At 48.5% G+C, this 144,179-nt stretch overlaps 1 protein-coding gene across 1 annotated transcript; it reads left to right on the forward strand.

Moving 5' to 3' along the window:
• The first annotated feature begins 23,587 nt into the window (after window positions 1-23,587).
• Window positions 23,588-89,384, forward strand: LOC125518697. Its single transcript, XM_048683524.1, has 5 exons — window positions 23,588-23,751; window positions 86,181-86,423; window positions 86,553-86,738; window positions 87,268-87,345; window positions 89,088-89,384. Exons 1-5 carry the CDS (start codon window positions 23,588-23,590, stop codon window positions 89,137-89,139), a joined length of 723 nt encoding a protein of 240 aa, XP_048539481.1. The 3' UTR covers window positions 89,140-89,384.
• Window positions 89,385-144,179: the final 54,795 nt, after the last annotated feature.

The following is a 144,179-nucleotide window of genomic DNA, read 5'->3' on the forward strand; positions in this document are numbered from 1 at the left end:
TTTGCAGTATTGAGCATATGAAGTATTTTATGAATTCTAGAGATCTATTTTAGCACTTAAAATAATGTAGTTTCATAGGAGTATAAAAGTGCAGACAATGTGATTCTTAAAGAAGAAACTGCAAGTTTTAGTTTCAGATAAGAAACTGCAAGTTCAGTTTCAGATAAGAAACTGCAACTTTCAGAGGCAGAGCATTTATATTAACACGGCCTTTTCAAACAGGGTTAACATCATGTTGGAAGTTTTATTCATGGTCAAAAATGGAACTACCAGCTAGTTAACATCATGCTGATCAACATTCATGCATAGCACATCTTCATATGATGCACAGTCAAAATGCCCACACAATGTCGAGTGTGCGAAACACACAGAAAATGAGGGACGAACTTTTGGCAAGTGTTGGACGTGGTTTTGGGCTGCCCCATCTAGGCTTTCATTTTTAACATGCGCAGCCCACGACCTCGGATGGGAGGTCCATAGGCCTGTTTGTATTTTCTTAGGGCCGTCATGTATCGACCGGCCTATGGACCTCCCATCCGAGGTTTTATTTTTGGCAGCCCAATTTATGTTTTTTTGAAGAAAACGCAGAGGTTTGTTCTATTTTTCTATATAATATTAGGAACGCCAGGTCCAACTTATGTTTCCCTTCTAACTATATTATACATATTTAAATTATTTTATATGTTATTATATATTATTTTTATGGTCATCATATATTTAACAGATACTTACATATGTAAGAAAACAATATCCCACATCTTATTAACTTATAAAAATAATTTCTTAACAAATAAAACCCTGGATTGTTTTGGCACGAAAATCCTAGTGATTGTGTACAAAAGCTTGGTAAGATTTAAGGACGAATGTAATAATATCACTTATTATTTAAATATATTTATAACAACATGCTCAGCCCCTTTTTATTTTTTCATAACATTGCTGGCCCAACCCAACATTATAATTAGAATCAGCCCAGCAAAATCATGTATTTCGAGAAAGTGCAAATGGCTTGTAATTTTTTAGGAACTAAAATAAATGGGCCGCATGGACGCTACATTATTTGTTCACCCAGTCCAGCTAATGGCTGTAATTCAAAAAAAAGATCAAATTGACTGTAAATTCTACAGCGCAAAAAAAGACTGTAAATCCTGAAAAAATGGATTGAATATGTGCCATATTTTTGGAGGTTGAAATGTGGGCCAATAGGTCAAAGCCAACGCAAGTCGTTGTCAATTTAGTCAACAAATGATTCTGACATGTTAGCCATTGGATTTACATCCAACGACAGGCATCCATCTTCAATCTCTCGTCTTCTTCCTCCAGCGCCGCCGGGACCACCTCCCGCCTCCTGCTGCTAGCAGCTCTGCTTAGCACGCTACGCTATGAAGCGCTACTCCACCGTTGGCCAGGCCATCCCTCCACCCCTCCACACCTCCTGTTCTTCTCCACCGTCTGCCGAACCACACCGCACTAGAACTAGTTAACCCTCATACACCTCTCCATCTGCGACTCTACTCCCGCGTCTTCCCATCTCCGGCTCGTTGCTGCCGGGGCCTCGCCGTCGTCCACCACCTTGGATGCGCTCGGCGCGGCGTGGTCAACATGGTCAACGAACGACACCATCGGAAGTAGACTGTGCGTGGAGAGGCTGACAGCTGGGTCCACGGCTGCACACAAGGAAATGCCTCCTTATTATGCGCAAAATAATGATTCCTCCACCTGACATCTGGGACCCACCGGAAGGGCCTCTGTATTTCGCGAAAATAACGTGCCCCCTGCTGACATGTCGGGCCCACTAGCTATCTTCGCACGCCAGGAAGTGCCTCCTTATTACGCATAAAAAAATGAATATTCCCCCTGCCAGCTGGAACCCAACAAAGTGGGAGGCTGACTTGTGGGCCTACCAAGTTGACTGGGACGGAGGGCTTTGTCAACTTAGTCAATATGAACGATTCTAGCTCCTGTTACCGTAGAATGTTCATCCAACGACCGTAGTGCTTCTTCAACCTCTGGTCTTCTTGCTCCAGCCGCCCAAACCAGCGCCGATCGTGCCGCGTGCTCCTGCCTCCCATGGCCGGCTGTGATGTCGCGGAGGCGTCACCGCCCCCTACTACTCCCACCGCTGGCCAGGCCATCGCTCTACTCACCCACACCCCCTGTTATTCTGCGGCGACATCAGCCTCACACCGTAGCCGAACCAGTGAACCCTCGTACTCCTCTTCACGTGAGCATCCACTGCTGCGCCTTCCCCGGCTCTGAGTCGTCCCCTTCCTAGTCCTCACCGTTGTCCACCACCGTGGTGCTCTTGGCGTGGCGTGGTCAATGGGGTCAAGGAACGACTTCCGTCGGACGTGGACTGTACGTGGAGAGGCTGACAGCTGGGTCCACGGCCGCAGCAAGGAAGTGCCTCCTTATTACACGCAAAATAATGATTCCTCCACCTGACAGCTGGGAACCACCGGACGGGCCACCATATTTCATGAAAAAAAACGTTTCCCCCTGACTGCTGGGACCCACCAGCTACATCTTCGCACGCAAGGAAGTGCGTCCGGGCAAAAAAATGATTCGCCCTCCTGACTGCTAGGACCCACCAGCTACATCTTCACATGCAAGGAAGTGTGTCCGGGCAAAAAAACGATTCACCCCCTGACTGCTAGGACCCACCAGCTACATCTTTGCACGCAAGGAAGTGCCTGACAGTCGGGACCCACCTGGTCGAAGCGTACGTAGCGTTGTCATTCTGGTCGCGAACGTGTACATACATATATACTGGTGGATGTAGAGACGCGCACGTGTCGTAGTAGAGGCGCGCACACAGCATGTACACGTACGTACAATGGCCAGGGTGCAAGAAAGAAAATACGACCATGTATGTGTACATACGGGCGGGGTCTTGAATGCCTACTCGCGCATACGTATGGCCAGGGCTCGTGTACATGGTTGGGTCGGAACGGAGAGACATCGTCGTGGTCGTTTTCATGGGGAGGCAACGGAATACGTCATGTTCATCGGGAGGCAACGGAATGCGTCGTGTTCATGGGGACACAACGGAATGCGTCGTGTTCATCGGGAGGCAACAGAACGCGAGGGAGCCAACCGGCTGGGTCGGAACGGAATGCGTGGTCGTGTTCATCAGGAGGGCTTGGACGGAACAGGCGATGGAAACGAGGCCTGGCGTAGCTCAAAACAGAGGAAACGGACCTCCTACGTTCGGAATAGGGCCCTGTTGATCGGGAGGGGTGTGGCGTACCGCAAAACGGAGGAAACGGACCTCCTACGGTCGAAACAGGAGTCCTGTTGATCGGGAGGGGTGTGGCGTACCGCAAAACGGACGAAATGGACCTCCTACGGTCGAAACGGGGGTCCTGTTGATCGGGAGGGGTGTGGCGTACCGCAAAACGGACAAAACGGACCTCCTACGGTCGAACCGGGGGTCCTGTTCATCAGGGGGTGTGGCGTACTGCAAAACGGGACTCCACGGGATACTGTTCATCTCCACCGTCGACCTCCTCCAGCCTCCACGGGCTCCTGTTCATCCAGCCTCCACCGCGTGCTACTCCACCGGCTACTATTCAACCACCCCTCCACGGGCACCGCTCCACCGTCTACTGTTCATCCAGCCCTCCACACCACGGGGTCCTGTTCAACCACCCCTCCACGGGCACCCCACCACCGTCTACTGTTCATCCAACCCTCCACACCACGGGGTCCTGTTCATCCAGAGGCAACGCCACCGCTTACTGTTCATCCAACCCCCCCCTCCCACAACGCTCACTGTTCATCCAATCGATCGGCTTCAGTTAGCAGTAGTAGAAAAGGAATCGCTCGATCGGGTTCAGTTAACAGCCATTGGTCGATCGCTCGGGTTCAGTAACGCGTAGCCTGCAGTGCAATCGCTCGGGTTCAGTTAGAGCCCAACGCCTCGCTCGGGTTCAGTTAGAGCCAACGCCTCGCACACACGCGCGTACGTGTACGAGAGAAACGCGCATCGCTCGGCCCCCGACCTCCCACCGTAACCGGGAACTCCCCGAAATTTTCCTCCCCCTCGCTTCTACCATGGTTTTTTCCGTCATGGATGGCCCAAAGAATGTCATGCAGCCGCGTCTCCGGCCCGCCCAGGACGAAAAGCCCATTTTTTGTCATAGAAGTAGGAGCCCACCACATCTATGATGATACCGGGTTTTGTCACAATTATCGTCATAGAAGTGTCCTATGTATGACAGAAAAAAAATTCGTTTGGCCCAAAATGTCACGGATGTGTCTTTTTTTTGTAGTGTTCAATGGCAAACCCTCCCCCCTCTCCAGATTGTAATCCAGAGGAAGATATCTGTTATGAGGCGGATTCAGACGCAGGTGACCACTCCTATTTACCCCCAAGGTGTTTGCTCCAACTTGGCATGATGATGTTAGTCATAGCATGCATATGTTACCTTGTAGTGCCTACTTTCAACATCATATATGTCATTTGCTAAGTTTAGACATGTTCTGTAATGCCACATGTTTAGTTTCTATATCATATATGGGAATTATGCAGTCTCATCTCTTTTAGCTAGCCGTAATATATGTGAAATATGCAATGCCATCCTATTTAACCAGGCATCATATATTTGAATGATATCTTGTCTGTCCTTTTCTTCATTACATTTCCATTTGTTGACAATGTTTGTACATTAAACTACTCTTCCTGTGAATCAGCCATTTGAGTGGGTGATGGAAAAATCTGGAGTGAAAACAAGGTCTTCAGAGCAGACAGTGCTACATGTCGAAGATCTCTTGCTGGGTCTCGATAGCTCCTTAGGGATGGATTCGGAGACAGATGACCAGTCCTATTCCCCCACCGAGGTGTATGCTCTAACTTCACATGGTTATACTGCTCATATCATGCATACGGTGTTTTGCATTGCATAGTTTAGACATCATATACACAATATTCAACACCATGTTCTTATTTTAGACATTATATATGCGAATGCCCTCTGCTTAGCATATAAATCACATATGGGAATTAAATCATGCGATCCTAATTACTTAGATAATATGTATGTGAATTATGTCATGCGGACATGTTTACTAAAGACATCATATAATTATCTCATGCCATAGTCATCATATCAATGAATTATGTCATGCTATGCTATCCAGTTTAGATAGACATCATATATGTGAATTTATGTCATGCTATCATTTTTTTAAACAATATACATGTCAACTATTTCATGCCCTCTTTTTTCCACACTATCTATTGCATCTCTCTCTCATACAATGACTGTACATTCAACTATTTTTCCTGTTTATCAGCCATTTAAATTGGAGCGGGTGATGGCAGTATCTAGCAGAGTAAAAACATGGTCTTCAAATAAAACAATACTACCTCTTGGTGGAGATAGCACCCCGGTTGTACATGCACGAGAAAAAGCCCTACCACACATAACCCATACTCTCGCAGATTGTACCCCTACTGTGGTGCACAGAGAACCAGCTTCACCCAATCTGACCCCAACCCCAGCAGATAGTAACCCAATTCCTGTTGACACAACACCATGTCCACCACAGAGCTCCCAAACAAGAGCAGTTAGTAAGGTAGCTCTAGTGCCCAAAGCGCTAGTACTACCACGGCGAACCCCAACTCCACCTGTTAGTACACCTATTCCTACGGAGGAAGCACAACCAGCCATTCGTAGTTTAGCATCTATCGCATTTGATGTTATCAAATCCTCTGTGTGTATCTTCCCATCATGGAAATATTATACTGAAGATGAAGGAAAATGCCAGTTGCATGTGTTTGTCCAGGAATTATGTGTAAGTAATGTTATTAATGGCAATTACTTCGCTTTGTACCATACATTCTACCTCCATGATGGTTATAATACAACAAATTTTCCCTTTTTTCTCTATAGAGAAGGACCGATTTGGAAACTCAGGATGAGGTAACCTATGCTAATACCTCTGCTATCTTCAAGAATGCTTGGTGGCAGTATCGGAATTACCTGTGTCAGTGTCAAACTCGGCGGATCTCGGGTAGGGGGTCCCTAACTGTGCGTCTGAGGTTGATGGTAATAGGAGACAGGGAACACAATGTTTACCCAGGTTCGGGCCCTCTTGATGGAGGTAAAACCATACGTCCTGCTAGATCAATATTGATGAGTACATGGGTTACAAGAGTTGATCTAGCGCAAGATCATAATGGCTAAACCATAGAAGCCTATCCTATCCGATTATGATTGTCCTTATGGACTAAGCCCTCTAGTTTATATAGACACCGGAGGGGACTAAGGTTATACAAAGTCGGTTACATAGAAAGGAAGTAGTATATCCGGATGCCTGGCTTGCCATCCATGCAAAGAAGAGTCTTCTCCGGACACAGGAGAAAGTCTTCCATCTTGTATCTTCATGGCCTAATAGTCCGGCCCATGTCCAACATGCCGGATGCTCGAGGACCCTTAGTCCAGGACTCCCTCAGTAGCCCCTGAACCAGGCTTCAATGATGAGGTGTCCGGCGCGCAAATGGTCTTCGGCATTGCAAGGCGGGTTCCTCCTCCGAATACTCTGACACAGTTTCCAAACATAAAGATCATGTCCAGATCTTCAAAACAAGTTCCACACACCACTGCAGAGAATATAATATTTCACGAGTCCAATCCGCTAACAACTTTTTGCAACGTAACACTACATCACCTCCCGGTCATTATTTTGAACCTTTTTCGGCCTGCCGCTCCATACTTCGAGACGCGGCTTTATTGGCACATCTTATCAAAGCAGAGATCGTGTCCCCCTATTGTGGGATTCTCATCAATACGGGCGTGGGTAATCCAACCGTGCTGTTCGCACGGCCCTTGGGAACAGGCGAGTTTCAAGGCGAGTGGGGAGGCGCTTAATATTCACTGCCCTTATAAGGAGATAAGGATTCCCCTCTTTCACCCACGCCTTCTCCGTCTCTTTGCCCTCCCATTCTCAAGCTCCAGCACCCAAGTCCTCGTCTTTTCCGCCTCAAGAAAGCACTCAAACATGTCTGGATCTGGAGCACAAGGCAGATGGCCTCCTCTGTCAGGGAGAAGGACATCACCAAGGTTCGGGAGGCCGGGTATCTAGCAAAGGAAATCGCTCATAGGCTTCCGGCCAAGCGGCAAATCGTCCCCACCCCGAAGCCTAATGAGAGGGTGGTGTTTATCCCCCATTTCGTCCGTGGGTTGGAGTTTCGTCTCCACCGTTTCGTCCGTGGACTCATGTTTTATTATGGGCTAGATTTCCATGATCTAGCTCCAAACTTCTTCCTCAACATCTCGGCATTCATTGTCGTGTGTGAGGCCTTCCTCCGCATTCCACCCCACTTCGAACTATGGCTCAAGATCTTCAATGTGAAGCCAAAGGTGGTGGATGGCCAATACGTGGAGTGCGGAGGTGCCATGGTTAGCAAGCTGCCCAACGTCACATGGCCCAAGGGTACTTTTGTGGAGACTGTCAAAGAGTGGCAGAAACCACGGTTCTATATCACAGAGCCCCGCGACACCACCTGGGCCACGGCCCCCGAATTCAAGTCTGAAGCTCCAATGCGACTCACCTCCTGGATAGAGAAGGGCCCAAAATGGTCCTCGTCAGACGAGATGATCGCGCTACAAACGCGCATCCAAAGCATGGTGGACATAAACATCAAGTTCGTCAATGTGATCCAAGTGATGTTAATTCGCCGGATTCTCTCATGCAAGAGCCGGACTTGCCCTTTGTGGGAATAAGATCCGGAGAAGCACCGGACCTTGGAGGGGCTCTTCAGAACCACGCATGAAGATATCTGGAAGTTGCTCTTCAAGGGAAACGAGACACCACCGAAGACCGACGAGGACCGCGGGCATGATCTAGTCCATCCTGCCAGTGCGGTAAGCCTTTCGTGTTTCCAGGTGCATCCTCTACTTGCTTATTCAAGGAAGATGCCTAAAATCCACTAGTTATATTTTCAGGTGTGGATAGAGAGAGCGGAGCAGAATAAGTGTCCAGCTCCGCTGCTAGAGGAACCAGCCATCCCTCTTCTGACGAAGATGCTGGTTTCGGCGCCTTACCAGGAGCCGGAGAAGAAGGCCAAGAAGAAGGCCAAGGGGGCCCAGGGTGGCCTCCGTCGCAAAGGAGCTTCGGATAGGACGTCCGAAGACGACGAGACTCCCTCCTCCACCGCCAAAGATGACGAGGAGGAAAGCAGCTCTCCCCCTGAGGGGGGAAAGAAGAAAAGGGTGGCCTCCACGAATCTGGAGGCAGAAGCGTCCAAGAGGGGGAAGAGCTCCCTTGCGGACAAATCCGCATGGGACATCGACAACAGCCCAGAGCCGCGCCGCCGAAACAAGCCCCTGGCCGCATCGTGAGTACTCGAAAGACTCTGACACATTCATGTATTTGGCCTCTTCAGTTTGCAGTTTTAACACTTCAAATCGTGCGCTTGTAGTCAGGCCCATGATAGCTCCCTGCGATCCTCATCAGGAGGTTCGCTGGATTCAAAGGCGATGGCCAGCGAGTCACCACCGGCCGCTCAATCTCCCACCGCCGTGGGCAACGACGAGGCGTTATCCAAAAGGACCTTCCCGGGTCAGGGAGAGGTTCAGCAGGCTGCCTGGGTGGCACCAGAAGGTGACCCTTCAGCCACCGGACACTTCGGAGAGAGAACCCCCATGGATACTAGCGATGGGGCGTGTCCAGTTCAGACCCCAGCTGAATACGGTTCCGGAGATCTATACGGCTCCGAAATCCGGCAAGCAACCTCCATCGAAAGAAGGAGGTGTGCCTATTCTGCCGGTGACCTCTGTCCAGCCAGAGGCACCGGATAATCTACTGGAAGCGTTGTGAGGCGCTTCCATTGTGGAGGAACACCGTATCCTCATGGGTATGGTGGTTGAGAAGGTTTAGTCCGTCAAGAGCGGACTGACCGAAGCCTATACCAGCCTACTGATAGGCTTTGAGGTAAGCAATGTGAGAAAGAAGGTCATAGTGTAGACAGTGTAGCCCCTGAGACACTGTGCGGTGTTCGGAAAGAAAAAGCCGGACAGAGGATCAAGTAATTTTTGCAGGAAACTAACTAGATATGTCTTATGAACACAGACATCGTACTAGCTGCCACCTCTCATGCTGCTGAGTTCTCCGGACTAAAGCAAAGTCTGGAGCGGGCCGAAGAAGAGCTCGGCCTAGTGAAAAGGCAGCTGGAGGATAAGCAAGGTATGTGGAGACTTGTCATATATTCGAAAAGAATAAATGATGTATATTGATTATAGTGCCGTGATATTTGTAGGAGCGATGACTGAGGTTCAAGCCCGCAAGGAAGCGTTGGACAAGGCCGAGGAGAGGGCGGCGAAGGAACAAGCCGCCCGGAAAAAGCATGAGGCTAGGATTCGGGAGGTCCAGCAGGAGCTTCAAGACGCTTTGAAGAAATATGAGTCCTTGGAGCGTCAGTATGCAGACCAAGAATCCAAACTTGGGAAGGCATGCCAGAGCACACAAGAGGCCTGAGCCGAGGCCCAAGGTGCCCTCCAGGAAATCCAGGAGGCCAAAAAGATCACGGCGGGTAAGGCTTTTATTATGCAAAGCAAGTATGTGAACAAGAGGTATCTCCTATAGACCCGTATTTGGAGTTCTCCAGGGGCGTTTGTGGATCTGCCGCGCAGCGCTTCTGACGCTGCTGAGTTCTTCCGAGCCGGAGAGGGGAGCTCGACGGAGAAGCTATTCTGGTCGCAATAGCTTGCGCCAGAACATCCGGTGCCCTTGAGCGACCAGCTAGAGTAGCTGGTCGAACTGCATAGGGTGGCCGAACTGGCCATGAAGGACTTGACAGTCCGGTTGTGGCCAGCCGAAGTTATCCCCAGCAGCTACTTCGGTCTCGTGAAGCGGCTAGTCGACGCCTTCCCTCGGCTTGACACCATCAAGCGGTCGGTTTGTATCGAAGGTGCACGGATGGCCTTCGCGCGCGTCAAGATGCAGCGGGCGAAGAAGAATGCTGCCAAGGTCGCGACCGAAGGACCGCCTGCGGGAAAGGAGTACCGCATGCCCAAGCAACATTTTAGAGAAGTCCTTGAGGGATCCCGTATTGTGGCGGAACAGTGTACGAATGATGTAATCTTTGAATGAATACTGTTATATTGTCTCGCCCTGTATTATAAAAACAAGTTCGTCTATGTAATAGAATGTTTGTTTAATATTTTACCTCCTGTGTGGCCGTGTTTATGAAATTTTGAGAGTTGGCCAGTTGTCGGCTTCAGCCCCCACGTAGGTAGTACGGGGGTGTTCGGGATGGAATCTAAACACTCTTGATCCAATTTGTTTGGTCCTTAAAGGAGGTGTTTAGCGCAACGAACCAGGCAATCGGACTATGTGGCTTTATCACCCTCACTTAGCCATAGGAGTTCTACAATGAAAATTTTAGGCGCAGCCCCTATTATCCAAAGTAGGGTACTGTAATCACCTGATCAGGTAAAAAGCCGATTCATCGCATAATGCGGAAAAATCGCTAAAGATTTGAACCCTCCGAAGAGCTAACCGGCTCTCGCCGCATCATGACAGTCAGTTTTCAGCTTTCTCTACTGAGGTGCTTATCCGGATAAACCATGACACAATCGTAGTAGTTCTCCCTTTACTACCCTAGCCGATATAGCGGAACGTAAGGTAGTAAGCACAGGAGCCGGGCAACCCAACTATTGACCAAAGACATGATTCGGAGCCAATGCATATAATGTTAAATTCGGGGTGCCGAACTATGTTGTGGAAAGTGTTCGGACTTTGTTGTCGTATTATGGGTCACGATGGAGCCCCTGGCAGATTAAAGCGTACCAAAGTGTATAGTCGCAACTTTGAGAAAATCATCAAAGAAAAAGGGCGAAAAGGGTAGTAAGCTAGTGCTGCAGAAGTTGGGCCGCAAACTGTTTCCATTATAATTTGATTAATACGTCAAAGCATATTCGTACAAGTGGTGCAATAAGCAACCGGGCTATTTAACATGCCCTAACCAAGGGACAGCTGCGCGCGGGTCCTGAAGGAAGGTAGAATGATCGTTAAAGAGACCATCTAAGAATTCCCTTGTACGCCAGTGCTTCTTGCCATCTTGGTGTATCCATCCTGCCGAGAGGACCGATGATCAGGCCGTCAGAAGAAACCTGCGGAAAAAGGACCTGAAAAGGAAAAAAGGAAAAAATCGGAAGTGTGTGTGTCCAGGAGCGGTCGAGTCATATTATGGATCACAAGATAGTTATGCCTCCATCCATGTCCATGGTATTTTGAGTGCGTAGTTATGTACGCACGGTACGAATGCCTCTTCTTGGTTGGGACGGGGACGGAGGCCGAGTTGCTAGTTGAGCTCTTGATGAGCTGGGCCATCCTGTTGCAGAGTAGTCCGGACTCGTTTGACAGTGTCCGAGAGTTCGGCCGACGAATTAAGGTTCTGCTTGAGGAGGCCGCTATGTACTTCTGCTGCTAACATGGCGGTGTGCTCCTCGGTATGGAGGGAACGTTCCGTGTTCCCATTGACTGTTATGACGCCGCGTGGACCGGGCATCTTGAGCTGAAGATAAGCGTAGTGTGGCACCGGGTTGAAGCATGCAAATGCGGTTTGTCCGAGCAGTGCGTGATAGCCGCTGCGAAAGGGGACGATATCGAAGATCAGCTCTTCGCTTCAGAAATTGTCCGGAGCTCTGAAGACAACCTCTAGTGTGGTTGAGCCCATACAGCGGGCCTCTACACCTGGTATGACTCCTTTAAAGGTAGTCTTTGTGGGCTTAATTCTTGATGAATTAATGCCCATTTTGCACGTTGTATCCTAATAGAGTAGGTTCGGGATGCTACCACCATCCATGAGGACTCGCGTGAGGTGAAATCCATCAATGATTGGGTCGAGTACTAGTGCGGTTGAACCGCCATGACGGATACTGGTCGGATGGTCCCGGCGATCAAAAGTGATCGGGCAGGAAGACCATGGGTTGAATTTTGGGGCGACTGGCTCCATCGCGTAGACGTCCCTGAGCGCGCGCTTGCGTTCCCTCTTGGGGATGTTGGTAGCGTATATCATGTTTACCATTTTAACTTGGGGGGAACTTCTTCTGTCCCCCTGTGTTCGGTGGCCGGGGCTCCTCGTCGTCGTCTTCGCTTTGCGACCCCTTCTCCTTGTTCTTGGCATTTAACTTGTCGGCGTGTTTAAAAACCCAACAGTCTCTGTTGTTGTGATTGGCTGGTTTCTCAGGAGTGCCGTGTATCTATCATGGGCGATCGAGTATGCGGTCCAAGCTGGATGGGCCCGAATTGTTCCTTTTGAACGGCTTCTTCCGCTGGCCGGACTTGGAGCCGCTGAATCTGGCGTTGACCGTTGTGTCGTTGGTATTGTCACTGCTGTTTTGACGCTTGTGTCTGTTGCGTCGGGGCTTGCCCTTGCTATTCTTGGCTTCTGTAGGTTCGCTTGCCCTATTATTGCTACGGGCTAGCCAGCTATCTTTGCCCGTGCAAAAGTGAGTCATAAGTGCCGTAAGGGCTGCCATGGAGTTCGGCTTCTCTTGGCTGAGGTGTCGGGCGAGCCATTCATCCTGGATGATGTATTTGAAGGCCGCCAAGGCTTCGCATCCGGACAGTCGATGATCTGGTTCTTTTTAGTTAAGAACCTAGTGCAGAGTTTCCTGGCCGACTCTCCGGGCTCTTGAATTATGTGACTTAAGTCATCGGCATCTAGAGGTCGAACATATGTACCTTGGAAGTTGTCAAGGAAGGCTTCTTCCAAGTCCTCCCAGCTGCCAATGGAATTTTCGGGCAGGATGTTCAGCTAGTGTCGGGCTGGCCCTTTGAGTTTTAGGGGGAGGTATTTAATGGCATGAAGATCATCGCCGCGGGCCATATGAATATGGAGAATGAAGTCTTCAATCCATACCGCGGGGTCTGGGGTTACATCATATGATTTGATATTCACGGGTTTGAACCCTTCTGGGAATTCATGTTCCATGACTTCGTTAGTGAAGCAGAGAGGGTGTGCGGCGCCTCTATATCGGTCCAGTTCATGACATAGTTCGGATGGAGTCCGTCTGTGGCTTTCAGCTCGGACGTAATTGTACTTGCCATGTTCGGCTTGATAGCCATCGTCGCGCGTCGAGGCACACCCCCGTGATCCGTAGATCAATCTAGCCGGACCTGTTTTATTTTTCAGGCCCTGCTGGAGATCATACGTGTATCCCTGAGCAGTCTTGTCTCTGCCTTTACGGCGAGGTAAGGCGGGCTGGTGTTCGGCTTGTGTTACCGCTTTGTCCCGGCCACGTGGTGGTCGGTCGACCGCATTGTGCGCTGATGGCACGGGCTCCAGCGCCTCGTCATTGAGTTGAGGTAGTAGTTTGCGCTTTGGGTAACTTTTTAGTGGTCGCTTGAGGCCGTATTCTTCGGCTTCGAGGACATTAGTCCATCTGTCATTGAGCAGATCTTGATCATCTTGAAGCTATTGCTGCTTCTTTTTCAGGCTCCTTGCAGTGTCTATCAGCTGGCACTTGAAGCACTCCTGCTCGAGGGGCTCCTCGGGCATGATGAAATCCTCGGTGCCGAGGCTTGCCTCATCCTCGGAGAGTGGATGGTAATTACTATCCTCCGAGTCTTCGTGTACGGCCTATTCGTCAGGGCTGACTCACCCATCTTCCCATTCATCCTATTCGGAAGTTGGCTGAATACGGTCTTCATTGTCTTTGGCACCGTCCAGAGTGTTATCTTCTCCTGTGCCGGTGTTGCTGTCTTTGCTGCGGCGTGACTTAGAGCGGCGCTGCTGACGCCGACGCTTTGGTTGTATCTAGGGAGGTTTATCCTCAACCGGATCTTCCTTGTCATCACCGATATTCTCTTTTGGTGCATCCACCATGTATACGTCATACGAGGAATTGGCCGTCCAGCTCGGGTAAACGGCGGGTTTTGGGCCACTTCTTCGCCGGCATCGTTGTCCATAACATCGTTGTCGTCAGAGCCGTAATCGAGCATGCCGGTTAGGTCTTCGACAGTGGCTATTAAGTGGGCGAGGGGTGGGAAGCGAAATTCATCGGCCTCCAGTTCAAACCGGGTATAATTTGGTTGTGAGTCCCCCGCTAGGGAGAGTGTTTTTAATGAGTTTAGCACGTCGCCTAAAGGAGAGTGCCGGAAGATGTCCGCGGAGCTGAATTCAACGACTGGTGACCGATCAAGCTCGTCATGCATGGACGCACTGACTTTGGAACCTGTAGCCGGAAACGTGTCCAAGGTTCTGGTAACACAGATCTCACTTGAGGTTGGGTATGTGTGCGGCTCCAACGCCGCTGAGTCTACGGCCTCCATGGCGGGGTTGAGCCTCCCGTCCTCGGACGGCGTGACCTGCTCTAGATCTAGAGCCGAAGCAGTTGTAGGTTATATCTCCTGGGTGTAGTTCGATGACAAATTTAAGCCATGTTCATCGTGATGACAGGGAGCGGCTACCGCCGCGGTCTCGAATCCATCGAAGATCAACTCTCCGCGGATGTCCGCGACGTAGTTCAAGCTTCCAAATCTGACCTGATGGCCAGGGGCATAGCTATCAATCTGCTCTAGATGGCCAAGCGGGTTGGCCCACAATGCGAATCCGCTGAACATGAAGATCTGTCCGGGGAGGAAGGTTTCTCCCTGGACAATCTTCTTGTGGATGATTGACGGGGCCATCGAACCTCTTGGCGATGACACAGCGGAACTCTCAATGAAAGCACCAATGTTGGTGTCAAAACCGACGGATCTCGGGTAGGGGGTCCCGAACTGTGTGTCTGAGGTTGATGGTAACAGGAGATAGGGAACACAATGTTTACCCAGGTTCGGGCCCTCTCGATGGAGGTAAAACCCTACGTCCTGCTAGATTAATATTGATGAGTATAGGGGTTACAAGATTTAATCTACCGCGAAATCGTAATGGCTAAACCCTAGAAGCCTAGCCTTTCTGATTATGATTGTCCTTACGGACTAAGCCCTCTAGTTTATATAGACACCGGAGGGGACTAAGGTTATACAAAGTCGGTTACATAGAAAGGAAGTAGTATATCCGGCCGCCTAGCTTGCCATCCACGCAAAGAAGAGTCTTATCCAGACACGGGAGAAAGTCTTCCATCTTGTATCTTCACGGCCTAATAGTCCGGCCCATGTCCAATAGGTCGGATGCCCGAGGACCCCTTAGTACAGGACTCCCTCAGCCTGAAGAAATCGTACTTCACTGGCAAAGAAACTCATCAAATTCCCTTACGTTCTCCTAAGACACATTTATTGGACGATGACTGGGAACGCCTTGTTTTTTACTGGTCCCGAACCAAGAATGTGGTAAGGTCTATGAGCTCATTTTTTATTTTTAAGTATTATATGCCTGCATCTTACTGTACTTAAACATGAAGAACGACTGTTCTCATTTAAGATTCCATTGCTATCATGCATACTGCTTTGCTCATGTATCACTGTATTTACTCATACAAACTTATTTTAAAATTGAAGGATCCAATCGAAACTCCAATGGCACAACTGGTATGTTTACGCATGTTTCTTTAACAGGTTTGCTCTTATAAATAGCTCTGTTGATTTCAATTTCAATTGTGTATACAGTTGACTTCTCATATCATGCACATTACTAGCATCAAAACAGAGACAATAGTGTTGTTGTACATGTAGACCTGGTACCCATCTGAAATCTTGTTGTGCCATGTAGTTTCTCATGTTTTGTATTCTTTCAGTGCTACTTTGTCTTGAACCGATATGATTTGAACTGTGTCTCTATTTCGATTTGGCAAGACAATGCAGTAACCATAGGACATAGACATATGTTTGTTTGATGTGTTTATTATGTACTACTTGGCAATAGAAGACTTGGTAGTTTAATCATGTCCACCTTACTAATGAACGGGTTCACCAAAATGAGTTTCACATACTAGTACATGCTAAACATGTTATGTGTCTGCTTGTTTCTTCTTTTAAAATGCTGACGGAATATTGGGGAAGAGTGCCTTATTAAGCAATGGTAAAGGAAGTAATGTAGATAAGGTTCAGGATAGTTAGACATCCTTGTTGGTCTCCAACAAAGCTGATAAAACAGCTAAGGAAAACTATCTTGAAGACAGTGAGACAACCCCAAAGTCCTGCGTTGATGTAGTGTTCGAGTTACTGGCCACTACCGCTGGCACAAGCTATTCAAACTCACTGTCTGAATCAGTTCGGCTTCTTGAGTCTGAACTACAAGCTGAAAGCCATCGATCAGCTGTGCTGCGACAAGAAGCCGAAGGACTGCGGAAGTCCCTAGAGCATTCAGATGCATACTTTCTGGTACAACAGCAAGCGTTAGAGGATTTTAGCGCCAAATAGGACAAAGCTAATAAGCTTTCTAAGCTTATTGCCAGCATGGTGGATACCCAGGATAACGTTTCTTGAGCTCTTCTGAAGTTGTTTCAGTTATGGACTTGTTTTGTTGCTGCATTTATTTGCACTGGTGGCCAATTTAGACGGCCAGTGTATGCAATATGCTGCTTTGTTCCCTATATTTGCACTGGTTGCAAACTTTGATTCCCAATGGATGTAATATGTGTAATAGCCGTAATAGCCTAGCGTTAGTTGCTTGCTTATTTATTTCCTTATTTTCTTGTTTAGTTATTTTCTTGTAGTCACTTCGGTTCTTTTTCCGCGTTTTTCTAGTGGCCACAATAACCTATTTTTATAACTAGGCCACAATAACCATGGCAATGCACAGACTATTGTAACCATGGTCCTACTACCTGTTGTAGTGACCATGGCCCTCCTACGGCCCGTAGAATCCATGGGCCTTCTACGTGTCGTAGGATCCATGGGCCTTCTACGGGCCATAGGATCTGTCGGCGTTTTGGGAACGGGGGTACCAAGACTTACCTGCCTGCAGCCCAGGGCATGGATCCACCAGCGGCCTGGTACGGCCCATCCTCGTCAGCAAACACTCAAGACCCTCGCAAGGGGCCAAGCCTCATGAGGCGGACGACACAAGCCCTCCTCACGGGCAGCCTCACTAGGCTGGCTCGCGAGGAGCGGAAAGATCAAGCCAAGAGGCACCTCGTGAGGTGATACGTCTCCAACGTATCTATAATTTTTGATTGCTCCATGCTATATTATCTACTGTTTTGGACATTATTGGGCTTTATTATCCACTTTTATATTATTTTTGGGACTAACCTATTAACCGGAGGCCCAGCCCAGAATTGTTGTTTTTTTGCCTGTTTTAGGGTTTTGAAGAAAAGGAATACCAAACGGAGTCCAAACGGAATGAAACCTTCGGGAACGTGATTTTCTCATCGAATAAGACCTAGGAGACTTGGACCCTACGTCAAGGCACGAAACAGGAGGCCACGAGGTAGGGGGAGCGCCTGCCTACCCCAGGCCGCCCCCACCCTAGTGGGCCCCCTGTTGCTCCACCGACGTACTCCTTCCTCCTATATATATCAACGTACCCCCAAACGATCAGATACGGATCCAAAACCCTAATTCCGCCACTGTAACTTTCTGTATCCACGAGATCCCATCTTGGGGCCTGTTCCGGAGCTTCGCCGGAGGGGGCATCGATCACGGAGGGCTTCTACATCAACACCATAGCCTCTCCGATGAAGTGTGAGTAGTTTACCTCAGACCTACGGGTCCATAGTTAGTATCTAGATGGCTTCTTCTCTCTTTTTGGATCTCAATACAATGTTCTCCCCCTCTCTTGTGGAGAACCATTCGATGTAATCTTCTTTTTGCGGTGTGTTTGCTGAGACCGATGAATTGTGGGTTTATGATCAAGTCTATCTATGAATAATATTTGAACCTTCTCTGAATTCTTTTATGTATGATTGGTTATCTTTGCAAGTCTCATCGAATTATCAGTTTGGTTTGGCCTACTAGATTGATCTTTCTTACAATGGGAGAAGTGCTTAGCTGTGGGTTCAATCTTGCGGTGTCCTTTCCCGGTGACGGTAAGGGCAGCAAGGAACGTATTGTATTGTTGCCATCGAGGATAACAAGATGGGGTTTTCTTCATATTGCATGAGTCTATCCCTCTACATCATGCCATCTTGCTTAAGGTGTTACTCTGTTTTTAACTTAATACTCTAGATGCATGCTGGATAGCGGTCGATGAGTGGAGTAATAGTAGTAGATGTAGGCAGGAGTCGGTCTACTTGTCTCGGATGTGATGCCTATATGCATGATCATGCCTAGATATTCTCATAACTATGCTCAATTCTGTCAATTTCTCAACAGTAATTTGTTCACCCACCGTAGAATACTTATGCTCTCGAGGGAAGCCATTAGTGAAACCTATGGCCCCCGGATCTATCTTTATCATATTGATCTCCTACTACTTTGCTATTTACTTTGCCTTTATTTTACTTTGCATCTTTATCATAAAAATACCAAAAATATTATCTTTATCATATCTATCAGATCTCACTCTCGTAAGTGGCCCTATAGGGATTGACAACCCCTATTTGCGTTGGTTGCGAGGATTTATTTGTTTTGTGCAGGTACGAGGGACTCGTGTGTAGCCTCCTACTGGATTGATACCTTGGTTCTCAAAAACTGAGGGAAATACTTACGCTACTTTGCTGCATCATCCCTTCCTCTTCGGGGAAAACCAACGCAGTGCTCAAGAGGTAGCATGAGGTTTCCGTGACGTGAGCCATGACGACCGAGGCCAGGCAAGTGCTAGTGGGCGCAGAGTGTCAGCTTCCTCTTTGGTGCTAAGGAGGCAAGTGCGGGCGAGGAGTCCCGAGGCATCTGGCAAAGGTTTCCTTATCGGTGCGACAAGACCAAGACCGGCAGGACGGAGGTCATCACGGAGCCCACGACGGCGTCACCACTAGAGCCTTTGGCAGGAGAAGACCACCTTTTGTCAGGATAGCTTGTACTAGCTGTCCACCTTCAAATTGGTCGTTGTGCGATCCCTTCTTCCTAATATTTGGGAAGAGGACCTAGGCCTCTATAAATAGGACTAGCCACCACCGTAGGAGGTGATCTGATCCAATCTGGAGAGGAACCAGGACATCCACACACACAAGCTCATCGAGCTCAAGAACACCTCTCCTCAGGAGGCTGTTCTTCCCTTGTACTTGTTCATCCCCAGCCTACAAGGCAATCAACCACACCACACTGGAGTAGGGTATTACACCGCAACGGTGGCCCGAACCAGTATAAACTCTTGTGTCTCTTGTTCCTTGGGTTCAGAGAGCTAGCCTTTGAGATCGCTGCGAGAGTGTGAGCTAGGGGGAGAAAGATCTCCATGCGCACCCAAGAGTTCGAGCCTCAAGGGTTTTGCCGGAACACATAATCCGACATTTGGCGCACCAAGTAGGGGGGCGCCGAAGTTCCATTCCTCCATCGGCTCCGCCTCTCCATCCGGTCCCCGTGGCCTGCGCTGCTCCTCCAACTGGATCGGCGGGCGACCACGGCGGCGCTAGGGGGCTCAAGGCCTTCACCCCCGCCTTGCGGCGGGTGTAGTGGCCGCACAAGTTCAAGCCAAAGATGCTGCCTCGCTACGACGGCATGGCGGATCCGTCGGCCTTCCTGCTGGCATACGAGGAGGCCGCCCTGGAAGCTGGAGGCGATGACAAGGTCATGGCCAACTGGTTCCCCATGGCCCTCGCTGGCGCACCACGCTCCTGGCTACTCAACCGGCTAAGATCCTCTGTGGCTTCCTGGGAGGAGCTGCGCGGCCTTTTCGTCGCACGCTTCACAGCACCAGCGCCTGTCGTGGTCGCGGCCCTCCTCGGTGGCTCGCAAGCGCCACCCTCGGACCGCCACACCAAGAAGTTCTTCTGCCAGATCGGTGTCACCTCTGCGCAGCGGGGAGCCCCTCCAAGATGGGTGGTGCCCAAGGCCGACCTCACCTTCGACTCAGGGGATCACCCCGCCACCACTGCTGGCTCGGGTGCGCTCCCAATGCTCTGCACGCCCACCATCTGCAACGTCGCCATGGCCAAGACTCTCATCGACGGCAGAGAAGGCCTCAATGTACTCTCTGTGAAAGCTTTCGGCTTACTTCATGTGCCGTACAGCCGGCTCCACCCCATCAAGCCTTTCTCCGGAGTCGGCAGCGGGTCCATCAGCCCTTTGGGGCAAATACGCCTCCCGGTCACCTTCGGCACCCGGGACAACTACCGCACCGAGCTCATCGACTTCGACATCACCCGCATTGGCCTCCCGTACAACACCATCCTCGGGTACCCTGCTTTGGCTCGGTTCATGCCAGCGACCCATCCGGCCTAGAACCTCATGAAGATGCCGGGCAGCAGCGGTGTCCTCACAGTGGCTGGAGACACCAAGGAAGCTCTGGCGGCCCTCAAGCTTGCCTTCAGGCCGCAGCGGCTGCGCACCCGGCCGGCAAAGCCACCCTAGGGGCAAAGGAGGCCGCGCAAGCGAAGAAGAAGCAGTTGTTCACTCAAGATCGTGCCGAAATGAAGAAAGTGCCGGTCAAGGAAGGTGGACCCTCGGGAGCCACCTTCACCATAGGCGCCAACCTCGACCCAGATCAAGAGGAAGGATTGGTGAAGTTCTTCGCGCGAACAAGGAGGTATTCGCCTGGGAACCCAAGCAGCTGGTAGGGGTCCCAAGGGGGTAATCGAGCATCACTTAAGGGTGTGCCCCAATGTGCACCGTGTGAACCAGAAGGCACGGCGATAGTCCACGGAGAAGCAGTCCTTCATCGTCCAGGAAACTCGCAAGCTGGAGGCAGCAGGAGTCATTCGCGAGGTCCGATACCCAGAGTGGCTGGCGAACCCCGTCGTCATTCCAAAGAAAGGCGGGAAGGAACGCATGTGTGGACTTCACCAACCTCAACAAGGCCTGTCCCCAGGACCCGTTCCCGATTCCGCGCATCGACCAGATCGTCGACTCCATCGCCGAGTGCGACCTGCTGTGCTTCCTGGACGCGTTCTCGGGCTACCACCAGATCAAGGTGGTAGTGGAGGATGTGGAGAAGACCACCTTCCTGACCCCGTGCGAGGTGTACTGCTACACATGCATTCCGTTCGGACTGCTCAACACTGGGGTTACCTTCCAGCGGCTGATGCACATCGCCCTGGGTTAGCAGCTCGGGACAAACGCTGAAGCCTATATCAACGACATCGTGGTAGAGAACCCTGATTTAGGACCTGGAGAAGTGCGTGTTTGGTGTCCCCTTCAGCAAGCTACTGGGTTTCCTCGTGTCTCACAGGGGGATCGAGGCTAACCCCGAGAAGGTCAAGGCAATAGAAGACATGAGCCCACCGCATACTCTCAAGGAAATGCAGAAGCTTGCAGGCTGCGTGACCTTGTTGGGGCGCTTCATCTCCAAGCTGGGGGAGCGTGCCTTGCCATTCTTCAAGCTAATGAATAAGAAGGGCCCGTTCGAGTGGACCCCAGAAGCTGACCTGGCATTTCAAGACCTCAAGAGATACTTGACCACCCCTCCAGTAATGGTAGCGCCGCGTCCCCTCGAGCCCCTGGTGCTTTATCTGGCAGCCACACCTCACTCCGCCAGTGCAGCGCTGGTGGCCGTCCGAGAGGGACGCCAAGCGAAGAGCTCGTCGTGCAACACCACACCCTCGGCGGGGACAATGCGGCACCAAGACGGCGCCACCCGAGCCACAACGACATCGGCTGATGGTCAGGCCTTGCAAGACGGTGCTCCCAGGCCTGCGTAGGCCTCGATGGGCGACCAAGCTCTTGAGGTTCCCCCACCTCAGGAGGCACCACAACCTCCGGAGGACACAGGCTCCATCGACGCTCCCGCCCTCGTCGAGCACCCAGTATACTTTGTCAGCACTGTGCTACGGGATGTGAGAGCACGGTACCCAATGCTGCAGAAGCTCTTACTCGCACTCCTGGTGGCCTCACATAAGCTACGCCATTATTTCCAGGGCCACCCAATCAAGGTCATCTCTGCTTACCCACTGGAGAGGGTGCTCCGGAGCCCTAATATCGCGGGAAGGCTCACCGAGTCGAACATAGAACTTCAAGCATTTCAACTCAAGTTCAGCACAACCAGGGTCATCAAGGGAGCCGCCCTAGCCGAATTCGTAGCCGAATGGACCGATGCCCCGGAACCTGAAGTTGGCGAGAGCCTATATCTCTCGCCAGGAAGTGAAGCACCAGATGGTTGGGTCATGTACTTCGACGGCACTTTCGCATGACAAGGCGCGGGGGCTGGCGCTATGCTCATCTCGCCCACCCAAGACAAGCTATACTATGCCATACAGCTCTGCTTCCAGCGGGGTGAGAAGGTCTCCAACAACATCACGGAATACGAGGGGTTAATCGCCAGCCTCAAGGCAGTCGCGGCCTTGGGGGTGAAGCGTCTCACCATCAAGGGTGACTCGCAGCTCCTCATCAACTTCTCCAACAAGGTGTACGAACCAAGGGACGAGCATATGGAGGCGTACCTCACGGAGGTGCGCAAGATGGAGAAGCAATTCCTAGGCCTGGAGCTACAGCATGTGCCACGCGACACCAACAAGGAGGCCGACGAGATCGCGAAGAGGGCATCAAGGCGTCTACCCCAAGAACCAGGTGTCTTCGAAGAGCGACTCTTCAAGCCTTCGGCGACCCCCGCTGCCACAGAGACTACATCATCTTGAGAGGAACTCCCCCAGCCACCAGCCTCGGGAGCCCCCGCTTGCGGTCTGACCTCAGGAGCACGTCTGGTCCTGGCGCTCGAGCCTCAGGAGGGGTGCTAGACCGAGGACTTCATGGCATATCTGGTGCATGGGACGTTGCCGAAGAAGGAGGAGGACACGGAGTGTGTGGCCCGGCAGGCTACGGCATACTGCATCTAGGACGGTGAGCTGTACAGAAAACGACCAAATGATGTTTCCTTGCGATGCATCTCTAGGGAGCAGGGGAAAGAGCTGCTGGCTGACATACACGGTGGAGACTATGGGCATCACTCATCGTCACGTACCTTGGTTGGCAAGGCGTTCCGCAGCGGGTTCTACTGGCCCACGGCACTCAACGACACGACTGAGCTGGTAAGGTCCTGCGAGGCCTGCCAGTTCCATGCCAAGCAAATCCACCAGCTAGCCCAGAGCCTCCAGACTATCCCGCTCTCGTGGCCATTCGTGGTCTGGGGGCTGGACATCCTGGGTCTGTTCCCGCGAGCGCCTGGGGGCTACCGCTACCTCTACGCCGCCATCGACAAGTTCATCAAATGGGCAGAGGTGGAAGCCGTCCGCACCATCCCAGCCGGGTCAGCAGTTAAGTTCATCAAGGGCCTCATAAGTTGGTTCGGGTCCCTAACCGCATCATCACCGACAACGGCTCGTAGTTCACTAGCAATCTCTTCAGGACCTATTGTGCTAACCTTGGAACACAGATTTGCTATGCTTCGGTGGCACACCCCAGGAGCAATGGCCAAGCTGAGCGCGCCAACATTGAGGTCTTAAGAGGCCTCAAGACCCGGACCTTCAATAAGAAGCTCGAAGCCTGTGGTAGGGGCTAGCATGATGAGTTCCAGTCTGTGATGTGGTCCAGCCGCACCATCACCACCAAGCCAACAGGCGAGACCCCGTTCTCCCTCGTCTACGAAGCTGAAGCAGTTCTCCCTCAAGAGGTCAGGCATCGCTCCACATGGGTCCTGGCATTTGATGAGACGCAGTAGGACGCCATGCGGGGGATGGACCTCGTGTTATGGGAGGAATGCGACCGTGAAGCCTCGCTCCGAGCAGCAAGATACCAGCAGGCGCTGCGACGGTACGACTGTCGCAGCGTCCGCTCCAGGACGCTCGAGGTGGGCAATCTCGTCCTGAGGCAGATGCTCTCCGGGGAAGGGTTGCATAAGCTCTCACCCATGTGGGAGGACCCGTTTAGGATTGCCCGCGTCTCCAGGCTTGGCACCGCACGGCAGGAGATGCAGGACGGGATCCCCATCCAGAACGCCTGGAACATCCAGCACCTCCGGAAGTTCTACCCATGAAGCAAGGCCCAGTGCCTGTGAAGGTCTCCGCTCGTGACACTCTCACGTAATAATGAGTGGGGTTGTACATGCCCCGGAGTCTCCAGAGTGCCACCCTCGGGCCTCGGGGGCTCCCTTCCACGTCCTAGTGGCAGGACTTAGCTCCACGCTAGTGAGAAGACTAGACTAGGTGTCAGACGTGACTGTTCATTTGTTTTCTCTACTTGGCTTGCCCCTTTTCCCTTCATGAAATTTGGAGTTCTGCCGTTTCTCGATGGTTTGGTTGAACCCCATCTTCTTTCTTATTCTTCCATCGATTATTTGTTTTTCGCTAGGGAGGGCGGCAGTTGCACGACGCTCTCCCTCGCACGCCCCACGAGGGGGGCTGGACAGGTAGTATGCGCGTGCGCACTCCCCTGGTCTCCGTGAGGCGTTCATGTCTGAGCTTGTGATCGGCGCATCCCCTTTTAGTCTGTGCCGCACGGGTACCGCGAAGCGGTGCGTTTGGCCATAACCAGCCCATACCCGAGGCCTTGTGCAAGAAGGGTTAAGGATTTCTTAAACGGATTTTTGCAGCTTCGCAATGTCACCCGAATCAACAGTGGGGAAGCCCCATCAGGTGCCCAGAGATGCGCGCCCTCATGAGGTCAAAGCTACCCCGGATGCATCGAGCTAAGTTACCCCTCTACACCCGTATAAGGCATAGATCTCACAACACACCACAAAAGCAACATAAGCACCATGGTTCATTACACGCCCTCGCAGGGCCCCATATTTGTTTCTGACAATGCAAGGGAAAGGGACGGAGACGACAAGCAAAAGCGGCTCCTACGATGCGGCTGCTCATGAGGATCGGCCCCTCGGACTCAGCCAGAGCCCTCCTCGCACTTCACCGGGGCGCGACGACGGGATGTGTTAGATTTCGGGTTCCGGCAGACCCTTGAGGTTCGAACATAGGGGTGCGCGCAGAGATTTCGCCTCCAACCTACCTGCACCCCTCCGCCTTGCCAGGATCTAAACTAAGGAAAGAACAACACAAGAGACGCAGGGTTTATACTGGTTCGGGCCACCATTGTGGTGTAATACCCTACTCCAGTGTGTGGTGTGGTGGATTGCCTCTTGGGCTGATGATGATGAACAATACAAGGAAGAACAGCCTCGCGAGGGTCTGTTCATGCCTGGGGCGATGAACTGCTGGGAGGAGCTCAGTCACCTTTCTGTCTCTCTCTCTACCTGATCTTCTCTATCCTTCCAACCCTCCGGCTCCGCTCAGCTCAGTCCAGTCCCCTTGGCTCTGTGGGTGGCTGGTCCTATTTATAGAGGCCCTGGTCCTCTTCCCAAATATTGAGCGGGAAGGGAGCCAACAATGGCGGGCTAATTTGAAGGGGGACAGCTAGTATCAGCTATCCTGACAAAACTAGTCTTCGCCTGCGCAAAGCTCTGGTGATGACGTCGTCTTGGGCTCCACGGTGACCTCCGTCTCGTAGTCCTCCGGTCTTGGTCTCTTTGCACCGAAATGGCAACCTTTGCCTGATGCCTCGATACTCCGCGGCTGTGCTTTCCCCCTTTGCACCAAAGAGGAAGGGAGGACACTGCGTGGGCTGGCACACGTCTGGCGCCCCCGGTCGTCATGGCTTGCGTCACGGGCACCTCGTGAGGTACCCCTCCTTGATTTCTCCGCCTCCTCGTGAGCCAGCCTGACGAGGCCGCGCCTGAGGAAGCTCCGCATCGTCCGCCCCGCGAGGCTTGGCCCCTCGCGAGCGTCTTGGGTTTGTGTTGGTGAAGATGGGCCGCGCTGGGCCCCCCTTTGAGCCACGCCGCAGGCCGCGGGCAGGCAAGTCTGGGGACCCCCATTCCCAGAACGCCGATAGTATCCCTCGGGCCCAAGGCGCGCCCGGACTTGGCCGTGCAGGGAGGCGGAAGGGCAAGAGCGAAGCGCCGCAGGCCCTCACAGCCTGCGGCCTTGGGTGCCGCATGGCGGTTGATTGGACGTGGGCGCCCTAGCAACCGCGCGAGTTGATAAAGGAGCGGCATCCACCTAGGCTTTGCTTCTTGCTTTCCCCGGTTGCTGCTCAGATCCCCTTTCCGGCGCCTCTCCTTCCTCCAAAATTTCCATATCCACTCCGACCGTGTGACCTAGGAAGCCATGGCGCCTCGTCAGCCCCCGGCCGTAGCTTGGTACTCGTCTGCCCTGGACCCGCCGAACGTGTCGGAGGCGAGCCTTGCCCGGTTGTGCTGGATGGCGACGGTGCGGGGCATCAACGGGGCGAAGGTGTTTAAAGCCGGCTCCGCCACCCCTGAGGGTCAAGGGAGCACCTTCTATCCGCTCTTCGTAAGTGCCATTGCTGCTGGCCTGGTGCCTCCCTTCTCTGAGTTCTTCTTCTTTGTCCTCCGCCACTATAAGCTGCAAGCCCTGCATCTCCACCCCAACTCCGTCCTTCTCCTGGCAATCTTTGCCTATTACTGCGAGGCTCACGTAGGGGTGCAGCCCTCAATGGCCTTGCTGCGCCACTACTTCTACCTCCGTACCTCTCGTGGTACTGCTTCCGCGTGCGCGAGCTTCGTCTCGTACGGTGGCGCCATTGCCATTTCGAACCCCGGGAAAAGGATTGAGGGCTTCAGGAGCAAGTGGGTCTTGGTGGATGCTAGGCGCATCCACCCTCGGCTGATCTTGCCCACGGAGCAGCCCACGAGCTCCAGCAATTGGGTTCGAGCAGAGCTTACGGACCCCCGCGCGAAGCTGATGTTGGAGAAGATGGACGCGGATCCGAGGCCGGCCAACATGGAGGAGGCGAAGCTGATCGGCGCGTCGCTGCTGAGGGAATTCCTGGAGCACCAGCTGGCCCCGCTTCGGCAGTACTCACTTCCGATGTGAAGGCCCCGTCTGAGCCCCGCGGCCTTAGCCGACGGAGATCTGGCTGCGGTCCTCCAATCTCTGGTCGGGGGCGATGTGGCGTGGTTGGCGGCGCTCCTACGCCCTTGTTCCTCCGCGGTGACTGGGAGCAGGTAGTGGAGTCCATGCCCGTCTTCAATGGGGATGGGCCCGTGCCCGTGGAAACTCCCGAGGAACCGGTGGACATGCCCTCCGACGACTCCATCAAAGAGGAGGAAGGAGGGGAGCGGGGAAAAGGGCCTGACTCCGAGGCGACTGACGGAGAGTCGAGGGCTCCCCTCCCCCGGCGCAGGTCCCGCGTTCTCCGCATCTCTCCGAGCGATGACGACGAGGATGACGACGAAGACGACGACGAGGACAACGACGAGCAGGACGGCGGGAGCTCGCCCCCGTTCTCGAAGAAGGACAGGACCGGGCTGATCTCCCACGGGTCTACCCCGGCCCCGGGGCGGACCGCGGATGCGCCTTCTGCCTCCAAGCTTCCCGAGGTTAACCCTTCTAGCCGGCTTTCAGGCTTCAAATTTGGCCGGAGGCCGCCTGAGCTCATTGGCGACGACCCGTAAGCATTCGATTCTTGTCTTTATTTCTCGCTCTGCTTCTGAGGCTTGACGTCCGCATCACTTGGATAGGCTGGCGCCCGCAGCAAAGAAGCCAAAAGGGGCTCCCGAGGTTCCATCTGTGGCAGCGCTTCTTCCCGCGAAGGAGGGTGACTGCGACGCACATGCTTCTCCTGCCCGGTCGTCCTCGCGAGGCCTGGCTGAGCCGGCTGGGGCGAGCTCAGCCCCCATGGCCCAAGTGGCTCCCGAGGTGCTCTTGCCTGCCGCCGCCACTTCATCTGTCGGATCGCGGCAGACTCCGCCTCAGGATGCTGTGGCCGCGCTGTCGTCTTCTCCTCCTACTCCATCGACTGCTGTCTCTCCGACTCCTTCTGCCGTTCTGGATCGTGCTGTTGCTGAGCTGGACCAACTGCGTCAGGATCTTCTTGGCGCCGGCCCCCGCTTGGTCGTCGGGCGCTTGGAGCTGGCTTCAGGATGGGTTCGCTCCGACGCTTCGATTCGGGCGGTGCTGGTCCAGGCCTCGACGGCATGCGACGAGGAGAAGCAGGCCATCCTTGAGGCGAAGGCTGCTCGTGATGCAGCCCTGGGGGAGGTGGTCGACGTCCGTGGCCGTTGCAAGGCACTGGAGGGCGAACTGCAAGGTTTGCGGGACCAGCTCGCGAACGAGGTCCGCCTTCGCCAAGAGCAGGAAGAAGGCGTGACGGCTCGCGAGGCAGCTCTCAAGGTGAGGGAGGTCAAGCTCAAGAAATGCCGCGGCCGCCTAGGCGCGCTGGAGCAAGAGTTGGGGGCGAGGAAGGCCAAGCTGGACGACGAGGCCCTGGTTCTTGCCGAGGACCGCGTGGCCTTCGCGGAGATGGAGGCAAGGGCTCGCTCCTCACTGAGGACGCTTTACAACAGCAGCCTGGAGAGCCCACTGGCTGGCGCCGAGGACAGCCCCGCCAAGCTGCTTCCCTTCCTGGTTCACGCTCTTGAAGATGTCACCCTTGGCCTTGGCCCCGCGGCCGAGGCCGAGGCACGTGTCCTGTCTTCTGTAGCAATGACGCGGGTCCTCACCCACATCTACCTTCGCGATCCCGGTGTCAACCTCGACAGCCTGCTGGAGCCAGTGAGCGGCGAGCGTGCCGCTGCCGCTGCCGAGGCCGTGAAGGGTCGCGCAGAGGCCCTGTTGGAGAAGTTCCGGGCCTTCAGCACCAAGCCGAAGCAAGGCGCTGCCGACGCCACCGCTCCGTGAGGCGTACCCAATCCGCGCTGCTCCATCGCCGTCAAGTGACTCCGTCGCGGCTCCTGTCCTGCCTTTAATTCCTGCACATGTATCATGCCTCGGGGAGGCGTTTAAACTTGCGTTTGGTATCGAGATAACAGTGTGGACTGTAATATTTGCTTTTGAACTTCTTGAAGTTTGTGCCTTTCCTTCCTACTTGCTCATGTTCTACGCCGGCAGAGCCCGGCCCCGCGCATGCCTCACCCAGCATTGGTCCCGACCGGAAACCAGGACGGGGCCAAGGAGTGAGGGGCCACGTGACAAGTTAGGCTCCTGAGTCGCGATGCTCAGGAGTCCCCCTTGGTGCACGAACAGCAAGTAGGGAGGTGTGATGCGGGTGGATCTACCGTTCTACGTTTGCAGAGCCCGGCCGCATGTGTACCTCACCCAGCGTTGGTCCTGACCAGAAACCAGGACGGGGCCACGGAGTGAGGGGCTACGTGACCAGTTAGGCTCCTGAGTCGCGATGCTCAGGAGTCCCCCTTGACGCACGAACAGCAAGTAGGGAGGCGTGATGCGGGTGGATCTACCGTTCTACGTCTGTAGAGCCCGGCCGCGCGCGTACCTCACCCAGCGTTGGTCCCAACTGGAAACCAGGACGGGGCCACGGAGTGAGGGGCTACGTGTCCAGTTAGGCTCCTGAGTCGCGATGCTCAGGAGTCCCCCTTGACGCTCAAACGGCCTTCGTACCTTGGCTCCGCTCGGGGAGAGACGCGCGACGAACCAGGCCCGGGGGGACCTGGCTGGGCGGTGTGCGTCTGGGTGTGACCCAGGCGCAGCCCCCGTGCCCAGCCCCCTCGCGCGGCACTCCCGAGTGGAGGCGTTACGATGAGGCTAGACACTGAGCTCTGGGCTCCCTGAGGTTGGTGCGGCCCGGGGGCCACCCTCAGTTGTTTATCACCAGCGCGGAGCATAGCGCTACCGTATGTGTACGGGCATAGCCGCTCCTCGGCAGTGTCGTCAGCCAGCACGGAGCATGGTGCTTCCACTGGTACGTGGGAGGGGGCCCCCTCCGGGAGGAGCCCCCGGGGCGTGTACAGCCCCGCCCTGACACGTGGCTGGCACGGTAGGGCCTGGCGAGGTGTATCTGGGCACCCGTGAGCCAGCGCGGGACTCACGAGGCCCTACCTCTAGGCGGGTTGCGCCTGGCACTGGGCCTTATCTTGTGATGTGTCCCTGCAAATTTGGTTAGATGTCGGCACTCTACGTCCTCGGGTCCCGGCCCTCGAGCTGGTCTCAGCCGTCGCTGGTATGCCAGGTCGCGATGCCATGGACAAGGCCAGAGGGTGAGGGCTAGAGAGCCAGTAAGAGCCCTGAGTCGCGATGCTCAGGTACCCCCCCTTTAACGTGCAAGTGGTCGGCGTGGAGAAGAAGAGGTGCCGTGGACCGGCATCAAATAATCAATCATGGTGGGTCTAACGCATAATCGGAAATAAACGCAAACGAGATATATGCCGCTGGGCCTGGCCCGAGCGGCTTGGGGATCATGCGGCCCGAGGGGCGCCCCCAACAGGGTAAGCTAACAACATGGAATAAAAAGGGATACACGCCGCAGGGACGGACCCACGCGGCCTGGGAATAATGCAGCCCTGGGGGGGCACTCCCAGCTGGAAATAAAACTCGAAAGACGTCACCTGACGATGTCGAGGACGAAGGAGCGTTGATGTAGCAGGCTCGATGGGCTGCGGGAGCCGATCCTCACGAGCCCCCAGGCCCAGGGGCCTTGGGAGGCTCCGGAGGCGCTGGCGGCTCCTCACGGGTCATCTCCATCCCTGCCAGGGCTGCAGAACGCCTGGCCTCTCGTGCCCCCGTGACGTCCCTCATGAGGCGCTGGTACGTGTTAGCCGCGTTCGGCAAGCCGTAAGGCATGCGAACGTAGCTGTGGGGTGGGCCTCCGCAGCGCCCCACTCGCGAGGGCTGGAGGCGCTCCAGAGAGGCGACTCGGTTGAGCCCTGGTATGTCGATGCAGACGCGCAGCCCACCATCCTCGCCTGGATGGGGAGCCACTGCTGGTAGGCGGCGGCCGCCTTTCATGACTCTTGACTCCTATAGCTCCTGAATGGCCTTGCTGACAAACTCCTGAGGGTCTGGGTCTCCTTGCCTTGCTCCTTCTTGAGGGAAACGTGCTTCGAAACACGCCTCCATGTGGTGCCCAAGCGCCTCCCTCGTGACCCTAGCTAGGTCGGTGGCCCTCCAAGGGAGAGCCCCCGAGCCCTGCCTGAGGAGGGCACCGGGCGCACTTTCCTATGCGATGGAAGGAGGTTCCCCCTGGGCAGGCGCGGGCCCAGAGGGGCCTGCCTCCTGAGTGGTCTGGCCGGACGATGTCTTCTTCTTCTTAGGGGCGGTCTCGGGAGGCCTCCTGCTTCCACGATCCGGGTCTTCCAGTGACGCGGCCTGAAAGGCTCGTTCCAGGGAACACACCACGTCATTCTCTTCACATGACACCGTGATGACTCCGCCGCTTCCTGGCATCTTGAGGACATTGTAGCCGTGATGAGTTCGGCCATGAACTTGGCCAGCACTGGGTACCCAAGGATGGCGTTGTATGGCAGGCGAATGTGAGCGACGTCGAAGTCGATGAGCTCGGTGCAGTAGTTGTCGCGTGCCCCGAAGGTGACAGGGAGGTGGACCTGCCCAATCGGGACCGTGGAGCCATCGGTGATACCGGAGAAAGGCTTGGTTGGCTGAAGCTGGCTGTAGGGCACTTGGAGGTTGTTGAATGTTTCCACGGACAAGACGTTGAGCCCTGCACCGCCATCGATGAGGGTCTTGGTGACCACCACGTTGCTGATGATTGGGGAACAAAGCATCGGGAGAACTCCGGCCGTAGCCGCACACTTGAGCTGATCTGCTGAGCTGAATGTGATGGCGCACGCCGACCACCTGAGAGGGAACGTGGCTTCGAGCCTGGGGATGACTGCGTTCACTTCGCGGGCGAACTGCTTGAAGATGCGCTGAGAGGCTGGGGCTTGTGCCCCGCCCAGGATGCAGGCGATCACTCACGGATCCTGGAAGCCCCCAGCCCCCTCATCCTGGTGGCGGTCTTCGTTTCTCCTTGGCTGCGGCGGCAGCGGTGGGAGGCCTGCGTTGCCTTGCGGGCGATCCTCGCGAGGCTGATTCCTCCAGTCTCCCTCGCGAGGCTGATCCCTCCAGCCTCCCTCGCGAGGCGGGTCTTGCTAGCGATCCTCGCGAGGTTGATCGCGCCACCCTTGGCGCGGGCCACGGTCTTCCCAGCGTCCTGCGTTCCTTCCTCCTCCTCGGCCGTAGCCCCGGTCACTGCGGTCAGGGCGACGGCCGATCCTTCCTTCTCGTACGGCTCGGAGCTCTTGATATTCGTTGGTGTTGTGGGTGTGGAGGTCGTGGTACACGCAGTACCGGCTGACCTTGGAAGGTTCGGGCTGATCTCTGCCCCGCTTGGTGTCTGGTTCTGCCGCGAGCACGGCAGCCCCCTTGCGCTTCACATCCTTGGCCTTGGGCTTCTTCTCTTCTGGGTCTGTGGTAGGCAGCTCGAGGAGGGAGAGACACCCTTCCTCAGCCCTGGCGCACTTGGTTGCCAGGTTGAACAGTTCCAAGGAAGTGCACAGGTCTTCATGCATCGCCAGCTCCTCCTTCATCTTGACATCGCGCACGCCGTCGAAGAAGGCCGAGATGATGGCCTCCTCAGTCACCTTGGGAATCTTGAGTGCCTTGGAAGTTGGCGATGAAGCGGGTGCGCATCTCGTCCCAGGAGGAGATTGTGCCTAGAGCCAGGTTCAGGAGCCAGGTGCGGGCCCCGTCCTTGAGTGCCATGGGGAACCAGTTCGCCATGACCTTCTCGTCCCCGTTGGCAGCTTCGATGCCCAGCTCGTAGAGCTGGAGGAACTACGCAGGGTCAGCCGTGCCGTCATAGCGATGAGGCAAGTCTGGCTTGAACTTGCCGGGTCACGCGACGTTGCGTAGCTAGGCGGTGAAGGCGCGACAGCCTGCTGTGGACATGGGAGGCCTTGGATGACGGGGAACTTGGTCTTGCATGTCCCCACGCGCTGCAGCTGGGAGCAGCGCGGGGTCTTGAAGCACGGGAGCAGGAGCATGGTCGCGATGTGCTGGAGCAGGGAGCGCCCGGGCAGCTTCCTGCGGGCGAGGGACTTCTTGGTAGCTCTGCTCTTGCTGCGCTGGCGCCTGATGGAGCGGGTTCCGCCAACGGGCCACGCGCCTTGGAGCCATGGCGCCTTCCTGAGGAGGAGGCGGCCGGGGCGCCACCGGAGCTTCATTGCCCGTGCGGGGCGGGGTGCGGTGCAGCGGAACGGACGGCGCAGGAGAGCCCCTGCGGCGCGGACGAGCTCGGCGACGCGGTCGAGCCATTCTTCATAGACGTCGTCGACGGGACGGTAGTGCAGGAGCTCGTTCGCCGCGATGAGTGCAGCCCGAGCCTCCATGGGTGCGCGAAGCGCGCAGGACGAAGAACTAGCTGGGGTGAGCGAGGGAGTTGCGGTGCAGCCGTCTTGCCGCACGGACGGATGCTGGGACGATGCTTGCTGCTCGTCCCCCGCCGGGCCGGTGGCGGCGTTGACGGCAGGTGACGGGGAACGGCGAGGACGCCCGCCGACAGGGGCCGTCTGGGCGACGCGGGAAGCGAGCGCGGCCCGGCGCTCAGCGCGGGCCCGATGAGCGTTAGACATGGGCGTGATGGTCGGAGGAGAACGGGGTGGTGGAAGACGAATCCCGGAGCACCCCTACCTGGCACGCCAAATGTCGGATTTCGGGTTCCGGCAAACCCTTGAGGTTCGAACACTGGGGTGCGCGCGGAGATTTCGCCTCCTACCTACCTGCACCCCTCCGCCTTTCTAGGATCTAAACTAAGGAAAGAACAACACAAGAGACGCAGGGTTTATACTGGTTCGGGCCACCGTTGTGGTGTAATACCCTACTCCAGTGTGTGGTGTGGTGGATTGCCTCTTGGGCTGATGATGATGAACAATACAAGGAAGAATAGCCTCGCGAGGGTCTGTTCTTGGCTGGGGCGATGAACTGCTGGGAGGAGCTCAGTCACCTTTCTCTCTCTCTCTCTCTACCTGATCTTCTCTATCCTTCCAACCCTCCGGCTCCACTCAGCTCAGTCCAGTCCCCTTGGCTCTGTGGGTGGCTGGTCCTATTTATAGAGGCCCTGGTCCTCTTCCCAAATATCGAGCGGGAAGGGAGCCAACAATGGCGGGCTAATTTGAAGGGGGACAGCTAGTATCAGCTATCCTGACAAAAGTAACCTTCGCCTGCGCAAAGCTCTGGTGATGACGCCGTCTTGGGCTCCATGGTGACCTCCGTCTCGTAGTCCTCCTGGTCTTGGTCTCGTTGCACCGAAATGGCAACCTTTGCCTGATGCCTCGGTACTCCGCGGCTGCGCTTGCCCCCTTTGGACCAAAGAGGAAGGGAGGACACTGCGCGGGCTGGCACCCGCCTGGCGCCCCCGGTCGTCATGGCTTGCGTCACGGGCACCTCGTGAGGTACCCCGCCTTGATTTCTCCGCCTCCTCATGAGCCAGCCTGACGAGGCCGCGCCTGAGGAAGCTCCACGTCGTCCGCCCCACGAGGCTTGGCCCCTCGCGAGGGTCTTGGGTTTATGTTGGTGAAGATGGGTCGCGCTGGGCCCCCCTTTGAGCCATGCTGCAGGCAGGCAAGTCTGGGGACCCCCGTTCCTAGAACGCCGACAGGATGACCCGCCACCGTCCTCGAAGCGAGCCCGACGGCATGGCGGCTGGTCGTAGCCGCCGCTGCTAGAGCTTTCACCGGAGGAGGAGCTGCCATAGCTGGGCGAACCACGGTCGCCGCCGAGGGCAAGGTCACCCTCGTGCTCGTCACGGCCATCGCCAAGGACAAGCACCTCGCCACCATCGTCGTCGTCTTCAGGGCAGCATCCGGCGCGGCGGCCGTCTTCCCCAAACACCCTCACGAAGAGGGTCGCTCCGCCGTCGTACTTGAAGTGGAGGGTGCACCGCCTGCCCAGGCCGCGCGTGCGGGTGAACGTCTGGCAGCCGCGGGCTAGGGCTACGTTGCCAGCAGCAGATATCTATACCACGACCCACAAGCCTTGCTGCTGTAGCCGTCGGCCTGCATCCAGAGGCCGCCGGAACCTGGGGCCGGCAGTTCGCCGGTGAAGGATCGCGGAAGTTAAAGCCAAGTGCCGGCCGGGTTCTCCGACCACATGACAAACTCCGGCAGCACATCCGTCGAGTGGAAGTGCGGCCGGGGAGGCCGGGCAACCATGGCGCGCCTCCCTCATTGACGGGGCTTCCCCGACCTAAGCGGCTCCCGCCGCGCGAAGAAGCCTCGTCGCGGCCGCCAGGGACAACGCTGGACCCCGAGGGAGTTCGCCCACGCCCATGAGGGACCGCAACGGGGGTTGCGGCATGCTTGCATGGGCGACCACGCCCCCTCATAGGCGGTGGCGAGCCGGGCCCCTCCTGGCGAGCTTTCCCCTTCTCAGCGGCCGAGAACCTCTTCACCGGCGCCATGAGTGTCGCTGCCGGGCGGCGGAACAAGAAGAAAGAAGAAGAAGCGGGTGGAATGGAGGAAGAGATGAGCGACAGGGGCTCTGCCCCTCCCCTCATTTATAGCCAATGGGAGGCCAACCTCCGGCCTCCATGTCCTAAGGTAATGATGACCTTTTTCTACATGCAACAGAGACTCGTCAAGTCGGGCAGTTGCCGAGGTAGCATGGGAAGCGGAGAGGCCCACGTCCCGTCAATCGCCACACATCAATCAAGGCCGCAGGCTGTTAGGGCCCGCGGCGCTCTGCACTTGACCCTTGGCTTCGCCGCGAAGCCAACCATGAGCGCGCCTTGGGCCCGGGGGCTACTGTCGGTGTTCTGGGAACGGGGGTACCTAGACTTGCCTGCCTGCGGCTGCTACCTCTTGAGCACTTGCGTTGGTTTTCCCTTGAAGAGGAAAGGGTGGTGCAACAAAGTACCATAAGTATTTCCCTCAGTTTTTGAGAACCAAGGTATCAATCCAGTAGGAGGCCACGCACGAGTCCCTCGCACCTACACAAACAAATAAATCCTCGCAACCAATGCGATAAGGGGTTGTCAATCCCTACACGGTCAGTTACGAGAGTGAGATCTGATAGATATGATAAGATAATATTTTTGGTATTTTTATGATAAAGATGCAAAGTAAAATAAAAGGCAATAAAAATAACTAAGTATTGGAAGATTAATATGATAGAAGATAGACCCGGGGCCATAGGTTTCACTAGTGGCTTCTCTCGAGAGCATAAGTATTCACGGTGGGTAAACAAATTACTGTTGAGCAATTGGCAGAATTGAGCATAGTGATGAGAATATCTAGGTATGATCATGTATATAGGCATCACGTCTGAGACAAGTAGACCGACTCATGCTTGCATCTACTATTACTCCACACATTGACCGCTATCCAGCATGCATCTAGAGTATTAAGTTCAAGAGGACAGAGTAATGCTTTAAGCAAGATGACATGATGTAGAGGGATAAACTCATGCAATATGAAATAAATCCCATCTTTTTTATCCTCGATGGCAACAATTCAATACGTGCCTTGCTGCCCCTACTGTCACTGGGAAAGGACACCGCAAGATTCAGCCCAAAGCTAAGCACTTCTCCCATTGCAAGAAATATCAATCTAGTAGGCCAAACCAAACTGATAATTCGAAGAGACTTGCAAAGATAACCAATCATACATAAAAGAATTCAGAGAAGATTCAAATATTGTTCATAGGTAAACTTGATCAGAAACCCACAATTCATTGGTCTCAACAAACACACCACAAAAGAAGATTACATCGAATAGATCTCCACAAGAGAGGGGGAGAACTTTGTATTGAGATCCAAAAAGAGAGAAGAAGCCATCTAGCTAATAACTATGGACCCGTAGGTCTGAGGTAAACTACTCACACTTCATCGGAAGGGCTATGGTGTTGATGTAGAAGCCCTCCGTGATCGATGCCCCCTCCGACGGAGCTCCGGAACAGGCCCCAAGATGGGATCTCATGGATACAGAAAGTTAAGGTGGTGGAATTAGGGTTTTGGCTCCGTATCTGGTAGTTTGGGGGTACGTAGGTATATATAGAAGGAGTACGTCGGTGGAGCAACAGGGGGCCCACGAGGGTGGAGGGCGCGCCCAGGGGGGTAGGCGCGCCCCCTACCTCGTGGCCTCCTGGTTGATGTCTTGATGTAGGGTCCAAGTCCTCTGGATCATGTTCGTTCCGAAAATCACGTTCCCGAAGGTTTCATTCCGTTTGGACTCCGTTTGATATTCTTTTTCTACGAAACCCTAAAATAGGCAAAAAAACAGCAATTCTGGGCTGGGCCTCCGGTTAGTAGGTTAGTCCCAAAAATAAAATAAAAGTGTATAATAAAGCCCAATAATGTCCAAAACAGAATATAATATAGCATGCAACAATCAAAAATTAAAGATATGTTGGAGACGTATCAAGCATCCCCAAGCTTAATTCCTGCTCGTCCTTGACAACCCACAAGTATAGGGGATTGCAACAGTTTTCGAGGGTAAAGTATTCAACCCAAATTTATTGATTCGACACAAGGGGAGCCAAAGAATACTCTCAAGTATTAGCAGCTGAGTTGTCAATTCAACCACACCTGGAAACTTAGTATCTGCAGCAAAGTATTTAGTAGCAAAGTAATATGATAGCAGTGGTAACGATAAAAAAGGTAACAGTAGTAAAAGTAATGTTTTTGGTATTTTGTAGTGATGATAGCAATAGCAATGGGAAAGTAAATAAGCGAAGAACAATGTATGGAAAGCTCGTAGGCAATGGATCGGTGATGGAGAATTATGCCGGATGCGGTTCATCATGTAACAGTCATAACCTAGGGTGACACAGAACTAGCTCCAGTTCATTGATATAATATAGGCATGTATTCCAAACATAGTCATACGTGCTTATGGAAAAGAACTTGCATGACATCTTTTTTCCTACCCTCCTGTGGCAGCAGGCTCCTTACGGAAACTAAGGGATATTAAGGCCTCCTTTTAATAGAGTACCGGAACAAAGCATTATCACATAGTAAATACATGAACTCCTCAAACTAACGTCATCACTGGTAAGTATCCCGATTATTGTCACTTCGGGGTTAACGGATCATAACACATAATAGGTGACTATAGACTTGCAAGATAGGATCAAGAACACTCATATATTGATGAAAACATAATAGGTTCAGATCTAAAATCATGGCACTCGGGCCCTAGTGACAAGCATTAAGCATAGCAAAGTCATAGCAACATCAATCTCAGAACATAGTGGATACTAGGGATCAAACCCTAACAAAACTAACTTGATTACATGATAGATCCCATCCAACCCATCACCGTCCAGCAAGCCTACGATGGAATTACTCATGCACGGCGGTGAGCATCATGAAATTGGTGATGGAGGATGGTTGATGATGACGATTGAGGGAGTCCTGGATTAGTGGGTCTCCGGACAGCTAGACTACATCCTTTGGCCGGACTGTTAGACTATGAAGATACAAGATTGAAGACTTCGTCTCGTGTCCGGATAGGACTCTACTTGGCGTGGAAGGCAAGCTAGGCAATACGGATATGGATATCTCCTCCTTTGTAACCGACCTTGTGTAACCCTAACCCTCCCCGGTGTCTATATAAACCGGAGGGTTTTAGTCCATAGGGAACAACAACCACAACATACAATCATACCATAGGCTAGCTCCTAGGGTTTAGCCTCTCCGATCTCGTGGTAGATCTACTCTTGTACTACCCATATCATCAATATTGATCAAGCAGGATGTAGGGTTTTACCTCCATCAAGAGGGCCCGAACCTGGGTAAAACATTGTGTCCCCTGCCTCCTGTTACCATCCGGCCTAGACGCACAGTTCGGGACCCCCTACCCGAGATCCGCCGGTTTTGACACCGACATTGGTGCTTTCATTGAGAGTTCCTCTGTGTTGTCGCCGTTAGGCTTGATGGCTCCTACTACCATCGATAGCGATGCGGTCCAGGGTGAGATTTTTCTCCCTGGACAGATCTTCGTGTTCGGCGGCTTTGCACTGTGGGCCAAATCGCTTGGCCATCTAGAGCAGATGGAAAGTTACACCCCTGGCCACTAGGTCAGGTTTGGAAGCTTAAACTACAAAGGCGATATCCATGGAGATTTGATCTTCGGCGGATTCGAGCCTCTGCCTTGTGCGCCACGCGGTCACGATGAGCATGACTTAGCTCTCCCATCGAACAGTGTTAAGGAGATCGCACTGGCAGCCGCTTCGACCCTCAATTCGGAGCCAGTTGCGCCTTCCGCGGACGGGTGGATGGATCCCGCCACGGAGGCCTCACCCTCAGCGGCGATCAAGTTGAACATCGACCTTGCCTTGCACGAGAGCCGTGTTGTTAAACTGCCAGATCCTTCTCTAGCCATGGACCCCGAACCGCCTGAGCCCATTCCTATCGAATCCGATTGGGCGCCGATCATGGAGTTTACCTCCGCGGATATTTTTCAGCACTCGCCCTTTGGCGACATACTGAACTCATTAAGGTCTCTCTCCTTGTCAGGAGAATCCTGGACGAACTATGTCCGGCAGGACAGGGATGCAGACGACGAAGAAATTCGAGGTCCACCCACCACCCACTTAGTAGCCACTATCGATGACTCAACCGACATGCTCGACTTCGACTCTGAAGACATCGACGGTATGGACGACAATGCGGGAGGCGAAGAGGAACCACCGCCCACAGGGCGCTGGACGTCCACCTCATCATATGACGTATACATGGTGGACACACCAAAAGAAGACGACGAGGAGGAACGGAAGGACGCAACGAAGGCTTGTCCCCTCGAGAAGCAGTCAAAGCGGCGGCGTAAGCGCCCCCCAAATCCCGCCTCGGCAGAAATAACGATTATACAGACCCGGCGTTGGAGCAGGGCGAACCACTGCCGGACCACGGCAATACAGAGAATCAAACCGAACAAACCAATTCTGTCAAAGATAATAGTCCAGACGACATAACGCCGAACAGGCACCCGGAGCAGCAGAATGCCCGTCAAAGGCTTGTTGCCACTGCAAGGAGTCTAAAAAAGCAGAAGCAAAGGCTCAAGGCTGCGCAGGACACACTCCAAATCAGATGGAGTAAAGTACTCAACACAGCAGCGAAGTATGATGGTAATCGCCCCACCAAGAGCTACCCGAAGCGGAAGTTGCTACCTGAATTCGATGAGGAGGCCCTAGATCCCCCACAACCAAAAATCAAAATGGCCACCTGGCCGGATAGATGACCTCACGTCCAACATGGAGTGGCAAACAACGCCACTCACAAGCCAATACGCGATCCACACGAGGGCTCGCACCAAAAGGACGGTGCAACCAGATCCATCTATGGACCACGCAAGCGCGCCCCAGCATATGATGTAACACAACAAACATCAGAACAACGCGGTACACCCAGATACAGGGGTGCCGCACACCCCCTATGTTTCACCGATGAGGTGCTGGACCATGAATTTCCAGAGGGATTCAAACCCGTAAACATAGAGGCATACAACGAAACAACAGACCCTGGGGTCTGGATTGAGGACTATATCCTCCATATCCATATGGCTCGAGGAGATGATCTCCATGCCATCAAGTACTTACCCCTCAAGCTGAAAGGGCCAGCTTGGCACTGGCTTAAAAGCCTCCCCAAAAACTCCATTGGAAGCTGGGAAGAGCTCGAAGACGCTTTTTAGGCAAATTTTCAAGGGACTTATGTCCGACCCCCGGATGCGGACGATTTGAGTCATATAACTCAACAGCCCGGGAGTCAGCCCGAAAGCTTTGGAACAGGTTCCTTACTAAGAAGAACCAAATAGTTGACTGCCCGGACGCCGAAGCCTTGGCAGCTTTTAAGCATAGCGTCTGCGACGAATGGCTTGCCAGACACCTCGGCCAAGAAAAGCCGAGAACAATGGCAGCATTAACAAGCCTCATGACCCGCTTTTGCGTGGGTGAGGACAGCTAGCTAGCCAGATGCAGCACTAGCGACCCAAGCACATCCGAAGTTAGAGATGAAAACGGGAAATCACGACGCAACAAAAATAATAAGCGTCGGAATAAAGAAGACAGCCCGAAGAGCACGGCGGTACACGCCGGATTCCGAAGCTCTCGGCCAGGTCAGCAAAAGCCGCCCTCTAAAGGCGCCAGAGATGAACTGTCCAGCCTGAACAAAATTCTGGACCAAGTATGTCAGATCCATAGCACCCCTGGTAAACCCGCTAATCATACCCACAGAATGTTGGGTCTTCAAGCAGTCCGGCAAGCTCAACGCCGTACACAAGGGGGAGGATACACCAAGCGAAGATGAGGATGAGCCTCTCAAGCAACACACTAGGGAACAAAAGTTTCCATCAGAAGTCAAAACAGTCAATGTATTACACGTGATCAAGGGAAGCAAACCGGCCCTCCCAGATAAATATGCCCAAGGGCCTATCACCGGAAAACCCTGCCACTCGTTGTCTCAACCGGTCACTTTTGACCTTCGCGATTACTCAGCAAGTATCCGGCGGGCAGGATGGGCTCCCCTGGTATTAGACCCAATAATTGACGGATACCACTTTGCACGAGTCCTGATGGACGGTGGCAGCAGTTTAAACCTGATATACCAGGATACAATCCGCAAAATGGGGATAGACCCAACGAAAATTTGCCATAGCAACACTACCTTTAAAGGAGTAACGCCAGGGCCAGGGGCTCACTGCACGGGCTCCCTGCTACTAAAGGTTATATTCGGCTTCCCCGATAACTCCCGTAGAGAACATTCAACCTTCCACATTGCTCCGTTTCAATGTGGTTATCAAGCACTACTTGGACGCGAAGCTTTTGCTCGCTTTAATGCAATACCGCATTACGCTTCCCTCACGCTCAAGATGCCCGGTCCACATGGCATCATTACAGTGAACGGAAGTATTAAGTGATCTTTGCGCACCGAAGAGAATGCGACTGCCTTGGCAGCCGCACACTAAAAACGGCCTCACCAACTAAAGCATTTGATAGGTCGTCAAGACCACGGACGCGGTTAGACGAGTCCGGCGCTGCTATATGTAATTTGTACCGGATTGATGGCCACACCCCTATTACAAATGCAAGGGGCTCAACACGCACAGACAAATGATCATCATGCTACACCCGTCCAGGATACGGCACAACGGAGACACAGGCGCAGACGTGCAGCAGGGACCCGCTCCAAGGATTCTTTTTAGATTAAGACCTTGTGTAAACCTTTTTTACTGTCTCTTGTTGATACACATCCCTCCAATTCTCAGTACAATTGAGAAGGATGCTAACGTCTTGGCATGTGGCCACATCAGAATAATGCAGGTACCTAGACACAAGGGGCTTCTTACAAAGGGCACTATTTAGGCCCGGTTTATACCATAAAGACCGAATACCTTAGGGAGTGTTCGGCGTCGCGAGTTTGGCCTTATATGCATCAGCTCCGAATCATTGCCTTTGGTCAAATGTTGGGTTTGCCCGGCTCCTATGTTTGGTGCCTTACGTTCCGCTTTATCGGCTAAGGCTGCACCAGGAGAACTACTGCGATTGTGCCCTGGTTCATCCAGACGAGCACCTCAGTAGAGAAAGCCGAAAACTGACTGTCATGATATAGTGTGAGACTGGTCAACCACTCGATGACCTATCGAAATGTTAGAATTCCTCTGCCTTAATGAAGGGTCGTCTTCCGGCCATGCATGTACGCACCCCGAGATCGGGAGAGTGCAGAGCCACCAGGGCTATCTAGTAGCCCCATTGTCAAACTCCTATGGCTAAGTGAAAGTGTTAAAGCATTATAGTCCGATTGCCTCGTTCGCTGCGCTATCACCTCCTTAATAGGACCAAGACATTGGGTTAAGTGTGAACACGCGTTTTTTGCGAGCACCTCCGCATTATATGCGTGGGGGCTGAAGTCGACGACTGCAATCTTTCAGGTTATACACATGTATACATAAACGGCCGCACAGGAGGCATCATATTACTTTCAGGCAAAAGTATAAACACGGCCTTAATAAATTTCATAAAAACATTGTGTTTACAATGGGAATACACATCACTCAAACATAATATTCTTCGAGCACTGGGCCTCTATCAAACGAGCACCCTCGAGAACCTCCTCGAAATAGTGCTCGACAGCCACTCGGCCTATGGCCAAACCCAGCGCCGCAACAGTGGTAGCGTCCATCTCCGCCCAGTATGCTTTAACATGGGCAAGGGCCATCCGCGAGCCTTCTATGCACGCCGACCTCTTCATCGCATTAATGCGCGGCACCGCACCAAGGAACTGCTGCACTAAGCTGAAATAGCTGTTCGGCTTTGGCTTTTCCGGCCATAGCTGATCCACAACAGACCTCATGGCAAGTCCGGACAACCTATTTAGTTCGTCCCATTCGGCTAGCTAATCAGTCAATGGAAGCGGACGCTCTGGAACGTTGAATTGCGACCAGAACAGCTTATCCACTCCATGATCTGTTTGACCTTGGAAGTATTTGGCTGCATCGGCAGCGCTCGCCGCCAAGTCCATATACGCATCTGCCGAACTCCACAGCCAATCCAGAGGGGCATACCGTGGATCTCCGAATTTCCTCCATAGCGTGAAGGGCTTCTCAGCCGCAATATCCCCGGCTTCCCACAGCTCCTCCTTCTTCGCTCTCATAGCAGAGTGGGTGTCTTTGTCTGCCATCATGGCCTTCTCAAGGTCCGTCGACTTCGCTCGGTTTTCTTTTTCAAGGAGCCGACAACGGTTGGCAGTGCCTTTTAATTCTATGGCCATCTTGGCCATATTCTCTTAGCTCTCGCAATGTGAGGCCTTCTCGGCTTTCAACTCTTCGGCCGCCTTCAAAGCAGCCGCATTACTAATCCTCGCTTGTTCCTTGGCTTGGGCGAGCTCCGCCCGAAGGGTCTCCACGGTGGCAGCTCTGTCTGCAGTCACAACATATTAAAGATACTGGCATCATGCTGCTCTTATTGTGTGACATTCACCAGAAAACATTACTTCCCCTGTGATTCGTCAAGCCGCTTGTTAACAAGATCGATGTCGGTGTCTGCCGCATCCAGTTGCCGTTTTAATTCGGCAAACTCACTAGTATGGCTAGCCACCGGAGCATCCACCACCTGCACATAAAGGTAGTCTGGTTATTGCCTGGGACTATGATCCTTTGTTCGCCGCCGTTCTCGACGACAACCAAAGTCTCAGGGGCTAATATCTACACAGGGCACACCTAACATGTGCGGTACTATCACATATTATATCATGTACCTCAAAGCCTATCAGTAGACTCATAAAGGCTTCATGTAATCCTCTTTCGGCGGACGAAATTCTTTCCATCACCATACCCATCAGCGTACGGTGTTCTTCTGAGATGGCCGCTCGCCCCAACAGCTCCCTCAGAACGTCCGACCGCATACCAGACGGTGTCAGACTCTTTTGTTCGCTCTCTTCGAGAGCCGGATGCTGGGGACTTCGGGGGTCTATGGGATTATCTTCTGGCCTCACCGGATCCGGAGAGGCCCTCCGTGATGACACTTTGGGGTTGCCCGCTTCTTGAGCGGAGGAGTCCGGGGGAGGCGTTTCGCTCTCCATCATCTCAGGAAGAAGATCCCCCAAAGACGAGCTCAGCTGAGAAGGGCTAAGACCCGAACTGCAAGATATATGCGACGGTTATTTTCTCAGAAGAAAGATAGTATACATTCACTATTAAAGTATTTTTCGGATCACTTACGACTCGTTGGAGGGCTGATCCCCCCACGGACCTTGTGCGGCAAGAGCACCCCCCGAGGCAGGACCCTCTGTTGGAGACTTCTTCTCCCGTTTGGAAGCCTCGGCTTCCGGATCCTCGGAAGCAGTCCTCTTCCTTCCCCAATTATCCTCCTTCATGGAGGCGCTCATTCCCTCGGTTGGAACTGGTAGCGATGGGGGCCCGCTTCCGCCCATATTATTCCCCCCGTATCTTCCTTCGAGGGCTCCAGGCAAGGTGCGAGCTCGAGCATCTTTTCCAATATCGGATTTTCCAAACCCTCAGGGAGGGTGGCCGAACACCGAATCATCTTTGCCTTTGTTATCCAGTCCTGGTCAAAGAGCGATCTCTCAGAAATAACTTCATGATGAATAAAAGATGGTGTGTTCGGCTAAAGGATTTCTTACTTGTTCGGCAGCGCGGTTACTGCTCAGGCCCACGTCCTCGGTAGTATCCGGACACTCTATTTGAGGTCCGAAGAATGACTTGTACATCTCCTCGTACGTCAGGCCGAGGAAACTTTGAATGGCACGCGGTCCTTTTGGGTTGAATTCCCACAAGCGAAGGGGCCGGCGTTTGCAAGGCTGGACTCGATGAACCAGCATAACTTGCATTACCACAACCAAATTAAAATCTCCCTCGAAGAGATCTTGAATGCGGCTTTGCAATATAGGCACATCCTTGGCTGGACCCCAGCTTAGACCTCTGCTAATCCATGACATCAGTTGTGGTGGGGGGCCCGAGCGGAAAGCGGGGGCAGCCGCCCACTTGGCACTTCTGGGAGCCGTGACGTAAAACCACTCTCGTTGCCATAATTCGGACACCTCTGGAAAGGAACCTTTCGGCCATGGAGCTCCTGCCATCTTGCCTATTGATGCGCCTCCACACGCTGCATGTTGCCCCTCGATCATCTTTGGCTTCACTTCAAAGGTCTTGAGCCAGAGGCCGAAGTGAGGGGTAATGCGGAGGAAGGCCTCACACACGACAATAAATGTCGAGATGTGGAGAAAGGAGTCCGGAGCTAGATCGTGGAAATATAACCCGTAATAGAACATCAAACCCCTGACGAAGGGATCCAGAGTGAGGCCTAGGCCTCGGAGGAAGTGGGAGACGAACACGACATTCTCGTTGGGTTCGGGAGTAGGGACGACCTGCCCTCGAGCAGGCAGACGATGCGAAACCTCGGCGGTCAGGTATCTGGCCTCCCTCAACTTCTTGATATCCTCTTCCGTGACGGAGGAGGGCATCCATCGGCCTTGAAGGCTGGATCTGTACATGATTGAAGATCCGGAGCACCTGACCTGGGCTTTGGGTGTTAGAACTCGAGGTGAGGGAGGGGTTCGATTGAGCACGAGAGGGGAAAAGCGAAAACCTTATCCCTTTATAAAGAGGGTGAATATCAAACGTCCTCTCCGTAGCCGTTTGGGACTTGCCTATACTCTAGGAGTCCTAGACACGGTTGGGTTACCCATGACCGCATTAATGAGAATCCCGTAATTGGGGGAACGCGATCTCTGCTTTGACAAGACGTGTCAAGAAACCGCCTCGCGTTATGTGTGGAGCTGGTTGAAGAAAAATGGTTTGAATAATCACCGGGCCATGACATAACGTCATGCTGCCAAAACAAGTCAGCAAATTGGATTTGCAAAAATATTATTCTCTCTATGGTGGTATGTGGAACTTATTTTGCAGGGTCGGACACTATCCTATTATTCAAATTCTTCTGTGATGTATTCGGAGAAGGAACCCGCCTTGCAATGCCGAAGACAATACTGCGCGCCGGACTCATCGTCATTGAAGCCTGGTTCATGGGATACTGAGGGAGTCCTGGATTAGGGGGTCTCCGGACAGCCGGACTATATCATTTGACCGGACTGTTAGACTATGAAGATACAAGATTGAAGACTTCGTCTCGTGTCTGGATAGGACTCTACTTGGCGTGGAAGGCAAGCTAGGCAATACGGATATGGATATCTCCTCCTTTGTAACCGACCTTGTGTAACCCTAACCCTCCCCGGTGTCTATATAAACCGGAGGGTTTTAGTCCGTAGGGAACAACAACCACAACATACAATCATACCATAGGCTAGCTTCTAGGGTTTAGCCTCTCCGATCTCGTGGTAGATCTACTCTTGTACTACCCATATCATCAATATTAATCAAGAAGGACGTACGGTTTTACCTCCATCAAGAGGGCCCGAACCTGGGTAAAACATTGTGTCCCCTGTCTCCTGTTGCCATCCGGCCTAAACGCACAGTTCGGGACCCCCTACCCGAGATCCGCCGGTTTTGACACCGACAACAATGGCGACAGATTCCCTCTCCGGAGCCTTGAACGGACTCCTGTCAGCCCTCCCGAGAGGTTTTAGGGCTTGCACTACAAAAAGAGACACATTCGTGACATTTTGGGCCGAACGAATTTTTTTCTGTCATACATATGACACTTCTATGACGATAATTGTGACAAAACCCGGTATCATCATAGATGTGGTCGGCTCCTACTTCTATGACAAAAAATCATGACAGAAAATGGGCTTTTCGTCCTGGGCGGGCCGGAGACGCAACTGCATGACATTCTTTGGGCCGTCCATGACGGAAAAAACCATGGTAGAAGCGAGGGCGAGGAAAATTTCGGGGAGTTCCCGGTTACGGTGGGAGGTCGTGGGTCGAGCGATGCGCGTTTCTCTCGTACATGTACACGCATGTGTGCAAGGCATTGGCTCTAACTGAACCCGAGCGATTGCACTGCAGGCTACGCGTTACTGAACCCGAGCGATCGATCAATGGTTGTTAACTGAACCCGATCGAGCGATTCCTTCGCTACTGCTGCTAACTGAAGTCGATCGATGCTGCCTCTGGGATGAACAGTGAGCGTTGCGGGGGGGTTTGGATGAACAGTGAGCGGTGGCGTTGCCTCTGGATGAACAGGACCCCGTGGTGTGGTGGAGGGATGGATGAACAGTAGACGGTGGAGGGGTGCCCGTGGAGGGGTGGTTGAACAGGACCCCGTGGTGTGGAGGGCTGGATGAACAGTAGACGGTGGAGGGGTGGTTGAACAGTGGCCGGTGGAGTAGCGCGCGGTGGAGGCTGGATGAACAGGAGCCCGTGGAGGCTGGAGGAGGTCGACAGTAGCCTGTGGAGGCTGGAGGAGGTCGACGGTGGAGATGAACAATATCCCGTGGAGTCCCTTTTTGCGGTACGCCACGCCCCTCCCGATGAACAGGACCCCCGTTTCAACCGTAGCGCTCCAACACAAGTCCGTTTTGTCCATTTTGCGGTACGGCACACCCCTCCCGCTCAACAGGACCCCCGTTTCGATCGTAGGAGGTCCGTTTCGTCCGTTTTGCGGTATGCCAGGCCCCTCCCAATGAACAGGATCCCATTTCGAACGTGGCCGGTCGAACACAAGGCCGTTTCCTCCGTTCTGCGATACACCAGGCCTCGTTTCCATCGCCTGTTCCGTCCAAGCCCTCCCGATGAACACGACCACGCATTCCGTTTCGACCCAGCCGGTTGGCTCCCACGCGTTCCGTTGCCTCCCGATGAACACGATGCATTCCGTTGCCTCCCCATGAACACGACGACGACGCTGTTTCTTCGTTCTGACCTAGCCATGTCAACGAGCCCTGGCCGTACGTATGCGCGAGTAGGCGTTCGAGACCCCGCCCGTATGTACACATACATGGCCATATTTTCTTTCTTTTTTTGCAGAGCGTATTTTCTTTCTTGCACCCTGGCCGCTGTATGTACGTGTACATGCTACGTGCGCGCCTCTACTACGACACGTGCGCGCCTCTACATCCACCAGTATATATGTATGTACACGTTTACGACCAGAATGATAACGCTACGTACGCTTCGACCAGGTGGTTCCTGACTGTCAGACACTTCCTTGCGTGCGAAGATGTAGCTGGTGGGTCCCAGCAGTCAGGGGGGCAAATCGTTTTTTTTGCCCAGACGCACTTCCTTGCGTGCGAAGGTGTAGCTGGTGGGTCCCAGCAGTCAGGGGGAAAACATTTTTTTCGCGAAATACAGTGGCCTGTCCGGTGGGTCCCCGTTGTCAGGTGGAGTAATAATTATTTTGCACATAATAAGGAGGCACTTCCTTGCTGCGGCCGTGGACCCAGCTGTCAGTGTCTCCACGCACAGTACTCTTCCGATGGAAGTCGGTCGTTGACCACATTGACGACGCCGCGCCGAGAGCACCACGACGGTGGACAACGGCGAGGCCTAGGAAGGGGTCGACACAGAGGTAGGGAAGACTCGGCAGTTGTTTCCCACGCGGAGGGGAGTACTGCTGTACGAGGGTTTACTGGTTCGTCTGCCGTCGCCGGAGAATAACAGCAGGTGTGGGTGAGTAGAGGGATGGCTAGGCCAGCGACGGGAGTACGGTGGGGCAGTGAGGCCTGCGCGGCAGCACAGCCGGCCGCGGGGAGGAGGGAGCAGGCAGTCCCGCCGACGCTTGTTTGAGCGGCTGGAGCAGGAAGAGCAGAGATTGAAGAAGCTCGACGGCCGTTGGATGGACATCCAACAGTCTGTGCTTGTGTGTCAACCTTTTTTTAGGAAAGCCTCAAATCTGTGGAAAACAGTATACAGCCCATCTGCCATTATTTCTAATAATTTACAGCCCATTTGCTAATTCTTAAAGTTTTTTTGGAGCCCATATTCTTTTTGTTAGCATTACAGCCCATATTGTGGCCACGGTTAAAAAATTATACGAAATTTTGCATATTTCGATGCGGTCCGAACTGTTATTAATCCCGAAATTTCGACTCACATTCAAATTGATTTTAAATATAAATGTATATCAATATAAAATCCAACAAATTCTCCACACATAAAAATTAATGTAATTTAAAATATTGAAATGAAAGAAAAAAGATATTTGAAACTAATTCCCGGTTTGATGTGTGTTAAAAATGTACAGCCCATTTCTCATTACTGATGGGCCATTTTCTCGGCCAGCCGAATGAAAGCTCTCCTCGTCTTGAAAGATTTGCAGCCCAACAGGCCTGACAAAGTGACTTACTTGGCAAATCACAAAAAGACTGGGTTGTGGCCGTGGACCCAACTGCCAGCCTCTCCACGTACAGTACTCTTCCGATGGAAGTCGTTCCTTGACCACGTTGACCACGCCGCGCGGAGAGCACCACGGCAGTGGACGATGGCGAGGCCTAGGAAGGGGACGACGTGGAGCCGGGGAAGACGCGGCAGTGGAAGCCCGGGCGGAGAGGAGTACGAGGGTTCACTAGTTCGGCTGCGGTGTGAGGCTGCCGTCGCCGCAGGGCCTGGCCAGTTGTGGGAATAGTAGGGGTGGTGAGGCCTCTACAGAAGCACAGCTGGCCACGGGAGGCAGGACCATGTGGCACGACCGGCGCTGCTTTGGGCGGCTGGAGCAAGAAGACCAGAGGTTGAAGAAGCACTACGGCCGTTGGATGGACATCGTACGGTCACTAGAGCTAGAATCATTCATATTGAATAAGTTGACAAAGCCCTTCATCCCTGTCAACTTAGTAGGCCCACAAGTCAGCCTCCCACCAAGGTGGGTCCCAGCTAGTCGGGGGAGTATTCATTTTTTTGTGCGTAATAAGGAGGCACTTCCGGTGGGTCCGAGCTGACAATAGGGGGAACGTTTTTTCGCGAAATACGGTGGCCCGTCCGGTGGGTCCCAGCAGTCAGGGGGAAACGATTTTTTTCGCAAAATACTGGTGGCCCGTCCGGTGGGTCCCCACTGTCAGGTGGAGTAATAATTATTTTCCGCGTAATAAGGAGGCACTTCCTTGCGACTGCCGTGGACCCAGCTGTCAGCCTCTCCACATACAGTACTCTTCCGATGGAGGTCGGTCGTTGACCACATTGACCACGCTGCGCCGAGAGCACCACGGCGGTGGACGATGGCGAGGCCTAGGAAGGGGACAACGCGGAGCCAGGCAAGACGCGGTAGTGGATGCCCACGCGGAGAGGAGTACGAGCGTTCACTGGTTCGGCTGCGTTGTGAGGCTGCCGTCGCCGCAGAATAACAGGGGGTGGGGGTGAGTGGAGGGATGGCCTGGCCAGTGGTAGGAGCAGTATGGGGGCGGTGAGGCCTCCGCGGTAGCACTGCCGGCCACGGGAGGCAGGAGCAGGCGGCACGACCGGCGCTGCTTTGGGCGGCTGGAGCAAGAAGACCAGAGGTTGAAGAAGCACTATGGCCGTTGGATGGACATCATACGGTCACTAGAGTATTGACTAAGTTGACAAAGCCCTCCGTCCCTGTCAACTTAGTAGGCCCACAAGTCATCCCAACAATATGGTGGGTCCCAGCTAGCAGGGGGTATTCATTTTTTGGGCGTAATAAGGAGGCACTTCCTTGCGTGCAAATATATAGCTGGTGGGTCTGACCTGTCAGCGGGGGGAACAGTTTTTCGCGAAATACAGAGGCCCTTCCTGTGGGTCCTAGCTGTCAGGTGGAGGAATCATTATTTTGCGCGTAATAAGGAGGCATTTCCTTGCGTGCGGCCGTGGACCCAGCTATCAGCCTCTCCACGTACAGTCCACTTCCGATGGATGTCGTTCATTGACCATGTTGACCAGGCCGTGCCGAGAGCACCAGGGCGGTGGATGATGGTGAGACCTAGGAAGGGAATGACACGGAGCCAGGGAATGCTCGGCAGTTGTTTCCCACGCGGAGGAGTACGAGGGTTTACTGGTTCATCTGCCGTCGCCGGAGAATAACAGCATATGTGGGTGAGTAGAGGGATGGCTAGGCCAGCGATGGGAGTACGATGGGGCCGTGAGGCCTGCGCTGCAGCATAGCCGGCCGCGGGAGGAGGGAGCAGGCGGTCCCACCGGCGCTTGGTTGAGCCGCTGGAGCATGAAGAGCAGAGATTGAAGAAGCACGACGGCCGTTGGATGGACATCCAACAGTCACTGCTCTTGTGTGTTGACTAAGTTGATAGGGCATTGCGTGTGCGTCAACCTTTATGAAAGCATACGTGTCAACCAGTGGTAGGCGCAAAAGTCAGCATCAAATCTGTGGAAAACAGCATACATCCCATCTGCCATTATTTGTAATAATGTACAGCCCATTTGCTAATTCTTAAGAATTTTTTTGGAGCCCATGTTCTTTTTGTTAGCATTAAACCCCATATTGTGGCCACGGTTAAAAAGTATACGAAATTTTGCATATTTCAGTGCGGTCAACTGTTTTTAATCTAGAAATATCGATTCACCTTCAAACTATTTTGAAAAATAATTTATATAAATATAAAATCCAAATAATTGTCAACGCATAAAAATCAATGGAATTTAAGATCTTGTAATGAAAAAAATTGAAACTAATTCCCGGTTTGATGTGTTTTAAAAATGTACAGCCCATTTCTGGGCGAACTGAATGAAACTCTCCTTGTCTTGAAAGATTTGCAGCCCAGCAGGGCCGATAAAGCAAGTAGGCCTTGTTTGGGTATTTCTTTAAAAAAATAGAACTGGGCTAGCCATTTTCAGCAAGAAAAAAACACAACTGGGCTCATGATGTGGTAAACATAAATAAAACCCTGGCTAGTCGGGCCACAGCCCCCGCACAGCCCCGTTGTTACCCTGATCCGTCGCTAAAACTAGTATAAATAACAACTGCTTGTTCCTTAAAAAAACTGCGTGACTTGCTGGGTCCCTGGTGTCAGCCGCTCGTAGTGTAATTCTCTCGTTTATTGACTATGTTGACAATGGCGTGAGCCCCAAATGTCCAACCATTAGGAGGAACCATATTTTTGGGCTTGTACAATAGAGGCACTTGCTTGCATGCTACCATGACGTTGGTGGGTCCCTACTGTCATCTTCTCCACGTACAGTCATCTCCTTGTTCCTCTCGGTTGTTGACGACGTTGACAACGCAAGAGGGTGGAGCACCGCGCACGGCGAGCGAACCAAGGCCGCAAGGTGGAGGATAAGGGCGAGGCCTCGGACGGAACGAACAGGAGCCGTTGAAGATGCGCCGGTCCAGTCGCGGGAAGAGGGGAGTACGAGGGTTGACTGGTTCGGGCGCGGGTGTGTGTTGGGGCTGACGTCGCCGGAGAATAACAGGACGTGTGGGCGAATAGAGGGAGGGACTGGCCAACATTGGAGGGTACGTATGGTAGGGTGGCGGAGGCGCAGCCAGCCATGGGAGGCGGGAGCAGGCGGAGCCGACGGGGTGGTTTGGTTTGGGCGGCTGGAGGAAGAAGAAGACAAGAGATAGAAGATACACGACAGATGTTGGATGTCAATCCAATGGCTGGTAGGCAGAATCGTTTGTTGACTCGCTAGTAAGTCAACACCACCTTGGATAGGCTATTTCCTCGCGGGTCCCAAATGTCAGAATCCAAATCTATCACGGTCATGCAGCCTTTCCTATGAAAATTTACAGCCCATTTGATGTGCTAGTTCGAAATAAGTTTGTGGGTGCTGGTGGGGGCTAATCACTTGGCTTCTGTAATGCATAGTGAGCACAAGCAGCCGGCGAGAGTGATGTTATTTCCCTTGGCTGGGATTTGTTACAATATTTCACTCTAAATTAAACGAATGGCAAGCCATTTGCCTTGTTTCAAAGAAAATATGACAGTCACAGCCGAGTTGAAAAGGGCAGGAACATCTAACTCCAGCTTACAAACTGTACAAAAGCACGAGGGTTAATTGTTCATCAGGTTTACAAAAAAACTAGATTGAAAAGGGCAACAACATCTAACTCCAGCACTGTTTTCGGCAGTCATAGTCAAATGGATCGGTCAGGTCCATAGAATGAACATCCTGGTCGTAAAATTTATTGGATTATGACCACAATATGTTGTAAATAGAAGCCCGGCACGTTCAGAAGATCTTTTGCCCACCTGAAACTCCTTTTTTGCTCTTCGACATACCCATCCGTCAATTCAGTAAATATATGGGCTTTGGAATTGATTTTACTATTTTACTAGTGTGGATGGGCTGTTTTGTCTTGGGCCCAGAGAAACAATTACTACTAGTACAGTGGAGACACTCTATAGCTACCCAGAAAAACAATTACCACTAGTACAGTGGAGACACTCTACCGCTTCTGGCTCCTCCTAGGTCATTGAAACGTCTCCCTCTACTGAATGTCATTATACTTTTGTTCACCGACATGCAGGGCATGCAGCGCGCTGGCCCAAATGCTATCCACCAAATTAGAAGGCAGTATGCAGGCGGAGAGTCACCCCGGTCGTAGCGCGGCAGTAACGAGCCGTCGTATCACAAAACCCCACCTCCCCGTAGTCTAAGTTTTACGGACGAAGCAACCATCATTTCACTCTTCGCTGAATCCCCTTCTCCCTCACCGTCTTCAAGAAAGGCTACACACGCATCTGCCACTATTCTTCTCTCCGAATGAAGGGAAGGTAAGCGGATCCGTGATGTTGGTATATTTTCGTTCAGAGAAAAAAAAGAACTTTTGCAAAGCAGTAATCGATCCTCACTCTCTTTTTTGTTTCATTGTCATTGCGATTGTGTTTTCCTTTTAGCAGTCTCCTAGTATTCGTCAGTTTCATGATGGACCAAGGAGAACCAGGCAAAGATCTGCCGATATTGGAGCAGACGCGGGAGGCTGATCCCCACGAGACAGAGAGCTCCAAGAAGATGGAGGCAACCACCGAGCCGACCCCAGATACACTCACGGCCACTACTGAGATGGTCAACGCCCTGTTTGAGGTTACAACCCATGTGGCACTGCAGGAGTAGTTTTCCCCCTTCGAGGATGTGCCCCCCCCGCTGAGCTGCCCAAGGTGATTTCCTTCTTTGCTGATCTAGATTGTGGTTTTTCATCTAAGTATGTGGTGATTTTTTTTAGAAAAGGAAGTATGTGGTGATTAATAATGCAAAATTTTATTAGCTTCGATGCGATGCTATACATAGTGGTTTAAATAACTTGTGTTTCTTATACTGAAAAGTAATTTAGAATTTGTTTCTGTTTCAATTAGAGCCCTGATGCAGACAAGGATTGTGTGGTTGTACATGTCACTCGCTATGAGGCGGACGACCTGAATATACGCACTGGGAAAAAAGAGTTCTTAGGCTGTTGGATCCTGGAAGCCATTTGTGGTTATACCAATGAAGAGTTGTATTCCAGCCTCACTTTTGTTAGGCGTGTTGTCCAGGGTGTACTGGAGCACAAGAAGTTCAAAGCTACTCCTTCGTTTGTGAGGCATACTGTTCTTGTCAAGCTTACGCAGGAAGATGACATGGCATGCCTCCACAAACAAGTTTATCAGTGGCAAGGCCACAAGGTTATCTTCATGAAGGTTCACAGGATTGAGCTGCTGCAGGACGTCCTCGATGATGTTCATGGCAAGGTCTGTCTTGTGTCCAGCCCAAATTAGATCGAGGCATGAAATAGTTGCCCCAGCTAGTGTTTAATAGCAGTCTGGATTGTGTCTAATTATCTGAACCTTGCCTGTTATCGACCCCTCTGGGGCTAGTACTCTGTTTGAATCCGTCTATGGGAACTGATGCTACTTTTGTGTGCCCGTGAATCATGTGAGAACCATCGTAATTGTTGCCGAAACAGATGCGTCCTCACTAGTTTTTTCATGAATATGCCATGGTAAGACATAAGTTTTCACGGTTTATCATACGAGCAATGTGTGTTTTGATGAAATAGAGCACTCGTTCGAGAACTGTGCGCTGACGTATACATAAGTACTTGTAAACACTATTGGTGCTACCCCACTTATAAGCAGTTGTGCAAAACACGGCACATTGGCTCAGCTTGCTTCAACACTAGGCTATTGACCAGCTAACAATCAACAATCTGTTGTCTGACATATAAGCAACTATGTATCTTGTTACAGTGGTTCATGCAGTTAATTGAGGCCACAATGTAATAAATTCCAAACGTTCACACGCTTGTCCAGCGCTCATGTGGAACACTCACATTAAACTCGTCTTCATAAAAAACTTGAAAAGCATAAGTTAAGCAATTTTATACATCTCAATGATTCATAGAACATGACAAACATATACTAGTTCACAGCAAAAGACAAAGTTGTGAGAAGGTTTACAAATCAGGAAAAAACCAACCAAGGCTTCTCTGAGCAAAGGGCCTCCCGGCAGGCTTAAATTTCTTGGAGTTCACTCTGGTTTTTCTTGTTGACACCATTCAGGGTTAGGTTCTCTCATTCCAGAATAACCAATTGTAATTGTGGTCTCAGCTGGAATGTTGAACTGAACCATGCAGTGTACTGACCAGCTGAAATGCTTGTGCATTCCACTAAATTTAAGCACCACTATTTGCAGAAATAAGCAGACCACAATGTGTCTTGTCCGTGCACCTGTCCAAAAAACCACCATGTAGCCGTGCCAGCTTGTCCTCGGTCCATGGATGAACTGGTAGAAAGTGCATTCCGGACTAGGATGCAGTTGTTTTCGCTCGTCCCTGCAGTACAATCAGGAAGTAAAACGTACGAATCAACTTCTTTTAGATTGTGTTGGTCATTCTACCTTAGTTACTACCAATGTAGGGATACCTTGAGGACGGGAGGTTAGACGATGGCAACGAGGAATAGCCATCTCATTTTGCGCAGTTGTACTAAAACTAAGGTGTGTGCTTTTGATTGCGCAGATAGAAACGATACGGAGACAGACATCTCGAAACGATATGGAGACAGACATCCCTGTTTGCGCAAATACGAAATACGGTTATTTAAACAGTGACAAATATTACTACTTTCCCCGTTTCCTCTTAGAACCAAGTCCTAGATCCATGCTACAGCTTTCCCACTTTCTTCCCTATTTGAACCAACTCTTTGAGTCGACTGTATGAACTAGCTTTACTTATAATAATAGTAGAAGTCTAGGTGGCTTTGGAACAGCGGACGGAAGTAGAAAAGGATCCACATGAAGGGAGTTGGGGCAGTAGAGCAAGGCAGGTTTCAAAGGAATATATACCTGAGGGTCGTCGGCATGTGGCAAAGATGGCGTCGGGAGGCCACATCTTGGCCACAATACCGCAGGGAGGAAGAAGGGGTCGGAGGCCCTCCCAAGCCGGCACTCTCTCAGAGAGAACGGCACGGCCGCCGATCGGGACGCGCGGGCAGCCGTTGGTCTCCTCCCTCGCCGCCGACGATAGAGTGAACGATGCACCTACACCCCTGCCCTGGTCGAGGTTGTCCGGCCGGATTTGTGACCAGCCGTGATCTGAGAGAGAGTGTGGCCACCTATGTGTTGCTTAGATCTGGAGAGCATGAGAGAGTGAACGAGAGGAACCCTAGTAAAGCAAGCGCTAAGGCTCCTGCTTTTATATATAGTGGAGTGATTTTGTTGTACCAGCTTCAAAAAATGCGCTCCTACGTGTACCCGCGAGTGGGTGTGAGAGAACTAGTGCGTGCGTGCACCGCTTCTCTTCGTGAGAGTACAATATACTATGCCCAAAGAACGTTCGCCGCAGGAGTAATAGTATAAGTGTGTGACATGTGAGCTAAAATAAAATGTGCACGCCGTCTTTTGTTTTTTAGAAGTTTTGAGGGTAGGGTGTGAAGAGCACATATGTGCATGACGTCTACCTGCAGATAGACGGTGGGTGCGACGTGCGAGTCTGCAAGAGGACTCAGGAGAGTCGTGACTCGTGAGGGTGCGTGTGCGTGAGATAGAGGGGGGCACGTATCAATGCAATGCATGTGTCCGTAAATCATTATCCGACAAACGTTCGCCACAAGCCTTTTCCTGACGAACGTCATAAGAACCGTTAGATCAGTATCCTACAGTGTCAGTTTTGCCATGTCATTTAACAGAACAGCCACTCCTCCTACACACAAATCTTCCACGTGAGTATTAGCAACTGCCGTATGCTCCCTCCATTCCGAAATGCAGTGCATATAGCTTTGTTGAAAATTCGAACCTCGCAAACTTTTACCGAGTTTTCGTGTACCAAATTGCACATGTAGAGTACCATGTATATATCATTTCATTCATCTTTGAGAGGTAACTATAAAGATGGGTGAGGAGTCTACAAAGAAAGACCATCGTATCACCTGCAGCAATTTCAAGCATCCTTTAGTGTCGAGGAATATCATAGGAACTCTATATGATAGGATTTTTATAGGATTTTTTCCTTTAGAGCCAATTGGTTCATAGGAATAGATTCATATACTCCACATTTCAAAGGAAATAAACATGATATCATTTCTATAGCTTTAGAGCCACTTGGTTCATATGAATGGATTCCTATACTCCCTTAATTTCAAAGGAAAATAAACATTAGCATATATTCAATAGAAAAGTTCCTATGATATGAACCAAATTAGATCTCTTTTCTAATCCCTCCTCGTAGGAATTGAGATACATGTCATCTCTAGATTCAATAGAAAAGTTCCTATGATGTGAACCAAATGACATCTCTTTTCCAATCCCTACTCATAGGAATTGAGATGCTCCATGTCATCTATTTCCCTACAACTTCCATGTATACATCTTCTATTCCTAAATAGATAGTACAGCCCACTAGTAGCTTTTTTCCAAAACATGCAACTATGGCACAAGAACTATATAGTGTGCCAATAACTTTGAAAGATGGTCGCTGGATGAAGCTAACCCGACAGTGCAGAGATAGGCGAATCCGAGCACTACTGGCCGTTGGATATCATCAACATTCCACCAGATCTGCCACATGTACAATTTAGAAGACTCCATGGTTGAACTTAAGCATAATGCACAAACCTCAAAACACAAGCACTTCTCTTTTGTTCTAGAATCTTCTGTATCATAATTGATTGTTTTTTCTAAATGAATTGCCATTATTTGTTTTTTACTTTATGATTTACAATGCACAACCACATGAATCTTAAGAACGACATGGATGTCCTCCGTCGGATAGGTCTCGTTGTAGGCAACCCCTTCGACCTCCAGAAGAATCGGCTGGTGTCCTCTCATCAGCCTTTAATGCTGACCCTGGCAGGAGCCATGGTTCATCCTTTGTATGGTAAACTGGAGAAACCTCCATACATGTTTCATCATCATGCATGGCAGCGGAATGTACTAGATATAGACCACATCCACTATGCTGCAATGGATGGCTACCTTTGCTTCAATATCTATAAGGGTTGGATGAAGAGCAACAGCCAAGTGTGTGGTTCAAGCAAAGAAGTATCGGCCAAGAGGGAGAGGGACGAGGACAAAGTCGAGGACGTGGATGAGGACTCCGAGTAAGGTGGCAGTGTCGTTGCTCATGGTGGTTCTAAACTTCTAATGCAGTGTCTACCAGATTAGTTGCATAGTTTAATTTCAGGTGTGCTTAGTTTAATTTGAGGGGTGTGTTATGCTGAGCCCCCAGCAGAACTATGTTATGTTTCTTCGCGTTACTTTAACTCTTCAGTATGTACATACTACTAGTATTTCTTTAATAGAATTTAGCACCCCAATTAAGCACGTACTAGCTTTTTTAATAGTACTATATGCATAATTTGGCGACGAGCGCTCTCTATATGTACCACCTTTTTTTAATTTCAATTTTTGCTCCATGGCGCAATCCATCGATAGTACTACTGTACAAAAGTATACATTTTTTAAAAGGCTAGAGACTGTTCATCACATATATAGCCAGTTAAATTCTCAACCTAGAACGACGTGCATGCCATGTAGTAAACCGATACGGAGGAAGTATAGTAAAAATGAGGTGATTTTACCGAGCGATCGGCGGGGGAGCATGGCCTGTCATGCGGTCCCATGTGTCATGATGTACCAAGGTGATGCGCGTGTCCCTCTTGAGGCAGAAGAAATACTACGTGGTTTGAGATGATGGCGAACCGAAGTGTGAAATAATGGTTGCTTCGTCCGTCTGGGAAGGTGCGGCATTGTGATTTGACGTCTCATTGTTCATTACTACTACTGGGCCGGTACGAGTGGGGTGCGTCCCCCCTCCTGTTCTGCATTGTTATTTGGTGCTTGACACGTCCACCCGGTTGCTATATGTCCGACTTGTCGGCGATATGAAGTACAGAATTCATGAAAGGGAGCGTCGACGGAGGAGTATACTACAGAATTCATGAAAGGGGGCGACTTAGTTTTGGAAAAATCTGTTTTTACGGAGTACGTACCCACTAGGGTTTATAGGGCTCATCTAAAAAACATTCGTTTTTCTGTTTGATAAGTCTCAGTTCTACTATACTAGTAGTAGTACCATTACATGTTGGATTTTGAGGTGCGTTAGATAACCCAACGCAAGCAGTGTCAAGAGGAAACTAACCAATGCATGTACAAGTTCATGGAAATTTAGTGGTCATTCATGCATTCGTTCTAATTAATGCCTCAGTAAACATAACTTCTTGAGAAAAATGAGCGTACTAATTACTTGTGCAAACTACGAAATTAATTCGACCACTCACCGTCTACCTTGGTTGGAGACATTTTGAAATTGATCCATAAACTGGAAAGGAGAGAGTAGTAACTTTTGTCTCGATTACTATTTGTGGCCTTGTATAGATGCAAAATGTATTTTTTATAGTGGCCTTGTATAAGTAAATGGAGGGAGTACTAACCGAAGTACGTAGTAGGGACGAGGAGTAAACGAAGGGAGTAGTAAAATTTTATCCTCGTGTTGTGAGCCACCGCGCGCGTGGGCAAGGGAGCGGGCGTAAAGGCGTATAGTAGTATTACTACTACTACTACTCATAAGCAAGCTTCACCTCATCCTGCGAGCCGCCGCGCCCGTGGGCGGGGGAGACGGCGTACTAAGCAAGCTTCTCCTTGTTCTGCGAGTTGACGGGACACATCAAAAGTACTCCAGTGTATAGAGCCTTGCCTCTAAGGTAGGCCCCACATGGTTTGCCTCTTTTTTTAATTTAACATAACGCGTCAAGTCGCAATTTGTTTGTTCACCCGTGGTAGACGATCCTCCCTCCACCAAGTGGACAACCAGTACACGTGCCAAATTACCACGTGGGCTGCCTTCTTCGTACAGAAATGAGCTCCACCGTGTACCCGCGCGGGTGTGGTCCGGAAAGAGACTGGATTTTCATACAAACATGACGGATTTCATTACATTCAAATGAACTACGCGGTGCTAGTTCTGGACAGCACGATCACCGATCGATTTGTGTTCCTCATGTCCGGCAGCACGATCACCGGACTGCCGGGAGCCCCGGAGGTATATGCTTCAGCGCAAAGGACGGCTCGCTTCCCCACTGCCCAACTGATATCATTGGCTGGTGCCGAAGATGATGGTGGCCGGCACCGGTTCGAGTTCATCATCGGCCACTACTTCGCCATGGTCGGCACCGGCTCGAGTTCATCCTAACATTCCCCTCTTCCGTGGAGCCCATGCAGGGTCGATGATGGTCCTCGCAACAAAAGGATCCGGGAAGACACCTGTTGTGTACGCCGGCGTCGCCTTTGCGGTGGCCTTCATGGGACCCAAGCGGCGGCGCCCTTCCATGTTCTACTTCTCCTCGATGATGGCGGCGGACGCAGAGGCACTGGCCACCGACTCGTTGCTCTCCGCGCACCCGACTTCTGTCGCTACTTGCATGGCGCGGCCGCCGGCATGGGAGTCTCGGCCACAGAAACGGGAGACGCGGTACGAGGCGGCGGCGTGGACGGCAGCAATGACGCCCGTGCGCCGCTCCTTGTCGAGCTGACCTGGAGCAGCGAGTTGCTAAACCGCGCGCCGGCTTGGGGCGGCAACTGGCTTCGTCGGGCGAGGGGAGGGAGGTGTATCAGCGAGCGGCATAGCTCGTATTCGGAGGTGGATCAGGATGCGGAATAACTACCATTCGTAAGCCATTGTAAGAGTGGACAAAATGGTGGAGGAGATAGGGGAGCAGTGGAGGTGTGCGATTCTTGGCTGGTGTTTGGCCTCGTTTAAATAGGAGATTAAATAGATGGCGTACAGGAGGAGCTCGGCCGGCGTTGCGTTTAATGTCGGCCCGGTCATGAACGGACGTGTGTCCAGAGTAGGTTTCTCGGCTTCCACACAGGCGGGTTTCATGGAGGCGTTTGAATGCGGCACGGAGGCGTGTTCAGCCGGGCGTGCCGCGAGTGGCGCCCTCAACTCTGACCTAGGACACCGCGCCGTTCTTCCACTGACGTGTCGGCTCTTTGGGTGCATGGCCTGCATGTCAGTGACCCAACGCAGGCAACGCATAGTAGAGGAACCTTTGGTGGGCCAGGGCGGTCAGAAGCGGGCATTTCATAAACCGATGATTGTTCATTGAGTGTCACGTCATCTTTTTCATGTAGATAAGCCTACTATGTTGATAGCCCGTTCGATACGTGTGATTCATAAAGACCGCTGCAAACATGAATGTTCTGCTTATCACAGATAAGATTGATTAATACCCGTAACAATCCATGTCCTTAACAAAGGGTGCATGCACGTATAGGTTGAGCGTGTGTCTTGCATCGTGTGCTGTGTGCATGCAGGCATGCGAGTGTTGCGTGTGTGCAAGGGTACGTTTCAGTGTTATATGCATGGGTGCGTACGTGCATGTGTTCGTGAGTGCATGTGTACGTGTCAGTGTTGCACGCCAGCATGCGTGAGTGCGTACATGTCAGTGTTGCACGCCTACATGTGTGCGTGTCTTGCGTGCGTGCATGTGTACATGCAGGGTGAGGCTACACGTCAGTCGACTAACTTTTTCATCTCTGGTCATTAGATTTTCCAGCCGTTGGATACGAAATCAAGGGCCTCCAGTTTATCATCAAACTCCACCCCCTGAGCCGCCAGCCCCCGCCGCCTGTGGCCGGCCCGCCATCCCCGAAACCACTCCCCACCGCCGCCGCACCGGCCATCCCTCTAGCCCCCCCCCCCGCCAAGCTTTTTCTCCGGGGATCCCCACCCCACCACCCAATGAACGCCCCCCAACCGCTGGTGACTGCCAACCAGAGGTCTCACCACTTCGAATACCCACCGACCACTAATTTATTACCATTTCTGTCCTTCATATATGCGCCGACGGGTGGGCCCTATGGTAATGTGCGCTACTGAATGTGGACCGTTTGACTGGTCAATTGATCATGTAATCAACAAATTACGGAGCTGTATGGTGAGCCAGTGACCGTATGATCACCCTAAAATGTACTCCTATTTTATTAACACAGTACAGATTCAAACTACCATTTCTTTCTTTCATATACGGGCTGACAGGTGGGCCCCACGGTTACGCGCCCCGATGGTGCAACACTAGTTGCGCCGCGTGGAACGTTTGACTGGTCAATTGATTGTGTCATCAACAAAATTGAGTTGTACGGGTGAGCCAGTGACCGTATAATCATGATATGTATTTGTTTAACACGGTACAGACGCAAGGGCTCATATATACTCGCAAGCACTCACCGCTATAAGCGCACACACGTGAACCCTACCCCTATGAGCACCTTCGAGAGAGTGGGCCAGCATATATGATCTTGAGATTTTACGAAGTCACCATAGGTGCCTCGTAGTCGAGTGGAACGTCTCCTCCCACTAAACGTACATCGCGGAAAATACTGAAATTAACACAAGCTAAATGCGAGCACCGGGACTTTAACCTTGGTGGGCTCGAGAAACCACTGTCCTCTAACCATCCAACCACATGTTGGTTAGCACGACAAAATGTATGTGGTGACCGTGATGAGCTTATTCTGAAGTCCAGTGACCATATCGTGCTTTCGCTTCAAATACAATGACCGTAAGTGTCGTCAACAAAATAGGGAGCACGCATCAAATGCAAAGTCCGTCAGTGTCATCAACAAAATATGGAGACGTATCGTGAGCTAGATACCGTTGTACTATTGTATATGCTTATGTTATTAGTGGCCGATTGCGTGTGTGGTGTGGTGGGCACATCATTTCTAGTTGTGGTGGGTCAACATGAAGACTCATGGGTCGGTTCCATCCTGCACCACATATAGGTTGGACCGAGACGTGTTATACGAAGACCCATGTGGAGGACTCGGCGTACAACACGAAGCTACCAGAGTCGCGCAGGACTCTATCCCCACTGGTGATAAGCCGACTATATATGATTTGTAACCCTAGGCCCTTAGTATGTTATACAAGCTTGGGGGCTAGTTCGTCGATAGTATACACACACGCATAATGCCTGGTATTCACGTGTACTTTGTACACACCCCTATCACTAATATACAGTACCAGGAGTAGGCTCTTTCTTCAACTGCAAGGGTCCGATCCGAACTAGGGTAAAACTTTGCCTCGTATTACCATCCAGCCTAATAGCCAGGGATATCCTACCGAATGATATGATGAAATCATATCTACCAACTACTAAGAGAGAGGTGTGTTGGGGGCAATGTGTGCGAGAGAGGCCTAAAGATAATGTGCGTGCGGGAGACACGTAGGCACATATATGTGCGTATAGAGGGCTAGTAGAGACCGTGCATGTGTATATATGCATGTGAGAGAAATAGTGTTTTCCAACTGAGATTAGTGAAAAGAGTGGTACATACTAGTCAGAGAGAGAGAGAGAAACAGAGAGAGCATGTGCGTGAGACACCCCGACACCCTGAGAGAGATTGTGAGCATGTGTGAAAGAGAAATGCTGATGCATATAAAGTGTGTGCACTTATGCGTTAGATAGAGAGATATATAACGCGTTTGTGAGAACGGGGCGAGGCATAGTGCATCTATGTGTAAAAGGCGGTTCTACTCATTAAATTAAAATATAAATGGCATTATTATTTTTGGATGAGATCATGAATTTTGCAAATTGCGTATGGACGAAATTTGGTCAATCAGACACCCATACTCTATTGAACTCTAGCATGTGCATGTGTTTATTTTATATTATCGATCCATAGATGGAGAGCGGTTTGAAATACATGCAATGGATGCTTTTGCAATTCATATATAAACATTAATTAGTGCACTCCATGTTGTTAGTGTGAAGCACTTTATACATTTGTCACTTGCATGGATACATTCCAAATTGCTATCTACGTAATAGAATACATGTCGAATTCAACATAAAGGGGGTTTCGAAGATTCGAATTCATAGCAGTTGTCGGTGTCAAAACCAGCGGATCTCGGGTAGGGGGTCCCGAACTGTGCGTCAAGGCCGGATGGTAACAGGAGACAAGGGACACGATGTTTTTTACCCAGGTTCGAGCCCTCTCGATGGAGGTAATACCCTACTCCTGCTTGATTAATATTGATGATATGGGTAGTACAAGAGTAGATCTACCACGAGATCAAGGAGGCTAAACCCTAGAAGCTAGCCTATGGTATGATTGTTGTGTATGGAGTTTATTGCCTACAGACTACGACCCTCCGGTTTATATAGACACCGGATAGGGTTAGGGTTACATAAAGTCGGTTACAATGGTAGGAGATCTTGAATATCCACATCGCCAAGCTTGCCTTCCACGCCAAGGAAAGTCCCATCCAGACACGGGACGAAGTCTTCAATCTTGTATCTTCATAGTCCTGGAGTCCGCCTGAAGGTATAGTCCAGCTACCCGAACACCCCCTAATCCAGGACTCCCTCGGTATCCCCCGAACCAGGCTTCAATGACGACGAGTCCAGCGCGCAGATTGTCCGGCATTGCAAGGCAGGTTCTTCTCCAAATCTTATGTACCTGTAGGAATAATGTCCGATTTTTGTAATGTAGTGTTCCTCGGCTTCCACGCCCAATAATGGCTATCTTCCATGTGTCAAATGAATGCGAAAAGCCGGGGCGTCTTTATATCCACGCCCCTAGCCGTATAAACGAGCCGCCTATTTAACGGGATGGGGATTTAGGTCCAAACCACATCTTCTCCTTTATGCGAGTTATCATCAGAGCGCTTCCAGCAAAGGTCCATTCCAACATGACCAGTCGTCGCAGCTCCTCCCCTCGCCCCTCCGGTCCCAAACCCGGGGACTGGGAGAGTTGCACCATCCCGCATAGCGAGTTAGCGTCACTTCAGGCCAAGGGATTTCTCCCTCCAGCATACATGGTCCCGGTCCGAGCCTGTCTCGCCACCTATAATGGCGGAAAACAAGCGGAGAGCACCCCCAATCCTTCTAAAGGAGAGCGGGTGTGCCTCGTCCCCTATCTAATAAGGGGACTGGGATTTCCAATTCACCCATTTCTCCGCGGGCTTCTGGAGTTCTATGGCCTCCAGCTGCACAACCTCACGCCCGCCTCCGTATTGCATATTGCGGGTTTCGTCGCCCTTTGCGAGCTATTTTTAGGCGTTGAGGCTCATTTCGCGCTGTGGAAGAGGTTATTCTGCCTGGTGCCCCGTTCTAAAGAGGGGTCTATATACCAAGTGGGCGGAGCCGAAGTATGGCGCATCGCCGGGACCGGATACCTATGCGGAACCCCGAAGAAGGCGTCCGAGGACTGGCCTTCAGAATGGTTTTATATAGATGACGTCCCGCTACCGGACCCTATCCATGAGAGAAAGCGACAGAGACGTCCTTTACCTGATGGGCCGGATAAGACTGTTGGCTCATTCCGGACTAACCATGATTGGAGTCATGGCCGCATGCATTATGCGGGGGGTGCAGCCACTTCAATATAGAGGCCACCCCATGTGGGATTTCAACGGGGAGGATGACGCCACCCGTTACGGTCGTAAGGGGTCGGCCTCAGCTGCCGCTCTAGTAAAGATCTTATCCTCTTTATACAAGGGAGAAAAGGAGGAATTCCTCCGCGTCAACCCACAGGCCGGATTTACTATGTACGATCCTCCAAGTTGGGTAAGTGAACAACTGCGCTTGCCCGTTTGTTTTGTACTCCCACGGTTAGATATGTAGTCTAACGACTTCAATGCAGGAACTGCGACAGGTGGTAAAGGATATAAACAGCCGCCCTCCACAACCCGAGGACCCAGAACGGTCCCTCGATCCGGACTCCGAAGAGGATCCGGACATATCGGTGGAGCTTATCGACGGGGTGTTCCATCAGCTAAGCAAGGACAATACCTTGGTAGCCATCACGGTTGATTACCCAGGGTTAATCCCGGCCTCCCAGGTGACAGAAACCGGAGTCTCATTCCCTTGAGAGAGATTCCACTCTCACGTATTCCGGTGTTTCTGACGACAACCGTGTTTTGCAGGGGAGATTTTCGAGGCAGGAGGCCGAACCTACGGCGGCTAGCCAACGAGGGGCCGTAGGGCCCCGTGGGGCAAAAAGGAATGTAGTCCGGACAGAGATGCTGGCGCAAAGGTATAGCGCAGCCTCTGTTTCCCTGGTGTTATTCTGTCAGGGCATATTAACGTTCGTGCTATCTTCACAACGAAGAGACCTCGCCGGACTATATCCAGAGAGGTTGCCAATCGCGCCTCTACCAGCCAGGCTCCAACGTCTGGCCAGGAAGCGGAGGCGAGCACAAGTCGTGCACCGGACGCTCCTCCAACAGAGGATGCGGACAGGCTATCTGCCACAAATTCTGAAGTGGAGAGTGCCATGAGCCACAGGCGTCGCCGGACAGTTCTACGTGACGCTTGTTTCTCCCAAGAGGCTTTAGATGTCTTTAATTCGGGAGATGCGTACCTCCGTGCCGCTCGAAATGGTTTAGCCAGAGCCACGGAGTAGTATGTAAAAGACATACGGGTAAGAAAATTTTGGTCAAATATATATATACCAGTAGCCCCCGAGACTTGAAATAGTTAGAGCAACTGATTTAAGGATCATTTAATATGCAGGTTCTTACAAAGAAGAATACTGTACTGTCCCAGGAGCTGGAAAAGTGCAAGGCCCGACTAGAGGCCGCACTAGCCGCAGCAGGGGAGTCCAAAGAGACCCCCTCAGGTAAGATACACTTCGAAAGATTAGTATTGTGCGGTGTGGGTGCAAATCTGACAAATCATGTTGCAGATGGCGCCGGACTCGATCCGGAAAAGCAACAACTCTTACGCCGGCTAAAGGCCGGTGAGAGTACGTTGACAAAGGTGAGGCGAGAGAAGAATGATCTTCAGGATGCCAACACCAGGCTGGACGTCGAACTTAAAGATGTTCGTGGCCAGCTGTCGGACTCCACGAAGGAGAATCAACGGCTTCGACGCGGCATATTTAGTAAGTGCTTGAACGAACTTTGAAAAAAGAGTTCGGCGAGGAAGTCGACTAACAGAGTAATGTCTGTAGGTATGCTCACAGGTCGTCCTGCAGAGGAGATGCCCAGTTCTACGGGTGACCTTCTTCCCGAACTCATGCAACTGCACGAGCGAATTCGGCAGGCGATGCGAGGTGTTGCCCAAGCCTTATGGCCTGCCCACTCCATGCCCGAGGGCCTCAGAGAGCTTGCGGAGAAGCTGAAGGGAGCTCGGCGGCGCTTCTGGTTGTGGAAGATATCGGCCTGCCGACAAGGCGCTAGGGAAGCCTGGGCCATGGTGAAGACCCGTTTTACGAAGTCTGACCGAAACCACATGGCTGAGGTCGGACCAGTGGGGCCTGACGGGAAGGAGATCCCTGTGAGCTTAGTATACGGCCAAGTAGAGTTGGCCGCGAAGTATTCCCAGCAGGACTGTAAATTAGACAGCCTGTTAGATGGTATAGAAGAGGAATATAATCAGTCAGAATGACTATGTAATTTTGAATTGACATGTGTAATGCCTTCTAGCCGGATTGTAGATCGTTTGTCGTTGCCGACCTTTTCGCTTCAACCTCGGGACCTGACGGTCCGGAGTGTGTCCGAATACCATAGCGGTTATATAAGAACCATGGAAAGCGTGGAGACCAGGCGTAGGGGTCATTAGTGCTTTATCAGACAAGTGCCCAACTAGTTATGTTATATTACATGGTTAGTAAGAAACATCTTCTAGAGAGAATAGTTCCGTTAGGGGTTCCTTTCGCTGGGAGGCATGCCCAAAAGTGCATGTCCGAACTGCGTAAAAAGACGCAGAAAAAAGCATCTGGGGGCGCATAGAATGAGTAAAAAGATCATCTTTTATCTCACCGACCGAATATTCCCTTAAGAACACTAGCTTTCGGCTTCACCCAGTCTGAGGTACACATCCGGCTGACCCGGCAGTAACAATCGCAGAGGTGCTCCCTTTACCGCCTAGCCGAACAATCGGGAATGTAGGGGTAAGCACAGGAGCCAGGCAACCCAGCTTGGCCAAAACTTAAGTCATATCGATGCATATAATGGTGAAGAAAAAGGTACATGCGGAAGTTTGACGCATGTGTTGGGCGTGAAGCCCGTATAAATAAGCTTCTGTTAAAGAAGCCCCCAGGTTTAATGAGCATGAGTGGCGCGTCACTAGATGAGCCTTTAAGGGCTATAAAAGAAAAGAGGGGAAGGAGAGAAATGTAAGACAGAAAAATGCAAAAAATGGACAGAGGAAGGAGACGAACACAGAGTCCGGCGCTAGGCATAGAATCTTCAGAGACGGGTGGTGTTCCACGGGTTCGGCTCGAGTCGGTTATCCAACGCATCTCGCAGGCGGTACGCCCCGCCAGTCAGGACTTGGTTGATTATGAATGGACCTTCCTACTTGGGCTTGAGTTTGTCCTTTTTCTTATCCGGCAGGCGTAGAACTAGTTCGCCAACATTGTAATTTTTGGCCCGTACTTCTCTGCTTTGATATCTTCGGGCCTGCTGTTGATAAAATGCGGAACGGGCTTTTGCCACATCACGCTCCTCCTCCAGGGCGTCCAAGTTGTCCTGCCGATCGAGCTCGGCTTCTCTTTCTTCGTACATGCGCACTCTAGGTGAGTCCGCAGGGCAGAACTGCCTCTGCGCCGTACACCATAAAAAATGGTGTGTATCCGGTGGTGCGATTTGGCGTGGTCCGCAGCCCCCATAGCACGGAGTCGAGCTCCTCTACCCAGTGCGTGTTAGATTCCTTAAGGGACCGCACCAGTCTGGGTTTAATGCCGCTCATGATAAGACCATTTGCACGTTCGACCTGGCCGTTGGTTTGTGGGTGATAGACGGAAGCATAATCGAGCTTGATGCCCATGTTTTTGCACCAGAGTTTTACCTCGTCGGCAGTAAATTTTGTACCGTTATCGGTTATGATGCTGTGGGGGACGCCATAACGTTGTACAACCCCGGATATGAAGTCTGTCATAGGTCCGGATTCGGCCGTTTTAACAGGCTTGGCTTCTATCCATTTGGTGAATTTATCCACCATGACCAGTAAGTATTTTTTCCTATCGGTCCCACCTTTAAGGGGTTCGACCATGTCAAGCCCCCAGACCGCAAAAGGCCAGGTGATGGGTATAGTTTGGAGTGCGGTGGGTGGCATATGGCTTTGGTTAGCAAAAAGTTGGCAACCAGCGCATCGTTGGACTAGGTCCTGAGCGTCTGCCCGGGCCATCGGCCAATAAAAGCCTGTACGGAAAGCCTTGCTAACAAGGGACCGAGCAGCGGCGTGGCGACCACCGAGTCCGGCATGAATTTCAGCCAGAAGGTTCCGCCCTTCCTCTTCGGAGATGCACCTTTGAAGGACTCCGGTAGTGCTTTTCTTATAAATCTCTCCCTCATGGACTCTATAGGCTTTAGATCGCCGCACTATGCAGCGGGCCTCGTTTTGGTCCTCCAGGAGTTCCTGCCTAGTAAGGTAGGCTAGGAATGGTTCTGTCCGCGGGGCGATGACCGCCATTATTACGTGAGCTGAAGGTGTAATTTCATTGGCAGAGCCTCCAATTGTGTCAGATTGTTCGGCGTCGAGTGGTGCGGCTGGGTCCGGGCTGTTATTTGCGGGTTCCCCCTCCCATGCTACGGATGGCTTGAACAATCTTTCCAAAAATATGTTGGGGGGACTGCATCACGTTTTGCGCCGATGCGTGCCAGGACGTCCGCTGCTTGATTGTTTTCTCGGGCTATATGGTGAAACTCCAGCCCTTCGAACCGAGCTGACATTTTTAGGACGGCATTGCGGTAAGCTGCCATTTTTGGGTCCTTGGCGTCGAAGTCTCCATTTATTTGGGATATCGCGAGGTTTGAATCCCCGCGTACCTCTAGGCGCTGGATACCCATGGATACTGCTATCCGGAGACCATGTAGGAGGGCCTCATATTCGGCTGCATTGTTGGAATCCATGTACATGATCTGGAGCACATATTGGACTGTGTCTCCTATGGGGGACGTCAGGACGACACCAGCCCCCAGTCCGGCCAACATTTTGGAGCCATCGAAATGCATAATCCAGTTTGAATATATGTCGTACTCTTTAGGGAGCTCGGCCTCCGTCCATTCTGCGACGAAATCGGCCAAAACTTGCGATTTAATAGCTCGCCGTGGCTTATAGGTTATGTCGAACGGGAGGAGCTCGATGGCCCATTTTGCAATCCGGCCCGTTGCATCGCGGTTGTTGATAATATCGTTGAGTGGTACTTCCGAGGCTACTGTTATGGAACACCCTTGAAAGTAGTGTCGTAGCTTCCGGGATGCCATGAATACCGCGTATGCAATCTTTTGATAATGCGGGTACCGTGATTTGCATGGAGTGAGGACAGTGGATACGTAGTAGACCGGCCTTTGAAGGGGGAATTTGTGTCCATCCGTTTCCCGCTCGACAACGAGCACTGCGCTGACAACTTGATGTGTTGCTGCAATGTACGATAACATTGGTTCGCCGGTGATTGGCGCGGCCAGGACTGGGTTTGTTGCCAATATGGCTTTTATTTCATCAAGTCCGGCCGTGGCGGCATCCGTCCACTCGAAGTGTCCGGTGCACCGAAGGAGGCGATAAAGGGGTAGTGCCTTTTCTCCCAAGCGGGAGATGAAGCGGCTTAAAGCCGCCACGCACCTGGTTAATTTTTGTATTTGTTTAAGGTCCTTTGGGACATCCAATTGTGACAAAGCTCGGATCTTGGCTGGGTTTGCTTCAATTCCTCTACCGGATACAATGAAGCCCAAGAGCTTTCTGGCTGGAACGCCGAAGACGCATTTTTTCTGGGTTGAGCTGATGTCATATTGTCGGAGGTTATCGAATGTAAGCCTCAAGTCGTTTACTAGGGATTCGACATGTCTTGATTTGATGACCACATCATCCACATACGCCTCCACTGTTTTGCCGATCTGGTTTGCCAGACATGTCTGGATCATGCGCTGATATGTTGCGCCGGCGTTTTTTAGCCTGAAGGGCATTGTGTTGAAGCAGAATGGGCCGTATGGTGTGATGAATGCTGTTGCAGCTTGGTCTGATTCTGCCATCTTGATTTGATGGTAACCGGAGTATGCGTCTAGGAAACACAACGAGTCGTGTCCTGCGGTGGCATCGATAATTTGATCGATATGGGGGAGGGGGAAGGGATCCTTTGGGCAAGCCTTGTTAAGGTCTTTAAAATCGACACACAGGCGCCAGGATTTGTCCTTGTTTGGTACCATCACCAAGTTTGCTAGCCAGTCCGGATGTTTTATGTCTCTAATGAATCCGGCTTCTAATAGCTTGGCTAGCTCCTCTCCCATAGTCTGTCTCTTGGGTTCGGAAAAACGCCGAAGGCTTGTTTGACAGGTTTGAATCCTTTTAGGATATTTAAGCTGTGTTCGGCCAGCCTGCGTGGGATCCCTAGCATGTCTGAAGGGTGCCAGGCAAAAATGTCCCAGTTCTCTCGTAGGAACTCTCGCAGTGCGGCGTCTACATCAGGGTTCAGTCATGCCCCGATGGAAGCTGTTTTATTGGGGTCCGTTGGATGGACTTGGAATTTGACTATTTCATCGGCTGGCTTGAAGGATGTGGATTTGGATCTCTTATCGAGTATCACATCATCCCTGTTAACCGTGGAGCGCAGCACAGTCAGTTCCTCGGCTGCTAAGGCTTCGGATAGCGCCTCAAGGGCTAATGCGGCCGTCTTATTTTCAGCGCGGAGTGCTATGTCCGGATCACTAGCTAGAGTGATAATTCCATTCGGCCCGGGCATCTTAAGCTTCATGTACCCGTAATGGGGTATTGCTTGGAAGATTGTGAATGCTTCCTGCCCTAGTAAAACGTGATGTCCGCTCTTAAATGGGGCCACCTGAAACGTGACTTCTTCGGACCTGTAATTATCCGGCGTGCCGAACACCACATCTAGTGTGATTTTTCCTGTGCAGCGCGCTTCCCGACTGGGGATTATTCCTCTAAAGGTTGTGCTGCTTTGCTCGACGCGGTTCCAGTCTATTTCCATTTTTTGAAGGGTTTCCTCATAAATGAGGTTCAGTCCGCTGCCTCCATCCATGAGCACCTTGGTGAGGCGAAAGCCGTCCACTATGGGATTGAGGACCAATGCGGCTGGTGCTCGGGCTGTTCAGAATCTAGGTTCATCACTTGCGTTGAAGGTAATGGCAGTGTCACTCCATGGATTTATTGTTGCAACTTGATAGACTTCGGCGAGGCTGTGGAGTGTTCTTTTTCACACATTGTTTGATGTGAAAGTCTCGAAGACTGTGAGAGCGGTACTGGTGTCCTCGGGCTGGCTTTCTGCGGCCTCCAGAATTAAGAGGTCCTTGCCAATTTTGGCCACCTGCCGGAGTATTCAACATGCTCTAAGGCTGTGAGTTGGTGTGGCGTCCTCTGTACTGTGAATTCTACAGGGTCCATCAAGCCACCTTTCCAGTACGGTTCCATGCCCTGTAGAGGGTTTTGGCTTTTTGCTGTTTATCCCGGGTGTCTTATGATGATGCAACCTCTTAGTTCGGACGGGATTACTATTCAAGGCCGGATTATCCCAAAATTTTATTTCGGTTTTCCAGGCGCTTTCCATCGCATAGTATTTTTGTACTATGGACGCCAAGTCAGCGAAGCGTGTAATATCACGACGACTTACGGCGTTAAGGATACCCTCATCCGTGCAATTACTGCAGAGAATTGAGATTGCGTCTCCCTCGTGGCAATCCTTTATCCTGTTCATAACCAGGAGGAATCTGGCCCAGTAATGATGTACTGTTTCCTCGGGCCTCTGCCTGATTCGGGAGAGATCGCTTATGTTCGGGTGGGCGGGTGTCGTTGAATCTGAAACCTCACCCAATCCAAGATTCGGAGGCCGAAGAGTTTCCGAACTCTGAAGTTCGGATTCTTGGATGTTGTCCAACGAATCTAGCCCGTTGCCTGATCCTAAGCTCAGGTCTTGAGTTACATCCTCCTCTCCGTGGGTATCCGGTTTGGAGGAGTCGGGAATTCGAACGTAGCTAGTCCTTAAAATAGATGAAGGGTCGCGGCACTGCGCCTCTACCACGGCAACATGGTGGGTGACTTGGGGAGAGTTAATTTCTCTTAGATCGGGTTTAAGCCCAACCTGGTCGTAATCCATAGCGACCCCCAGGGCGGCGATGCGATCCAAGAGCTCGTTTACGGAAGAGAGCTCCATTGGATCAAGCTGCTCGACGAGCTCCGAGCTGACGTGTAGGTTGCTTTTGATGACCCGAGAGGTCACCGTCGGCGCAACAGCCGAACAGGCGGTCATGAGGAAACCACCTAGCCGGAGGGTTTGGCCGACAGCCAAGGCTCCCTTAGCAACGGCGCCGTCTTTAAAGACGGGAGGAGGCATCCTTCCTGATTGTGACGGCACAGAGGAACCCTCAATGAAAGCACCAATGTCGGTGTCAAAACCGGCGGATCTCGGTTAGGGGGTCCCGAACTATGCGTCAAGGCCGGATGGTAACAGGAGACAAGGGACACGGTGTTTTTTACCCAGGTTCGAGCCCTCTCGATGGAGGTAATACCCTACTCCTGCTTGATTAATATTGATGATATGGGTAGTACAAGAGTAGATCTACCACGAGATCAAGGAGGCTAAACCCTAGAAGCTAGCCTATGGTATGATTGTTGTGTATGGAGTTTATTGCCTACGGACTACGACCCTTCGGTTTATATAGACACCGGATAGGGTTAGGGTTACATAAAGTCGGTTACAATGGTAGGAGATCTTGAATATCCACATCGCCAAGCTTGCCTTCCACGCCAAGGAAAGTCCCATCCGGACACGGGACGAAGTCTCCAATCTTGTATCTTCATAGTCCTGGAGTCCGGTTGAAGGTATAGTCCGGCTACCCGAACACCCCCTAATCCAGGACTCCCTCAGCAGTGCATTCATCTATTTGAACCTGAGATAATGGCATTTGTAAATCAGATGTAAAATGGGGCATCAATCTTTGTTGTGAGTTTGAACATGCTATATATATTCATATGCATATCTAACTTTTTTTGCAACCAAGGAGATTATATCTGGAACCATTCATGAACTGAGGTAAGTTGCATATTTTTTAATATATACTCGTGTACAATGTATATTCAAATGTACCCCCTCCATTCCAAAATAATCGTAGCTTTAGGATTTTCAAGAGTAAAGATTTGTGAAGTTTGACAAATCATGAAAGTTCAATTCAAGAGAACCGAAAATGTTAATGCTTCTGCTCCAAAATATTGAACGAAGCGCCAAATAGGCCTCTGGTCACCCAAAACCGTGCGAGACTAATGTTTTGGTGGTAGGAAATTATTGTCCTGACTCTGGCCCGTGTAGCCTATCGGCTTGATGTCCAAAGGTCTAAACCGGGGTAGGTTTGTAACTTCACCAAGACGCTAGTCTCAACCGCCTCCGAGAAGCATTCATACGCCGTGGGCGCCTACCCATGCGCTCGGCCGAAATCCATCCTGCCCACATTTGGGACACCTGACATGACTTTCCTACCCCCAACTCGCAATATGTTCGAAATTTTAGATGGGGGCAAACTTTGTAACTTTCCCCAAATTTCAAACAAGTGCGTCTCAAACCAAAACATTGTTCCCCCTAGTTCCCCGCCTTCCTCTGTTTCCCCATTCATACTGCATGGGCGCGAAAACGCCCTCTCCACCAGCCGCGAAACCCCAGCCTCCTCCGTCCTCCACCCCATAGCGGCCAATCCACCGCAGCTCTCCTCCATCACGCCGGAGCCGGTACCCCGACGTCGTCGTCCAACGCAACCGCAACTGCAACGCCCTCAAGGACTTAGCAGCTGAAGCCGAGGCAGAGTTGCCTCCACGACGCCGATGCCGACATGCGCTGTACCAGAACCACTTCGACCATGCCGTCATGCGCCTCACTGCTGCGGCTCCACTGTCGCAACTGTCCACCGCACTGGAGCTGTTCCCGCTACGCCGTCGTTCGCCGCCTCGGATCTACTTCCCGCCGCCGACAGACGGCCACCGCACCACACTCAACAACTTGGTCATGGGTTTGTCCAAGGCTGGACCATCCTCCACAACTTCTGGTTTCCGGCGAACAACAAGAAGATCGTCGGAAAAATAGAAGGAGGACACAGCACTACCAGCAGAAAGCGGTACTCCTCTTCCCTTATTCGTGCAAATCTTACGTCTCCGCTCACACCGTATTCATCCCACGAAAGAAACTAGTTGAGCACTTCTTATTGCATCTTCTTTGTGATACTAAATGCACAAGGTTTCCTCCCTTTTATTATTTCACCTTTGCTAAAGGTCAGTAGCCTACCTGGATTTCAATTCAGGGTCAGTCGAACCGCAATTAAAAGAAGCAGCACCCGCTTAGGCGCGCGGAGCACCTAGTCCACCTGTTCCCCGGGGAAGCGGTGCATCGGTGTCTATCATAGGGGTGTGGGGCGTAGGTGCTGCTTGCGCCCGATCTGGAGGTCGGCGGGGTTTGAATGGATGGCCGGGGGCGATGCCCAGCACGGCGGTGCGGTGAGGTCGAGGGGAGGGTGCAGGCAGGGGAGGAATACTGGGCCGGTGGTCGCTGGCGTTTCGAGGAAGATCGTCAACACTGACTGGTTGGAGGTAGATGAAGGCGATCTGCCCGTTCTTTGTACATCGAAGGGTGCAGAAAAAATGGACTGACCTATTTGCTTTCAGTCGACTGTTATTTTCATAGAATCCTGTAATAATTTAGTGTGCCATGCATGTTGTAGAGCTATCATATGTCTCCCGTCATTTATTTCTCACCGACCTGCTATCTGCTACCTTTACACTGTACTAATTGTGCACACACTTCACCCATACTCAAACTATTGTTTTTTATGCATGGGTATTTTAGACTCTGATGTAGTGTTGATGAATGCAGAAAAGAAAAGACAGAAGTCGCTCCAGTGTAATTCGAAGATAAGCACTAAGAGTTTCAGTGCTCTAATGGGTGCAGTGTCAGCAGTTGGAGACAGTAAACGTAGCTCTGCAGTTGATGATCTCAATTGCCACACACAACCATCCCAGGTGCTTGCTTTAACTTCGCGCTGTCAAATGTGGTTGCTTGTTGCATATGGTGTCTAACTTGTATTACTTCCAATTTGGTTAAATTGCATCTGCTTACTTTACACATTATACCTTTGATAATGACATGCCTTCCTCTTTTTGATACATACTACATATGTCTATTAACCATGTTCGTACATCAAACTAATGCTCTTTTGTATCCCTCGTCAATCACTTATGATGAGACAGTCACCCGAGTGGGTTACTGTGAGACGCCCTACTCATTTAAAGAGTGTAGTGTCATCCTCCCCACATGATTCTCAAGAAGCAGTAAGGCTAAATGAAGATAGTCAACGTAGCTCTCTAGTTGATCACCGCAATTCCCCCACACCACCATCGCAGGTACTTGCTCGTACTTGGCAGTGTGATATGTGGTTGCATGTTGCATATGGTGTCTACCTTGTAATGCTTCTAATTAGGGTAAATTGCATCTACTTAGTTAACACATTATACCTGTGAATATGACATGCCTTCCTGTTTTTGGTACAGACTACGTCTTTCTATTAACCATGTTCTTACATCAAACTACTTTTCTTGTGCATCCCTCATCAATGCTCCTAATTTGTTAAATTGCAGCTCCTTAGCTTACATATTATACATGTGAATATGACACGCCTTCCTGTTTTTGGTACATACTACATCTGCCTATCACACCATGTTCTTACATCAAACTACTGTTCTTGTGTATCCTGCGTCTATCGCTTACGATGAGACAGTCACACGCGTGGGTTAATATGAGACGCAATACTCTTATAAAGAATGCAATTTCATCCTCTCCACATGATTCTCAAGAAACATCAAGCCTAAATGAAGATATTGAACGTAGCTCTGTACCTGAAGACCGCACTTCCCCTACACCACCATCACAAGTGCTTGCTCTAACTTCGCAGTGTGATATGTGGTTGCATGTTGCATACGGTGTCTAGCTTGTAATGCTTCTAATTAGGGTAAATTGCATATGCTTAGTTTACACACTATACCTGTGAATATTACATGCCTTCCTATTTTTGGTACACACTACATCTATGTGTTAACCTTGTTCTTACATGAAACTACCTCTCTTCTGTATCCTGCATCAATCACTTACGATGAGTCACCTTTATTCATTGCATATTGCATATTATTTCTAGCTTGTTGCCATGTATTGCTTATAATTTGGTCAAATACATTTGTTAGGGCGCCCTTTTAATTTGGCAGAGTGATATTGGTTTCATCTTTCATATGGTTTCTAGCTTGCATCGATTCTAACAAGTTCAAGCACCTTGTGCTTAGTTTACACTTTATACATCATACATGTCAATATGTCACACCGTCCTGTTTTTCATACATATTCCATCCTCCTATCATGCGGCTGCCTTACATGAAAGTAGTGTTCGTTAGCATCATGCATCAATGAGTTCTGAAGAGCAAATTTTATTCCTTTTTCTTGTGGGTTTGACTTGACAAGGCAACATCAAGAAAGAGGAAGGAAAACAGTAAGGAAGGCGATGATGGTGGTCCTCTGCAGCAACGTAAACAGAGCATCTATATCGATTCTCCTTGCACTGATAGTGCATTACAAGGTCCAAGTATCCGCTCCCCTACTCCACCATCCAAGGTGCTTGCTCTAACTTGGCAGTGTGATATCTGGTTGCATGTTGCATATGGTGTCTAGCTCGTATTGCTCCTAATTAGTGTAAACTGCATCTGCTTAGCTTACACATGATACATGTGAATATGACACGCTTTCCTGTTTTTGGTACATACTATATCTGTCTATCACACCATGTTCTTACATGAAACTACTCTTCTTGTGTATCCTGCATCAGTCACTTATGATGGGACACCTTTAAGTTGGCAGTTTGATATTGGTTTGTGTCTTGAATATGATTTCTAGCATATATTGCTTCTAGTTTGATGAACGCCACCTATGATGAGACAGTTTTAACTTGGCAGAGTGATATTGATTGCACCTTCCATATGGTGTCTTGCAGTGTTTCTAATTTTTTGAAGTGTCTTCTGCTTAGTTACCACATCATAGTTGTGAATATGTTAAGCCGTCCATTTTTTCGTACATATTCCATCCTCGTATCATGACTTTGCCATTCATCATAGTAGTGTTCGTCAGTATCATGCATGAATGAGTTCTGAAGAGCGAATGATATTCCTTTTTTCTTGTCGGTATGATGTCACAATGCAAAATCAATAAAGCTGAAGGAAATTGGCAAGGCATTGGATGATGGTGGTCCTTCCGAGCAACTGAAATGGAGGTTCTCTATAGATTCTACTCTGCCATCCTCCCAACAAGATTCGAAAGACAACGCAAGGCTAGACAGTCAACGTAGCTGTGTAGATGATGAGAACATCTCCCCTACTCCACCATCACAGGTGCTTTCTCTAACTTGGCACTATTATATGTGGTTGCATGTTGCGTATGATGTCTAGCTTGTATTGCTTCTAACTTTGTTGAATTGCATCTGCTTACTTTACACATAATGCCTGTGAATATGACATGTGTTCCTGTTTCTACATCAGACTACTATTCTTGCATATCCCGCATCAGTCACTTATGATAAGGCACCTTTAAGTCGCCACTGTGATATTGGTTGTGTCTTGCATATGATTTCTAGCATGTACTGCTTCTAATTTGTTGAAACGCCATACAGTTTGAACTTGGAAGAGTGATATTGGTTGCATCTTTCATATGGTGTCTAGCTTGCAGTGCTTCTAATTTGTTGAAATGCCTTTTGCTTAGTTACCACATCATAGGTGTGAATATGTCACACCATCCTGTTTTTAATACATATTCCATCCTTGCATCATGTGTTTGCCTTTCATCCGAGTAGTGTTCATCAGTATCATGCATGAATGAGTTCTGAAGAGCGAATTTTATTCCTTTTTCTTATTGGTTTGACTTCACAATGCAAAATCATTACAGCTGAAGGAAATTAGTCCAGCAGTGGATGATGGTGGTCCTTCGGAGCAACTCAAACAGGGGGTCTCTATAGATTCTACTCCGCCATCCTCCCAACAAGATTTGCAAGACAACACAAGGCTGGACAGTCAACGTAGTTGTGTAGATGATGAGCACATCTCCCCTACTCCACCCTCACAGGTGCTTGCTCTAACTTGACACTATTATATGTGGTTGCATGTTGCGTATGATGTCCAGCTTGTATTGCTTCTAACTTGAACTACATCTGCTTACTTTACACATAATGCCTGTGAATATGACACGTGTTCCTGTTTCTAGAACATGCGTGTACATGATGAGCACATCTCCCCTACTCCACCATCACAGGTGCTCGCTCTTACTTGGAATTGTGATACGTGGTTGCGTTTTCCGTATGATGTCTAGTTTGTATTGCTTCTAATTATGTTGAATTGCATCTGCGTAGCTTACAACTTATACCTGCAACGATCACTTACCCATAAGACACATTTAACTTGGGACTGTGATGTAGGTTGCATCTTGCATTGTCTTCTAGCTTGTACTGCTTCTAATTTTTTGAAATGACACTTACGACGAGACACTTTTTACCTGATAGAGTGATATTGGTTGCATGTTCATATGGTGCCTAGCTTTCATTTCTTCTAATTTTGTTGAAATGCCTTCCGCTTATTGTTTTTTCATACATATTCCATCCTCCTATTGTACGTGTGCATATGAAACGCTGTCTTTTTTTGTATATATTCCATCCTCCTATCCTGCGCTTGCCTTACATCAAAGTAGTGTTCGTCTATATCATGCATCAACCAGTTATGCAGAGCTAATTTTATTCATCTTCTTCTAGTTTTGACTTCATAAGGCAATATCAGAAAATAGGAAGAAAAAGAGTAAGTTAGGGGATGTTGGTGGTCCTCCGCACCGACGCAAACAGAGACTCTCTAGATTTGCCACTGCTACTGCTAATGAAGTTGAAGTCCCAAGTCTACATGATGAGTTCATCTCCCGTACTCCACCATCGCAGGTGCTTTCTCTAAGTTGACAGTGTGATAATTGGTTTCATGTTGCATATGTTATCTAGCCTGTATTTCTTCTATTTTGATTAAATTGCACCTGTTGAGTTTATATGTTATACATGTGCATATGACATGGCTTTCTGTGTCTAGAATACACTGCATCTATCTATCATACCATGTTCTTACATCAAAGTATTGCTGTTGTGTATCCCGCATCAGTCACTCATGATTGGACGCTTTTAACATGGCAGTTTGATAGTGGTTGCATCTTCCATTGATTTCTATGTTGTACTGCTTCTAATTTTTCGAATTGCCACTTATGACAAGACACTTTTAACTTGGCAGAGTAATATTGGTTGCATCTTTCATATGGTGTCTAGCTTGCATTACTTCTGTTTTCTTGAAAATCCTTCTGCTTAGTTTGCACATCGTAGCTGTGAATATGTCACGTCGTCCTATTTTTCTTACATGTTCCATCCTCATACGGTTGTCTTACATCAAAGTATTGCTTGTCTGTATCATGCATCAATGAGTTCTGAAGAGTGATTTTGTTCTTTTGTGTTGTGGGTACAGCTTGACATGGCAAAGTCAAAAAAGAGCAAGGAAAATAATATAGTAGGGAGTGTTGTTACTCGTCGGGTGAAACAGAAAAGGTTCTACCGTCAAGATTCTGCTGGTACTTATAGTGCAGTAGAAGGTCCAAGTCCACCGGCTAAATCTACAAACACAATATCACCTACTCCACCAGCTGAAGCATCTGCTTCAACTGTACCAGCATCTGAACCAGTTACTCATTCGTTTGCTCCGGAACTGGCCAGTTCCCAAGATGCCTTCACACCTAACACTACTTCCGAAGCAGCGCTGACACAAGAGGACATGGCAAGATCAGATGAACCTCATGAGCATCAACACCAAGACGGTACCTGACCGAGTCAAGTTGCAGTTGCATGCTCCTTTATATGTACTCTCACAGTTTGATGTACACTAACACTTTCCATATTCGTTGTTGAACTAGCACCACGGCACAAGCGGAAACAGACATCAGGGATAATGCTTGACAGATTAACAAAATCTAAAGGAGGAAGAATGGATATCCATTTTGAGGCAGGTTTAAAAAGGCCACGTGATGCTACAGAGTCAGCCAAGTTAGTATCAGACGCAGCAGTTGCCGTTAGGTGTCATGCACGTATCCTCCCAATGTGGATCCAGTACAGGAATGAGAAAAACAATACCCAGTTTAACACCTTCCTTGACCATTTATCCGTAAGTAATGTTATTCATCGCAATTAGTAATATTGTCTTGCTCTGTCCCATACTTTCTAGCTTCCTCCTAATAAGACTCACATTCTTTTTTCAACAGATGAGGTTCAAGTTGGATCCGAAAATCTCACTTAGAAAAACTCACTTTGAAGGCAAGGCTAACAATGAAATCGCCCAAACATCTCCAGTGGAATATATTACAGATAAAGACTGGACAACCCTCGTTAAGCACTGGTCTGATCCAAAGTATTGGGTAGGCTATATGTATTTGATCAGACCACATATTGAACTTGTATTTATGTATGTGCCTTACAAGTGTATCTTCTTCTAGGCTAACTGTTTGAAGAACAAAACCAACCATTCTAAAGTGAAATTCCAATAGCCAATAGGATCTCGTAGCTATATTGCACACTACGAGGCTCTTGTAAATAGCTGCTACTTCCTTCTTCTTTTTTTGTGCCATATTATCGTATCTATATTGACTTGTTCCAAATACAGAGGAAAGCCCGTGCGGACCAAAAAGAACCTGAACCGAATGCAGTGCAAATCTTCAAGGATTGCCACACCAGCAAGATGAAGGGCATGAGCACACCAGTTCAAGCCGTTGTCGTAAGTCCTTACTCCTCCTGCCTTGAACTGATTGGTACTGTGATGTGTTCATTTAACTACTTGGTTTGCAGCCAATGTCAGTAACTCTGTTCACTTTTATTCACAGTTGCCTTAACATATCATTTCACCTTACATGGTTTAAAAGAGATGAAGGATATTCTTTTGGTCTTGATCTGTAATCTAGTTGTTATGTTCACGTGCGCACACAATGATAAAATAGCCTGTTTGTTTTATATCTGTTTGCTCATGATATGAATGATGTCATACTATGTTCATCCTACTTTAAACCATGTCTCTTTATCCTTAGATGTCAACGAATGTGAGGAAATAGACAATACAATAGGCATGCTACATGGACATATGTTTCGAAAGTGATTTTATTATGTAGTTGGCACTACAATACATGCTAATGTATTACAGTAGTTCACCAAAATAAGTTATGTATAAACGTTTAACCTACTTTGTTTGTTTTTGTCTCATTAGTAACTTATCTGGTACACTAATCTACAAGTTCAAACTTTCAGGAAGCTATGGAACAAATGATTGAACATCCACAACCACCTGAAGGTGACGAGGCTACTACTGGCACAATGTCACCTCTTGCTGCATTGCATCGGTATCTCTCCACTAACAGTGCAAAAAGCACCTTCCTGCGTAATTCTGGGTTGGTTGCCAAGGTAACCTCGTCCAAATCGCCTACTGAACAAAATCTTCCTTCTAGACAGAGTGATATATCTGTGCTCCAAACACAAGTCCAATCCCTAATGGATGTTGTTTCGGAAACAAGAATAGTGGTTGAGAAATGTCGTCAAGATATGAATGGTTTTGAAACCAGACTATCAGACATTCGCTTTGTTGTTCAAGAGCAATGGCGGAAAAAGGTGGAGATCGTGCTGCTCCATCAGATTCTACAGCCTGAAACATTAGCACTCAGGTCAAATGATCTGTGCTTCAATACATCTGATGGTGCTTTTATCTGGAAGGACTGTAAACTTTATGCCAATAGGCCATTTGTTGTATGGTTGGAATTTATTTTGTTGTGATACAACATTTATGATGCTGCCTCAGGCTGCAGTAATTACGACAATATTTTTGTATAGTATAGGTTTATCTTAGTAATGTATTCGGCCGAAAGCTTCGTAGGAGCCCAACATGCCAACGTTCATCGGGCCCATTCCAATTGGGCTAAAAATGATTACGGGCCTAAATTGGCATGTAGCCCACTAAAAATATCTGGGCCTAAATCAGCATAAGTTTTCATATTTTTCTGGTAGGCCTGTGCCCATAGTGGGCCTTTAACAGGCCTAAACATAATTTGGGCCCTTAGTAAAAATAGGCCATTTACAGGTGTAAATATCTCGAGCCCATAAAACACATGGGCCTTTAATAGACCGAAAGTGAGATTGGGCCCTAATTGTGCCAAATAACCCACTGGACTTAGCAGGCCGAAATGGTGGCCCATTTATGATGCGGATCTTTGACAGGCCAAAATTTGGACGGGCCATAAATGTGCCGACCTAATACACGGGCCTTTAATAGGCCGGAACTTCAGTCGGGCTAGATTATCGTCATTTTTATATGGGCCGTTAATGGGCCCGATATGACATTGGGCCACATATGGCCCATGGTTTATGTCCGGCGTTAACATGCCGAAAATGACAACAGGCCGAAAGTGGCCCAAAGCTATAGTGTGCCTCTAACAAGCCGAATGTCAGACATGGCTGAATATGACCCAAATCCTTCATGGTCGTTTACGGGCCGAAAGTTTTGATGGCCTGTAAATGGGCCCAAATGAAGCCGGACCTTTAACAGGCCGGAAATACATCGGGCCGTAATTCGGCCCAATTACTTAGTGGACTATTAACGGGCCAGAAGTGACCATGGGCCGCGTTGATGACAAGTTTAGGACACACCGTTGACGGGCCGATTTGATAGAGAATGTTGGGCCTTTAGCTGGGCCGGCCCATTATGGTCTGCAGAATCTTGTGGGCCTTTAGGTGGGTCGGCCCATTGTGGTCCACAAAATCTTGTAGGCCTTTAGCTGGGCCGGCCATTATGGTCTGTAAAATCGTATGGGCCTTTAGCTGGGCCGGCCCATTATGGTCCGCTAAATTTTGTGGGCCTTTAGCTGGGCCAGCCCATTATGGTCCGCTAAATCTTATGGGCCTTCGGTTGGGCCGGCCCATTTAAACTTTGTGGGCCACTTTTGGGCCAGTCCACGTGTCAACATATCATAGGCCCATCTCGACCGTTGGATGAGTGACACCTGTGCCAACGCGGAGCTGACGCGTGGATCCCTCAGCCAATGAGAATTTTACACATGGAAAATCGGCATTGGTCATGGCTGTTAACGGGTTATCAGATCCAAAATCCGACCCGATAGTTTAACGGCGTTCCGTTACGGTGGATGCCACGTGTCGGTCACCCTTGACGAAAGCACTTCTGTGACGCGCGATTTATCGTCATGGAAGTGGACACTTCCGTGATGATAATTTTGGCAATGTCATGGAACACTTCTACGACAGCACAGGTATGACTATCTTGATTCTGTCATAAATTTGTCATGGATGTACATGCATGACAGAAAACGCGACCTACTGTGACAAACACGTATCATCACGGAAGTGTATTTTTTTGTAGTGTTGACGGCGGCTCCATATCGTAAAACGCGATGAATTCTTCTCCTTGATTTTTTTCTCCCCGAAACACAATATATAGAGTTGGAGTTGGAGTCGAAGAGGCACCAGGGGGACCACGAGGTATGGCGGCAGGCCCCCACCCTCGTGGACAGGTGGTGGGCCCCCTGGCCTTCATGTTTTGCAGGTATTTTTTATATTTTCCGAAAAGTTGCTCCGTGAAGTTTCAGGTCATTCCGAGAACGTTTGTTTCTGCACATAAATAACACCATGGTAATTCTGCTGAAAACAGCGTCAGTCCGGGTTAGTTCCATTCAAATCATTCAAGTTAGAGTCCAAAACAAGGGCAAAAGTGTTTGGAAAAGTAGATACGATGGAGACGTATCAACTCCCCCAAACTTAAACCTTTGCTTGTCCTCAAGCAATTCAGTTGACAAACTGAAAGTGATAAAGAAAAACTTTTACAAACTCTGTTTGCTCTTGTTATTGTAAATATGTAAAGCCAGCATTCAAGTTTTCAGCAAAGATTATAACTAACCACATTCGCAATAACGCTTAGGTCTCAAGTTTACTCATATCAATGGCATAATCAACTAGCGAGCAATAATAATAAATCTCGGATGACAACACTTTCTCAAAACAATCATAATATGATATAACAAGATGGTATCTCGCTAGCCCTTTCTAAGACCGCAAAACATAAATGCAGAGCACCTTTAAAGACCAAGGACTGACTAGACATTGTAATTCATGATAAAAGAGATCCAGTCAAGTCATACTCAATGTAAACTAACAGTAATGAATGCAAATGACAGTGGTTCTCTCCAACTGGTGCTTTTTAATAAGAGGATAATGACTCAGCATGAAAGTAAATAGATAGGCCCTTCGCAGAGGGAAGCAGGGATTTGTAGAGGTGCCAGAGCTCGGTTTTGAAACAGAAGTGAATAATATTTTGAGCGGTAAACTTTCATTGTCAACATAACAACCAAGAAATGGCAATATCTTCCATGCTACACACATTATAGGCGGTTCCCAAACAGAATGGTAAAGTTTATACTGCCCCTTCCATCAGCAAGCATTAATCCATGGCTTGCTCGAAACAACGAGTGCCTCCAACTAACAAGAGTCCCAGGGGGAGTTTTGTTTGCAATTATTTTGATTTAGTTTGCATAAAGCATGGGACTGGGCATACCGGTGACCAGCCATTTACACTACTAGAAATCCACATTTTACCTAGGGTGAAGGCCTTTACCTAGAGCTTATTGATCTCCCATCAAGGGATAGTAAAACAAATGAATAATACACCCTAGGGAAAGACAATTTTCAATAAAAAAGCACCGGGAAATGGCGCGCAGCACAAAATTTCGGCGTAGTTAGGTTTCCTCCTCAAAGCGCCGCCAGAAAAGCCCAATATTTCCCCCTTCTCCCGAAGCGTCCAGCCGACATCGAGCCATCCTCCACCGTTGCGCCGCCGTGCTCACCCCACACCGTCCGGTCGTGCTCGCCCCCGTCCAGATCCACCACGCATGGTCTATGCAGATCGTTGCTCTCCTACACTGCCGCCTCTCCTTGCCGCCAGTGAGTCGATCCCCCCTCCCCCTCCCTGATCCCCATGCTTGGCCACCCCGGATCCAGATCCACAACCCCAGCGCTCTAGAATATGGATCTCACAGCATACTCTTTTTTTGTGTGTGATGCATCTTCTAGGAGGGACAGAGAACAGGGGGATCGAGACCGTGGAGGAAAGGCTACAAGTGTCGGCGCCGCCCAACAGGAGCCCGTGATGGCCGGTTGGCTCGGACGACAGCGCCGGCATCTACATGACCTTGATGAAGTCCGACCCCAGCTCCACCTCTGCACTGGCCATGACACCATGATGCCCCAGCTACCTAGGTGATGCTGCATATTTCCTCTTGTATTTGTGGCTTATTGTTTGATACACGAATAGTATAAGGGTCTCAGATTCAGTACAATGTTACGCTTGTGTGCGAACCTTTTTTGTTGTTGCTGCAAATTGTTGTGTGCATTGTCTTGACCGTGAGTTAGTTATTTAGCCAAATGAGGTGTTCAACTGGTCAGTTGTATTCGGATGATTGTCTAGTTTTTTAGGAACTAATTACAAGCAGTACAAACACATGGGAGGTTCATTCAAAGTTTTTAGCTACGTACTAGCTGTGGATTGTTTGAGAGCTCCCTCGCACTACAATTTTAGGATCTTATAGCCATTTGCAGTTGCTTCTTTTATTTAGAGCTCAGGGAGTGAAAGGTTGTGAAATTCACATGACCTCTGTTTTTTCATAGATAAGGCCATCACCTCAACTTTTAAAATTTAGTGATGACACTGTTATCCTTTTAGGGATAGCTGTAACTGAAGAATAGTTCCTGATTTCCAGACCTTGGGCATCAGACTGATTTCCTTTAGATCTATATACTTTCCAGGGGATAGGAAACTAAGGTCAGGATGCCAGAACATCTGCAAGTACAATTTCAGAACTTCATGGTAAAAATGTCCATTGTATAATAATACCTTATTAGATTATGCAATGCTCAGTTGCGTTTTTCTAATCTAAGTTGGTCATTGTGCTAGTATTAAAGTTTTCTGGTTAAAGTTTAATTTTGTATTTGTCTTGCACTACAGGCTTTTTATTGATGAACATATTTAGTATATACCCCCAGTTATCTTGATAATTGTTTTTGTATTCTTATCTATGCTAATTTCCTTTAACTTAATTAGCTCAATCAGAGGGTTCTATGTCTATAGACTAAATACTCGAAAGCCGCTTTTCATCATCTTTTTGTTTAATCCATTCGTAGCATAATAGCCTCTACATGCTAAGATGTTATATTATCTCAGCAGGTTCACACATTTAGGATGTAGAAATTAGTGCATTTGCAGTAGTTGTGCACAACATATATTTCAGATTATATTTCTGTTTCTTTTGTTGGACTATCCTGTCAAATTCAGCAAGGAAGTTAGTGTTTTTCTATATAAAGGGTTGCTATTTCATAACAACAAGGAACTATAGAGCAGTTCCATCAGGCAAATTGCTTCTGTTCTCCCGAGATATTTCCTAAATCCAAGTTTGATGCCTACAGCACATGGCACATCTTCAGGTTATATATGATTCAACATTGGATGTCCAATTTATGGTTTTTTTGTAGTACTTCGTAAATCTAACGATGGCTTTAGTAGGCTCATTATTGATTGCTAAAAATTGGTATTACATTTTGACAACACATATATTGTAGAAAATTAATTTACGCATGTGCTTTGTTATGTTGCGAGGTTATTGTACCGAGGAGAAGTTTCTAGATCAACTACTATTTGAGAATTCAATGACAAACTAGGTTTTGGTGATAATCATAGTTGAGATCTATTTACAGGCTTTCACTTGCATCACAAATTCTCATGATCATGATTGATTTTTAAGTATCATAGAAGTGTGTTTGAAGTTTCATCATTTGTGTTTCTATAGAGCTCCCAGCCTGCGCCCTTCGCTGCTCACATGCGTGCTGGATCCGGCCGCGGTCGAGTGCGTGCTAGTGGCGCACAGCGTGCTTGTGTCGGAGCCGGAGCTCACGCGCGCACCGGCATCCGAGTTCACGTGCACGCATCTGCGTGTCCGACGTGGAGGCCAGAGCTCACACCCGTGTCTGCGTCTGGACGAGTATGGTGGATGCCACCGCCGTGTGCACGCGCCGGACCACCTCACATACCCGTGCGTATCGCGTTCCTCGGGCCGGAGCTCGTTAGCACTGTCTCCGGTCTGTCTGCATGTGAGTTGTTCGATGAAATGCCGCACACAGAGAGAAGAAGTGGGGGTCACAGTTATTTTGGAGCAAAAAATAGAGGATTGCCCGGACGCACCCGGACACTGACTAGGCGTGCCTGCGGATGTATGAGGGGCCAAATTTGCCCAGTGCCGCTGTAGATGCTTTAACATATGGTTTTTCTTGATAGGTTCTGAAACTAGACAGCCAAAATGTCAATACTTTATATGAAAGGGCTCAAGCTTACACTCATCTTGCTAACCTGGAGTTAGAATAGGTTGACATTAAGAAGGCACTAGAAATCGATCCTGAAAACAGGCAAGTTCCATTGAATGGTCTATTATATAAACCTTAATTTAATACTTAGAACTTTACACTATCAATTTGATTTTGATGTCGCCGCTACTTACTTAATTTGATACTAAGAAGCATGCACTGTCAATTTGATTTTGATGTCGCAGCAACTTACAGGGATGTGAAGTTAACATACAATGCTGAAGGAGAAGATCAAGGAAATCAATAAGGATACCGATTTCTACAGCGATATGTTTGCCATGATGTTGGCTAGCTGTAGCAAATTGTAGCTAGCTAGCCAATTTTAGACAAACATGCAGTGGTTGGTTAGTTTAGTTAGCCCGTTGTAGCTAATTGTAGCTAGCTAGCCTAATTCTGGACAAACATGCGGTGCTGGTGATATTATCGCATCTGATGTGTATATGTGATTACTGATATCCAGAGTTATCTATATTAATTATATGATTTGACTTATGATCCATAATTATGGCTTGCTTTTGAATTATGGCAATTTTGAATTCAAATTTAGATTCATATGAAAATCTTTCAATGGTACGGTGGTGTGGTAATGCACAGGGACCCACAATCTTTCCCTAGTGCTCATGGCTGTAGGTAAACAACCTTTCCACGTTGGACACCACATCCATATGAAAATCTTCCCCTAGTGCTTGTCCCCCTAGGTAAAGAAGTTCCCCTAGGGTTTACTGTATACACTCTAGGTAAAGAGCCCTTTCCCGTATACTTTACCTAGGGTTCTTTACCTAGGGCAAGCCCAAGGTAAAGTCTTTCCCTATGGTTTTTGCCATTTCACCTAGGGTTTATAGCTCTAGGTAAAATCATAGTTTCTAGTAGTGTTATCTCATGAGTGAGGAGCGGAGTCCACTCCTCTTGAGAATAACCCGCCTAACATGGAAGATACAGACAGCCCTAGTTGATACATGAGCTATTCGAGCATACAAAATAGGATGTTTATTTGAAGGTTTAGAGTTTGGCACATACAAAATTACTTGGGACAGCAGGTAGATACCGTATATAGGTAGGTATAGTGGACTCATGTGGAATAACTTTGGGGTTTAAGGGATTGGATGCACAAGTAGTATTCCTGCTTAGTACAGGTGAAGGCTATCAAAAGACTGGGAAGCGACCAGCTAGAAAGCGAGAACGGTCATGAACATGCATTAAAATTAATCAACACCGAATGCAAGCATGAGTAGGATATAATCCACCATGAACATAAATATCGTGAAGGCTATGTTGATTTTGTTTCAACTACATGCATGAACATGCGCCAAGTCAAGTCACTTAAATCATTCAGAGGAGGATACTATTGGAAATATGCCCTAGAGGCAATAATAAATTGGTTATTATTATATTTCCTTGTTCATGATAATCGTTTATTATCCATGCTAGAATTGTATTGATAGGAAACTCAGATACATGTGTGGATACATAGACAACACCATGTCCCTAGTAAGCCTCTAGTTGACTAGCTCATTGATCAATAGATGGTTATGGTTTCCTGACCATGGACATTGGATGTCGTTGATAACGGGATCACATCATTAGGAGAATGATGTGATGGACAAGACCCAATCCTAAGCCTAGCACAAAGATCGTGTAGTTCGTATGCTAAAGCTTTTCTAATGTCAAGTATCATTTCCTTAGACCATGAGATTGTGCAACTCCCGGATACCGTAGGAGTGCTTTGGGTGTGCCAAACGTCACAACGTAACTGGGTGGCTATAAAGGTTCACTACAGGTATCTCCGAAAGTGTCTGTTGGGTTGGCACGAATCGAGACTAGAATTTGTCACTCCGTGTAAACGGAGAGGTATCTCTGGGCCCACTCGGTAGGACGTCATCATAATGTGCACAATGTGATCAAAGAGTTGATCACGGGATGATGTGTTACGGAACGAGTAAAGAGACTTGCCGGTAACGAGATTGAACAAGGTATCGGGATACCGACGATCGAATCTCGGGCAAGTATCGTACCGCTAGACAAAGGGAATTGTATACGGGATTGATTAAGTCCTTGACATCGTGGTTCATCCGATGAGATCATCGTGGAACATGTGGGAGCCAACATGGGTATCCAGATCCCGCTATTGGTCATTGACCGAAGAGTTGTCTCGGTCATGTCTGCATGGTTCCCGAACCCGTAGGGTCTACACACTTAAGGTTCGATGACGCTAGGGTTATAGGGAATAGATATACGTGGTTACCGAATGTTGTTCGGAGTCCCGGATGAGATCTCGGACATCACGAGGAGTTTCGGAATGGTCCGGAGGTAAAGATTCATATATGGGAAGTCCTGTTTTGGTCATCGGAAAAGTTTCGGGTGCTATCGGTAACGTACCGGGACCACCGGGAGGGTCCCGGGGGTCCACCAGGTGGGGCTACCTGCCCCAGAGGGCTGCGTGGGCCAAGTGTGAAGGGGGACCAGCCCCAGGTGGGCTGGTGTGCCCCCCACCAGGGCCCAAGGCGAAGAGAGAAGGGAAAAGGGGGAAACCCTAGGCTCAGATGGGCCTAAGGCCCACCTAGTGGTGCGCCCCCCCTCTTTCCCCCTTTGGCCGCCCCCTAGATGGGATCTAAGGCTGGCCGCCACCCCTAGGGGTGGAAACCTAGGTGGGGGCGCAGCCCCTCCCTTTCCCCTATATATAGTGGGGGTTTTGGGCTGCCATACACACGAGAACATCTCCTTCTTGGCGCAGCCCTACCCCTCTCCCTCCTCGTCTCTTGCGGTGCTTGGTGAAGCCCTGCTGGAGTACCGCGCTCCTCCACCACCACCACGCCGTCGTGCTGCTGCTGGATGGAGTCTTCCCCAACCTCTCCTTCTCCCCTTGCTGGATCAAGGTGTAGGAGACGTCACCGGGCTGTACGTGTGTTGAACGCGGAGGTGCCGTCCGTTCGGCACTAGGATCATCAGTGATTTGGATCACGACGAGTACGACTCCACCAACCCCGTTCACTTGAACGCTTCCGCTTAGCAATCTACAAGGGTATGTAGATGCACTCTCCTTCCCCTCGTTGCTAGATTACTCCATAGATTGATCTTGGTGATGCGTAGAAAATTTTGAATTTCTGCTACGTTCCCCAACAGTGGCATCATGAGCTAGGTCTATGCGTAGTTACTATGCACGAGTAGAACACAAAGTAGTTGTGGGCGTCGATATTGTCAATTATCTTGCCGTTACTAGTCTTATTTTGATTCGGCGGCATTGTGGGATGAAGCGGCCCGGACCAACCTTACACGTATGCTTACGTGAGACCGGTTCCACCGACTGACATGCACTAGTTGCATAAGGTGGCTAGCGGGTGTCTGTCTCTCCCACTTTAGTCGGATCAGATTCGATGAACAGGGTCCTTATGAAGGGTAAATAGAGATTGGCAATTCACGTTGTGGTTTTAGCGTAGGTAAGAAACGTTCTTGCTAGAAACCTATAGCAGCCACGTAAAAAACTTGCAACAACAATTAGAGGATGTCTAACTTATTTTTGCAGCAAGTGTTTTGTGATGTGATTTGGCCAAAGGATGTGATGAATGATATATGTGATGTATGAGATGATCATGTTCTTGTAATAGGAATCACGACTTGCACGTCGATGAGTATGACAACCGGCAGGAGCCATAGGAGTTGTCTTTATTTATTTATGACCTGTGTGTCAACATAAACGTCCTGTAATTAGTTTACTTTATTGCTAAAGCGTTAGCCATAGTAGTAGAAGTAATAGATGATGAGACAACTTCAAGAAGACACGATGATGGAGATCATGGTGTCATGCCGGTGACAACGATGATCATGGAGCCCCGAAGATGGAGATCAAAAGGAGCAAAATGATATTGGCCATATCATGTCACTATTTGATTGCATGTGATGTTTATCATGTTTTACATCTTATTTGCTTAGAACGACGGTAGCTTAAATAAGATGATCCCTCACTAAAATTTCAAGAAAGGTGTTCCCCCTAACTGTGCACCGTTGCGAAGGTTCGTTGTTTCGAAGCACCACGTGATGATCGGGTGTGATAGATTCTAACGTTCGAATACAATGGGTGTAAGCCAGATTTACACAGCAAAAACACTTAGGTTGACTTGACGAGCCTAGCATGTACAGACATGGCCTCGGAACACGGAAGACCGAAAGGTCGAGCATGAGTCGTATAGAAGATACGATCAACATGAAGATGTTCACCGATGTTGACTAGTCCGTCTCACGTGATGATCGGACACGGCCTAGTTGACTCGGATCATGTTTCACTTAGATGACTAGAGGGATGTCTATCTGAGTGGGAGTTCATTAAATGAACTCAATTATCATGAACATAGTCTAAATTGTCTTTGCAAATATGTTGTAGATAAATAGCTCGCGTTGTAGCTCCCTGTTTCAATACGTTCCTAGAGAAAGACCAAGTTGAAAGATATTGTAATCAATGATGCGGACTAGGTCCGTAGTCCGAGGAGTGTCCTCACTGCTACACAGAAGGCTTACGTATTTGATGCACCGCTCAATGTGCAAACCCCTACAACGTCGTCTGTGGGTGTTGTGAACACCTGACAGACACATCCTGATGACTACTTGATAGTTTAGTGCACCATACTTTATGGCTTAGAATCGGGATTCCAATGACGTTTTGAACGCCATAGAACATGTGAGATGTTCCAAGAGCTGAAATTGGGATTTTAGGCTCATGCCCGTGTTGAGAGGTGTGAGACCTCTGACAAGTTCTTTTGCCAACAAGATGGAGGAGAATAGCTCAGCTAGTGAGCATGTGCTCAGAATGTCTGGGTGCTACAATCACTTAAATCAAGTGGGAGTTAAACTTCCAGATAAGATAGTGATTGATAGAGTTCTCTAGCCACTATCACCAAGCTACCAGATCTTCGTGATGAACTATGACATGCAAGGGATGGAGTTGATCCCGGAGCTGTTCGCGGTGCTTAAGACCGCAAAAGGTAGAAATCAAGAAGGAGCATCAAGTGTTGATGGTTTAACAAGACCACTGCTTTCAAGAAGGGCAAGGGCTAGAAGGGAAACTTCATGGATGGCAAATCAGTTGCCGCTCTAGTGAAGGAACCCAAGGTTGAACCCAAACCCGAGACTAAGTGCTTCTATTGTAAGGGGAACGGTCACTGGTAGCGGAATTACCCCAAATGCATGGTAGATAAGAAGGCTGGCAACTTCAACAAAGTATATACGTGTTATTAATGTGTACCTCGCTAGTACTCCTGGTAGCACCTGGGTATTGGATACCAGTTCAGTTGCTATTATTGGTGACTTGAAGCAAAAGCTACGGACTAAACGGAGACTGGCTAAGGGCGAGGTGATGATGTGTATTGGAAGTGTTTCCAAAGTTGATGAGATCACCATCGCACGCTCCATCTGCCTTCGGGATTAGTATTGAACCTAGATAAATGTTATCAGGTGTCTACATTGAGCATGAATATGATTAGATCATGTTCATTGCAATACGGTCATTCATTTAAGTTAGAGAATAATGGTTATTCTGTTTACATGAATGATACCTTTCATGGTCAAGCACCCTATGTGAATGGTTCGTTGAATCTCGGTCGTGGTAATACACATGTTCACGCCAAAAGATGTAGAGTTAATAATGATAGTACCACTTTCTCGTGGCACTGCCGCTTAGGTCATATTGGCGTAAGACGCATGAAGAAACTCCATGTCGATGGATGTTTGGAGTCACTTGATTTTGAATCACTTGACACATGCGAGCCATGCCTCATGGGCAGGATGACTAAGACCCCGTTTTAAGGTAAAATGAAACGGGCAAGTGACTTGTAGGAAATTGTAGGATTGAAAGTATGTCTAGAGGGGGGTGATTAGACTACTTAACCAAATAAAAACTTAACCTTTTCCCAATTTTAGTTCTTGGCAGATTTTAGCTATTTTAGGACAAGTCAAGCAATCATTACATAATTCAAGCAAGCATGCAAAGAGTATATAGGCAGCGGAAAGTAAAGCATGCAACTTGCAAGAATGTAAAGGGAAGGGTTTGGAGAATTCAAACGCAATTGGAGACACAGATGTTTTTCCCGTGGTTCGGATAGGTGGTGCTATCCTACATCCACGTTGATGGAGACTTCAACCCACGAAGGGTAATGGTTGCGCGAGTCCACACAGGGCTCCACCCAAGGGTAACGGTTGCGCGAGTCCACACAGGGCTCCACCCACGAAGGGTCCACGAAGAAGCAACCACCCACAAAGGGTCCATGAAGAAGCAACCTTGTCTATCCCACCATGGCCATCGCCCACACAGGACTTGCCTCACTAGCGGTAGATCTTCACGAAGTAGGCGATCTCCTTGCCCTTACAAACTCCTTGGTTCAACTCCACAATCTTGTCGGAGGCTCCCAAGTGACACCTAGCCAATCTAGGAGACACCACTCTCCAAGAAGTAACAAATGGTGTGTAGGTAATGAACTCCTTGCTCTTGTGCTTCAAATGATAGTCTCCCCAACACTCAACTCTCTCTCATAGGATTTGGATTTGGTGGAAAGAAGATTTGAGTGGAAAGCAACTTGGGAAGGCTAGAGATCAAGATTCATATGGTAGGAATGGAATGTCTTGGTCTCCACACATGAGTAGGTGGTTCTCTATCAGAACATATGAGTTGGAATGGTGTGTGTGTTCTGATGGCTCTCTCATCGAATGAGAAGGAGGTGGAGGGGTATATATAGCCTCCACACAAAATCCAACCGTTACATAGTTTTCCAATCTCGGTGGGACCGAATCAATAAACTCGGTCGGACCGAAAATGTAAACCTAGTGACCGTTAGAGATTTTCGGTGGGACTGACATGCAACTCGGTAGGACCGATATGGTTAGGGTTTGGGCATAACGTAATCTCAGTGAGACCGATTACACAAACTCGGTGGGACCGAATTTGGTAATTAGCTAACCAGAGAGTTGGTCAGGCAAACTCGGTGGGACCGATTTGCTCTTCTCGGTGGGACCGATTCGCTCTTCGGTGAGACCGAAAAGTTACAAAGGGGAAACACTGAGTTTACATTGCAATCTCGGTGGGACCGATTCGCTCTTTCGGTGAGACCGAAAAGTTACGAAAGGGAAACAGAGAGTTTGCAACACCATCTCGGTGAGACCGAGATCCTTATCGGTAGGACCGAATTTCTAGGGTTTGGCAGTGGCTAATGACAAGTGAAACTCGGTGGCGCCGGATAGGAAGAATCGGTAGGACCGAGTTTGGCTTAGGGTTTAGGTCATATGTGGATATGGGAAAGTAGCTGAGGGTTTTGGAGCATATCACTAAGCACATGAAGCAAGAGGCTCATTAAGCAACACCTCATCCTCCTTGATAGTATTGGCTTTTCCTAAAGACTCAATGTGATCTTGGATCACTAAAATATAAAATGAAGAGTCTTGAGCTTTTGAGCTTGAGCCAATCCTTTGTCCTTAGCATTTTGAGGGTTCCACTTTCACATCCATGCCATGCCAATCATTGAGCTTTCCTGAAATAATCATCTTGGAATAGCATTAGCTCAATGAGCTATATGTTGTTATGAATTACCAAAACCACCTAGGGATAGTTGCACTTTCAATCTCCCCCTTTTTGGTAATTGATGACAACATATAGATCAAAGCTTCGACAAATGATAATAAGCATGAAATATATCGTCGCTTTGAGAAGTATGTGATAAGTAAGAGCTCCCCCTAAATTTGTGCATATTTAAAATTTGCTTTGGACTGCAAATGCACAAAGAGTTAGAGTCATGGGTTACTCTTCCATGTCACATACATCTTGGTGGAGCGCTCAAAATGATAAGAGTGAAATACATGCACTCATCACCAATAGTGAATGATCACACAAGATAGATAGGATAATAGCATTAAGCAAGCATTAAGTGTAGCTTATGATCAAACACATGATCATCAATGTCTCACAAATAATGACGTAGTATCTCAAGCACTCAAAAGCAAACAAGTTTGAAAAACCACCAAATAAAGCAAGAGAGAAAAGCAACACTCTCTCTCTCGAAGCCTATGATCTATACATCTTCTCCCCCTTTGGCAACAAGTTACCAAAAAGTTCCTAGAAAAATGCATAGTGCTAGATCGACGCTCAGGCTTGATCTTCTGGTGGTGGTGGAGTCCGGATCACTCCAAGGACGAAGGCTTCGGTAGATCCTGAAGTAGACGCTGGAGTTGGAGCTGAAGTAGACGCTGGAGCTGAGGCTGTGGCTGGTGCTGAAGTGGTGGCTCTGGTGTCAGCAACTGGCACGGCAGATGACCTCGGGCCTCGTGGCACTCTGGCAAAGGCATGAGTGGTAGTCCTGCCTCTCCTCTCCTGCATGTCCTCCTGGAGCTGCTCCACTGCAGACTGAACTTCCATTACCTTGACATCCAAGTCATAGAACTTCTATTCCATGATTCTATCTAGGCTCTGCTGATTCTGAGTGAGGGTGGCCAGACTTTGCTCAATCCTCAGCGTGGATGCAATCAAGTAACCAAGCTGCTCTTGTTTGGTCTTCAAGAAGTATTCAGATGCCTCCTCTTGAGTTGGCATCTTGGCAGCTTTCTCCTTCCTCGCCTTCTCCTTCTTTGCAAATGCTTGGGCAGATGATGGCTTGTTCTCAGTCATGACAACTTGATTGTCCTCGAAATCTGGACGGATGGGCAGGTGTTCCTTGTCCAATAGATATATGCCTGTGCCCATCTTGGAGTTGATGAGCTCCTGAATTTGAGGGGCGTATCCGCAACTCCTCTTCTGATCTGCTGCAGTCCTCTTGATAGTTTCCACTATGAGGCTCATCACTTTGAACTTCTGAGGCACCTCAAACACATGTAGCAAGTTGATAGCATGGCCTCTGATCATCTTGTGATCACCTGACTTGGGCAATAAGGTGTGCCTCAAGATCCAATTGATAGTCGGGAGCCCTGGCAGAAGGTAATGTACTGAGCCAAACTTGAAGGTATCAAGTGCTTCATTTGGGATCTCCTTGTACATATTTGACATCGAGTTGTGGTCCATCTTCTTCTTGGCATAGATGTCCAAGTCATCATCTTGCTCCTCTGGGGCATTAATGATCTGTGCCCACTCAGCAACTGTGGATTGGTACCTTGTACCCTCAGACATCCATGTGATCCTCCCATCTGGATAAAAGTGTGTCGTGGAGTAGAACTGCATGATAAGCTCCTCGTTCCACTTTGTGAGCTTCTGCCCAACAAAGTCAGCTACTCCACAAGCTATGAAGCTGTCTTGCACTCCGGGATAGTGCTCTTCGTTTTCCTTGATATATTCCTAGTCAACCCATCTCATATCGCAGACAATGGGCTTCTTATCTAGCAGCACGGTATCATAGAAATCTTGCTGCTCCTTGGTGTGAAATCTGTAGTCCACTGCTGTCCTTCTCCTTGAAGCATATGGGTCTGCTTCTCCCCATTTCCTCAGCCCTGAATCTCTCCTGAGCTTCATGTCCTCAGCCACAGGATGAGCATCGTTGTGGTCTGGGATCTTGGGCTTTAGCTTTCTCAGGACATTCTCCTCCTCATCTTCAGCAACAGTCTCAGGCACTGGGGCCTTGTTCTTCTCAGCTGCAGGAATGCTCCTTGTATTTCTCTTAGGCTTTGGCTTTGGAGCTGGCTTGGCCTTGGAAGCAGCTCCCCCTGATTTTATGGCATCTCCCATAAGCTTGGGTGCCTTGGGCGCTGGTGCAGCCACCTCTTCTTCTTCTTCCTCTTCCATGATGGAAGCTTTGCCAAGCACTCTAGCAACAGTCTTCTTCACCCTTTCCTTCCTTTTCTTGCCCTCAGCTGCAACTGGCTCTATGGGCTTCTCAGTTGACATTCTGGCCTTTGACATTGGCTGCCTGCCTGCTGGCCTTTTGATTTTCAGGCCTAGCTTAGTGCCTTGAGCTGGCTCAACTCTCTTGGAAGTGGCCTCTTCCTCTGCCACATAGTCCTCATCTTCGGAATCTGAAGTCCTCTTCTTCCTTTGTCTCGTGGCAGCCTTTGGCAAGTTGCTAGGAGTGCTCCTGCTGCCTTCATCAGATGAACTGGAGGGACTAGTGCCCTCACTCATCAACACTTGCTGCTCTGACATATTTTGGCTATCACTTTGATCAGACATGCTGCAACTGACTGCTGACCCTGTGAATAGATTATAGAAGAGATAGAGTGGATGAGCATCACAAAATGCAGAGATTTTTGCAAAAGAATGATCCAAAAACTTAGTTTTAGTTTCCCACTGAAATCATCTCGGATCTACCGATTTTCAAACTCGGTGATACCGAAGCAGTTTTGGAACCTAAACTAGTGAACTCGGTAGGACCGAGTCACAGTTCGGTGGCACCGAGACTGCTAGGGTTTCACTGAGTTCAAAAATCGGTCACACCGATAAGTAATTCTCGGTCAGACCGAGTCTCACTTGTGCAATGGCATAAGCCAAATCGGTGGGACCGAGTTTTTCAACTCGGTGGGTCCGAGATAGTTTCGGCGGAAACCTAAACCTAGAATTTTCGAATCAAACCTAATCTATGAGCGTTTTGACTGGATAGGAGTGTTTCAATCGTGGCTAGAATTAATATGATCACAATGTGCTAGGAATCAGATTGGGGAATAGCACAAAGATCAAGTCCATACCCTAGTTCGGCGGGGACTTGCTAGGCCATCAACGGCGGGGCAGAATTCCCGTTGACGGCGACGGAGACCAGCGACTGGAGGCTGCTGGCGGCGAGAAGACGATCCGGAGACCACGAGGGCAGAGCAGGCTATCGCGCGGGCGAAGGGGTTCGGAGAAATTTCCAAAATTTTGCCCGTGACTATATATAGCCCGACCCTGTCGGTGTGACCGAGTGGAACAACTCGGTGGCACCGAGATTCATAACTGCAAGCAGTTACTGAAACTCGGTGTGACCGAAATGTTCAAATCGGTTGCACCGAGATCGAAAACCTAGATCAACTTAATGATCTCGGTAGGACCGAAAGTGGAGTATCGGTCAGACCGAGAATCATAAAGAGGTTTTGGAAGTTTAAGTCTATGACGAATCGGGGACTCCGAGCGCTCCTCACACAGAGTGGTTCGAATCTGACTTGATCAAATTTTGTGATGCAGCATGAATAGAGTTTGAGACGAGAAAAGCATAGATAGCTAGAGGAGGTTCTTAGGCATTCTTGTCCATCCACTTGGCAAAAGAAGATAAAACCAAACAATCAAAACAACAAGTGGATGTCCTCGAATGAGTAAAATATGCAACCAGCATGCTCACACAATAAGATGGCAAATGAAATATGTGGCAAGGCATGCACAACCAATTCTAGCATCTATCAAGCAATTTGCGATGACTAGGTCATCTATATATGAGTATATTGACTTAGGAGTCAAGTGAGAACACTTGATCATAGGTCATACTCATCGTTTAAGCTCAAGTGGGGTTACCACTTTTACATAAAGCATTGATTTGTTCACATCTTTAGAGTTGCTTTAGCTCAAGTCTTAGAGTAAAGCTCCCCCTAGATGTGATATCCCCCCTAAGAGGGATGAACTAACCTTGGGTTTTGTCGATGATGACTTCATGTAGATATTGAAGATGTGGATGCTCAATGTTGATGTAGATCTCTTGGAGCTAACCATTTGAGTGAATTGCACTTTCAATACCTACATGGGTTAGTCCCACAAGGAACAAACAAGGATATCCATAGACATTGAGTGATGCACACAAAGATGATGTCCATGAAAACTTTTAGGTTACCTTGTCCCTTGTCTTACCAACAAGAGGGTTTGTGACTCCTTGAACTAGTGCAAGATGTGGAAGTTGATTGCACTTGTTCTTGCCAAAATGATAAGAGTGAAGTATGTTGGCGGAGTCACCCTCAAGAACTCTCTAGTTCTTCTTCTTTTGGATCCACATCATCTTGATGGGAATCCTTGGAGTTGTAGTCGTACTTGATGAAGTGGAACTTGAAGTAGTCTTGGGAATCCACTTGACTAAGGTCTTTGGAGCTTCTTCAAATGCGTCAATTTCCTCTTGAAGCTTGTCCTTGCCTTTTTGCTTGTAGTCTTGTGGTGGAAGATCATCTTGAGCTTGTGTCCCCTTGAAAGAAGTATACTTCTCTTGTTGAGGGACAAACTTTGTCTTGGGGTATTGATCTTCTTCCCACTCAACTCCATTGGCATTGAACTTTCGTTCAAAACCAACACCTTGATTCTTCCGGTGCATTCCTTGCTTGCGCACAATTTCCTCGAATTGCTTACTCCCGGCAAGGCTTTTGTACACTCCTTTCTCTATAATTCCCTTCAATAAGCTATTTTCTTGCTCAAGTGTAACTTGGCTAAGAGAATCATTAGTGGAATCAAGAGAACTACTAGAAGCAACAATATTGGATTTAGCATGATCATTGTTACTACTAGAGGAAGAATCTTTCTTGTTAGACTTGACTTGAGGCATGTAAGTGGATAAGAGTAAACGCTTAGCAATGTAGGAAGAACTTTTCTTGCGGAGATCATCATTGATTGCTTTTAAGAACTCATGCTCTTGCTCAAGATTGAGCCTTTCAAAGCATAATTTCTCATGAGCTCTTAAAAGTTCTCGATGATCTTCGAAGATGGTTTCATGAGCTAACTTAAGAGTGTTTAGTTCTTTAGTTAGGGCCTCAATCTTCTCCTTATCATTGTCATTCGTTTTATCTTGATTAGCATGTTTAATTGACATTTCATCATAGTATTCATCACTAGAGTTGTCACCAAGAAAATCATCACCTAACAAGTCAACTTCATCACTATTGAAATCAACATACTCGGGGTGTGTTACCTTATGACCTTTGGCCATGAAGCATCTTCCAATTCCTTCATTTGGTGAGTCAAATATGTCGTAGGAGTTGGTTGACACAAGTGCTAGACCGGCAACACCTTCATCTTGAGTATCTTCGGAGCCGGAGTAATAACTTCTCTCGGAGTGGTTGTCGGAGTCGGAGCCGGATACCCATTCACCAACATGAGCTTGATGTCTTCGTCTTGTGTAGCTCCTTGATGATTTTTCCTTCCTTTCCGAATCCTTGCTTCTCCGTGAGTATCTTCGTTCATAACGATCATCTCTACTCCTTCTCTCTCTTGGTGGTGATCCTTTACTTCTTCTTTTTGGAGAATCTTCTCTTCTCTTGTAGGGAGCCGTACACTCATTGGAATAGTGTCCGGGTCTTCCACAATTGTAGCAGTTTCGCTCTCGACTAGAAGATCTTTTGTCATTGTAGGACCTTGACTTGGAGCTTCTATCTTTGCTTCTACTCTTGTAGAACTTGTTGAAGTTCTTCACCATTAAGCTCAATTCTTCATTGAAGTCTTATTTCTCACTTGATGATGTAGGGGCTTCACATGAGGCTTTATAGGCACCACTTGATTTTTTGTGAAGTTCCTCTTTATCCTTAAGTGACATCTCATGAGCAACAATTCTTCCAATCACCTCCGTTGGCTTGAGATCTTTGTAATTGGGCATCATTTGGATCAATGTGCACACGGTATCATATTTTCCATCCAAGGCTCTTAGAATCTTCTTGATGATGAATTTATCGGTCAAATCTTCACTTCCTAAGCCGGCAATCTCATTTGTGATGAGAGCAAGCCTAGAGTACATTTCAGCGACACCTTCACCATCCTTCATCTTGAACTTGTCAAGTTGGCTTTGAAGCACATCCAACTTGGATTCCTTGACGGAGTCGGTACCTTCGTGCATATCAATCAAGGTGTCCCAAATTTCCTTCGCATTCTCAAGGCGGCTGATTTTGTTGAATTCTTCGGGGCACAATCCGTTGAAGAGAATATCACAAGCTTGAGCATTGTATTGCAACATCTTCAACTCATCCGCGGTAGCTTCACGGTTTGGTTCTCTCCCATCAAAGAAGTCACCTTGCAAACCAACACACACAATAGCCCAAACGGCGGGGTTATGTCCAAGAATATGCATTTTCATTTTATGCTTCCAACTAGCAAAATTAGTACCATCAAAGTAAGGACCTCTACGGTGATAATTTCCCTCGCTAGACGCCATACTCTCCTAGGTTGTGAAACCAAGGCTATGACCACCAAAAGCTATGGAGATCAAAGCAAATGGAGACCAAAGCTCTGATACCACTTGTAGGATCGAAAGTATGTCTAGAGGGGGGGTGATTAGACTACTTGACCAAATAAAAACTTAACCTTTTCCCAATTTTAGTTCTTGGCAGATTTTAGCTATTTTAGGACAAGTCAAGCAATCATCACATAATTCAAGCAAGCATGCAAAGAGTATATAGGCAGCGGAAAGTAAAGCATGCAACTTGCAAGAATGTAAAGGGAAGGGTTTCGAGAATTCAAACGCAATTGGAGACACGGATGTTTTTCCCGTGGTTCGGATAGGTGGTGCTATCCTACATCCACGTTGATGGAGACTTCAACCCACGAAGGGTAACGGTTGCGCGAGTCCACACAGGGCTCCACCCAAGGGTAACGGTTGCGCGAGTCCACACAGGGCTCCACCCACGAAGGGTCCACGAAGAAGCAACCACCCACAAAGGGTCCACGAAGAAGCAACCTTGTCTATCCCACCATGGCCATCGCCCACACAGGACTTGCCTCACTAGCGGTAGATCTTCACGAAGTAGGCGATCTCCTTGCCCTTACAAACTCCTTGGTTCAACTCCACAATCTTGTCGGAGGCTCCCAAGTGACACCTAGCCAATCTAGGAGACACCACTCTCCAAGAAGTAACAAATGGTGTGTAGGTAATGAACTCCTTGCTCTTGTGCTTCAAATGATAGTCTCCCCAACACTCAACTCTCTCTCATAGGATTTGGATTTGGTGGAAAGAAGATTTGAGTGGAAAGCAACTTGGGAAGGCTAGAGATCAAGATTCATATGGTAGGAATGGAATGTCTTGGTCTCCACACATGAGTAGGTGGTTCTCTATCAGAACATATGAGTTGGAATGGTGTGTGTGTTCTGATGGCTCTCTCATCGAATGAGAAGGAGGTGGAGGGGTATATATAGCCTCCACACAAAATCCAACCGTTACACAGTTTTCCAATCTCGGTGGGACCGAATCAATAAACTCGGTCGGACCGAAAATGTAAACCTAGTGACCGATAGAGATTTTCGGTGGGACTGACATGCAACTCGGTAGGACCGATATGGATAGGGTTTGGGCATAACGTAATCTCGGTGAGACCGATTACACAAACTTGGTGGGACCGAATTTGGTAATTAGCTAACCAGAGAGTTGGTCAGGCAAACTCGGTGGGACCGATTTGCTCTTTCGGTGAGACCGAGTGGAACTCGGTGAGACCGAAAAGTTACAAAGGGGAAACACTGAGTTTACATTGCAATCTCGGTGGGACCGATTCGCTCTTTCGGTGAGACTGAAAAGTTACGAAAGGGAAACAGAGAGTTTGCAACCCCATCTCGGTGAGACCGAGATCCTTATCGGTAGGACCGAATTGCTAGGGTTTGGCAGTGGCTAATGACAAGTGAAACTCGGTGGCGCTGGATAGGAAGAATCGGTAGGACCGAGTTTGGCTTAGGGTTTAGGTCATATGTGGATATGGGAAAGTAGCTGAGGGTTTTGGAGCATATCACTAAGCACATGAAGCAAGAGGCTCATTAAGCAACACCTCATCCCTCCTTGATAGTATTGGCTTTTCCTAAAGACTCAATGTGATCTTGGATCACTAAAATATAAAATGAAGAGTCTTGAGCTTTTGAGCTTGAGCCAATCGTTTGTCCTTAGCATTTTGAGGGTTCCACTTTCACATCCATGCCATGCCAATCATTGAGCTTTCATGAAATAATCATCTTGGAATAGGATTAGCTCAATGAGCTATATGTTGTTATGAATTACCAAAACCACCTAGGGATAGTTGCACTTTCAGAAATCATGCATGCTGATACGTGTGATCCAATGAGAATTGAAGCGTGCGGTGGATATCGCTATTTTCTCATCTTCACTGACGATTTGGGTAGATATAGGTATATCTACTTAATGAAGCACAAGTCTGAAACGTTTGAAAAGTTCAAGCGATTTCAGAGTGAAGTTAAGAATCATCATAACAATAAGATCATGTTCCTACGATCTGATCGATGAGAATTTCTGAGTTATGAGTTTGGCAAATCACTTAAGACATTGTGGAATTGTTTCATAGTTGAAGCCACCTGGAACACCACAGTTGTAATGGTGTGTCTGGAAGTCGTAATCGAACCCTATGAGATACGGTGCGATCTATGATGTCTCTTACCAATCTACCGTTTTCATTTTGAGGTTATGCATTAGAGACAACTGCATTCACTTTAGATAGGACACCATCTAAGTCCGTTGAGACGGTGTCGTATGAACATTGGTTTGGCAAGAAACCAAAGTTGTCGTTTCTTAATGTTTGGGGCTGCGATGCTTAAGGCTTCAGCCGGAGAAGCTCGAACCCAAACCGGACAAACACATCTTCATAGGATACCCAAAGGTGATAGTTGGGTATACCTTCTATCTCAGATCCGAGGGCAAATTGTTTGTCGCTAAGAGCGGGTCCTTTCTCGAGAAGGAGTTTCTCCCGAAAGAATTGAGTGGGAGGAAGATAGAACTTGATGAGGTTGTCGAACCTTTATTTCAACCAGAGAGTGATGCAACACAGAAAGATGTTTTCTGTGGAGCCTACGTCTGTTGAATAGGAAGTTAATGATAGTGATCATGAAGCTTCGGATCAAGTTGCTATCGAACCTCGTAGGTCGACAAGGATATGTACTATTCCTAAGTGGTACGGTAATCCTGTCTTAGATATCATGTTGTTAGACAACAATGAACCTACGAGCTATGGAGAAGTGATGGTGGGCCCGTATTCCAACAAATGGTTAGAAGCCATGAAATCCGAGGTAGGATCCATGTATGGACTTTGGTGGACTTGCCCGTTGATCGGCAAGCCATCGAGATAAATGGATCTTTGAGAAGAAGACGGACGTGGGCGGTAATGTTACCTTCTATGAAGCTCGACTTGTGGGAAAGAGTCTTTTCACAAGTTCAAGGAGTTGACTATGATGAGAATTTCTCACCCGTAGCGATGCTTAACTCCGTCGGAATCATGATAGCATTAGCTGTATTTTTCGATTATGAAATCTTACAGATGGATGTCAAAACAAGTTTTCTTACCAGTTTTCGTAAGAAAAGTTGTATGTGATACAACAAAAGGTTCTGTCGATCCTAAGGATGCTAAAAGGTATGCTGGCTCCAGCAATCCTTCTATGGACTAGAGCAAGCATCTCGAAATCGGAATATATGCTTTGATGGAGTGATCAAAGCTTTTAGGTTTATACAATGTTTGCAAGAAACTTGTATTTACAAGAAAGTGAGTGGGAGCACTACAACATTTCTGATAAGTATATGTGGATGACATATTGTTGATCCGAAATAATGTAGAATTTCTGGAAAGCATAAACGGTTGTTTTAAGAGTGTTTTTCAAAGGAAGACCTGGATAAAGCTGCTTACATATTGGGCATCAAGATCTATAGAGATAGATCAAGACGCCTGATGGTACTTTCAAGGAACGCACACCTTGACATGTTTTTGAAGGAGTTCAAAATACATCAGTCAAAGAAGGGGTTCTTACCTGAGTTGTAAGGTGTGAAGTTGAGTAAGACTCAAAGATTGACCACGGCAGAAAAAGGAGGAAGGACGAAAGGTCGTCCCCTATGCTCTTGTCATAGGCTCTATACGGTATGCCATGCTGAAGTACCGCACCTATTATGTGCCTTGCCACATGTCTGGCAAAAGGGTACAAAGGTGATTTAGGAGTGGGTCACCAGATAGCAGTCAAAATTGTCCTTAGAGGAATAAGGAAATGTTTCTCGGTTATGGAGGTGATAAAGAGTTCGACATAAAGAGTTACGTCGATGCAAGCTTGACACCTATCCGGATAGCTCTGAGTAGAGATACCGGATACGTATAATGGAGCAATAATTTGGAATAGCTCCAAGTGGAACGTGGTAGCAGCATCTACGATATAAAGTTTTGTGAAATACATAGGGATCTGAATATGGCAAGACCCGTTGACTACAACCTCTCTCACAAGCATAACATGACCAAACCCAGAACTCTTTGAGTGTTTATCACATAGTGATGTGAACTAGATCATTGAGTCTAGTAGACTCTTGGATGTTGGTCACATGGCAATGTGACCTGTAAGTGTTAATCACATGGCGATGTGAACTAGATTATTGACTCTAGTGCAAGTGGGAGACTGTTGGAAATATGCCCTAGAGGCAATAATAAATTGGTTATTATTATATTTCCTTATTCATGATAATCGTTTATTATCCATGCTAGAATTGTATTGATAGGAAACTCAGATACATGTGTGGATACATAGACAACACCATGTCCCTAGTAAGCCTCTAGTTGACTAGCTCGTTGATCAATAGATGGTTACGGTTTCCTGACCATGGACATTGGATGTCGTTGATAACGGGATCACATCATTAGGAGAATGATGTGATGGACAAGACCCAATCCTAAGCCTAGCACAAAGATCGTGTAGTTCGTATGCTAAAGCTTTTCTAATGTCAAGTATCATTTCCTTAGACCATGAGATTGTGCAACTCCCGGATACCGTAGGAGTGCTTTGGGTGTGCCAAACGTCACAACGTAACTGGGTGGCTATAAAGGTTCACTACAGGTATCTCCGAAAGTGTCTGTTGGGTTGGCACGAATCAAGACTGGGATTTGTCACTCCGTGTAAACGGAGAGGTATCTCTGGGCCCACTCGGTAGGACGTCATCATAATGTGCACAATGTGATCAAAGAGTTGATCATGGGATGATGTGTTACAGAACAAGTAAAGAGACTTGCTGGTAACGAGATTGAACAAGGTATCGGGATACCGACGATCGAATCTCGGGCAAGTATCGTACCGCTAGACAAAGGGAATTGTATACGGGATTGATTAAGTCCTTGACATCGGGGTTCATCCGATGAGATCATCGTGGAACATGTGGGATCCAACATGGGTATCCAGATCCCGCTGTTGGTTATTGACCAGAGAGTTGTCTCGGTCATGTCTACATGGTTCCCGAACCCGTAGGGTCTACACACTTAAGGTTCGATGATGCTAGGGTTATAGGGAATAGATATACGTGGTTACTGAATGTTGTTCGGAGTCCCGGATGAGATCCCGGATATCACGAGGAGTTCCAGAATGGTCCGGAGGTAAAGATTTATATATGGGAAGTCCTGTTTTGGTCACCGGAAAAGTTTCGGGTGCTATCGGTAACGTACCGGGACCACCGGGAGGTCCCGGGGGTCCACCAGGTGGGGCTACCTGCCCTAGAGGGCTGTGTGGGCCAAGTGTGAAGGGGGACCAGCCCCAGGTGGGCTGGTGCGCCCCCCCCCACCAGGGCCCAAGGCGAAGAGAGAAGGGAAAAGGGGGAAACCCTAGGCTCAGATGGGCCTAAGGCCAACCTAGTGGTGCGCCCCCCCCCCTCTCTCCCCCTTTGGCCGCCCCCTAGATGGGATCTAGGGCTGGCCGCCACCCCTAGGGGTGGAAACCTAGGTGGGGGCGCAGACCCTCCCTTTCCCCTATATATAGTGGGGGTTTTGGGCTGCCATACACATGAGAACATCTCCTTCTTGGCGCAGCCCTACCCCTCTCCCTCCTCGTCTCTTGCGGTGCTTGACGAAGCCCTGCTGGAGTACCGCGCTCCTCCACCACCACCATGCCGTCGTGTTGCTGCTGGATGGAGTCTTCCCCAACCTCTCCTTCTCCCCTTGCTGGATCAAGGCGTAGGAGACGTCACCGGGCTGTACGTGTGTTGAACGTGGAGGTGCCGTCCGTTCGGCACTAGGATCATCGGTGATTTGGATCACGACGAGTACGACTCCATCAACCCCATTCACTTGAACGCTTCCGCTTAGCGATCTACAAGGGTATGTAGATGCACTCTCCTTCCCCTCGTTGCTAGATTACTCCATAGATTGATCTTGGTGATGCGTAGAAAATTTTGAATTTCTGCTACGTTCCCCAATAGATACCACCCTATCATACCACATCATAACCATTTCAATAGCATGTTGGCGCGCAAGGTAAACCATTATAACTCATAGCTAATCAAGCATGGCACAAGAACTATGATCTCTATTTTTCATTGCAAACATGTTTATTCATAATAGGTAGAATCAGGAACGATGAACTAATCATATTTACAAAAACAAAAGAGGTCGAGTTCATACCAGCTTTTCTCATCTCAGTCAGTCCATCATATATCGTCATAATTGCCTTTCACTTGCATGACCGAATAGTGTGAATAATAATAATAGTGCACGTGCATTGGACTAAGCTGGAATCTGCAAGCATTCAATAAACAGGAGAAGACAAGGCAATATGGGCTCTTTTGTCAGATCAACAATAATGCATATAAGTGCCACTTCAACAATTTAATCATGGTCTTCTCCTATCGACCCCCAAAGAAAAGAAAAGAAATAAAACTATTTACACGGGAGAGCTCCCAACAAGTAAAAGAAGAACAAGAAATATTTTTGGGTTTTCTTTTTAATTACTACTACAAGCATGGAAATTAAAACTAGCTAAAAGCTACAACTAATTTTTTTCTTAAGGTTTATTAAACACACAAGAAGAAAACATAAAAAGGAAAGTAAACTAGCATGGATGATATAATGAAAAAGTATGAGCACCGACATCTAGCAATGAGTGTGTGAACATAAATGTAATGTCGGTGGGAAATACGTACTCCCCCAAGCTTAGGCTTTTGGCCTAAGTTGGTCTATGGCCACGGCTGGTCTGGCGGATATCCATAATAGTAGTTGGGGTCGTACTGAGATGCAGCGGCTATCGCCTGCTGAGCTGCAGTGTGGCGACGAGAAGCCTCCGCTCTCCTAACGTACTCATCTACCTCCTCTCTGGTAATAGTATATCTTCCTTTTGCATGATGATCAAAGAAGGCAGGAGCAGGGAGAGTAATATGGACAGCACGGCGTCTGTCAAAGATTAGTCGATACTGGAGAGGTGATTCATTCCTCTCGACAAACTGGTGGTGAACCATAGCATTAAAGTCTAGGTAAGCAGGAGGTAATTCAATATCATCTTCGCGTATGGCTATACCAAGAAAATTAGCTATGCAGGTTGCATAAATTCCTCCAAAGAAATCTCCATTAAATCTATTAAGATGCAACCTACGTGCAACAATGGCTCCCAAATTATAAGATTTATCTCCTAACACAGCACTCCTAAGAATACTGAGGTCAGGGACACACATGTGACATGCTTCATCTTTACCATTAATACATCTACCTATGAAGAGAGCAAAATAATGTATAGCAGGAAAGTGAATGCTCCCTATGGCAGCTTGTGTTATGTCCCTAGATTCTCCCACAGTTATGCTAGCAAGAAAATCTCTAAATTCAGATTTGTGAGGATCCCTTATACTACCCCATTGTGGAACTTTGCAAGCAGTGGTAAAATACTCTAAGTCCATAGTATAAGAATTTTCATAAAGATCAAACAGGACAGTTGGAGAATTACGTGAAGATGAAAATTCAAACCTCCTCACAAAGGTACTAGTGAGATTGTGAAACTGACTGCACTTCTCTTCCTCGAATCTCACAAGATCAGCGTTAGGCAAATATGCATTACATTCTTCCTTAATTCCCGCTCGATCCATAAAGTCCTCAGAAGGCCATTCACAAGGACTCACTGGAGCGTCTCTTGGTGGCTCATCATCAGCATCACACATTGCAAGCCTGGGTCCTTGTTTCCTTGAAGAACCACCTTGGAACATTTTCCTAAGCATATTTCTTCCTCTAAAAAATTCTGAAATTTTTTAGTAACTTCAAAATAAAAGTAAACCAAACTCAATAACATTGATAGCAACTACTCCTATAAGTGCCCAGAGCCTATATTATGCATCAAAACTACTTTTGACCATATAAATTTGACATGCAAGCTCAAGAACAGGGTCACCTAAGCAGCAAAAATTTGCAATGAACAAAGCACTAGAACAAAAACTAATTGGACCAATGGAGGAGTGACATACCAAGGAACAATCTCCCCAAGCAGTTTTGTGAGAGGTGCTTTGAGCAAGGAGATCGAAAATGGCAGCAAAATGAGCTAGAACTCGTGCTTGAGCTGGATATTCGTGTTTGAGGGAGGAAGAAGGAGTGTGTGGGTGAAAGGATAAGTGGAGGAGGGCCACCGTGGGCCCATGAGGCAGGGGGCGCGCCCAGGGGGTAGGGCGCGCCCTCCACCCTCGTGGGCAGGTGGTTGACCCCCCCCCCCCAGTTGTGTTCTCAGTGCCAAATATTCTCAAATATTCTAGAAAAAATCATATTTAAATTTCAGGGCATTTGGAGAACTTTTATTTTTGGGGTATTTTTATATTGCACGGATAATCAGATAACAGACAGAAAAATATTTCTTTTTATTTTATTTAATATAAATAACAGAAAGTAAAAGTGGGGTACAGAAGGTTGTGCTTTCTAGTTTCATCCATCTCATGCTCATCAAAAGGAATCCACTAACAAGGTTGATCAAGTCTTGTTAAAGAACTCATTCCGAATAACATGGAACCGGATAAATTTCGAATAACACTATGTTACCTCAACGGGGATATGCACATCCCCAATAATAAGAATATCATATTTCTTCTTGACAGTAGGAAGAGTAAATTCAAAACCTCCAAATATAATTGATGGGATCTTTCCAATAGAGTTGATACTGTGGACTTGAGGTTGTTTCCTCGGAAAGTGTACCGTATGCTCATTACCATTAACATGAAAAGTAACATTGCCTTTAGTGCAATCAATGACAGCCCCTGCAGTATTCAAAAAAGGTCTTCCAAGAATAATAGACATACTATCATCCTCGGGAATATCAAGAATAACAAAGTCCGTTAAAATAGTAACATTTGCACTACAACAGGCACATCCTCACAAATACCGATAGGTATAGCAGTTGATTTATCAGCCATTTGCAAAGATATTTCGGTAGGTGCGAACTTATTCAAATCAAGTCTACGATATAAAGAGAGAGCCATAACACTAACACCGGCTCCAAGATCACATAAAGCAGTTTTAACATAGTTTCTTTTAATGGAGCATGGTATAGTGGGTACTCCTGGGTCTCCAAGTTTCTTTGGTATTCCACCCTTAAAAGTATAATTAGCAAGTATGGTGGAAATTTCAGCTTCTGGTATCAGCATAAGGATTCATTTTAAGCATATCAGTTAATCACATACGCAAAAAGATAGGTCTAATCATTTCAGCAAAGCGCTCAAAATCCTCATCATCCTTTTTCTTGGATGGTTTGGGAGGAAAAGGCATGGGTTTCTGAACCCATGGTTCTCTTTCTTTACCATGTTTCCTAGCAACAAAGTCTTTCTTATCATAACGTTGATTCTTTGATTGTGGGTTATCAAGATCAACGACAGGTTCAATTTCTACATCATTATCATTACTAGGTTGAGCATCATCATGAACATTATCATTAACATTATTACTAGTTCCAGGTTCATTACAAGACTGAGTTTCAGCATCAGAAATAGAAATATCATTTGGATTCTCGGGTGTTTCAGTAACAGGTTCACTAGAAGCATGCAAAGTCCTATCATTTTTCTTTTTCTTCCTTTTAGAAGGACTAGGTGCATCTATATTATTTCTATGAGAATCTTGCTCAATTCTCTTAGGGTGGCCTTCAGGATACAAAGGTTCCTGAGTCATTCTACCAGTTCTAGTAGCCACTCTAACAGCATCATCATCATCCTTACTATTCAATTCATTGAGCAAATCATTTTGAGCTTTAAGTACTTGTTCTACTTGAGTGGTAACCATAGAAGCAAGTTTACTAATAAGTTTAAGTTCACCTTTGACATTAGCCATATAATCACCAAAGTGTTCAAGAATATTTGAATTGTATTTCAATTGTCTACCAAAATAAGCATTAAAGTCTTCTTGCTTAGCCATAAATTTATCAAACTCATCTAAGCATGGGCTAGTAAACTTAATGGGATTTCAGCTTTATCATATCTATAGAGAGAATTTACCTTTACTACCTATGTTGGGTTATCAAGACCATGAGTTTCTTCAATAGGTGATGGATCAAGATCATATGTTTCTTCAACAGGCGGTAAATTAAGACCGTGTATTTCTTCAATAGGAGGTAAATTCTTAACATCTTCGGCTTTAATACCTTTTTCTTTCATAGATTTCTTTTCCTCTTGCATATCTTCGGGAGTGAGAAATAGAATACCCCTCTTCTTCAGAGTTGGTTTAGGAATAGGCTCGGGAATTGGCTCCGGAGGTGTCCAATTATTTTCATTTGTCAACATATTATTCAATAGAATTTCAGCTTCATCCGGTGTTCTTTCCCTGAAAACAGAACCGGCACAACTATCCAGGTAATCTCTAGAAGCGTCAGTTAGTCCATTATAAAAGATATCAAGTATTTCATTTTTCTTAAGAGGATGATCAGGCAAAGCATTAAGTAATTGGAGAAGCCTCCCCCAAGCTTGTGGGAGACTCTCTTATTTAATTTGCACAAAATTATATATATCCCTTAAAGCAGCTTGTTTCTTATGAGCAGGGAAATATTTAGCAGAGAAGTAATAAATCATATACTGGGGACTACGCACACAACCAGGATCAAGAGAATTAAACCATATCTTAGCGTCACCCTTTAATGAGAACGGAAATATTTTAAGGATATAAAAGTAACGAGTTCTCTCATCAATCGTGAACAAGGTGGCTATATCATTCAATTTAGTAAGATGTGCCACAACAGTTTCAGATTCATAACCATGAAAAGGATCAGATTCAACCAAAGTAATTATATCAGGATCAACAGAGAATTCATAATCCTTATCGGTAAGATAGATAGGTGAAGTAGCAAAAGCAGAGTCAAGTTTCATTCTAGCATTTAGAGATTGCTTGTTCCATTTAGCTAATAACCTCTTAAGTTCATATCTATCTTTGCAAGCTAAAATAGCTAAAGAGGCTTCTTGGTCAAAAACATAACCCTCAGGAATAACAAGTGATTCTTCATCATCACTTTCATCAGTATTATCAGATTCAATATTTTCAATCTCTCTAGCCCTAGCAAGTTGTTCATCAAGAAATTCACCAAGTGGCACGGTAGTATCAAGCAATGAAGTAGTTTCATCATAAGTATCATGTATAGTAGAAGTAGCATCATCAATAACATGAGACATATCAGAACAAATAGCAGAAGCAGTTTTAGGTGTCGCAAGCTTACTCAAAACAGAAGGTGAATCAAGTGCAGAGCTAGATGGTAGTTCCTTATCTCCCCTCGTAGTTGAGGGATAAATCTTGGTTCTTGGATCTTTCAAGTTCTTCATAATGATAAGCAGATATAAATCCCAAGTGACTCAAAGAATAAAGCTATGCTCCCCGGCAACGGTGCCAGAAAATAGTCTTGATAACCCACAAGTATAGGGGATCGCAACAGTTTTCGAGGGTAAAGTATTCAACCCAAATTTATTGATTCGACACAAGGGGAGCCAAAGAATACTCTCAAGTATTAGCAGCTGAGTTGTCAATTCAACCACACCTGGGAACTTAGTAACTACAGCAAAGTATTTAGTAGCAAAGTAATATGATAGTAGTGGTAACGATAACAAAAGGTAACAGTAGTAAAAGTAATGTTTTTGGTATTTTGTAGTGATGATAGCAATAGCAACGGGAAAGTAAATAAGCGAAGAACAATGTATGGAAAGCTCGTAGGAAATGGATCGGTGATGGAGAATTATGCCGGATGTGGTTCGTCATGTAACAGTCATAACCTAGGGTGACACAGAACTAGCTCCAGTTCATTGATATAATGTAGGCATGTATTCCGAACATAGTCATACGTGCTTATGGAAAAGAACTTGCATGACATCTTTTTTCCTACCCTCCCGTGGCAGCAGGGTCCTTACGGAAACTAAGGGATTTAAGGCCTCCTTTTAATTGAGTACCGGAACAAAGCATTATCACATAGTGAATACATGAACTCCTCAAACTATGGTCATCACCGGTAAGTATCCCGATTATTGTCACTTCGGGGTTAACGGATCATAACACATAATAGGTGACTATAGACTTGCAAGATAGGATCAAGAACACTCATATATTGATGAAAACATAATAGGTTCAGATCTGAAATCATGGCACTCGGGCCCTAGTGACAAGCATTAAGCATAGCAAAGTCATAGCAACATCAATCTCAGAACATGGTGGATACTAGGGATCAAACCCTAACAAAACTAACTCGATTACATGATAGATCCCATCCAACCCATCACCATCCAGCAAGCCTACGATGGAATTACTCACGCACGGCGATGAGCATCATGAAATAGGTGATGGAGGATGGTTGATGATGACGATGGCGACGGATTCCCCTCTCCGGAGCCCCAAACGGACTCCAGATCAGCCCTCTCGAGAGGTTTTAGGGCTTGGCGGCAGCTCCGTATCGTAAAACGCGATGAATTCTTCTCCTTGATTTTTTTCTCCCCGAAACACAATATATAGAGTTGGAGTTGGAGTCGGAGAGGCACCAGGGGGCCCATGAGGTAGGGGGCACGCCCCCACCCTCATGGACAGGTGGTGGGCCCCCTGGCCTTCATCTTTTGCAGGTATTTTTTATATTTTCCAAAAAGTTGCTCCGTGAAGTTTCATGTCATTCCGAGAACGTTTGTTTCTGCACATAAATAACACCATGGTAATTCTGCTGAAAACAGCGTCAGTCCAGGTTAGTTCCATTCAAATCATGCAAGTTAGAGTCCAAAACAAGGGCAAAAGTGTTTGGAAAAGTAGATATGAGGGAGACGTATCAGTCCTCGAGTAGGTAAATGATAAAAACAGAATTTTTGATGTGGAATGCTACTTGGCATAATTTCAATGTAATTCTCTTAATTGTGGTATGAATATTCAGATCTGAAAGATTCAAGACAAAAGTTTAATATTGACATAGAAATAATAATACTTCAAGCATACTAAGCAATTATGTCTCTTCAAAATAACATGGCCAAAGAAAGTTATCCCTACAAAATCATATAGTCTGGCTATGCTCCATCTTCACCACATAAACTATTCAAATCATGCACAACCCCGATGACAAGCCAAGCAATTGTTTCATACTTTTAATGTTCTCAAACCTTTTCAATCTTCACGCAATACATGAGCGTGAGCCATGGACATAGCACTATAGGTGGAATAGAATGGTGGTTGTGGAGAAGACAAAAAAAGGAAAGATAGTCTCACATCAACTAGGCGTATCAACGAGCTATGGAGATGCCCATCAATAGATATGAATGTGAGTGAGTAGGGATTGCCATGCAACGGATGCACTAGAGCTATAAGTATATGAAAGCTCAACAAAAAGAAACTAAGTGGGTGTGCATCCAACTTGCTTGCTCACGAAGACCTAGGGCATTTTGAGGAAGCCCATCGTTGGAATATACAAGCCAAGTTCTATAATGAAAAATTCCCACTAATATATGAAGGTGATAACATAGGAGACTCTCTATCATGAATATCATGGTGCTATTGTGAAGCACAAGTGTGGAAAAAGGATAGTAGTATTGCCCCTTTTTATTTTTAAATTTTTTTTGGGCCTTCTTTTTTTTTCTTTGGCCTTTCTCCTTTTTTATTTGGGACAATACTCTATGAATGATGATCATCACACTTCTATTTATTTACAACTCAATGATTACAACTCAATACTGGAACAAAGTGTGCCTCCGGTGGTGTACTGGAATAGCAATGATGCATGAGTGACTTATATGAAATAATTATGAATGGTGGCTTTGCCACAACTAAAATGTCAACTACATGATCATGCAAAGCAATATGACAATAATGGAGCGTGTCATGATAAACGGAACGGTGGAAAGTTGCATGGCAATATATCTCGGAATGGCTATGGAAATGCCATGATTGGTAGGTATGGTGGCTGTTTTGAGGAAGGTATATGGTGGGTGTATGATACCGGCGAAAGGTGCGCGGTATTAGAAAGGCTAGCAATGGTGGAAGAATGAGAGTGCGTATAATCCATGGAGTCAACATTAGTCATAAAGAACTCACATACTTATTGCAAAAATCTATTAGTTATCGAAGAAAAGTACTACGCGCATGCTCCTAGGGGGATAGATTGGTAGGAAAAGACAATCGCTCGTCCCTGACCGCCACTCATAAGGAGTACAATCAATAAATACATCATGCTCTGACTTCTTAACATAACGGTTCACCATACGTGCATGCTACGGGAATCACAAACTTCAACACAAGCATTTCTCAAATTCACAACTACTCAACTAGCACGACTCTAATATCACCATCTCCATATCTAAAAACAATTATCAAGTTTCAAACTTCTCATGGTATTCAACACACTCATAAGAAAATTTTATTTATTAATCTTGAATGCCTCAAATAATTAAAGAAAATTACCATGCTGTTTTGTAGGACTCTCAAAATAATCTAAGTGAATCATGAGAGAACAATGGTTTCTATAAAACAAATCTACCACCGTGCTCTAAAAGATATAAGTGAAGCACTAGAGCAAAAACTATATAACTCAAAAGATATAAGTGAAGCACATAGAGTATTCTAATAATTTCCGAAGCATGTGTGTCTCTCTCGAAAAGGTGTGTGCAGCAAGGATGATTGTGGAAAGCTAACAAATAAAGACTAAAATAATACAAGACGCTCCAAGCAAAACACATATCATGCGGTAAATAAAAATATAGCTCCAAGTAAAGTTACTGATAGAAGTAGACGAAAGAGGGGATGCCTTCCAGGGCATCCCCAAGCTTTGGCTTCTAGGTGTCCTTAGATTATATTGGGGGTGCCATGGGCATCCCCAAGCTTAGGCTCTTGCCACTCCTTTTTCCATAATCCATCAAATCTTTACCCAAAACTTGAAAACTTCACAACACAAAACTTAAAGTAGAAAATCACGTGAGCTCCGTTAGCGAAAGAAAAGAAAACACCACTTCAAGGTACTGTAATTAACTCATTATTTATTTATATTGGTGTTAAACCTACTGTATTCCAACTTATATATGGTTTATAAACTATTTTACTAGCCATAGAATCATCAAAATAAGCAAACAACACACGAAAAACAGAATCTGTCAAAAACAGAACAGTCTGTAGTAATCTGTAGCTAACGCAAGATCTGGAACCCCAAAAATTCTAAAATAAACTTCTGGACGTGAGGAATTTATCTATTAATCATCTGCAAAAATAATTAACTAAATATCACTTTCCAAATAAAAATGGTAGCAGTTCTCATGAGCGCTAAAGTTTCTGTTTTTTACAGCAAGATTAACAAGACTTTCCCCAAGTCTTCCCAACGGTTCTACTTGGCACAAACACTAATTAAACACAAAAAACACAACCAAAACAGAGGCTAGATAAATTATTTATTACTAAGCAGGAGCAAAAAGCAAGTAATAAAAATAAAATTGGGTTGCCTCCCAACAAGCGCTATCGTTTAACGCCCCTAGCTAGGCATAAAAAGCAAGGATAGATCTAGGTGTTGCCATCTCTGGTAGGCAATCCATAAGTGGCTCTCATAATATATTCATAAGGTAATTTAATTTTATTTCTAGGAAAGTGTTCCATGCCTTTCCTTAATGGAAATTGGAAACTAATATTTCCGTTCTTCATATCAATAATTGCACCAATCGTTCTAAGGAAAAGGTCTACCAAGAATAATAGGACATGAAAGATTGCTATCTATGTCAAGAACAATAAAATCTACATGCACATAATTCCTATTTGCAACAATAAGAACATCATTAATTATTCCCATAGGTTTCTTAATAGTGGAATCCGCAAGGTGCAAGTTTAATGAGCAATCATCAAAATCACGAAAACCTAACAAATCACACAAAGTCTTTGGAATCATGGAAACACTAGCACCCAAATCACACAAAGCATAGAATTCATGATCTTTTGTGACGCCCCCGATTTAATCGTACACTAATCATACACGCAAACGTGTACGATCAAGATCAGGGACTCACGGGAAGTTATCACAACACAACTCTACAAATAAAATTAAGTCATACAAGCATCATATTACAAGCCAGGGGCCTCGAGGGCTCTAATACAAGAGCTTGATCATAGAGGAGTCAGCGGAAGCAAAAATATCTGAGTACAGACATAAGTTAAACAAGTTTTCCTTAAGAAGGCTAGCACAAACTGGGATACAGATCGAAAGAGGCACAGGCCTCCTGCCTGGGATCCACCTAAACTACTCCTGGTCGTCGTCAGCAGGCTGCACGTAGTAGTAGGCACCTCCCGAGTAGTAGTAGTCATCATCAACGGTGGCGTCTGGCTCCTGGACTCCAACTTCTGGTTGCAGCAATCAGATATAGAAAGGGGGAAAGGGGGAGCAAAGCAACCGTGAGTACTCATCCAAAGTACTCGCAAGCAAGGAGCTACACTACATATGTATGCATTGGTATCAAACGGAAAAGGGGGTATCATATGTGGACTGAACTGCAGAATGCCGGAATAAGAGGGGGATAGCTAGTCCTTTCGAAGACTATGCTTCTGGTAACCTCCAACTTGCAGCAGGAGAAGAGAGTAGATGGTAAGTTCACCAAGTAGCATCGTGTAGCATAAACCTAACCGATGATCCTCCCCTCGTCGCCTTATGAGAGAGCGATCACCGAGTTGTATCTGGCACTTGGAAGGGTGTGTTTTATTAAGTATCCGGTTCTAGTTGTCATAAGGTCAAGGTACAACTCCAAGTTGTCCTGTTACCGAAGATCACGACTATTCGAATAGATTAACTTCCCTGCAGGGGTGCACCACATAACCCAACACGCTCGATACCATTTGGTCGGACACACTTTTCTGGGTCATGCCCGGCCTCGGAAGATCAACACGTCGCAGCCCTACCTAGGCACAACAGAGAGGTCAGCACGCCGGTCTAAATCCTATGGCGTAGGGGTTTGGGCCCATCGCCCTTTGCACACCTGCACATTTCGAACGCGGCCGGTGAGTAGACCTAGCCTCCCTTATACAAGTGTAGGCGTTCCAGTCCAACCCGGTGCACGCCGCTCAGTCGCTGACGTCACGAAGGCTTCGGCTGATACCACGACGTCGAGTGCCCATAACTGTCCCCGCGTAGATGGTTAGTGCGTATAGGCCAGTAGCCAGACTCAGATCAAATACCAAGATCTCGTTAAGCGTGTTATTTTGAAATAACCGCGAACGCCGACCAGGGCCAGGCCCACCTCTCTCCTAGGTGGTCTCAACCTGCCCTGTCACTTCGCCACAAAGATCCACACAAAGGGCTGTCGGGAAAGTATGCCCTTCCAGCCCCCAATTCGTGAATCAACCACGGGTACTCCTCAAGCCAACCCGACTTTAGTCATCACATGTATCATGTATAAAGTATATATTATATACCCGTGATCACCTCCCGAGTGATCACGGCCCGATAGTATAGCATGGCAGACGGACAAGAATGTAGGGCCACTGATGATAAACTAGCATCCTATACTAAGCATTGGGATTGCAGGTAAAGGTAACAACAGTAGTATCAAGGACAGGCTATGCATCAGGATAGGATTAACGGAAAGCAGTAACATGCTACACTACTCTAATGCAAGCAGTATAGAGAAGAGTAGGCGATATCTGGTGATCAAGGGGGCTTGCCTAGAAGCTTTGTTGTACAGGAAGAAGGGTCGTCGGCGACGTAGTCGTACTCGGTGGCATCAGCGCCGGTCTCGGGGTCTACCGGGGAAGAAGAGGGGGGAATAAATAGTAAATATAGAGAAAACAAAGAATCACAAAACATAACGAGGCAATACGCAGTGCTAGGTATACCCTAACGCGGTAGGAGGTGATACGACGAAGGGGGGAAACATCCAGGAAAGTATCCCCGGTGTTTCGCGTTTTCGGGCAGAGGAGCCGGAGGGGGAAAGTTGCGTGTTCGCTATGCTAGGGATGCGTGGCGGACGAACGGGCTGCGTATTCGGATTCGACTCGCCGTTCTGAGCAACTTTCATGTACAAAGTTTTTTTCATCCAAGCTACGGTTTTATTTTATATTAATTTTAAAAGATTTAAATTCATTTTCTGAATTTTGGAATTTATTTAATTTTGGAAAATAAAAGAGAAAAGGCTAGGTGCACCCGGTGCAGTGCACCTAGCAGTGTACAGAGGGGCTGACCAGTGGGGCCAGTAAACTACCCAGTCAGCTGTTGACTGGTCCACCATTGACTGGTCAACGGGCCCGAGGGCCCACATGTCATGGAGACATGTGCTAAAAGAACCTAACTAATCTACTAATAAAAATAGCATGGGCTAATCCCGATTAGCATAGCCGGCCCCTTCATGCGGTGGACCAAGGCCACGGCTGGGTTCCAGCCAGCGAGGCTAGCGAGGCCAGCGCCGGCGTGAAGGGGAAGAAGGGTGCGGCCCTGGTGGGCGCGGGCGCCAGCTGCGAGTGAGCGTGGGGCGTGGGGCATGCAGGCGGCAAGAGGAGCAGCGGCGGCGGGGTCGGGTGAGCAGAGGTGAGGCCATGCGCGGGTATTGGACTGCGCGAACGGGCGGTGCACCGTCTCGCAGAGAGGCGGGCTCCGGCGTGGCGCGAGGCCAGGGCGGCGACAGCACGGGACAACAGAGGTTGTAGGCGCGAGTGGCGGCCAGCGGTAGCGGCAGGATTAGTAGCGGCCGCAGCAGTACAGAGCAGCAGCAGGCAGTCACGGTAGAGAGCAGCAGTAAGTATGCGTACGTGGACGCAGAGCTTTGGGGCAGCCATGGCGAACGAACCTCGCGGGGCGGACACTACGGGCACAGATCGAGCCAGAGAAAAGGGGAAACCGGAGGAGGGGCTCACCGCGGTGCCGAAAGTGAGCTCGAGGTGACCGGGAACGGACCGGAGATGAGGGATCGAGCGGCAATGGCGTCGGCGGCCGACGGTACGGGATGTCGAAGACGAGATCGATGGCGGCGATTCGGTGCGGCTCCGCTCGAATTGACGCTCTGGATGGACGAGGTCGACGATGGCGATCCTCCTGGACTCGTCGGTGCGGCGAGCGGTGGCCGGTGGCCGCGGGCTTTACAACGGCGTGGTGACATCCCGCCCGGCCGTCAAATCAGAGAGAGGGGGCGGGGTGAGCGAGAGGCTGTGGGGAGAGAGCGAGCGAGGGGGGTCTGGGGTTAGGATTTAGGTCGAGGTTGACCTAGTAGTCGACGGGAGAGCGATGGATGGCCGCCGCGTGGCCATCCGTGGCCACGGACGAGTGCCCGGCGGCCACCGAGCTCGGGTGAGCAGTGGGGAAGGAGGGCGAGAGGTTGGGCTACCGCCTGGGGTGGGCCGAGGCCCAGGGGAGGCCAAGGGCCTTTTCTTTTATTTACTTTCGCAATCTTTTTCTTTTTTTACATTTCTTGTTTTCTATTTTAGCCATTGTTTTCTAATTGTTTTAGTGTCCAAATGATTTTTGATAAATATAAAACTTGGTACATAAATTCTTTGGAAAATTCTGAGGTCCTTCAAGAAGTTTGAGGCCAACTGGAAAATTTTATAAATATGTTTGCATTTAATTGGACCACCTTAAATGTTGTTGACACATTCTAAAGTTAGTTAGGGCATTTTAGATATTCTCCCATGTGGGGTTTATTCAAGAAAACATATTAGTGGATTATTTGAAAAATTATGAACACTTTTGTTTTGTAGTTTGAAGAAATAAATATTTTAATTGGCATTTTGAAATTAAATTTGTGCTTGATTTGTGACATGTGGAATCTTGGCTTAGGAAATATGATGACATGGCATGACTAGTATGTGGTCACTGTATCTTAATTATCCAGGTGTCACATCTTTAATTTTAAATTTAATAGTAGGTTCCCACTCAACATAAAGTTTTCTAGGGATAGAAACTTCCAACTCAAGTTTTTCTTCGTAAGATTGCATCAAAGCATCAACGATATGTTTAGTGAAAGCTTTATTTTGACTATAAGCATGAGGAGAATTTAGCACGGATTGCAACAAGGAAATACAATCTATCAAAGAGCAATTGTCATAATTAAATTCCTTGAAATCCAAAATAGTGGGTTCATTAATATTTAAAGTTTTGACTTCTTCAATCCCACTTTTAACAATTTTAGCATCAAGATCTAAAGACTCCGAATTCTGGGAACGCCTTCTAGGTAAAGGTGGATCATATTCAGCCCCATCATTATCAAGATTCATATTGCAAAACAAAGATTTAATAGGTGACACATCAATAACTTTTAGATCTTCATCTTTATTATCAGGGAAACTAGAAGAACACGCTTTTATAAAGCAATCTTTTTAGCACGCATCCTAGCGGTTCTTTCTTTGCACTCATCAATGGAAATTCTCATGGCTTTGAGAGACTCATTGATATCATGCTTAGGTGGAATAGATCTAAGTTTCAAAGAATCAACATCAAGAGAAATTCTGTCAACGTTCCTAGCCAACTCATCAATCTTAAGCAATTTTTCTTCAATCAAAGCATTGAAATTCTTTTGCAAATAATAAATTCTTTAATATTAGATTCAAAATCAAAGGGCATCTTATTATAATTTCCATAAGAATTGTTGTAGGAATTACCATAATTATTAGAGGAATTACTAGGATACGGCCTAGGGTTAAAGTTTCCTCTATATGCGTTGTTACCAAAATTATTCCTACCAACAAAATTCACATACATAGATTCGTTATTATTCTCAATCAAAGTAGACAAAGCCATATTATTGGGATCAGAATAAACACTTTTATTAGCAAATAATTTCATAAGTTCATCTATCTTTCCACTCAAAACATTAATTTCTTCTATCGCATGCACTTTCTTATTAGTAGATCTTTTAGTGTGCCATTGAGAATAATTAACCATAATATTATCTAGGAATTTAGTAGCTTATCCTAAAGTGATTTCCATAAAAGTGCCTCCCGCGGCCGAATCTAAAAGATTTCTAGAAGCAAAATTCAATCCGGCATAAAAAATTTGTATAATCATCCACAAATTCAAACCATGCGTAGGGCAATTACGTATCATTAATTTCATCCTCTCCCAAGCTTGTGCAACATGTTCGTGATCAAGTTGCTTAAAATTCATAATATCGTTTCTAAGAGAGATGATCTTAGCGGGAGAAAAATACTTAGAGATAAATGCATCTTTGCACTTATTCCACGAATAAATACTATTTTTAGGCAAAGATGAAAACCAAGCTTTAGCACGATCTCTAAGCGAAAAAGGAAATAGCTTCAATTTAACAATATCATTATCCACATCTTTCTTATTTTGCATATCACACAAATCAACGAAGCTATTTAGATGGGTAGTGGCATCTTCACTAGGAAGGCCGAAAAACGGATCTTTCATGACAAGATTCAGCAAGGCAGCATTAATTTCACAAGATTCAGCATCGGTAAGAGGAGCAATCGGAGTGCTAATAAAATCATTGTTGTTGGTATTGGTAAAGTCACACAATTTAGTGTTATCTTGAGCCATCGTGACAAGCAAGCAATCCAACACACAAGCAAACAAGAAACGGGCAAAAAGAGGCAAATAGAGAAAGAGAGGGAGTATAGAGAGAGAGGGCGAATAAAACGACAAGGGTGAAGTGGGGGAGAGGAAAACGAGAGGCCAATGGCAAATAATGTAATGCGAGAGATAAGGGTTGTGATGGGTACTTGGTATGTTGACTTTTGCGTAGACCTCCCCGGCAACGGCGCTAGAAATCCTTCTTGCTACCTCTTGAGCACTTGCGTTGGTTTTCCCTTGAAGAGCAAAGCGTGGTGCAGCAAAGTAGCGTAAGTATTTCCCTCAGTTTTTGGGAACCAAGGTATCAATCCAGTAGGGGGCCACGCACGAGTCCCTCGCACCTACACAAACAAATAAATCCTCGCAACCAATGCGATAAGGGGTTGTCAATTTGTAACGCCCTCGATGCGGCTATATCTCCTACGTGTCGAAGCATGACTTAGAGGCATAACAGCATTGAAAGCAATGTCACAAGTGAGGTAATCTTCACAACAACCCATGTAAATAAATAAAGGGGAAAGGTACATAGTTAGCTTACACTCGCCATGTCACACAAATACATAAATAAGTCATTACATTCATCCAAATACACTCAAGGTCCAACTACGGAGCCAAAATAAAATAAGACTACCCCAAATGCTACACAGATCCCCGATCGAACCCAACTGGGCTCCACTACTGATCAACTAGAACGAAACAACACAAAGGACAAGATCTTCATCGAGCTCCTCCTTGAGCTTGGTTGCATCACCTGCACGATATCATCGGCACCTGCAAACTAGTTTTGGAAGTATCTGTGAGTCACGGGGACTCAGCAATCTCACACCCTCGCGATCAAGACTATTTAAGCTTATAGGAAAGGTAAAAGGTATGAGGTGGAGCCGCAGCAAGCGACTAGCATATATGGTGGCTAACATACGCAAAAGAGAGCGAGAAAAGAAGGCAAAGCACGATCGAACAACTATGATCAAGAAGTGATCCTAGAACAACCTACGTCAAGCATTACTCCAACACCGTGTTCACTTCCCGGACTCCGTCGGAAAGAGACCATCACGGTTACACACGCGGTGGATGTATTTTACTTAAGATCAACTTCAGGTTTTCTACAACCGGACATTAACAAATTCCCATCTGCCCATAACCGCGGGCACGGCTTTCGAAAGTTCAAATCCCTGCAGGGGTGTCCCAACTTAGCCCATCACAAGCTCTCACGGTCAACGAACGATATTCCTTCTCCCAAGACAATCCGATCAGACTCGGCATCCCGGTTACAAGACATCCTCGACAATGGTAAAACAAGAACAGCAACACCGCCCGAATGTGCCGACAAATCCCGATAGGAGCTGCACATATCTCGTTCTCAGGGCACACTCAGATGAGCGCTCCATACAACTAAAACCAAACCTCGAGTTTCCCTGAGGGGGCGCTGCACAGGGCTCTAGTTTGGACCAACACTCAGAGGAGCACTGGCCCGGGGGAGTTAAAATAATGATGACCCTTGAGTCTGCAGAACCCAAGGGAAAGAAAAGGCTAGGAGGCGAATGGTAAAACCAATGTTGGGCATTACTGGAGGAGTTTTATTCAAGGCGAACTGTCAAGGGGTTCCCATTATAACCCAACTGTGTAAGGAACGCAAAATCCAGGAACATAACACCGATATGATGGAAACTAGGGCGGCAAGAGTGGAACAAAACACTACGCATAAGGCCAAGCTTTCCACCCTTTACCAAGTATATAGATGCATTAATTAAATAAGAGATATTGTGATATCCCAACAGATATCCATGTTCCAACAAGGAACAAACTCTAATCTTCACCTGCAACTAACAACGCTATAAGAGGGGCTGAGCAAAGCGGTAACATAGGCAAACAACGGTTTGCTAGGACAAGGTGGGTTAGAGGCTTGGTTTAACAATATGGGAGGCATGATAAGCAAGTGGTAGGTATCGCAGCATAGGCATAGCAAAAGAGCGAGCAACTAGCAAGCAAAGATAGAAGTGATTCCGATGGTATGGTCATCTTGCCTGAAATCCCGCAAGGAAGAAGAACGAGTCCATGAAGAAGACAAACGGGCGTAGACGAACGGGTCCTCACAAACGCGAAGTTATCGGAACCAACCCGAAGAAGAAACACCGGAAAGAAGCACACAACATAGTAAATAACCAACACACGAACATGGCATGAGATGCGGGATGCGGTATGCAATGCATATGCATGATTTGGAAAGAAATGATTGAACCTGGCCTCAACATGGAAATCCAAGAGTTACATTGGAAATAGGAGTTTATTTCGGTCGAAATCGATATAAATATCACCGGAATCGGATGCACGGTTTGGAAATGGCAAGCAAAACAAATATGGCACCGGCCTGCGATTAACAGCAAGTAGCCTTCTAAATGCATCAAGATAAATATGCTACAACACTCAAACATAAAAAAAATACATGACAGGGATCCACTCATGATTCTTGACAAAAGTTGAACACTGAGCTACGACTAATTCATCCATTAACAGGTTCAAACAAGCATGGCAAAAGTGCAAATGATAACAGGTTTCAGACTTAGTGAAAATAACACAAGTCAGGAATTTATCATCAGGAAGCAATCTTATGAGTATGATAACTACATGCTACAGGAACATAACATGGCAAAGCAAGGCATGGCATGAAGCTACTCAAAACATATCACAAAAGTCCCTTAGTGACCATGAGCCAAAAGGGATCATAAAGTACAATTGCAAGCATGTGAACATAGCAAAAACACAAACAGATTCATCACATAGCCCTCTTCCAACAGCATTTAGGGCATCAAGATGAGCTCAAATTAGAATGATGCAATGAGATGAAATGATGTACTCGTCGAGACGAACATTTTGATATGCTACATGCACGAATGGGAGCTACGATGAGAAAGTTATGATGCGATGAACATGGCCAGATGAATTTGGAAACTTCGGGGACTTAGTGAAATTTTTTCCACCGCGAAAAGTCAACGTGGGATGAGGATATCCGGGACATGGGGAGGAGCCGTTTGGTTCGTCTCCCGGTGGATCTGATCCACTCCAGCCCGAATCTCGCCGGAGAAGTGGCCGGAGTTCTCGAAGCTGGATTGTTGGGGATATTACTGCTGGGCATAAACTGGCCTATCTGGGCCGGGTCAACTTCATCAGTAGTTCCAGAGTGATAAAGCCCAAGAAGGCAGATGAGGGCCTAAGGCCCGTAGCCGGTTCAAGACTTGTAGCTATAAACCGGGATTTGTATATAAACTTGTACTGTAAGTTAGGAATAAGGAGAGACCAACCCGGAATACGAATATCGACCGGTGTTAGGACTCTGTGAGCCGATGGGTGTCACCCGTGTATATAAGGGGACGACCCGGCAGCGGTTCAGAGATAGACAACAACTCGAGACATAGGCGAAGCTTGTTTGCTCCCTAGTCATCGAAACCCCATCAATTCCATCACAACTAGACGTAGGCTTTTACCTTCATCGAAGGGGCCGAACTAGTATAAACTCTCTTGCGTCCCTGTGTCCGCTTTAACCCCTTCAAGCTAACCCGTCGCGATGGCTCCATGACTAAGTCCTTTCTCTAGGACATCTGTTGTGACAAAGCCACGACAGTTGGCGCCCACCGTGGGGCTATCGCACGATGGTTTTCGGTTCTTGGAGGGCCGCTTTGAAGGACTCGAGGGCTACGCTGTAGGCCGGATGACTAAGAGTCGTCGCGGCAAGTTCTACATCGACGACACAGGCTGGGGCCCCGAGGCCGGCTCAATTGAGTACGGGTACCGGGTCCCGTTTGGTGGCATTCACGTTTTCATTGGCAAGATCGGTGAACCGGGCCCTGAGCCGGACATCTGCACCGACCTCGTCGAGACGGCTCAGCGTGCGCGATCCGCCCGAGTTAAACCGGCCATGAAGCGTGCCTTCGTGGGAGTCATCCATGGAGGAAGTTATGAGGATGGATCGGAATCTCGCGGCGATACCGTCGTTTGTTCCGATGACGAGTCATCGACCGGAGAAACCGAATCTCTTTATCAGCTACAAGACGGCCGGATTGGGGGCTGTTCCGATGGCAACAGTATTCCGGACCCCTCTGATCTTCCCAACCGGGTTGGAATATTCATGACTGGCACACAAGCAGCGCTTCATTCTTCGACCGCTGCGGCAACAACCTCCGGTTTAGCAGCGGCGACGGCTGCCGTGGCAGGAGGCCCTGTGCGCCCGCCGGCTCAAGTTTTATCAGAGCTATTTGATGCATTGGTTGTGCTTATGGCGGAGGCTAATCCGGCGGATCAGGGCGTTCACAAACACCGAGATTGCAAAAGTGAAGGAACAGATCACCCAGGCCAAGGCAGATCTGGCAGCTGAGGACACCAGGATGGCCACGGAGCGGGCCGCTTTAGACGCACAAGCCTACAGGCTCATGTTGGACCAGAGTGCGTTGCAGGAAGTCATGAGGAGGAAGTACCGATCCCGTTTGCCTCCGGTTTTTGAGGCTAGAGACCTTTTCAACACTCTAGGAATAGGAACCGGCAATCCGTTGGAGGGAAACCGGGCGGAAGCTCCCGGGACCAGAGCACCGGTTCAGCCTCGTCAGATGGACCCGCCTCGTCAAAACACCGTTATACCTCAGGCTGTTTTAACACCTCTGGGTCACTACTCTAACCCGATGGACAATCTCGTTGCCGCTGCTGCACGGCTGTAGGCCATTCCAATTGAAGGTGATTCGCCGCAGGCAGTAGAGACGCGACGGGTCAAGGAGCTTCTGAGGACAGCTTTGGTCCAACAGGAAGCATACTCGTACAGCCGCGACCGGATCCACTCGACCCCCCGTCCAAGCCGGAGCTATAGCAGACATATGGATAAACTGGCAGTGTCGAGTAACGAACGACGTGGAGCACCCCGTGGCAACAACCCAACGGGTGGTGCTGATAACGCTCAGGAAGTGGTGAACCGGGCCCGAGCGCGCAGGGAGGCCGAGTTAGCCACACAACATCAGGCTCGGCAGCTCACGCCGGTTTGTCCAACCATCTCGATCGAACCTGGTGTTACTTCTAGTTCTTTGGGGGTGCCTTGCCTTATCCCCGCTTTACGCAATGTGTGCCTGCCCAAGGATTTCAAAGGCCCGCGCAAGGTACCAAATTACATGGCGGATCAGCCTCCAGAGACATGGGTGGAGAGCTATGAGATGGCCATGGAGATGCTTGATGTGGATGATGCGGCGTGTGCGAAATACTTCACCATGATGCTTGAAGGAACAGCCCGTACTTGGTTAAAAAGCTTGCCGGCTAATTCTATCAGTTCATGGGCCCAATTACGAGCCCGGTTTATCAGCAATTTCAAGGATACATGTAAACAGCCTATGTCGATAGTGGACTTAGCTGCATGCGTCTAGGAGGAAGGAGAATCAATGACTCATTGGGTGCGCCGGGTTTCACAAGTGTTGCACTCATCAGACCGCATCAATGCTGACACCGCAGTATTAACCCTAGAAGGCAACTGCCGGTTTGGGCCCCTGAAGCTGAAGTTGGGACGGATGAAGCGTCATTGCACTGACATGGGGACCCTCATGGTCACTTTGGTGAAATATGCTGATTCTGATAGTACCAAGGATCCCGAATCTGATGATGACAAGAAAGGGAAGGGAAAGAGGAACAGCAACTCCAAAGGTCAGCAGCATCACTGGGCAGGCAATGGTGGTGGAGGCAAGCATAAAGCGGATGGTAACATGGACTTTGTGGCTAATACCAACGCACAGGACAATGGCCAGCGACGCAAGGTAAACCGAAAAATCGTAATGGGGCACACCATGTATGAATCCGGGTGAGAGGCGGTTACGTCACATTTGGGTGAAATTACAAACCTACCCCTATCGAAATCTATAGAAATCCAGCAGATAGGCTTTGCGTGGCAGGGATAGGCAGTAGTGATTTCCATCTCGCATATTTTGGTTTCGGGCGGTTACTGCGACTTTCCCCGCTTCGTTCAAATTTTGCAGAGTGCACGTTTACCGTGCCAACTCAATTCGAATCCTGTTTGTATTCTATTTTTGTTTGGGCGGGATCCATTTTCAATTGGAATTACATTCTATATACATCATCTTCCTGCTCCAGCCGCCTAAACTAGCGACGGCGGGACTGCCTGCTCCCTCCTCTTGTGGTCCGCTGTGATGCCGCGCAGGCTTCCCCGTCCCACCCTACTCCCTCCGCTGGCCTGGCCGCATGCAATCAACTGCCTCCTTATTACGCGAAAAAAATGGTTCCTCCCACTAACATTTGGGGCGCACCGGTTGGGAGGCTGACCTGTGGGCCTACTAAGTTGACGCGTATGCAGGGCTTGTGAACTTAGTCAACAAACGATTCTAGCAGCAGTAATCGTTGGATTTGAATCGAACGGTCCTGCTGCTTCTTCAATCGCTGCTCTTCTTGCACCAGCCGCCCAAACCAGCGCCGGGGAGACCGCCTGCTCCTGCCTCCAGTGGCCGGCTGTGCTGTCGTTGAGGCCTCATCGCCCCCTACTACTCCCACCTCTAGCCAGGCCCTGCGGCAACGGCAGCCTCACACCGTAGCCGAACCAGTGAACCCTTGTACTCCTCTCCGTGTGGGCATCCATTGTCGCGTCTTCCCCGGCTCCGCGACGTCCCCTTCCTAGGCCTCGCTGTCATCCACCGCCTTGGTGCTCTCAGCGCGGCGTGGTCAACGTGGTCAACGACATTCCATCGAAAGAGTACTGTACGTGGAGAGGCTGACAGCTGGGTCCACGGCCACAACCCAGTTTTTTTGTGATTTGCCAAGTAAGACGCTTTGTCAGGCCTGTTGGGCTACAAATCTTTCAAGATGAGGAGAGCTTTCATTCGGCTGGCTGAGAAAATGGCCCATCAGTAATGAGAAATGGGCTGTACATCCTATATACTTAAGAAGTTCATCCCCACTATTTGATTTATCTCTACATGCAAGCTATCCACCTCAGCAGTGTCCACATCAGCCATTCTTGCCGTAAATAATGTGAGCTCGTGCCTTTCTGTTACCAACATAGAGAAGGGAACGAACAGAATCCTACGACCACCCCACTTCTCCTTCCAGCTTCCCGAGCTGCGCCAATAATTTGGAAGTTTCGATGCCCGAACGAGTAGGTTGGCCTCCCTTCCCTTTCCCCTTCCTCTCGCCCTCCCCAGCCCCTTCCTCTTACCCATCCCCTCCGCATCCCCTCCTCCTTCCCCAAACTCCCCGTCCCTCCAATGCCTCCTCCCTCACCAAGGTACTGCCTCCCGTGCGCTCGGGTTGGATCCACACCAAGCTTTCCATGGAAGAAGTGATTGATGTGGCCACCTCCGTGCAGTCTGCTCTGGGCCTTCCTCACGCTGGTGAGCTCGGATGCACCAGACATGGCCATCGCTGTCGTGGCCCTGATTCCAGTGGGACGCTCTGCTCCAAGCCTCCTCACACAGGCGGCCTCGGACTCGGACAAGGCAGGGCAATAGAAGCCGGCAGGCAATCCCATCTGGCATTCTGGCCATAGTACACAAGATTAGTTCATCCGTGAGTTCAATTACCACTGATGCCATCTTTCTCACATAAACAGTAGCACCGATGGTTTCATCATTTTGTCTAGCACATAATCACACAAGTCCTAGGTTGTGGTCGACAGACTCCTTAGGTCTCTTCGGCTGCCCCTTAATATAAAATCCTCTCTTCTTCCTCATGCTGATTCTTCTTCCCCCCCCCTCTCTTATTATTCCTAAATACTCCAATGTGTTCCTGCATAAATCTGAGGGAGATTTTGTTGCTTGATAGCTTTTAGTTTTTTCAGATCCACGAGGAGGAGGACAAACAGACCCGTCCTTCTCTCTCTTCCTGTCATTCCTCTTCTTCCGAGGTTCATCATGCAACCATAAGTTTTCCCTCCATCAATTTTTGCTCTTCTATTAGATAGACTGTATTTGATCTTTAATGAGCCTTTTATCTTATTTCCTCATTGGGGATATTACTACTGGGCGTAAACCGGCCTATCTGGGCCAGGTTAACTTCGCTAGTAGTTAAGTATGTTAAAACCCAAGAAGGCAGATGAGGGCTCAAGGCCCATGGTCGGTTCAAGGCCTGTAGCTGTAAACCGGCCTTGGTAGTTAACTTGTATTGTAAGTTAGGAATAAGTAGAGACCAAACCAGACACATCTATGAGCCGGTATTGGGACTCTGTGAACCGACGGGCATCACCCGTGTATATAAGGGGACGACCCGGCGGCGGTTCAAGAACAACAGACAACAACTCGAGACATAGGCAAAGCTTGTTTGCTCCCTAGTGATCGAAACCCCATCAATTCCATCACAACTAGACGTAGGCTTTTACCTTCATCAACGGGGCCGAACTAGTATAAATTCTCTTGCGTCCCTGTGTCCGCTTTGACCCCTTCAAGCTAACCCGTCATGATGGCTCCATGACTAAGTCCTTTCTCTAGGACATCTGCCGTGACAAAACCACGACAGTTGGCGCCCACCGTGGGGCTATCGCACGATGGTTTCAGGTTCTTGGAGGGCCGCTTTGAAGGACTCGAGGGCTACACTGTAGGCCGGATGACTAAGAGTCGTCGCGGCAAGCTCTACATCGACGACGCAGGCTGGGGCCCCGAGGCCGGCTCAGTTGAGTATGGGTACCGGGTCCCCTTTGGTGGCATTCACGTTTTCATTGGCAAGATCGGTGAACTGGGCCCTGAGCCGGACATCTACACCGACCTCGTCGAGACGGCTCAGCGTGCGCGATCCGCCCGGGTTAAATCGGCCATGAAGCGTGCCTTCGTGGGAGTCATCCATGGAGGAAGTTATGAGGATGGATTGGAATCTCGCGGCGAGACCGTCGTTTGTTCCGATGATGAGTTATCGACCGGAGAAACCGAATCTCTTTATCAGCTACAAGATGGCCGGATTGGGGGCTGTTCCGATGGCGACAGTATTCCGGACCCCTCTGATCTGCCCAACCGAGTTGGAATATTCATGGCCGACACACAAGCAGCGCTTCATTCTTCGACCGCTGCAGCAACCACCTCCGGTTCAGCAGCGGCGACGGCTGCCGGGGCAGGAGGCCCTGTGCGCCCGCCGGCTCAAGTTCTATCAGAGCTATTTGATGCATTGGTTGTGCTTATGGCGGAAGCTAACCCGGCGGATCAGGACGTCCACAACGTGGAGATTGCAAAGATAAAGGAACAGATCACCCAGGCCAAGGCGGATCTGGCAGCGGAGGACACCAGGATGGCCACAGAGCGGGCCGCTCTAGACGCACAAGCCTACAGGCTCATGTTGGACCAAAGCGCGTCGCAGGAAGTCATGAGGAGGAAGTACCGATCCCGTTTGCCTCCGGTTTTCGAGGCCAGAGACCTTTTCAACACCCCAGGAGTAGGAACCAGTAATCCGCTGGAGGGAAACCAGGCGGAAGCTCCTGGGACCGGTGCACCAGTTCAGCCTCGTCGGATGGACCCGCCTCGTCAAAACACCATTATACCTCAGGCTGTTTTAACACCTCTGAGTCACTACTCCAACCCAATGGACAATCTCGTCGCCGCTGCTGCACGGCTGGAGGCCATTCCAATTGAAGGTGACTCGCCATAGGCAGTAGAAACGCGATGGGTCAAGGAGCTTCTGAGGACAGCTTTGGTCCAACAGGAAGCATACTCGTACAACCGCGACCGGATCCACTCGACCCCCCATCCAAGCCAGAGCTATAGCAGACATATGGATGAACCTGCAGTGTCGAGTAATGAACGACGTGGAGCACCCCGTGGCAACAACCCGGCGGGTGGTGCTGATAACGCTCAGGAAGTGGTGGACCGGGCCCGAGCGCGCAGGGAGGCCGAGTTAGCCGCACAGCATCAGGCTCGGCAGCTCACGCTGGTTCGTCCAACTATCTCGGTCGAACCTGGTGTTACTTCTAGTTCTTTGGGGGTGCCTTGCCTTGTCCCCACTTTACGCAATGTGCGCCTGCCCAAGGATTTCAAAGGCCCGCGCAAAGTACCAAATTACACGGCGGATCAACCTCCAGAGACATGGGTGGAGAGCTATGAGATGGCCATGGAGATGCTTGATGTGGATGATGCAGCATGTGCGAAATACTTCACCATGATGCTTGAAGGAACGGCCCGTACTTGGTTAAAAAGCTTGTCGGCTAATTCTATCAGTTCATGGGCCCAATAACGAGCCCGGTTTATCAACAATTTCAAGGATACACGTAAATAGCCTATGTCGATAGTGGACTTAGCTGCCTGCGTCCAGGAGGAAGGAGAATCGACGACTCATTGGGTGCGCCGGGTTTCACAAGTGTTGCATTCATCAGACCGCATCAACGCTGACACCGCTGTATTAACCCTAGAAGGCAACTGCCGGTTTGGGCCCCTAAAGCTGAAGTTGGGATGGATGAAGCGTCTTTGCACTGACATGGGGACCCTCATGGCTGCTTTGGTAAAGTATGATGATTCTGATAGTACCAAGGATCCCGAATCTGATGATGACAAGGCAAGGAAGGGAAAGAGGAACGGCACCTCCAAAGGTCAGCAGCATCACTGGACAGGCAATGGTGGTGGAGGCAAGCGTAAAGCGGATGGTAACATGGACTTTGTGGCTAATACCAACACGCAGGACAATGGCCAGTGACGCAAGGGTAAACCGAAAAATCGCAATGGGGCACCCAACCCTAACCCGGACCGCCTAAACTATCTACTGAGCCAGCCCTGTCCAAGACATGGGACGAAGGAGGCGCCAGCAAACCACCTTTGGAAGGATTGCTTCATTATGCAGGAGTTCAAGAATTCTAATGCTTTCCGGTATGATCACGGCTCCGGCGGTGGCTCAGGGTCCGGGCCGGGTTACGGTGGAGGAAATTCCGGTTCAAGATTTAATGGTAATCCGGGCGGACATAACGATCAAAATAGTCAGAACAACCAGGGTGGGTACAACCAACAGCAGCAACAGTCAGGTTACCAGAGCAACCCAAAGCAGTTGAGTAGTGGGCAGTACCATGTTTTCACCACTAGCTTGGACAAGCGAGACCGGAAGGTTCAGAGGCGGGAGGTCAACCTGTTGAACCGGCCATGCCCCGTTATCTATGCTGGTCTGAACAGCCAATCATATGGAGCAGAGAGGACCACCCTCCCCAGGTTGATAATCCGGGTCAATTGGCTCTGGTGGTGGCGCCTCAGGTGGGAGGTTACAAGTTCACCAAAGTGCTCATGGATGGAGGGAGCAGCATTAATATCTTGTACTATGAGACCTTCTGTCGTATGGGACTAACAGATAAAAATCTCAAACCGTCTAATACGGTGTTCCATGGTGTAGTACCTGGCAAATCAGCATATCCTGTTGGTAAGATAGCTCTGGAAGTGGCCTTTGGGGATGATCATGATTCCAGGTCGGAGACATTGACATTTGAAGTGGTGAAAATCCAAAGTCCATATCACGCCCTGTTTGGGCGACCGGCCTACGCCAAGTTTATGGCACGGCCCTGTTATGTGTATTTGCAGCTCAAGATGTCGGGTCACAAGGGGACAATAATGGTTCACGGAAGCCGCAAAATCGCTTTGGAGTGCGAGGAAGGAGATGCGGCCTATGCAGAGTCGGTTTTTGCCACAGAGGAGCTGAAGTATTATAAGGACAATGTTGATCCGGCGGACATGACTCCATTAAAGAAGCCAACTACGGAGCATGATCCGGCCCTGAAGTTCAAATCGGCAGGAGAAACTAAGCTTGTTGACTTCATACCTGGCAACTCGTCCAAGCAGTTCAGCATCAGTGCCAACTTGGATCCGAAATAGGAAAGCGCGCTCATCGAGTTCATCTGTGAGAATCGGGACATTTTTGCATGGAAGCCCTCTGACATGCCAGGTGTACCGAGGCAACTCGCTGAGCACACCCTTAATGTGGATCCTAAATACAAACCGGTGAAACAGTTCCTCCGCCGGTTTAACGAAGAAAGACGCAAGGCAATTGGATAAGAGGTAGCCAGGCTCTTAGCAGCTGGTTTTATTGTTGAGGTTTTTCACCCTGAGTGGCTTGCCAATCCGGTGCTGGTCCTTAAGAAAAACGGCACCTGGCGCATGTGTGTGGATTACACAGATCTTAATAAAGCTTGTCCAGTAGATCCTTTTGCCCTCCCCCGTATTGATCAAATTATTGATGCTACGGCGGGTTGTGAGCGTTTATGTTTTTTGGATGCATATTCTGGCTATCATCAGATCAAAATGGCAGTTAAGGACCAGGAGAAAACGGCATTCATAACTCCCTTTGGAGCCTTCTGCTATGTGTCTATGCCCTTTGGGCTCAAGAGTGCCCAGGCAACTTATCAACGTTGTGTGCAAAATTGTCTACACAAACAGATTGGCCGTAATGTACACGCCTATGTGGATGATATCATGGTTAAATCCAGGGAGAAGGAGACTCTAATTGGTGATTTAAAGGAAACTTTTGATAACCTGAGGACATACAAGATGATGCTTAATCCGGACAAATGCGTCTTTGGTGTACCGGCGGGCAAGTTATTAGGCTTCCTGGTGTCCAATAGGGGAATTGAGGCTAATCCGGAGAAGATCGCAGCCATCGCCTCCCTGGCTAAACCGAAGTGTATCAATGATGTTCAACGCCTGGCAGGCCGGATTGCCGCGTTAAGCCGGTTTATCAGTCGTCTTGGTGAGAAGGCAATCCCTTTGTATCAGATGTTGAAGAAGACGGATCAGTTTGTATGGAGTTCTACTGCTAATGAAGCATTTGAGGACTTAAAGCGGCAATTGTCCAATCCTCCTGTGCTCGCCGCTCCCATTGACAAGGAGCCGTTACTGCTATATGTTGCTGCTAATGCTCGGGCGGTCAGCGTGGCTATTGTGGTGGAGTGAAAGGAGGCAGGTAAGGAGCATCCGGTTCAACGTCCGGTATATTATATCAGCGAGGTGCTCATTGAGTCCAAGCAAAGGTATCCGCATTGGCAGAAGCTGGTGTATGGAGTTTTTATGGCAAGCCGGAAGCTTAAACAATACTTCCAAGGGCATCCAATTACGGTGGTCAGTTCTGCTCCTTTGGGGGATATCATCCAGAACCGGGAAGCAACTGGCCGGATTGCCAAGTGGGCTATAGAGCTTGGGCCGCACGATTTGAAGTATGTGCCTCGGACGGCGATTAAGTCTCAAGCACTGGTTGATTTTATCAATGATTGGACGGAAATGCAAGCACCTGAAGAAAAGCCGGATCACACATATTGGACCATCCATTTTGACGGATCCAGGCAATTGGAAGGTTCGGGGGCTGCAGTCGTATTAACTTCCCCACGAGGTGATAAGTTTTGTTATGTTCTCCGCTTAATGTTCCCTTGTACAAACAATGCAGCTGAGTATGAAGCCTTGCTCCATGGTCTTCGGATGGCTAAGGAGATGAATCTAGGTCGAGTTAAGTGCTTCGGTGACTCGGACCTCGTGGCTCAGCAAGTGTCTGGCACTTGGGACTCTAAGGATCCACTCATGGCAGCATATTGTCGTGAGGTGGATATTGTTGCAGGTCATTTCAAAGGCTATCAGGTGGACCATGTGGACCGGCGGAAAAATGAAGCGGCGGACGCTTTAAGCCGGCTGGGCTCTCAGTGCAAACCGGTTCCGCCCAATGTTTTTCTGGATGTGCTGCACAACCCGTCGGTCAAGATCCCTGGTGAAGTGGATTTGGCTATTCCTGATCCGGAGGCTCAATTGGTGGCAACTCTTCATGTTATTCCGGATTGGACGCTTCCCTACCTGGCGTACAAGAACCGGGGCGAGTTACCAGAGGATGAGACTCTGGCCAGACAGATAATCCGGCGATCCAAGTCCATGACTATTATCAACGGCGAGTTGCATCATTGCAGTGTGTCAGGAGCATTTCAACGTTGTGTGTCTCCTGAAGAAGGCCGTGAAATTTTGTGTGAGATCCACGCAGGAGATTGTGGTCACCACGCCGGTTCAAAATCTCTGGTGGCTAAAGCGTTTCGCCATGGCTTCTATTGGTTAACTGCTCATGCTGATGCAGAGGATCTGGTCAGACGATGTGATGGTTGCCAAAACTTCTCGAGACGTGCTCATGTACCAGCTCAAGAATTGAGAATGATTCCAATTACTTGGCCGTTTGCGACTTGGGGGCTGGATATGGTTGGGCCTTTCAAAAGGTCCAAAGATAAGAAGACCCACCTCCTGGTGGCGGTTGACAAGTTTACAAAGTGGGTGGAGGCAGAACCTGTTAGCAAGTGTGATGCGGCCACGGCGGTTCAGTTCATTAAAAAAGTGATTTTCCGGTTTGGCTTTCCACACAGTATCATCATAGATAATGGTACCAATTTGTCCAAAGGTGCCATGAAGGAGTTCTGCGAACGGGAGCATATCCGGCTCGACGTTTCATCAGTGGCACACCCACAGTCCAATGGTCAAGCAGAAAGAGCTAATCAAGAGATCTTGAGAGGCATCAAGCCCCGGCTCATGGTTCCTTTGCAGAGAACGCCGGGTTGTTGGGTAGAAGAATTACCATCTGTGTTATGGAGCATCAATACAACACCCAACAGGTCAACAGGATACACACCGTTCTTCATGGTTTATGGAGCGGAGGCGGTTCTCCCCAGTGATATCCGTCATGATTCACCTCGTGTGATGGCTTATATTGAAGCGGACAACGAGACAGAACGGCAAGATGCTTTGGACCGGTTGGATGAAGAGCGTGACATAGCAGCCGCCCGATCAGCGATTTACCAACAGGATCTTCGTCGTAATCACAGTCGCCGAGTCAGAACCAGAACCTTCCAGAAAGGAGATTTGGTGCTTCGGCTCATCCAAGATCAGACTGATATGCATAAGTTATCCCCACCTTGGGAGGGGCCTTTCATGGTCAGCAAGAATCTGCACAACGGGTCATACTATCTGATCGATATTCGAGAGCATAAGGACTCACGTACATCCGAGGAGGAGACCAATAAGCCGTGGAACATAGCTCATCTTCGGCCTTATTATACCTGAGCCATTGGTTCTACTTATGTACATATTACAACGATGTATATATTATGATTAAATATAATAAACCGGAACCTCAGCTAAAGCGGGGTATTTGTTCTTTTACATCATGTGTGGTTACACGGAGTTGTTCTAAAGCGGCCTCCGGTTTACCCCTTGAGTTCGCTTTTTAAAAGCATCATGTTATATCACTTGGAGGTTTGGTCGTGTCCGAACCAATACCATACCTCTTGATAGGCGAGAGCCACCAGATCACTTGGGGACTTGGTCACGTCTGAACCAGTCATGCCTCTTGATCGGCCTAAGGCCACAGAATCACTTGGGGGCTTGGTCGAACCCGAACCATTGCCATGCCACTTGGTCGGCATAAATGCCACGGTTTCATTTGGGGACCTGGCTGACTAGAACCATAGTTACACCTAACGGGAGCTTGGTCGTGTTCGGCCATGGTAACGCCATTTGATCAGCTCAAATAAACCTTTTTTACAAACGGTTTTGTCATTGCTTTTGCTTCGCACTTTTCTTTGCAAGATACATTTTTCTTTTTTATTGCGTTTTTTTTAAACCGACAAAGTTTTCAACCAATCAATTGACGGAACACAGTTCACGTCAATTCGGAGACTATTTGCCCGGTTTGATCCTTGTTATTAACATCCTCTTATGGAATAACACGGTGTTTATTATAACCCGGCACGGTTTACATGGTAAACCAGCGTCATATATATACATGAGCTTTTATCTCCTCCAACAGTGTGGGTTTGCAAAACTCCGCTTCAAGATTGGCCAAGCAAACTTCACGCTCAACGATGGCAGGTATTATGTATCTCAAAAATTTGGTCATATACTTAAATTTTTTTGGATGTTTTGACTTCATATATGCAGACATCATATTCCGCCTGACGGTACAACCGCGGTGGCACTTGAGGAGTTTCTTATTGCAGAAAGTGCTTTGGAAAGTTCATCATCACAGGAAGAACAAATTATGCACGAAGGCATATCAACATCAAAAGTATCAGCTAGCCTATTACAAGGCAACACGATGCCCATAATAATATCATTGTTTTTTGTAAAGGAGAGGCAGTTTTAAAACCGGCTTCTGGTTCAAGCTTGGTCACCAACCTGGCCTGATGGTTGTGGGTCATCCTGCGCCGCTTCAGCCTCCGTTTCTCTACCCAGTGGCTGGAAATCAACAGTTGTCCAGTCGATTCCCATTAATGCTTGAAAAACAACTTCATCATGGATCAGCAATGACGGGTTAATATCGGGAGCGTAAGTATGCTTACGGATTGGAGGGATCAAATTTTTCTGATTCATGGATTGGTGCAGCTATTCGCTTGTTTTGATTGTCATATTGGGCTTGATAATGAGACAAGTCTGCTTCTTCAGCCAATTGACAAGCTAGCGGACGTACCTCCCGGTTTATTGCTCGCAGATCCGCTTCACCAAACTCTGACCCATCTTCCTTCAAGCTGGGATAGCCCTGAGCCACTTCAATAGGATCAAAATCCGGCACCCAGGCTTTTGCCCGGATTAAGGCATTGATCGCACCGGTTCGAGCAGCAGATTTCTTCAGCTCTTCAACCCGGGCAGGAAGCACCGACAGTTTCATCAGAGTGTCTTGAATCAAAGTGGGCGCCGGTTTGTTATGGGATGCGGTACAGATGATCCGCTGGACACCAGTATACAATTGTTCAACCAATGTATAGGCGGCTTTCAGTTTCTTCCGCACATCTGACCCCAAGTGACCAATGTGTGTCCCTGAAATACCATAAAGGGTTAATAAACCGGCAACTCTGTAAGAAGGCAGAGCCAATTCAGAAGTTAAACTGGCTTACCAAAGATAGCAGTAGTCATGGCATGCACGTGCCGCTTTATGCTGGTCAGTTAATCCGCCACTGGTTTTAGTGCAGCCTCGGCATCCTCTGCTCGTTTGATTAAAGCGGACTTTTCAGTGGCCCAATCCGCCCGCTTCTTCTTGAAGCTCTCCTTAAGCTGTTCCATGGCGCTTAAAGCGTTGGCTAATTCCTCTTTTGCTTCGGAGGTTTCAGCTTGTTGGGTTTTCAGGTTTTCTTGGAGATCGGCGACTTGGCTTTCTTTCGTCTTCAGCTCCGCCTGCATGCAGACAGTTATATACTTCAACAAAACGGTACAAGGATTGAATTACCAACCACATAACAAGTTATGCACTTAGCACTTGGGGGCTAATGCATATTCGATCTTCATCTTTCAATTGCTTACAAAGTCCCAAGATCAATACAAGTATTCAACTTGGCACTTGGGGGCTAATGGCTATTTGCTCGTATATATATTCTAATGCGGCAATCTCAATTACTTAAAGTACCGGTTTAACTACGCTAAGTTGAACCGGCCCTTGGGGGCTACATCGGCGAATTTCAAAGTATTAAGATTTATGTTAGTAAGTCCCGGTTCGAAAGAAGATTACAAAACGGCCCTTGGGGGCTAGGAGAGTCAGCAAGTATTGAAGCATACAAGCAGGAAAGAGCATATGGAAGTTACCTCGTATTATCCTGCATCATATTAACCACACTGGCTTCATAGTCACGGCTGGTATACAGCCGGTTCAGGTAGCCGGAATGGATATCTTGGGCGTTCAGAGCAGCGTAAGTTGCCAGATCAGCATTCCACTTGCCTTTACCAAAGGCAGCAAATTCTTCCTTGGCAGAATGTTTGGACAAAGCAACAGGATTGCTTGGCTCGGTATGGCCAGTACCAGTAATGACAACCTCATCCTCCTGAGTATCGCCGGTTTGCACTGGGGCTGTTGGCTTGTCAGTAAGTTTTGCTGGACCGGTGGATCTCTCAATCTGGATGAAGCCTGTGGGCTGATTGACAGGACCTGAGGCATCAGTAGGTCTCTCTTCAGCAATAAGATCGTCGTCTTGCTGCGGTGGATCATTGGGTATATCCTCAGGAATAGCCGTTTCAAGATCGGGTGTTTTGCCTGGCTCAAGAACGGCATCTTCTTTGGCCGCTTTGTCCAGGCGGGCCTTCTTGCTTGGCCTAGGTTTGGCCCTGAAAAGAATAACAAAATCAAATACAGCATATGTTCTAAGGCGAGGTGCTGCAAATATCATAATAAGTATAGCTTACCCAAGCACCATTTTGAGCGGTGGCAGCTGAGTAGCCGATGACTCGCTAGAAGATGAGTGGGAAGTAACCTGGTAATCAGAGTCAGATGGATTAAGAGGTTGACGAAAGCAGCCCGCTTTAGGACAATCACTGACAAGCAAATTAGAGACCTTTGAACGGCGTTTCCGAACCGGACTATTCGGTAAACCGGCGGAGGTAACTACCTGGCCGCTGTGCCGGGTTATGCGACGAGCTTCGTGCTGTTGGGTCTTCATAAGAAATTTGGGATCCAAATAAGCAAGAGGATGAGAAAATTTAACTTTCCGGTTTGCCTGACGGATTTTTAGTGAAGGCAAAGGTTCTCAATCGGAAGAGAGAATAATTACCTCTGCAGCATCAGCGTGGCTGGCTTCGGCATCATCCTGACAAATATCATCATCAATAAGACGCATGAAAAATAAGCCAAGTGAGTCAAGCTCTACCTCAAGGTCTGGATTATCCACATCATCATCAGGGGCCGGATTAGAAGATGCAGTAGTTCTTTTCCTGTGGGCAGTCTTCTTTACAACTTTAGTCTTTTGCCGGGTTGCTCTTTCCGGTTTGTCTGGTTTTTCTGGTTTCTCCTGCGGTAATTTCTTGCTCCAAAACGGGTCATTGCCCTGATTACACAAACACTGATATTAAACAATGACCAGATATATCAATAAAAGATTCAACAAAAGGAAAAATCAAGGTCTTACAGCTGGCGGTTTGTTGGTGGCACAGAAGGGAAGCAGGCCGTTTTAGCACAGATATGTTCCGGTTCATTCAGCATCTTATTCACAGCCTCTGTGATTTCTTTATCGGTGAGCTGGATTTTGGAATGTCGCAGTGGGTCATCAACACTGCCGGTATACTCGCACATCAAACCGGAGCGCTGACTAAGGGGCAGTATGCTCCATGATATCCAACAACAAGCGAGATCAACCCCTATTAAACCGTTGGCCATAAAGGCTCTAAGCTTCGACAGTTGATGAGCATAATTGCTTCTCTCCTGGGCAGTCAATCTTTGTGGAAAAGGGTGTGTATTGCTAAGCCGCTCCGGACGAAAGCCAGGCAAGGGATTCTCACCAGCAGGGGAGGTGTCTTTGCAATAGAAGTATAGAACCATGTCTGATTCCATTCTTTGGGGTGGCTGTGCAGTTTGGCATGAGGGTATGTGATCTCTTTCCTTTTCTGGATCGCCACGCCACCCAACTCCGTATTGGAGGCGTCAGTAAACTCAGTACGGCGGTTTAGATGGAAAAGGTCTCTGAACAATTCCACTGTGGGCTCCTCTTGAAAGAACGCCTCACAGAGCACTTGGAAGTGACACATATTTGTAACAGAATTGGGGCTAGTGTCTTGTGGATGGAGTTGGAAATCGGCCAAAACATCTCGGTAAAATTTAGAACCGGGCGGATTAAAGCCCCGAGCTAAGTGATCTACGAAAACAACAACCTCTCCTTCTTGAGGAGTGGGATGGCATTCTTTGCCAGGAGCCCTCCAATGGATGGTATCTTTGCTGCCTAAAGCGCCGATCAGGACTAGATCGTCCAGCTGAGCCTCTATGACGCGAGAAGGAACCCAATTGCACTCATATACTTGCTTGGCCATGATGGAATCTACAAGGTAAAAGAT

Source organism: Triticum urartu, chromosome 7 (assembly GCF_003073215.2).
Source record: "Triticum urartu cultivar G1812 chromosome 7, Tu2.1, whole genome shotgun sequence".
Taxonomy (NCBI): Eukaryota; Viridiplantae; Streptophyta; class Magnoliopsida; order Poales; family Poaceae; genus Triticum; species Triticum urartu.

Coding starts and splice junctions, on each gene's coding strand:
- LOC125518697 (XM_048683524.1), top strand. CDS start 23,588: ATGCGGGGGATGGACCTCGTGTTATGGGAGGAATGCGACCGTGAAGCC. Junction 23,752..86,180: donor CAGATGCTCTCCGGGGAAGG/GTTGCATAAGCT, acceptor TCAATAAAAAAG/CACCGGGAAATGGCGCGCAG. Junction 86,739..87,267: donor ATGATGCCCCAGCTACCTAG/GTGATGCTGCAT, acceptor GATTTCCTTTAG/ATCTATATACTTTCCAGGGG.